This window comes from Carettochelys insculpta, chromosome 2 (assembly GCF_033958435.1).
Source record: "Carettochelys insculpta isolate YL-2023 chromosome 2, ASM3395843v1, whole genome shotgun sequence".
Taxonomy (NCBI): Eukaryota; Metazoa; Chordata; order Testudines; family Carettochelyidae; genus Carettochelys; species Carettochelys insculpta.
This window is the reverse complement of record NC_134138.1, coordinates 249386980-249531158: the sequence shown is the minus strand read 5'-3', so window position 1 is coordinate 249531158 and position 144179 is coordinate 249386980. Positions and strand designations below refer to the sequence as shown.

At 43.9% G+C, this 144179-nt stretch overlaps 2 protein-coding genes across 6 annotated transcripts; one reads left to right on the top strand and one right to left on the bottom strand.

The window, feature by feature from the left end:
- Positions 1-43068: 43068 nt before the first annotated feature.
- MTPAP (mitochondrial poly(A) polymerase) lies at positions 43069-72577 on the bottom strand. 2 transcript variants are annotated; one of them, XM_074984919.1, is made up of 9 exons: positions 72424-72577; positions 65804-65976; positions 64916-65149; positions 62282-62506; positions 55819-56030; positions 52680-52906; positions 50105-50197; positions 49940-50013; positions 43069-46373 (listed from the first exon to the last, which is right to left on the bottom strand). In XM_074984919.1, exons 1-9 carry the CDS (start codon positions 72494-72496, stop codon positions 46011-46013), a joined length of 1674 nt encoding a protein of 557 aa, XP_074841020.1. In that variant the 5' UTR covers positions 72497-72577; the 3' UTR covers positions 43069-46010. The 2 variants fall into 2 exon arrangements, with proteins under 2 accessions (XP_074841020.1, XP_074841019.1); XM_074984918.1 differs by lacking the exon at positions 72424-72577 and adding an exon at positions 72117-72250 and having other exon boundaries at positions 43070-46373.
- On the top strand, positions 71915-104790 carry MAP3K8 (mitogen-activated protein kinase kinase kinase 8). Of its 4 annotated transcripts, XM_074984921.1 has the most exons (9): positions 71915-71945; positions 73241-73357; positions 87172-87532; positions 90821-90985; positions 93639-93900; positions 97215-97321; positions 100804-100956; positions 101583-101829; positions 103334-104790. In XM_074984921.1, exons 3-9 carry the CDS (start codon positions 87197-87199, stop codon positions 103465-103467), a joined length of 1404 nt encoding a protein of 467 aa, XP_074841022.1. In that variant the 5' UTR covers positions 71915-71945; positions 73241-73357; positions 87172-87196; the 3' UTR covers positions 103468-104790. The 4 variants fall into 4 exon arrangements, with proteins under 4 accessions (XP_074841022.1, XP_074841024.1, XP_074841021.1 ...); XM_074984923.1 differs by lacking the exon at positions 71915-71945 and having other exon boundaries at positions 73020-73357; XM_074984920.1 differs by lacking the exons at positions 71915-71945; positions 73241-73357 and adding an exon at positions 79873-80206.
- Positions 104791-144179: the final 39389 nt, after the last annotated feature.

Below are 144179 nucleotides of genomic sequence, written 5' to 3'. Positions count from 1 at the left end.
ACAGAGGATTAAAGATTGCAATAGAATTTGAAGATGAAAAATATGATTAGCTAGCATGACAAATAAAACCACCTCACTTAACTCAAACTTGGCTAAAGGGAGCTGTTTACTGCTATTGAGGAGGCAACAGTGTTAGTCACACACTAGTTTTGTGCTCAGAAAACATATCCTTTTTGTTTTAAGAAAAAAAAGCACATAATGAAAGAGATGAAAATCTGTAATATTTCTCTGGCTTTTCCAGACCTGCATATCTCACATATTTAGCTACGTGTGTTGTGTGTATTTTATGTCCTTGTATTGCTTATTCTGTAACAGCTCATTTGCAAGAGAGCAACATTTACATGGATGTAACACATGTACCAGACGTGGAGCGCTCATTTCCCAGTGACATGTGCTGCCCAGATGCAACACGCATTTTGCTGTGTGGCAAGCACATGCACTTTACTGCTTGGCAATAACATTTTTTGCCTACTCTATACGGATTATATTTATGTACTGACTTCAAACACAAAAGAAAAAAGTCCTTAACTGTGTGCAATGCAGGTCATTTGTAAACAGATTGAGAATTTAGGATAGATATTTAGGGTGTCACCATTCGGTTTTATCAACATGCCAGGGACTGAGGCTTTGTCTGCAGTACAAATGATTTGCTGGTATAGCTGTGACCTGTGAAAGAATTGGGATTGTTTAGTCTAGGAAAGGGAAGTCTGAGAGGGGACATGATAACAGCTTTCATGTACCTATTAGGCTGTTACAAGGAGGAGGGAGAACTAGTGTTCTCCCGAACTCCTAATGATAGGTCAAGGAGCTTAAATTGCAGCAAGGGAGGCTTAGGTTGGATATTAGAAAACGAACTTCCTGTCAGGATGGTTGAACACTGGAATAAATTGTCTCAGGATATGGTGGAATCTTCATCATTGGACATTGCTATGAGCATGTTACACAAACACCTGTTAGGGAAGGACTAGATGGTGGTTGGTCCTTCCATGAGTGCAAGAGATTGCACTTGATGACCTCTTGAGGTTTCTTTCAGTTCTATGACCCAATGATTTTAAACTAGCAGGGACACCTTAAAGTCGATGCAATCTACACCACCAGGAGTTTAGCTATTGGCATCTACATCTGAGTGGCATTAGCTTCTGTTGGCAAAGCTGTGCAATTAAACCGGTGGTTTGCTAGCAGATCTAGATCGCTTGTGTAATTTTTCCCACACTGCTGACACGCATAACTGTGCTGAAAAAACTTTCTCGTGTAGACTTGGCCTCACATCCCAATCCAAACCTTTGTTTAGATCTGTGCTACATACCTGATGGGTATAAATAACTCCTGTCCTCAAAGAAGGTTAGACTGAAGGTGGCATAAACATGATTAATGATATAAAACTGAGCAAAGAAATATTCAGCCTGAATAGCAGGAAAAGCTTTTAATGGAAAGACTATGGATTATAGAAGTCTCTCAAAGGCTACAGAGTAAACCCCATTGCTAGCAAAAGTAAATCCCCACAGAACTGACCTGAGAAGAGTGTGGGTACATCTATACTTACCAGAATATTGAGCCCGTTGGGTCGATCTTCCAGAGTTGTATTTAGTGCATTTAGCAGGGACAGTGAACACCGGTACTTCTCATTCTTTCAGGGAGTAGTGGAAGTCAACAGGAGAGTTTTTTCTGTCAACCTCACTCTGTGTGGGTGGCCTGATAAGTCAATCTTAGCGAGGCTGATTCCAGCTACACATTTGTCACAGCTGGAATTATGTATCTAAGATTGACTTTCAGGTCTAGCATCGACCTGCCCTTAGTTGCTTGAATTGCCAACATGCATTTAGCTTGAACTCAGGTCACATTCCTAAATGGATAGGAAAGCAATAGGAAACCCACTTGGAGCAGGGTCCCACCAAAAACTACTTCCTGTAGACTATGGAAAAGGAGCAATGTAAAGAGCCCCTGGGTCTGGGCCTGGGCCTGGCCAAGAGAGGGTTCCCCCAGGCAGGTACTGTGGAGACACACTCACTGTGTTAGCTGAGGGAGTGGGATGCCAGGGGCAAGTCTGGAATGAAGCTGCAGTCTATATTGTGTTGAGGGCTCTTCAGCCCCAAAGCAACCTGGGATCAGAAAGCTGCAAAGGTGGCTTAAAGCCAGCTTTCTCCCTTCAGCCTGGGCTTTGTGCTCCCACCCCTGGGAAAGGTAAATCCTCCCACAACCTCTTGCTGAGCCAAACATCACAGATGCCATCTGCCTCCTTGCCTCCTGCCACAATGTCCCCAGCCAGCCCATCCCCCAGGAACAGTCTCACACTGAAAAGTCCTTGAGGCCACCCAACCCAGGCTGCTGCAGAACAAGGAATGACATCCCAGACGCAAAGACCCCTGATGAAAACACCCTGCTATCCACAGCTGGAAAGCATGTTTAGCTCAAATGCCCTAGAAAGCAATGGTCATGGGGGGAATACATGACAAGAGAGCTGGTCTTTCACACAGCTGGAACCCAACCCAGGAGGGGATTAGATAGTATCAGATCAATGACTGGCAGGGGGCAAGAAGGGCTGCAGCAAGAGCTCAGACAACAGGCCTATAGGGATGCATGCAGACGTTCCTGCAGCAAAGATGGACTAGCTATTTGTTTAGGGTGTGGGAACACCATGAAAATGGATGTAGGTGGTGATACTGATTCAGTTACTCTTGCTTTGCTCCCTGCTCCAGCTGAGGAGGCACAGGTTCCTGCCAGCACCTGCAGAAAGGGAGTCAAGCACTGTGGGAGCCATGGGTGGACCCGGCTCTCTTTGGCAATGCTATGGCTGGAGAAGGAGGGAGAGCACCGCATGCTAATTGTGAACACAGTTGGGATGGTCAGCCATTCTGGGGAATGGCAATGGAGGAAGATACCTAAAGCCTGGTCTAAACTACAGCGAAAAAAATCGATTTAAGATACACAACTCCAGCTTTGTGAATTGTGTAGCTGGAGTGGATGTATTGGAAATCAATTTGTTGTTCCATTCCTACTGTGGGAGGTTAACAGGAGAAAGTCTCCTGTTGACTTCAAGTACCAGGTTTGAAGGTGGAGCCCTGATCATTCATTTAGTGCGGCCCCACTAGGCGTGCTAAATCAAACCATGGAAGATTGACCACCAAAGTGTCCATCTTCCAGTAAGGGTAGATGCACCCTAAGAGGGACATAGTTCCTGATATGCTGGTGATTTGCACATGTTAAAGTTAGCTCAGGATAAACGGTGTAGATTTAGCCCCTTGCTAAAGTAAATGTGGCTTTTGCTTGAAGACTAAAAGCCAGAGACACAGTAACCGCTCACTGTCTAGGAAACAGAAAATTACTGTGCAATTCAGCCTTCTTTGTTCTTTGGTCATGCCTGTTGTATATTGCAGCCTGCTCAAAGACTCAGGCACATGCCGGGCTTAACTGCTGCAGACATAAAGCCTGGCCTTTGTGATGCCTGGGGTTGGATTACTTCAGGATACACCAGTTAACAAAGGAAAATGAGCAGGAGCTTTTCCCAGCTGTGATGAAGACTGGGCGGAAGTGTGGCCCAGTGAATCATACAATGCCGGCCAAACAATTGGAGGAACTCACTAGAGGAAATGACTAAATTCAGCCAGACAGGCAGCGCTAGAGAGGCCGTTTAAAATAAATAGCTGATGCACCAAAGCTAAACTGTAAAGATGAGAGGGAGGGGCTTAGGTCAAACGTCTGTGAACACAGGCTGGAGGCTGATAGCTATCCCCTGCTCCCTATAGAGATGAGCAGCACTTTAGCTGTGGGGTTATTGCCACAGATCTGGGATATTCAGCCAGGGCTGCTCCAGAAGGGACCTTGCCTGGTACCTGCAGACACTTCAGGGATGTGATCACAGTGTCAGTTGAAGGAGCATTTCCCAGTGCTACCTGACATGCATGCCAGCCCCTGGGGTACAGGGTCCAGTGGTCTCTGGCAGCAGGTTCCCCACAAGCAGTGTGGAGGGTAAGAGAAACAACAAAGGGCATTTGCATTGTCCCTAAATGCAAACAATGTGTCATGCTGGCAGGTGGCCACACTCATTGGCCTATGGTTCTAAGTGTCTGTGCTCACTCCGGTTGCTCTCAGAATGTGGGTCTGCTCTGAGAAGTGACAGTGGGGCTCCAGTCTACCCAATGCTAAAAGGCACAATTATAGACTGCTGGTCCTGCAAAGAGACCACAAGTGAGCTGGGCTCTTGCCTTTCCCTGTGCTAGGGGTCAGCCACCAAAATAGCAAGAAGAGCCATTTTTTTTGAATTTGGTAAAAAAAAAGTCAATAATTCAAGAGCCGCAATGTATGTGAATATGAAACTGTGCTTAATAAGTAACATCAAACCATACTTTCATTTGTAATATGATACATGTTTACTGTAGGATGTTCACAAACTTCTTACATAGTCTATCTCCTCATGTTTTACGTGTGTGTTTGTGTCACTGTCTTCCTGACTTTCATTCCTGAATCTTCTCTCTCTGGAGGGTGCTAGATTCGGAACAATTTTGGTTTTGTTTTTGAAATCACTGTACAGCTGCTCTGATACTTTGATAAAGCACTTTTATATATTTGCTATCCATGAACGATCGCCTGAGTTGCCACAGAAGTAGCCACGGTTATGCAACTTGGAGATTTCACCCATTTAGCGAACGTGTTCTCACTTTGCTCTGCTTTGCATAGCAGTTCCTCCACGGCTTTTTTCTAGAACAACAAGAAGTCTTGTGCCACCTTACAGACTAACAGATATTTTGGAGCGTAAGCTTTCGTGGGCAAAGACCTGCTTCATCAGATGCATGAGCTTTTTTCTAGCATCTCCAGCTGGATCCTGTTTGGCAAAAGTAGTGTGTTTTTTGAGAAAATGCCTCTTCTTTTTGTTGTGGTGGTGGTGAATTTCTCATTGCAAATAAGACATAAAGGAAGCCCAGCCGAACTCAATATAAATACAAAGGATTGGGTCCATTCTGTTTGAAATGCTCTGTTTTCATCTTGGATTTTCCTCTTTTGAAGCCATTCCAGCCCCACTTTAATTATGTCAAATTTACTTCATGTTTTTCAATTTTCTTTCTTAAAATGTGTGTTGCCCTTCACTGCAGGTACGCTGCAAGCTTCCTTTGCTTTTTCAAAATCAAGACTTTATTAGCAAAATGCTCAAAACACAGATACAGTAACATGTCCCACAATGCACTGCACATATAAAGGGGAGAGTTCTCCAGCCTTTCAAGATCACATCATTTGCTATTTAGATATGAGTTCTTCACTGTTGGGCGTTTAGATGCTCACCATTTATTGGAAATAACCAGGAGGCAGGAGGGGTTTTTTTTTTTCCCCCACTTTGCAATTATAGTGTTGGGAGCCACAAAGTGCTTAAGGAGCCACATGTGGCTCCGGAGCTGCAGGTTGAAGACCCTGTCCTATACTATCACCAGTCAGAAAGGTTCTGCAGTCTCTAGGTTCTACACTGAGGCAAGTCCTTTGTGCAGCAGGATTTTAGGCCCCAGTTCTGTTGATACAGTTGGAACAGACTGGTGCTCAGTCTTCCTGAGTTGTGCTGGATCCACACAACACATGAGTAAAATCTACTTTTCTCCCTGAAGTCAGCCAGGCCTGGGCAAGGCAAGTAAAATGGTTGCCTTAAGTCCTGCACCTTCAGAGCCCCACACTCCAATTGAATATAACATCCACTGCCCACTAGCCAGGCTCCACTGTCAGCGTGTTGCCTTGGGCCCTGCCCACCAGCTGGGCCCCGCTGGGCCAGCTCTGAAGTCAGTGCCATGAGACTGAATTCACACTTTCAGCAGAAGATGGGTGAGACAGGGAAGGCCTAGTCACTTTACAGACTGGAAGTGAACTTGCAGGCTTAGATATCGTTTCCATTACAGAGCAGATCTCTGGTTAGCATTCAAGGGATGTTTAGATGCGATAGTGCATCACTCTGAGGCTCTTCATCATCTCCTGTCTTTTTGAAACAATGGGGACAAATTAATCCATTTCCTAGCAACATGGAAATCAAAATTTTTTCCAAATGCCTTGGATGCAGAGAAAAGTCCTGCAGCCATTGAAGTAAAACCCAACCCCTCCACTGCAGCTCAGAGGAATAGAGAAATCCACTGTCAAGAGAGAAAGAGCTTTACTGCCTTGTGGGTTCAGCTAAGAAAACAATAAGCCTGCGGAGCGTAAACATTAGTCTGTTATCACACTCATTAGCTCACACTTCAAAGAACCCAACTGTGTTTATACAACTACAGGAGGGTTTCGGGAGTTTATTTTAAAATAGGAGCGGTAATAAACAGTACTTTCAGAAAAACAAACAAGAATACAACTGGTTCTGCCTTTCTTTTACAGAAGAGTCAAAACAGAGCTCTCTCTTCTGACTCTAGAATAAATGAGTTTGTTTCCTTTCAGCAGTTATCCCCTCTATAAAATGTATTGTTTAATAACCTTGATCTCCCTACACACAGTATCTGAATTTGATTCAAAGTTCCATACAGTTAAATGCTACCACATGCTATAAAGTCTCTGTACAGCCTTTGCTGTTAACTACAGTAAATTGGAATAAGAATTCAAAAGTCATGTGGCCAAGATATCCAAGCTAAATCCTTTTTCCAGCCTTGCTCTGTTCACAGTCCCCGAGCAACATAGTGGTCTGAAGTTTATAAATGATGCCATATACAATAGCACTGCAGCCTTTCAGTGGCACTGGAAACAGAATAAATATATCTTCCAAAACCAGCAACAGCTATTAAAGTCTTTCTGATCCTTCTTAATCCCTCATCAGCCTGGTTATACTTATTTATAAAACCCACAAAGGCCTAGACAAAAACTGAAGAAGAAAACCAGCCGTGTGTGTGAAAAATCCCTGTGCAGCGTAGGCTGATGTAATGATTTTGGCAGTTTCATGGGGTGGGCACAGCACTCTCAGGATAAGGAATGTTTTCCATTTCAAACAGTTTCCTGAAAGCGATAACTAAACATCCTTCAAAAACTCAAATGGGGAGCTTTTTGTTTTGATAGTGTATAGACTAGCAGGGCTTACTCTCTGTTACTATTCAAATGGGGAGCCCTGAGTTCATTTACATTTGCACCTTCCCTACATGCATTCCAGGAGCTGTATTGTTTATGAAGGGGTATCCCTGTACAAACGATTATATGACTCCAATTTGTCACATAATTCCATCCCCTTTTAAAGATAATAATGTTAATTTGTGTTGTGGTAACTGCCTGGAGGCCCAACCTTATTTTGCTAGGGACCATAAACCATCTAACTGAAGGATGGTCCCTGCTGTGAAGAGACTGCAATCTAAAATGCTCCATCGCCTCTTATTGCAGCAGGGGTCAACCATTTTGGTGGGGGGGGCACGCCAAGAATTTTGGTAAGTGGTCACATGCTACACTCTTCTGACCTGGAGCAGAGGTGTAGGTTCTGGGAGGGAGTTTGGGTGCAGACAAGAGCAGCGACCTGGTTCAGGGGTTGGGGTATGGAAGGGGGTGAAAGGTGCAGGCTTTGGCCCTGGCTGGGAGGATCTTACAAGAGGTGTCTGTCAGCTGGGAGCACAATGGGGCACTCGGGCAGGCAGACTGCACACCATGGTGGTCCGATGCCATTCAAAGCTGTTGGCTGCTTCTCTTTGGGAGGGCAACAGAGTTCCATGTGCTGCCTCTGTCTGCATGCACTGTTCCCGCAGTCCTCACTAGCCTGTTTCCAGCCAATGGGAGCTGTGAGCATGGGGGTGGGGGAGTAGGGTTGTTCTCCTCCCCACAAACAGCAGCCGGCTGTGCCATCTCAAGGAGCAGTGTAGTCGAGGCTGCGGCAGGCAGGCAGAGTGCCTGAGCTCCTCCTCTGTGGCTGCCATGATGTAGAAAAGGAGTGAACCTGTCATCCAGATTTCAACCAACTGATGTGTCAAGCTACTTCATGCCAACCTTCTCCTGGGTAGATCCGCATCTCATGCGGCTCTGGGCTCGTCTGGTTTTTTACAGCGTGCGGACGTGGAGGTTCCTTGGTAGAATAAAAGAGTCCATGCAGAGCACTGCTGACTCTGTCTTGTCTACAGCCTTGTGGTGTGTGAGAGAACTGATTGGCCTTGGCAGATTTAATGCAGGACATTAAATTTTCCCAGGGCTGGTCATGCGGCTGGGAGAAGGTGGTTGAGCTTTCTGCCTTGCAGTCTGCCCGAGGAGCAATGAGGTGTTTTCTTTGGGTCAGAACTGGCACAAGTCATTTCCTCAGCATGTCTCCGGGTTTCATACGACTTCGGGATTGTTCTTCCTGTATGAGTTTGTTTTCCTTTGGGCAGGCTCTGAAGACGGTGGGAATAGTTTACAGTCACTTTGCCATAGTGGAGTTGCTCGTTGTACTCTGGCACCTTATAGATTAACAGATTTATTGGAGCATAAATTTTCATGGGCAAAGACCCACCTCGTCAGATGTCTTTGCCCACTAGAGCTTATACTCCAATAAATGTTAGTCTATAACGTGCCACAGGACTTCTCGTTGCTTTTGCAGATACAGACTAACATGGCTACCTCTCTGATGCTTGTACTCTGGAGCTGCAAAAGCAAGGGTAGTTTCTCGGGACTGATAAAATATGCAGGTGCACTACCTCACTCGACAGGAATGGTGATGGACCAGGAATTCCTAAGGAGAAGTTTCTCCAAGGACTGTCCCAGTTTGTAATTACACATTACCGGAGGCAACTAGTGTGAAGATTCCAGAGGGTTGAAGGGGGTGGGGGACTGGCCACTTGCCCCTGCCTGCTTCACCCCTCCCTAGCCATGCCCCTTCCCCTTGCATCCTTGCTCTGCCTTGTCTCCCTGCTCTGCCCCTGCCCACCTCTTCCTGCAAGGCTCACAGGGAGTGCAGCGGGGGAGGGCAACACAGGACAGGTGTATGTGACCCTCGTGTACCTCCCATATGTCATCTTGGCACATTACCATCCTGATACACTGGCAAATTTCTTGTGAATCCTTCCAGCGTAAGGGCAAGGATGTTTGAAGGCAGCTTTGTCATGCAATGGACTGAAAAGAAGGCAGAAGAGACCATCTGAAAAGAGGAGTAGGATGTTAATGTGATTTGTTTCTTCAGTTTATTCTTACACTTTCCAGCACTAATGACTCTTTGGAAAGGTTTCAGAAATGCAGTTTATTTTAAAAAAGCAATTAGTGCTTATTCCTGCTAATGACTGAAGTACAAACAACTGATTCTTCTTCCATTCGACACCCACCTCTGACCCTGATTTCTGGCTTGGGATACAAACAGGAATAGCTCAGAGGGGAAAAAGCCAGTGGGAGAGATATTAAGATTCTGCACTAGTGTTAGAAATACAAATCATCTTTGAAGTATTCAAGGGCTGGGTTTTTTTTCCCCTCATGAGAGCAACAGCTTTCCCACTCAGAGTAAGGTCACGGTTGCTATTACTAGAACTGTACTATTATTCCGGCTGCTGGAAACTGGTATTTTTCCCCCATACAACCCACTGGGGATGTGCTAGTGGTATTATTTGATGATAAGCTTACTAAAGAGGGGAAAATATAAAATCAGAGTGCATTAAAAAGAAAGAGTTTGACATAATTACAATCCCGCTGTGAAAGTGTTGATCAGGAAAATACAAAAACAGAGCTAACAGAAATATATCAAACACCAGTTCCATACTGAATAGTAACAGAGAGATAGCCATGCTAGTCTATATACTATCAAAACAAAAAAGCAGTCCAGTAGCACTTTAAAGACTAACAAAAGAATTTATTAGGTGATGAGCTTTCATGGGACAGACCCACTTCTTCAGATCTGAAGTGAAGTGGGTCTGTCCCATGAAAGCTCATCACCTAATACATTATTTTGTTAGTCTTTAAAGTGCTACTGGACTGCTTTTTTGTTTTGACAGTTCCATACTGTGTGCAGGAACTTTGTTTTAATCTAAATGAAGTATGTAGAGAAATGAGGAGACTATGGTATAAAAAGAGGACTCTACTCTTGTTCCTCTTGTGTATCGATTTTCATGTCTTCGTTGTGTTTCCCCATATTACTACTGATTCCCTCCACAATGCCTTATTGCAGGAGATTCTCCTATGCTGAGTCAGCAACATCTGCCCAAACATTTACTAGCTGAATGATAGGAAGGGCTGAGTTCCTGACTCTCTCCTGGGGGAGTGGTTCATCAGTAATTCAGAGGAAAGAGTGCCACCTGCTGAATCGGCACAACTTGTTGTAGTACTGAGAAATTTCCAGAGGTCCCCAAGCTGATTAGACTGTGCAGCCTGGAAAGCTCAAAGCCAGAGGTAGTTTATCAAGCTGTGATCCATATATACAGTTGTGGGGCTGATATAGTCCTTTATCTGAGTTCGGTCTCAAGGAGACAGTTAGTTTGTTTTTGTCAGATGAACAACCAAAGAAATCATTTCTTGAAATTTAACAGATGTTAGTCTTGAGAAAAGAAAACTGGGGAAAAGCGGACCCAGTAACAGTCTTCCAAGATAGTAAGGGATGCTGTATGGATGTTGGCAATAGTTATTCTCCATGCTCATTGCAGGTAGGATAAGAAGTAATCAGTTTAATTTGCAGCAAGGAAGATTTAGGTTAGGCATTAGGAAAAGCTTTCTAATGAAAAAGATAGCTAAGTGGGGAGAACATTTATCAAGGGAGATTATAGACTACTTATCCTTGGAAGTTTTTATGACTTGTCAGGTTTCCTTGGCGCTGCCTCAGCATAGGAGTGGCTGGAGTGGATGAACTAGATGACCTTTCAAAGTTTCTTCCAGCCCTCTCCCTACTTAAACCCTTATACGCGGAGTGGAGAATAGGTAGTCTACAAGTCTCCTCCACTCCACTCCGTCTTGAGACAAAACTTTTAGATGGCTCCAGTTGTTGTCCTTCAATCTACCTCATGGTCCGTTCCTTGTCGGGGTGAGGCAGCTTGTGTGTTTCAATGACCCGGAGAGCTATGCCAGTGGGAGCTACAGCTCCTGGAAGGATCACCCAAATTGGACAGGTCAAAGGGTAGAGACCAGACAAATTTGGATCACCTCTCCCAGAAGTAAAAGGGGTCAGTTTACGGTTAACAACCCTATCCCTAAAAAAACAAAAGTTGCAGAAACATCTACAAAGACCTCTACAACTTCCGGCCCTACATTTCTATAATTCTAAATTAAATACATGCAAATTAGACTAGCAAAGCTTGAGGCTGCCTGCTTAATAGACTAGCAGTCCTCCTCCGCCTCCTGAGTTTCCTGGAGAAAGTGAGAAATAGTAATTTAAAACACAAAGTCCAAACAAACATTCTAGAATTCGAAGACATTTCAGCCTCAAAATCTGTGGTCAGGTCTGCACATTCCATTTAGCTACACATGCAGAGAACAGAAAGCCCAGTCCCCAGTGCAGTAGGGTCTCAAGATTCACAAACTTAATGTTTGCGAATTCCATTAGTCATGAGCAGCCAAGCAGACGCTTCCCCTGGGGCTCTGAGCCGGAGCGCCGGCAGCCCCTGCTTCCCGGGGGCTCTAGGGCATGGAGTGCTGGCAGCTGCCACTTCCCCAGGGCTCTGGGCAGGAGTGCTGGCAGCCACTGTTTCCCCAAGAGCCCTGGGCAGGAGAGCCAGCAGCTGCCACTTCCCCCAGGCCCCAGAGAGCCCCAGCAGCTGGGCTCTAGGCGGGAGCCATAATGGTGAAATTCAAGATTCGTGAGGGTTCTCAGCACAGAACCCTCGCAAATGTTGAGACCCTTCTGTACAGATTCATCCATCCAAAAATGTCACAGTACAGGTGAATCATTGCACCTTCCCAGCAACCACAACATGCCTTTACAGCTCTAGGATTCTCATTTTGACTAATCTTGCACATCAGAGCAGAACCTTAACTTTTTAAATGGTCGCCCATTGTCCCAAAAATCCTTTACTTCATTCACCCCTATGGAATTCCCTTAATCCCTGTCGTTCCAGATCGGGAGTCAATTGCTCAGATAACATATTTACAATTACGCAAACCAAGAGAGTTTTCTAGGATACGTTGAAGATCTGCCCCAGTGCTTTATTCTGCAAACCTTCAAAAGAAAATATATATTTTGTGCCTATCCTTTATGAGGTCATTGGTGTCTAGGGATACAGTTCAACCATCCAGAACCAAAACATGTGTCTAAAATTTTAATGTGCGTCAAAGATCCAGAAAGAGAGGGAATAAAAATATTCAAGAGACTATCTCAGCAATGGTGGAGGGAAGAGGGGTTAAATACATAAAAAAAGAGTTTTATACTTGTTTTTCCAGGTATTTAAAATAAATTATAATTTAAACAAATCAGCAATGATGAGATGAGGATCTGGAGGGAGTGGAAGCAGATTTGGGTCTATAGTTAGCAATACACCTCTTGGTAAAGAATAGCTGAGATATGCCTAGAAATAATAGAAATTTCACTTCAGATTTAGTTTTGCTTTAAACATGTAGGTATCTCAGACTCCAAGGATCATCTCCTTCTCCAAGCTGGCACTGCAGCATTTAGTATAAAACCAGTTTTCTTCCTGCAATCTGTTATTCACAATAGCAAAACAAAATTTACTAATTTGGACACAGTCATCTCCAACTGCATTTCTAGCACACCTGTTTCCAGTTCTGAGGTTCCCAGTGTGGGTCTAATCTTTCTAATCACAAGTGGTCCTACCTCTAATGTCTCAGGGTGTCTTCCTTTTGCATGCCAAAAACATCTGTCAATCTGAAGGGAGAAGATCTTTCTGGAAATTGAAAGCTACCATGAGCCTCCGTCTTCAGAGAGAGAATGATGGCATGGAGCTTTTTCAGCCTTCAGAGGTTCTTGCATAGAACCCGATCCTCGCTTAATGATGAAAAAGAAAAATTAGCTTCCTAAATCCCAATATGGCTACCCATCTGCAATGACCCAACACATTATCGGATGCTTTCAGCATCAGGAGCAGCGTCAAACAAGGATGCGTCCTTGCTCCGACATTGTTCGGGATCTTCTTCGCACTCCTCCTTAAACACGCCTTTGGATCTTCAACAGAGGGCATCTTTTTGCACACAAGATCTGATGGCAAACTGTTTAATCTTGCAAGGCCGAAAACTAAATCTAAGGTGCGGGAAGTCCTCATCAGAGATATGCTGTTCGCAGATGACACTGCTGTCATGTCACACACAGAAGACCAGCTTCAGAAGCTGCTGGATCGGTTCTCCAAAGTATGCAAGGACTTTGGGCTCTCCATCAGCCTAAAGAAGACAAATGTACTTGCTCAGGACGTTGCTGATTCTCCATCAATCAGCATTGACAACTATACGTTAGAGGTAGTCCACGAGTTCGTTTACCTCGGGTCCACCATCACTGACACCCTGTCCTTGGAGTCTGAGCTAAATAGGAGGATCGGTAAAGCAGCCACAACTCTGTCCAGACTCAGTGGGAGAGTGAGGAATAACAACAAGCTGTACACTCACACCAAAATGCAAGTCTACAGAGCCTGTATCCTCAGCACCCTCCTTTACGGCAGCGAGACTTAGACCCTGTATGCCCACCAGGAAAAGAGGCTGAACGTCTTCCACTTGCGCTGCCTCAGGTGCATCCTTGGAATATTGTGAAAGGACAGAGCATCCAACACTACTGTCCTTGAGCAAGCTGGAATCCCAACTATGCACAGCCTCCTCAGGCAGCAGCAGCTCCACTGGCTTGGCCACGTCCACATGATGAATGATGGAAGGATCCCAAAAGACATCCTGTATGGCGAGCTAGCCTCTGGCAAAAGACCTCCCGGACGCCCCCAGCTGCGCTAAAAAGATGTTTGCAAGAGAGACCTCAGGGAAGTAGACATCAAGCCAGACAGCTGGGAGGAGCTGGCAGACGATCGCAGCAGATGGAGGCAGGAACTATACAAGGGCCTTCAGAAGGGTGAGTTGAGGATCAGACAGCTAGCAAAGGAGAAGTGAGCCCACAGAAAGCACAGCAAGGACCTGCCAGACACCCATTACATATGCAACAGATGCAGCAAGGACTGTCACTCTCATGTGGGTCTTCACAGTCACAGCCAATGCTGCAAATGAGGATGCCAAACGGAACTACGAAAGGTGCGATCCATAGTCTACATAGACTGAAGGATGCTACTACTACTACTGGTGCAACTGTCACCTTCTCTCAGGGTATACTTACTGGAAGATTGACCCAGTCAGGGTTCAATGTCACATGCCTAATGGGAATGCATGGAATCAAACTATCAGGGCTCGACAGTCAACCCTGGTATTCCTCATTATCATGAGGAGTAAGGGAGGTCGATGGGAGAGCTTCTTCCATCAACCCCCCTCTGTGAGGATGGCCTGATAAGTCGATCTTAGATATTGTTGATTCCAGCTAGGCAATTGTCTTGGCTGGAATTCCGTATCTAGGATTGACTTTCATGTCTAGTGTTGACCTGAGCCCAGAGTCTCTTGTGAAGTGGCAAGCCAAAGAGCACTAGAGATTATCTGAAGTGTATATACCCATTGTTGTGGTCACAGTAAAAAGCAATCACATTTCTTCGTCGTGTTATAGGCAGAACGGAGGCACTGAATGGAGCCAGTCCAATTTCTTAATGTTGCATTTCCCTCTGGGAAATGCTGTGGGTACCCTGCCATATCATGATCATGATGTGGTCTTCCATTAAAAGTCTTCCATATTTCATTTGATAATTCATGATTTCTTGCACTCCTACCACCCGGGTTTCCTGGTGATGGAGAAGCTTTGATTTGAAGCCGTTGCAATGGGAAGAAATGTATTTTCTGAAATAAAAAGAAAAATCAAAGTAAGGCAAAGCCAATAAGCTCTCATACTCTAAGTACTGCAGAATCATAGATGTTAGGGTGATGACTTCACTAGGTCCATAGCACTATTTTGAAATAGTGCTGTTGGAGCCCATTATGGCCTATTTTGAAATAGACAGTATTCCTCAGGGAATGAGGTTTACCACAATTAAAATAACTCATCCATTATTTTGAATGTATTTTGAAATAGTGTGTGCATCATTTAGAAAATGCCAAAGTTATGTCAGAATAACTGTTGTTGTTTCGAGATAACTTGGCCGGGTAGACACAGGCAATGTGACGACTCTCACAAAAAGCCTTTAGGCTAAGACTGACTTTGTTACGTGACGTGTTCTTTCTTGGGAACCACGTCTTCCTTTGAGAGAAGCTGCAATATGGTACCACTGGATTTTCTCCAACTCTGCCTACCTGTTTACTGAACCATTACGTTTCTAAGGCCTCTGCTCCCAGAAGTGACAGACACTTTGTTTATGGTCTGAGTGGATTTTACAGATGAGCTATATATGCTGTGTGCTTCCTCATGGAGAATAAAGTGTTTTGCTCTTTTATTCTCCTGAATAAAGGTATTTAGAGCCCTTTGTGCATCGAATCATAATAGTGAGATATGGCAATGACCAGGTAAGTGTCTTCTAGAAAATGGAAACATTTTGTAATCCCCCCCAAAAGTTAGTGTCTTTCTCCACCCGCCTCGTTTGTACCTTCCCCACCCATGTTTGTAGAGTTGGGAACTGAGTCCATGCAGGGTGATTAGGTGGCTTCCCTTGAAAGCTATTATATTTCTGCCTGTGCCAGCCTCTTGGGTTCTGCCCAGCTATATACTTGTGCTAATTAGGTCTATGAATCATTTTCAGTGCTTTGTGGGTTTGGGCTTTCACAATAAAGTATAAACATACCTTGTGAGAGGTGGCCCATAATTGGATTAAACAGTTGGGTCTTAACATAAGTATTTTAATACGCGAGTCTTAGTATGTGACTCCACCCTTATGGAAAAATATTATAGGTTGTAATAATGATTACAGCAATAGCATTCTACAGAAATTACTCTACAATTTTGTAAAAGAAATGCTCATTAATACCAAAGGAGTTAACTTCCTTTTAAATTGAATAAGGTAGTTAAAAAAACGACCCTTTGGCAAATTTCTCATTTTTGTATTCAACCCTGAAAGAACTTCCCTATCTCAAAGTTAAAATTACACACTCATGCACCATGTAATTTAATTGACGACATTAACAGAAATCTTAACTCCTCAGGCCTGGGAGGTAGAAAATTAGACATGGCCACTTCTGGTTTGTGGGTGCACATGTGCACATTATGTTGACCCTGTGCTTTGCCCTGGGGAGCAGGATGCTTGCCAAATGCAATACCTTTTGGTATCTCAAACGTGGAGCTCAAGTAAGGCATAGAAAGCGGAGAAATCTAGCTCCCAAAGATTTGCTGTTGTAGTCTCCCAGCAGAGCACTTTCCGTTCTGGTTTCTGAACTCTTCTCTGTATTTTCTCCCAAAGGAAAGACTTTTTTGTCCAGGGGGTAGTTTTGTATTCTTCACAGGCTATGTGGTAAGTTTTCAATGCAGCAGAGTCCAAAACTCAAGGGAGAAACACTCAGGTGATAAAGCTACACTAGAATCCAGTTGCATGAATGGAGCAGAACCACAGTGATGCTCTCAGAAGACAGAGGTGGTATTGTACAGCTAGAATGGAGGATGGAGAGTAGGGAAAAGCTTAGGGCTGGGCTGGGATTCAGTTGCTGGGGAGGTAAATTGCATACCAGGGTAAAAGAGGAGGAGTTTTAAAGAGTCAGCTGGTTGGGAGTCTGAACAGGAAAGGACAAATCAATTATTCAATAAACTATTTTTATTTTTAAAACCAAGAGACAGTTCTTCTGCTTGAGAACACATGCATAAAAGGGAAAGTGTATTTCAGAAAAAAGATGTCATTTTAAAACACACCTGCTTTGATGAAGTGTGAGGCCTGGCAGATTTGCAAGTAATATATGGAACTTTAGTTATATTTTGCTTTGACTCATTGGTGAACTTGATGTGTTTGGAGTAAGCATTAAAAAAATCCCAAAATTAAAAATGGGGCTGCTGCTTACTTGAGCAGACAGGATTTTCCAAGCTCTACAATACCAGCCAGCCCAGTCTAGGATCTGTTTTATTGCTGATCATTTTAATTTTGTATGGGCTGTGGTGTGGGGCATTTACCAAAGGATTGGTTGAAGTTTAACAGAGAGGTAGCTGTGTTAGACTGTATCCTAACCAAACAAGAAAAGCAGTCATGTAGCACTTATTTGGTTAGTCTTTAAAGTGCTACATGACTACTTTTTTGTTTGGTTAATGTTCAGTTACCAAGTTCTACTACACACAACAGTGGCTTATCCCAGACTTGCTGTAGTGGGCAATCCTTTATGGGAAGGTCGGAGCACCACCTTCTGTTGGAGCCCTGCTGTTTGAGATATGCAACAACAGACCAAAGGGGAACGAGGCTGGGGAAGACTAAGAAGAAAAGTGCAGAGAGAAGCTAGCCTGAGACTCCAGCTAGTAGAAGCCAAACCAAAACCTTTGGTCTTCTAGACAGTTGGGGAACTTTCTACAGTTATGACAGGGACTCTCTCTACCATGTGCTGATTGACTGTTTGCACCAACTCTCTCCCCACCTCACCATCTCTTCACCTCTGCTTCACTCCACACCTGTCCCCCTTGTCCCTTGGTCTGTGCCCATCACAGCCACTCCTTCCCTTTTCTTTTCACTTACCAGATCCCCTCCTGTCTCAACTCCCCTGCCACCCCATAAAATGACCTTTGCTCTCATCACTTAGTTGACTCTGCTTGTGTACCACCATTCCCCTCCTGCCCCAGTGTCTGTCTTGTCTACTTAAACTGTAAGATGCTGAGGGCAGGAACTATCTGTCAATGTTTGTACAGCCCCTGGCACAATGGGCTCCCACAGAGGGAGCACAAGGAAACAATGAGACTGTACGGGTCAGCATGACAGGCAGTAGTCTCAGCACACCATCAGTCCAAGCTGGCTGCTTGCTGCAGACGCCATGGCAAAGTCGCATTTTAAGGATGACAATAAGATTAGCACTGGGGATATTTACAGCCTGGTGTTTTTCACACCTTTCCAATGATTGCTGCTAATATTTTAATGAAGCTACCACAAAAAAATTCTCCTTTTCCACCTGTAGCCTTAGCCCGCCCTCGCACTTCCTACACTTGCAGAGAGGAGTGGGGATCCAATGGGACCGCTCCTTAACTTCCATGTAAACAAAACCCCTAACTAACCATACAGGGTGGTTTGTGCAATGTGACTACTTTATCCCAGACCACAGCACTCAACATGTTGAGTGTACAATACAGTGTCCTATTCAGCTAATAAAATGGTAATTTTGGGGCCAAGGCCCTGTACTCACTTTTGAAGACATCCCTGACATTTGTCATCTGATGAGTTTCAAGTGTATTTTTGAGGCTGCAAACTAGTAGTATTGATTATTTCACATGTTTTTAGGGCACTGCCTAAAGATGTTTGAATGTTGACAGCGGACTTTGGTTTTTTAGGGTTACCATATAAAAAAAAGAGGAAACCCCTGAGAGGGAGTGTATCTGTATCAGTGTCTGCCGACTCATGTTGTATTAATGTGTTGCAGTATTTATAGTACATTAACACAATATGGCTATGTCTACACGTGCACGCTACATCAAAATAGCTTATTTCGATGTAGCAACATCGAAATAGTCTATTTCGATGAATAACGTCTACACGTCCTCAAGGGCTGGCAACGTCGACGTTCAACTTCGACGTTGGGCAGCACGACATCGAAATAGGTGCTGCGAGGGAACGTCTACGTGCCAAAGTAGCACACATCGAAATAAGGGTGCCAGGAACAGCTGCAGACAGGGTCACAGGGCGGACTCAACAGCAAGCCGCTCCCTTAAAGGGCCCCTCCCAGACACAGTTGCACTAAACAACACAAGATCCACAGAGCCGACAACTGGTTGCAGACCCTGTGCATGCAGCATGGATCCCCAGCTGCAGCAGCAGCAGCCAGAAGCCCTGGGCTAAGGGCTGCTGCCCACGGTGACCATAGAGCCCCGCAGGGGCTGGAGAGAGAGCGTCTCTCAACCCCTCAGCTGATGGCCGCCATGGCGGACACTGCTATTTCGATGTTGCGGGATGCGGATCGTCTACACGTGCCCTACTTCGACGTTCAACTTCGAAGTAGGGCACTATTCCCATCCCCTCATGGGGTTAGCGACTTTGACGTCTCGCCGCCTAACATCGATTTCAACTTCAAAGTAGCGCGCAACACGTGTAGCCGTGACGGGCGCTATTTTGAAGTTGGCGCCGCTACTTCGAAGTAGCGTGCACGTGTAGACGCGGCTTATGAGTTGGTAGATACTGATAACACCCTTTTTCAAGGGTGTCCTCTTTTTGAAAGGTCAAATATGGTAACCCTGGCTTTTTGCCTTATACTCATTGAACCTCTGTTGTCTGGAACCCTCAGGACTTGACTGGCACCAGACAAGAGAATTTTCTGGCCAATGGGAAGTCATTATTGTCTAGCACATTGCCAACACTTGCACTGCTTCCTGGGCTCTTAGAAGACATTTGGGTGTAAATTACAGCTAAACAACAGCACAGAACACTGACAGCCAGGACTGGTGGCTGAAAAACTTTATGGGACCATGGCAAACTCAGCAACACGTATGATAAGTGGTCATCCGGCTCATTAAAATCATGCCAGATTACAGAGTTTGGTGGCCAAGAGAGTTCCGGATTAGAGAGGCTCAACCTGTATTTCAATTGTAAGCTCTTGGAGGCAGAGGTGTCTATTTGTTCTGTATTTGGTATTTGACAGCGAGAGGGGCTCAGTCAGGCTAGGGTGCATTATCATCCTTGGGGCCAGGGCACTGATCCAAAGATTTTCAGCTAATTTCAACGTGCTTAGGACCAAAGGCAGGTAAATTGCAAGTCACCCAATCCGTATTAATGAAACAGATTACCACAGACCAGAAAAGAACAAAATACACTCATCCCTCACTATCCGAGCACAATTGGTCCCCAAACTTTCTGTTTGTAGGCAAAAACTCGTAAGAGGGACACTAAATTACCATTAAAATACATGTGAAAGTGCCTGACTGGTTCCTAATGCTCCAAACTCAGTGGAGCGGCAGCATGTGCGCTGCTTTGGAAAGGTGAGTGAACCTTGGGTGCGGGGGTTGGAAGGGTTAAAGGTTGGGGGCAGTTTGGGGCCTTGAGTGGGAGGGAGGGTTAAAACCTGCAGACGGCTCCTGTGGAGGAGGTGGTGGCTTGTTCCTCCCCGCTGCAACTGGGGAGGGGTGTGTGCAATGGGCAGGGAGGTTCAGAAGGGCATTGGGTGGGTGTTGGGAGCAGGCTGGCGGGAGGTTGCACAGGGAGCTGTAGGCTGGGGGAATGATGGGACGGGGCAGGACAGGGCAGTGCAGGGTGGGGCAGGGTGGGGGTTGTGCAGGGAGCCACCGCAGGTGGACTGTTGGCATCGGGCTATGCGGGACTCAGGATCTCTCCGCGCCCTTGCCAGGGACCCCCGTGGCCAGCTCAGCTCCAGCCGCAGGGCTGCAGAGCTCCCCACGCCCCAGCCAGGGACCCCCACAGCTGGCTCAGCTCCAGCTGAGGGGCTGCGGGTCTCCCCACATCCTGGCCAGGGACCCCACAGCCCACTCATATGCGTGGGGGAAGTTCACGCAGATAGTGAACAGTGGTAAGTATATGCATACCTCGTTTTAGCGAGTACTTGTGAGTGGAATACTCGTTAAACGAGGGATGAGTGTACACTGAAACCATGTCCAATATCACTCATAGGCTACGTCTACACTATCCAAAAACTTCGAAATGGCCATGCACATTCCCATCTGCTCATAGGAATAAGGGGACTTTGAAGTAGGCGGGGTCCTTTTGAAAAGGAGCCCTGTTGGGACGAGACGCGTGGCAGTGAGGTGCATCAATTTCGAAGCACCGCTGCCGCCCTCATGCTAATGAGGCGCTGAATATGTATTTCAGCACTTCATTAGTAAACTTCGAAATGGCCATTTGCATGGCTATTTCGAAGTTTTTGGATAGTGTAGACACGGCCATACATTGAAATCCAGCCGCGGAAAAGAGACTTATGCTGGGTGTTCTCAACACTTTTCTGAACAGAATAACTCTCTGAACAGTTCCTACCTCTCCTGTTGCTTTCAGTGTCCATGCAGTCACTAGGGAAAGAAAGCACAGGCCCTGATGCCCTCTGTTGGCCACACTAGGCCACAGCATGGTATATGCAGGACAACAATAGATGGGAGGGGATGGGGTGAATAGTTCAGAAGGGCTGAGTGCTTGTGTTCGCAGGTTTGCCACTTTGTTTTACTTTGTTCCTCTTCTTTTGTTGCACTGCTTTGCCCAGGTCATTCTATTTAAAAGGCCACTGAAAACACCAAACCTGTTTTGAAACTATTACAAAGCTCAAATTAGCTTCAAGCTTTAGGCTTAAAACTAGATCTATGGCCTAAGTAGCCACACAGCTCGGAAAAGGAGCTGAATTTCAGTGCTATGTGGTTTGATTTTTCAGGCCCATTTCATTTACATACTAGATTTAAAAATAAAATATTTGAAATTCAAGTTTGTTCTAAGAAACATCTGAGTTCAAGGTTCTTTCTGACACCACCAGCTCCCTTCCAATACCTGAGGCAGTAACAGAGCCACTGAGGACCTGATCCTACATCCATTAAAATGAAAATCATTCTTTACATAGGCTGTATGGGGAACTGGATCAGTGTCCCAAAACACAGCAATTCTCTGCTTGAGATCATCTCCACTGTCAGGAAGTCACAAGTCCAAACTCAGTACTGAGTGGAAGTTTCATTAGTTTTTGAAAATTTGTAACAGGATCAGGCCAACAGACCCTGATAGGAAGGGAGAAAAGGCAGCTCAGGGCAGCATCCCGAGCTAGGGAAACAGCTAGTGTGGCAACACAGGTGAAATCACTGCAATCAAGTAATGAGAGCCAGCTGACCTGACTGCTGGTGCAATGGCAAAGTTTAAAAGCCACCCCAGTCATGCAAGGAGTAGTAGCAATAGGAAAAGCAGCAGAGAAGGAGATAAGGCAAAGACACAGCAGATAAGAGGAGTACCTGGGCTGCCTTCCTCCCACCAAAGCTGACAGCCTGGCTATGGCTAAAGGAGGGAAAGAGACTGATAAACCAGCCAGAGGTGGGTTCAGCCTAAGCCCTCCAACCACAGGGAGAGGTGTGGGGCCCAAGCAGGACAAGGGGGCACCTTGCACTAGTGTAAATACATTGGCAGGTTTTTAATCCACACATTTGATACAGCTGATTTAAACAGTATATTAAAACTGACAAAACATCTCCCTTGTAGGGCAAAGAGGCCTGGTTTCTACCCCCCCATTTGGCTATGACAGAACATAATAAGAGTCAGAACATATTTCTAAAGGCAGTTCATTTCTCCCTTTGGAACATCTGACCATCCTTAATTTTGCAGGAAAAGCTCACACACTTCTTACACTTAAATCAGGCTGGAGGCTAACGGATAACTGAATGTCTCCCACTTCTTTTATACTGAATATGGGGTGACAATAGACCTTTGCTACAGAGCTCACAATCTCAATTGAGATCAAATCTCACACACGCTCTATCAGTAGCTGATTTAGAGTGTAATTTTAGTCTCCAGAGTCATGATGTGTTAGAGTCCTTGACATGCTGAAAACCCAAGAAATCTCTCAGCCATTCAGGAAGGGGTTGGGTCTAGGAATGAAGAGAGAATGAAATGTTGATGGGTGAATTATTTATATTGTGCTGGGACATTTTTACAATTGTCCTTTGTCAAAAAGTCTGATAGAATTTATTACAAAACCAAACATGTCAGGGGTTTTAAATCATCTCAGGAAGTTCAACAGCAAATCATGTCCTTGATAGTGATAGCCTAGGTCAAAAAACACAACAGAAATGTTTTCAGTTAAATTCTCCAGGTTTTTAGAGTAATTTCCACAGAAATCTACCAAATGCATACAACATTCTGTTGCTTTCATCACTATTTAATTCTGCAGAAGCTACAGACCACAAATACAATTTTCCTGGAGTCTACCTTAGTAGATTCAGAGCCTGTGCTGGCTGGCACTGAAATCAATGCTGCAAAACAAAGTTGGCCTCAGGGCTACTGAGTTCTACCTTTTCACATGATTCAGATCATGTTTATCAAAGGAAATAATGCAGGGACCTTTCCATTACAACTGATAATTTTTAGACTATCACTTTCATCCCTACTGAATTTCACAGGGTGTAAACCCACACATTTGTGTAGAAATGTAATAGAAAGTATAAAGCCATTAAATAGCACTTTCTAATAAGTTCTACAGGATAGCACAAAAATATCCCAACACTCTGTATAAAAGCTGTTTTCCATTAAATTCTGGTGTGTTTTCCCATTAGGAACTGGAAAGACTAGAATTCTTGAACAAGTGAAGGGAGGCGACCATCTAACTCATTTGGGCCCCTTTGATGGATTAAAGTTTCAAACTCACAGGCACAGGTCAGATGTATTTGGTTCTAGGAATATTGTATCTTTTTGTGCATTGATACAGTACTTGCATCTGCCCGTGCAATTTCAAAGTACACACTTCAAAAACTAACCATCCTCTGTTACTGTCACGTTAGAAAACAAAGGTCTGTAGGCTGGGATGGAACTGGATCAAAAAGCCTCATGGGAGACAGAACAGATGTGTAGCTCACACTGAAAAACCCACCCGAGCTGTTATGATCGCTATTAACTGACTCCTTTCGCCTCCCCACCACTGTTTTGATGTCATGTGCTTGTTGAAAAGTGAGCCTTCCTTGTAAAAGCTTTCAGTTATTTTCCTCTGGGGGGTTATTTTTGCTGGCAGAGCCAGACACACTCTTTGTTTGGAAAACTTTGAAAAACAATCTGTTGTAACTTTGTAAAAACTGTACTTAGCTCCACTTGGATATGTAACTTGGCCATTGCAGTACATGGTGGGTGGCTGAAGGGGCACAGCCTTGCAATGCATAAATCATGATCATGTGCCAAAAGGCTCGCATAGGCTGTGTCTACACTACTCCTCCCTTTTGGAAGGGGCATGTAGATGCAGCAGATCAAAAATGCTAATGAGGTGCTGAAATGAATATTCAGTGCCTCATTTGCATAATTACAGCCACTCACCACAGCAAAAGTGCTGCTTTCAATATATAAAATAGCTGTATAGCCAGGATTCCTTCAAAAGGGTGCCCTGATTTCAAAAGCAACCTTCTTCCCAAAAAAATTTGGGAAGAAGGGTGCTTTCAAAATTGGGACACCTTTCACAGGAGCCCTGGCTACACAGCTATTTTTAGTTTGAAATCAGCACTTTTGATGGGCTGGGTGGCTGCCATTATGCAAATGGAGCATTAAATGTTCATATCAGCACCTAATTACAGCCATCTGAAAATGCAAATTTACATGTCAGTTCTGAAAGGGAGGGGCAGTGTAACCATGATCATAATGGGTACCCTTGGCCAAGAAGCCCACACCTTATTGTTGTACCGTAGGCTTATGGTAATGGAAAAGGGGAGACTGCTATAGTTCAGGTAAGTAGCAAATATGTTCTGACAATTAACAGCAGTGTAAATTTTAGTCCTTTTGTTCAACATTGATGTTATGCAAAGTCATGACGTATGGCAGCTACCTGGGGAGCAGACAACCCAATGTGTCTTCAGTGTGCTACACACAAATGCTAAGATGATTTGGTACTTTGCATTCCGTACATAAAGGAAAGAAAACTTCTACACATTATCTGAACTAGGCTGGTCGACCAGATGATATAAGGACTTAATTGACCCTATCAGCCCAGGGCTGCTAAAAGGGGCATGGGAAGAAAGGATGGATGGAGGAGCTAATGAATAACCAAAGAAATAAAGTCTCGCTGGTGCCTAGGTGTACGGAGGCCTCGGAGATCTCTGTTCCCTTCAGGTCCTGCTGAGAGGGCCTAAAGCTCAGCAAATACTGTAACTAGGCAAGAGCACAGGAGTCTGTGGTGCCAATGGAGAAGGGAAATAGAAACAGAGTTATGCTATGAGCACAGCTGGTGGCGTCGACGTCGTTTCTGCAGGGAAGATGATGAGGGCAGAGCACTTATACAAGGAAGTACTGGAATCATAGGCACCTGCTGCAGACTAGAGTGTGAAAGTGTGGACACCAAAATGCAACCGGATCAGGATCCTAAAGTGCATCCTTGGCTTAGATGGGAGAGTGTGCATGTCTATACTTGTGTACATGGGCAGTAGTACAGCTCTCTCTAGAATGAGAATGTGATTATGCTTTGAGTCCACTGCCCTGTACATGTTCATTTAGCACAGGATGCAAAAATATAACAGTAGCACAGGAAATGAACAAACCTTGAGGAATTCTCTCTTTCCAGAGATGTTGGCTTAAACACCGGAAAATAAAATTTTAATTTAGCACCTGAGCTTCAGATCATGGTAAGTGCAGGTAGCAATTGATTTGTTTCTAAATTGCCTTTACGGCACTAACTTTGACAAAGATATGAATCACACATTCGTTTAGGTATACCAAGGGCTGTGAGTGGGTCCATGGGAAGATGGTTAGAAAGGAAACTTTGCTGGAGATTGTGGAGTAGAATTGGAGAATTGATTTTGATCGATTTTGTAACCCTTAACTTAGAGGCTTTCGGCTTATGCCTAAGGGGTCCACAGACAGCTGTCATTAGCGCAGAATATTGTTTTTCAACCTATGGCCCTGTCCCCAGAGGGCCCCACAGACTAGATCTAAAATTTCCAAATGGGTGTGCCTCTGCATTCAAAACGTTGAGGGCCTGCAAATGAAAGAAGCCTGAGAGCCACTCCTTTAACTGACTTGCAGTGACACTGATACTGATATGACAGGGTTATTACAATGAGCCTAACATCAAGATAAAACCTAGAGCTAACATGGCATGATCTGTAACTCAACAATGACATGACCAAGAGATTTGTGAATATGGAAGGAGGGTGAGCTGGACTCTCAGTTGAGGAATGATTACACTATAAATCATTCACTAATTTTAGTGAAGAAGGCCATGGGCAGAAGTCAATTTTCTGCCGGGATTGATTAGGAGAGACTGGCCTGGGAATAACTCACTAGCTTCATTGTCTCTCATGTGGGGTTTCAGATTGGTGCTAAAAAAATAAACTCTATAGCTGGTATGGGGTTGATTTCTTATAGCATTAAGCCTGCTTCTGACCAAACAATTCCCCTTCAAATATCTTTAGAGCCAGAGAAGAGCCTTTTTTTCTTTTTTTTTTTTGGCTTGGAATCATCCCAGAACAATACTGCTGCCTTTCTGTCCATAAATCCTTTTGTATTTACTCTGCAGCTGTTTTTAGCATGAAAAAGTCTTGCGGTGTTTTTGTTTTGTTTTAAATAGGACAATGAAAATAGCAGCAGACTGCTGAATATCAAGACACCAATGCAAATCCTTGTCCAGTGCTGTGATGACTCCCTCCCTACACCAGCCCAATTTTAAATTGGACAGTACGTTTTCAAACACTCATGTGTACCAATGCAGATGAGGCTCGAGCAACAGCATTAGAAATCCCACTACACACACTCACACAGTGACACTGAAACTGAATCACTGTCTGAGTGTGTAAGGTATTCTACTGCCTGATCACCTAAGCACAACATCCAAACTGAGCAAACTCTCTTTAAAAGGCAAAGAGAAGCAGTAGAGTTCTAAACACGTTTCATGTACAGAAGGTTCCACCCCACCTCCAGCTGTTGTGCTAGGGGAAACTGTACTTCATATTAATCCCCCAACAGGAGCGTAACACCCTTTCTGCTACCCAGAATTGTTATGTGCTTCATTGTTTAGAGACAGTGAAACCTTGGCCCTCCCTGAAATCAATGGAAATTTTGTCTCTGTCCTCAGTAGGGCCAAGATTTCACAAACAAAACCTAACCAGACCAGAGTTGTGATCGATGTGTTACATGTGACCACACAAGTGAAGATGATAAAGCAGTAGGCATGAGTTGAAGCATTTAAGGACAAAAATCACAATACACTAATGAGGTCACTTGGCTATGGCACCCATACAACCTGATGCCTGGTTTTGCCCTTCCATATGTATATAAAGATGATAAAAGATACAGATTCCTTACTGTGAGCCTCAGGGGAAAAGTATGTCCCCAGAGATGGTGGCAGCTTGCTGGACCACAGTAATGGGTTCCATGGGAAAAGTCTCCATGTTTTAAAACAAAGTTGAGTGCAGACACAGACATGATATGATCTCCATATAGGAATACTTATGGACAGCAGCTTTCTAAAACTTGAAAGGTAAACTTAGCCATTTGTAACTTTCTTACTGGTTGTGTGCACGTATTTTTAATGCATGAGCCTACAGCTTATGCATGTGAAAGAAGGCTGTAGCCAGATGTGTTGAGCAAGCTTTTCCTTGGAGCTCTGCTGTAGTCCCAGCAGTCCCCTTGCTGGTATCTCAGAAGAAATTGAATCGTGTATCTATTTATTGGGAACAATTTCACTCAGGATTTGATTTAGGGGCCCAATTAACAGCTGGTGTAACAAAGCAGCTCTGCTGATCACAATGGAGAGACATCTCACTTCCAACAGGGGAACATTTAGTTCTATATCTCTGGAATTCAATTGGTGGGATCAGTAGAGTCAACAGCCTCACTAGGTCCTTGGGCAAGATGGGGTGTAGGGGACACCTTGCTGTATGTCCCCCACTGGCACAAGGCTGCTCTGGGCCCTTTTGTGGTGTCAGGCCTTGGGACTATTGTGCCCTTTATCTCCCCCATCCTCTCTTGTAGAGCTGGAAGGGACTCTGAGAGGTCACTGAATCCAGTCCCCTACACTCACAGCAGGAGTGAGCACCATCCTGGCAGATTTTTTTTTAACTTGAGATCCTTAAATGACCACCCCTCAAAGATTGAGCTCACAACCCTGGGTTTAGCAGGCTAATACTCAAACCACTTGGCTATCCTTCCTCCTGCCATAGGCAGGTCCACTTAGGATAAAATTCTGCTAGTTCATCTAGCACAGCCTCACCAAAATAAAGCTAGAAAGGAGAGAGACTTTTTAAAAAGTATGGTTGCAATCTTTACAGTAAGATCTTCCAGCTGGTAGCTCAACAAAGCAGATTCACATTAAAAATTTATTTACCTTGATATTGTCCCTATCACTGTCACAGCTGTTTGGATTTTTTTTTTCCTGGCAAAATTTCAGCATGCCTTCTTTAACTTATATGCACAAGAATTTGTTTTTGAGAACTGGTCACTAAATATTGTATAGACTACCCTATAGTTAATTTACTGTATAGGCATAAAAAACGTTAGTGTGGTGGGCTAAAGAAGAAATAATATCTACACAAATCAGGGAAGTGATGACCAATCTTGCTAGACATCCTTCTAAATTACACAAAGTCAAAATTTTAGGAAGCATTTCAAGTAAATACTTCCACTCCACCCTGTCAAATGCATCCTCAGCATAAAGAGAGAATGCCCAAGGTAGACTTTTTTTGTATATACAGTACTGACTTAAACTAAAGCAAGAAAACTTTTTTACAGTAGTTTTATTAAAAGTAAGTACATAAAAATTAGAGACAATTTCTATATAGCCATAGTCTAGGATAACTGTTATTACTGTGTTGTATCATCTCTGTGCGTGCCTCTCTGGGGTTTACAGAACTCTTCACCAGATTTAAAAACATCAAATGTGAGCCCTGGATAAAGTCTAGTCATTAAAACTTATCAAAAATTTCAATATTTAAATACCATGTTCATCATACCAAAATTAAAGAGGGAGATTAGGTATTATAATTTAACCCACATGCCTTTCTATGCTTGTTTTAACATTAAAAAGTAGTCAGGCATTTTAATTGCAGCTATATTATCTTCTGTATCTGAATGAATAAACACATTCACAAGTGTGAAATTCAAGCATATTTTACCTCAGGGTCACCTGATCTAATTTCAGGATAAGTTTTCATTCCTCCCAAAAGCATGTTATTCTGTATGTGTAAATGGAGGGCGTGCCAGACCTGACCATACTGTCAGTTCATCAATCTGGTGTTCTAGGAGAAGGCATGCATTCCCCCCTACCTTATGCCCTACATATACTGCTAAATATATTCAATTGATTTAGTCTGGGGTTTTAAAAATGTGCCTCAGAATTGAAAATCCCAACCTTGATTATTTAAACAGAGATGCTTCTTCACATCATCCAAAATATTTTACTGTGGTGTCCTACTGCTATATTCCCCATAAAACTAAAGTGTAATAATAAAAGCCAAGAAATGCTTTTATTATTTTTGTTATGCTCCATTTTCCATTACCAATGAGCAAGATCCTCAGCCAGCATAAATCCTTGGAACTGTAGCTCCAGAAGTCAAAGGAGCAACAGCCATTTATACCAACTGAGGATCTGGACCCAATTTGTTTACTTAGCAAAATATTTGGAGGGGAAGACTGACCTTTAATTAGACAGGCTAGGAATTCCTCAGGCTTACTTCCTTGCTGATAAAATTTCAGTATAATGAAAGGCAGATTAATTTTCATCTTCTGGATGAGATTTTGATTTTTAAAGAGACCCTAAACCATTTGCTTCCCTTCAGAACATGAAGTTTTAACTTAAATGGTTTTCATAAGCATATTTTTGCATCAAATCTATAATCATCTCATTTGGTTTTTTAACTGTTTGAGGCAGTTGTTTATGAAATAATTGCACCCTAGAGAAAAGCCTTTCTACCATCTATAAAAGGTTAGGATTGATAAAAGGGGGGTGGGGGTGAGATACAGTCTTGTGAAAGTCTATAATGTGCATTTAAATATGCCAAGAAAAGTAGGATTATTAGACAATGTCATGTCCAACCTTCAGGATATATGTCCTCTTTTCAAGAGAAAAATAGAGTGGTGTGTAATCTGACCTAGGAATGCTGCCTGCAACTGCTGCAAAAACACACTTGAGGCAGAAGGTTATAAGATTAGAAAATAAATCTACTCTTGAAAACCAATGATGCAAAGCCCTATAAAATATTTTTGCTGCAATCTTTGACATCATGAATATTCATCTAATTCTGTTAGACACTGCACATTTCCACCAAGAATATGGCTATGGCTACAGTGTAGCAGTAATTCGAAATAACTTATGCAATTTCTGCAATTCAAATTGTACAATTTATTTTGAATTAACTTATTTTGAAGTTCCCGCTACCCCTCATACGATGAAGGGTACGAGAACCAGAATACTGGGCTCAAAATAGCGCTGCTCTTTTGGGTGTGGTGTCTAGTGGTGGAGTTGCTATTTTGGGATACATTTGTATCCCAAAATAGCAACTGTAGTGTAGCCATAGCCTGTGAAAACAGACAGACACCCTTTCTCAAAGAAAATGATGGGCTGGGAGAGAAGATGTCTGTTAGGTACTTCTAGATTTCCTGTGCATCTTATCTGGCTGTATAGCCTTAACTGAAGAACTATTCTTACTATATACTGATTATTTGTATTGTGAAAGCAACTGGATGCTCCAGTCACAGACCATGGACCTATTGTACTAGATACTATATACACATGTGCACACATCCAATCCATCAAAAAGCTTACATTCTGAAGAACTGGGCTGATCGCCAGCCAATTTCTCTTCACTTCACTCATCTAGTGGAATGCATAGGAACACTCTCGTGACTGAGCTCAGGAAAGGATACTCTGGCCAATATTCTTGGACAGGAGTAAAATTTAAGAGGTTTTAAGGGATAGACAATAGACTGAAGTTAACCAACCCTCATTAGAAGGCATTTTGTGATGAAGCAATAAGGACATCAAATAAAAGACATTGTGTTGAATAACCAGGCTGACTTCCTCTCAAAAATATGTGTGTGCGCTACAAGCTACCCATCCTTTATGCTGCAGGGACCAAAAAGGGTCCACAGAATAATTCCTTCTTCAAGCCCACTCAGTCTTTTGTCTTTTTTTAAGACTGCAGAAACAAAGATGCCACTTGTGTTTTGTGTATTACAATAAGTATGACTATGCTTTTAGTGTATCATAAACCAGTTGGACTGAGTCATTTATTTGTCTCCTGGTATCATGGCAAGCCTGACAATTTTCTTTTGAAGACTGTCATATGGCTTGTGTATCAACAAGTTGCAGTCCACCACAATCTCAAGAAAGGAACAATGGCCACTATCTGCGAAGGGCCTAATTTGTATTCTAGCAAAAAAAAAAAAAAAGAAAAAACACCCAGCAAAGAAAACAACAATTTTGCATTATATCTCCACGGCTTTTCCAGGCCAAACAAAAGCATGACTTTGTTAGCTTTGGCTCATTGAACTCATGAAAAAATACCAATATGTCAGATGAGAAGGAGAAAGATGTTAGAAAAATACTTACCATTTTCAAATATTTTAAGGGGTGACAAATACTGTAGAGTGAAAACAGAGCATGCTACTTTCCCTTTAGATGGGCTGTCATCTCAAAATGATACTCCTCAGATATAGTCCCCCTCCAGGTAGTCCCTACTGTAACATTTCTAACCACTAGGAATTTTAGTACCTGAAATCTACTGCCATTTAATTCAGTGGGAATATATATGATCAAGAATAGGTTTAAAATACAGAACCTATTTGAACAAAAGCTATTATGAGGGTATTTTTATGGTCTACGTTATATTAGAGGTCAGACTAGATCACCACAATGGCCCCTCTGACTTTCAAAGTTAATCTGTGAACATTACACACAAAATTTGTGTAACAAACAGTTCTCTGGGACATAAAAGAGGCTGATGAAAACAAACAGATGACCTGGGAAGTCCATGATCAGCTTGACGTTAAAAGTTCCCCATTGTCAGAAAGGTTTCCTACTTCAAATGTACAGAAGAGTGAAATTAAACCTGTACAGTAAACAGCTGGCGTTGGTTAATATTTATGGCCTTCTGCAGCAATGGTAGGAGAGGTTTAAATCAATTCAGGAGACTCAGAGACAAGGTGTCTTTGAATCAAATCAGCATGGACCTATGTGATCTGAAGCTTCTCTCTTACCAGTATTTGGAGCATAAAATTGTATCATTTATGCCTAACTGCCACATGTAATTCTATATATGTGAAGTAAAATTAAAACAAGGCAAACTGATGTGTATTCTCCTTCTGTAATTTATTGCGAGAAAGTCTACGTTTCCTGCCCGCATTGGCTTCAAAACTTCAGCGTTCCTGCTAGAATAAGAATAAAACTTCAGTTCTGCTCAGTAAGAGTGATGAGCTGTTTGTTTGTTTGTTTGAAAAACCATGTGCTGAGGCTGCCAGTTAGGGTTTGAAATCTAGAACTCTCTGCTCAGTGGTTGAACCACAGCCATGGGGCGGGGCTGCCAGTCAGGAAGACCAGAGCCTATAGAGCCTGCTAGTAAGCAACCAGGGGAGCTTGCAAAAAGGTGATTGCAAACAGGAGGGAGTTTTGAGAAGGGAGTTGAGAGGAGAGCTAGTTCCATTTTGTATTGTCTAGAACTTTTATACAAAAAAAAATACATCCCAAACTACCACATCGTGTTTGCCTGACTGTTTATATTTTGATTTCTGAGAGCAGACGATTTCAGTTTCAGTTACTGTGGCAGGTGGGATTGTGTGCCTGGGATGGCTGGAATCTTTTTGATCCCTTGATTGCCTTTTGATCAGCCTTTCCATGTGTGACTAACAAGGGGAGGCCTGACTGAGGTTTGCAGCCTTTAACAGCCAGAGTCGAAGTGATCAAGGCAGGGGGTTGCAGCTAGGTCAGTTTTTAAGAGGGAGTTTGACAGAGAAGTTCCTCTATGGTTAGGAAGACCCCCAACACCCGTGCCAGAACTGCTTCTGTCTCCTCCACCTGCGCCTGTAGTCAGACAGACCTTCTGACCAGGGATCCCTCTACCCAGACCTGGTGTGGTTTTGCAGGGACTGTGACTTGCGATTTCCACCTACTGAAGTCCAGGCTGGGGAGAGTGTCCAATGTGGAAGGTGTCTTCTGATAAAAGCTCTCAGGAAGCAGGTGGTGGAGCTACAGGAAGAGGTAGGTAGGCTTAGGTGTATTAGACTCCATGAGCAATTCCAGGACAGTATTCGTGGGGAGACAGCTGAGGTTAGGGTAGCTCTCCCACTACAAAAGAGCGCTGACACACCATCAGTGGAGGTGTAGATGGCAGGGGGGAGGAGACACTGGCAGCTGGTCACTTCAGGCAGGAGACAGTGCTCTACTCCTGCTCCCAATTCTCCCACTGTGGTACTGGCAAACCGTTACGCCGTTCTGGATATGGGAGATTCAGGAGATATGGAATCACCCCCTACAGTTGAATCAGAGAAGCCTTGTACCCCACAAGGCTAGGATGTCTGCTGCCACCACTATGAGAAAGAAACGCAGGGTAATGGTGGTAGGAGACTGAGGAGGAGGGAGACACCCATCTGTTGCCCTGACATGTCATCCCAGGAGGTATGCTGCCTGCCAGGAGCCCATATCCGAGACGTTAGAGGCGTTGTTGGGGATTATCCATCCTCCTGACTACTACTGCATGCTACTCATCCATGTGGGCATGAATGGTACTACAAGGTGTAACCCTGAGCAGATCAAGTGCGACTACAGGGCTCTGGGAGTACGGGTGAAGGAGTTGGGAGCGCAGGTAGTGTTCTCCTCAATCCTTCCTGTCCAGGTAGGTGCCCAGACAGAGACAGGTGCATTCTGGAGGTGAATGCCTGGCTACAAGGATGGTGTTGCCAGGAGCGCTTTGGCTTCCTCCTCATGGGATGCTGTTCCATGAAGGACTGCTAAGCAGGGATGGAATTCACCTTTCAAGCAATGCGAAGGATGTATTTGGATCAAGACTGACTAACCTAGTGAGGAAGGCTTTAAATGAGGGTGAGCTGGGACAGGTGACCAAAGCCCACAGGTAAGTAAAAAAGCTGGAGACCTGGGAGCTGGGTTGGAAATGGGAGGGATGATGGGCTACAATAGCAGAGAAAAAAAAAGAGGGACTAGGCAGAACTGGGGAGCAAAAGCAAATCAGTATCTTAGATGCCTATACACAAATGCAAGAAGCATGGGTAATTAGCAGGAAGAACTTGAAATGCTAATAAACAAACACAACTATGATGTAATTGGTATCACAAACTTAATGGGATAATACGCACGATTGGAATATTGGTATAGGACGGTACAACTTACTCAGGAAGGATAAGCATGGCAAACAGGGAGGAGGTGTTGCCTTATATATCAAAAATGTGCACACCTGGACTGAGGGGAGATGGATGCAGGAGACAGACATGTTGAGAGTCTCTGGGTTAAGTTAAAAGGGATAAAAAACAAGGGTGATGTTGTGATAGAAGTCTACTACAGACCAGCTATCCAGGTAGAAGAGGTGGATGAAACTCTCGCTAAACAATTAACAACATTATCCAAAACACAGGACTTGCTGGTGATGAGGGACTTCAAATATCTAGACATATGTTGGGAAACTAACAGAGAGGCACAGAATATCCTGCAAGTTTTTGGACTGCATGGATGATAATTTTTATTTCAGAAGGTGGGGAAAGCTACTGGGGGGAAGCAGTTCTAGATTTGATTTTAACAAATAGGGAGAAACTTGTTGAGAATTTGAAAGTGGAAGGTAGGTTGGGAGAAAGTATCATGACATCATAGAGTTCATGATTCCAAGCAATAGTGAAAGGGAGCACAGCAAAATAAAGACAGTGGATTTCAGAAAAGCAAATTTTGGTAAACTCAGAGAACTGGTAGGGAAGGTCCCATGGGAAGCAAGATTAAGAGAAAAAACAACTGAGAAGAGTTGGCAAATTTTCAAAGGGATATTATTTAGGGCCCAAAAGCAAACTATACCACTGCATAGGAAAGTTAGAAAGTATGGTAAAAGACTGCCTTGGGCTTAGCCAGGAGATCTTGCATGATATCAAAATCAAAAATGAGTCACATAAAAAGTGGAAAGTAGGAGAAATTACAAAAATATGTATATAAGCAAACAATGTGTGTATGCAGGAGCAAGATTCAGAAGGCCAAGGCACGGAACGAGCTCAAATTAGCTGGAGACATAAAGGATAACAAGAAGTCATTCTCTAAATATATTAAATGTAAGAGAGAGACCAAGGACAGGGTAGGCCTACTACTCAGTGGGGAGGGAGAAACAATATCAGGAAACCTGGAAATGGCAGAGGTGCTAATGACTTTTGCTTCGGTCTTCACCAAGGCCGATGCAGAAATGCCTAAAATAATGCATGCTAGTGGGAAGGGGGTAGGTTTAGAGGATAAAATACATAAAGAACAAGTTAAATATGATTTAGAAAAATTAGATGTCTTCAAGTCATCAGGGCCTGATGAAATGCATCCTAGAATACTTAAGGAGCTGATAGAGGTTTCTGAGCCTTTAGCTATCATGTTTGAAAAGTCCTAGAAGTTGGGAGAGATTGCAGAAGACTGGAAGAGGGAAAACACAGTGCCCATCTCTAAAAAGGGAAAAAAGAACAACCCAGGAAACTACAGACCAGTCATTTTAACTTCTGTGCTGAGAAAGATAATGGAGCAAATAATTAAGGAATTCATCTGCATACCTCTGGATGAAAATAAGGTGATAGGTAAGAGCCAGCATGGATTTCTAAAGAACAAATCATGCCAAACCAATCTGACAGCTTTCTTTGACAGGATAACAAGTCTTGTGGATAAGTGAGCGGCGGTGGATGTGGTATACCTAGACTTTAGTACAGCATTTGACATGCGGTCTCATGATCTTCTTATCAATAAAATAAGCAAATACAACTTAGATAGGGCCACTATAAAGTGTGTGCATAATAGTGGCAGGGTAACTGTTCTCAGAGAGTAGTTATTTATAGTTCGCCACCAAGCTGCAAGGGCATAAGTGGGGTTCCGCAGGGATCTATTTTGGTACTGGTTCTATTCAATATCTTCATTAACAAATTAGATATTGGCATAGAGAGTACACTTATTAAGTTTGCAGATAATACCAAGTTGGGAGGGTTGCAACTGCTTTGAAGGACAGACTCATAATTTAAAATGATCTGGACAAACTGGAGAAATGGTGTGAGGTAAACAAGATGAAGTTTAATAAGGGACAAATACAAAGTACTCCACTTTGGAAGAAACAATCAGCTTCATACATACAGAATGGGAAGTGGGAAGGGACTTAAGGGTCATAGTGGACCACAAGTTAAATATGAGTCAACAGTGTGATGCTGTTGCCGAAAAAGCAAACATGATTCTGGGACATATTAACAGGAGTTTTGTGAGCAAGACACAAGAAGTCATTCTTCCGCTCTACTCAGTGCTTGTTATGCTTCAGTTGTAGTATTGTATCCAGTCCTGGGCATCACATTTCAAGAAAGATATGGAGAAATTAGAAAAGGTCCAGAGAAGAACAACAAGAATGATTAAAGGTCTAGGGAACATGAGCCATGAGGAAAGACTGAAAGAACTGGGCTTGCTTAGTTTAGAAAAGAGAAGATATAGAGGGGACACGATAGCGGTTTTCAAGCACCTCAAAGCGTGTTACAAGGAGGAAGGAGAAAAATTGTTCTCCTTGGCCTCTGGGGATAGGACAAGGAACAATGGGCTTAAACTGCAGCAAAGGAGGTTTAGATTAGACATTAGGAAAAACTTCCTAACTGTCAGGGTGGTTTAACTCTGGAATAAGTTACCTAAGGAGGCTGTGGAATCTCCATCACTAGAGATATTTAAGAGCAGAGTAGACACACACCTATCGGGGATGATCTAGATGGTGTTTGGTCCTGCCAAGAGGGCAGGGAACTGGACTCGATGACCTCCCTTCCCGATCTAGTGTCCTATGATTCTATGATTCTTTTGTTTGTTTTTAAAGAATTTGTCACTGTTGCAAAATAATGTTCCCAATCACTTCAGTGAAACAAGAATTCAGGAAGCTTCCCAGCCTATCACTAATATTTTATAAGCAAGAAAAGACAAACTTTGTGTACACTGTAATTTAATCAGATGAAATACACACCATAATGTGTTGAAGCTAGTCAAATTCAGACTGGAAATAAGGCATTTATTTATTTATTTTACCCAGTGAGGCTAATTAACCGTTGGAACAATTTATCAGGGGCCACATTGAATTCTCCATCACTGAATTTTTAGATCAAGAGCGAATGTTTTTCTGAAAGTTATGATACAGGAATTACTTTGGAGAAATGCCATGCTTTATGTTAAGTAGATGACTCTAGATTATCAGAGTAGTCTTATCTGGCCTTGAAACCTCTGAATGCTATAGAATCATAGGGCTGGGAAGGGACCTCAGGAGGTCACCTAGTTCAGCCCCCTGCTTCAAGCAGGATCAACCCCAACTAAGTCATCCCAGCCCGGACCTTGTCAAGTTGGGACTTAAAAAACTTCTAGGGATGGAGAAACCACCACCTCTCCAGGCAACACATTCCAGTGCTTCACCACTTTCCTGGTGAAGTAGTTTTTCCTAATATCCAACCTATTCCTCTCCTTCTATAACTTCAGACCATTGCTCCTTGTTCTGCTATCTGACACCACTGAGAACAGTTTCTCTCCATCCCCTTTACAGCTCCCCTTCAGGAAGTTGAAGGCTGCTATTAAATCACCTCTAAGTCTTCTCTTCTGTAAACTAAACAAGCCCAAATCCCTCAGCCTATCCTCATAGGTCTTGTGCTCCAGACCCTTCATCATTTTTGTTGCCCTTTGCTGAACCTGCTCCAGAAAATCCACATACTTTTTATACTGGGGGGCCCAAAACTGGACACAATATTCCAGATGTGGCCTCACCAGTGCCGAATAAAGAGGAATAACTACTTCCCTAGATCTGCTCAAAATGCTCCTCCTAATGCATCCCAGTATGTCGTTAGCTTTCTTGGCTACAAGGGTACACTGTTTACTCATATCCAGCCTTTCATCCACCATAACTCCTAGGTCCCTTTCCATCATACTGCTGCTGAGCCAGTCGTTCCCCAGCCTGTAACAATGTTTGGGATTCTTCCGCTCTAGGTGCAGGACTCTACACTTCTCCTTATTGAACCGCATCAGATTTCTTTTTTGGCCCAGTCCTCCAATTTATCCAGGTCCCTCTGGATTCTCTCTCTACCCTCCAATGTATCTACCTCTCCCCCTAGTTTTGTGTCATCTGCAAACTTGCTGAGGGTGCAATCCAGTCCCTCATCCAGTTCATTAATAAAGATGTTGAATAACACCAGCCCCAGAACCGAGCCTTGCGGCACTCCGCTTGAAACAGACCGCCATCCAGATATTGAGCCAGGGACCACTACCCGTTGGGCCCGACCATCAAGCCAGCTTTCTATCCATAGGGTTGTTCCTTCCCCACAGATGGCTGCCCTCCACCTTCGCATATTACATTGTCTAGCACCATAGTGTGGGAGCTGTCCTTGTCCGTGAAGACTGAGGGGGAAAAAAAAGCATCAAGTACTTCAGCTTTTCTTACATCATCTGTCACTAGGTTAACTCCCTCATTCAGCAATGACCCCACACCTTCTCTGACAACCCTTCTATTGTCAACATGCCTGTAGAAACCCTACTTGTTACCCTTCACATCACATGCCAGCTGCAGTTCCAATTGTGCTTTCCTGATTACTCCCTGGCATCCTCCAGCCGTATGTTAACACTCCTCCTTCGTGAACTGTCCATGTTTCCATTTCTTATACACATGCTTTTTGAATTTAAGCTGACTAAGGATTTCCCTGCTAAGCCAGGCTGGCTGCCTACCATGTTTTCATTTCTTACTATGCAGCGGGATGGTTTGTTCCTGTGCCTTCAGTAAGACTTCTTTAAAATACTGCCAGTTCTCTTCAACTCTCTTCCCCTTCATCTTCATTTCCCAAGGGATCCTGCCCATCAGTCCTTTAAGGGAGACAAAGTCTGCTCTTTTGAAATCAAAGGTCTGTATGTTACTGCTCACCCTTCTTCATTTTGTTAGGATCCTGAAATCTACTATCTCATGGTCACTGAAGCTCAGGTTGTCTCCTACTTCTATTTCTTCCACTAGTTCTTCCCTGTTTCTGAGCAGCAGGTCACATTGCACACGCCCCCTTGTCAGTTCCTTCAGCATCTGTACCGAGAAGTTATCCCTAACATTCTCCAAAAACTTCCTGAATTGTCTGCGTGCTGCTGTATTCCAGTCAGCAATACAAGGTCTACATTATATATTTAACATAACAGCAAACAGGGGGCAACGGGGGGTATTATCAATGTGGCGTATAGAGAGGGGTATAATCAATGTTACTAAATTGGAGTTTCAGAATAGATGCATTTTTGAAATTTCAGTTTGTTAACCAGCCTGAATTTTAAGTATCACCATCATGTTTTGGAACCTGTATTTCCAAATTGTGTTAAAACAAGATTTTAATAAACCAAAGAAAAGCCTCATGCTTTGAATTAGTTTTAATAATTCTATCCACTCAGACAAAAATAAAATCATAAGCTGAATACAGCCATAGTAAGCCACCTGCTCTGTGATCATGTACTGTTATCAGGGAAATTAAAAGTGAAAAACAAAACTGGAATCCTAATCAAATTTAAAAAGATGAACTGAAACAGAGAAGTTTAAACAAGCAACTAGACTGTAAATAATTTGCTGAAAGGGAAAGCAAAGGGGATACTGAGGGGGGAAAAAAGTACAAGAATTTGTTGGCCTCCTTAAGGTAAAGCAAAAGCATCAACAGATCCAATCTCTTCCAATGACCTTAATTTTCCAGTGAGAAGTTGAACAGCACATGGAATTTCAGAGGGAATACCCAAGAGGTGGGGGGAAGCAAAAGAGCAGGTTATCAGCTATTGTCAGTGCATCAGACTATGGTATTTATAGAAAGAGCTTCGCCATTCTGCCTAAAGGCTACTTAGATCTCCCTGCTGTCGTCAGATCACAGTAATGCTACTGCTTGCTCATCAAACCAGACGAGACTGGGAGGATGAAAGGCTATTTCACTAAAGGAAAGAGAACGTGACCCCATTTAGATATTAAACAGTTAGCTAATAACAGGCAACAAATCCAAATGTTAGGTACTTTACCAACATGCTGTGCCAATGTTAGTCTCCAGAGTTATACATGAAACTTCAACCACTTACTGAAAAACCCTTCACTGAAACAAATTAGAATTGGTCACATAAGTTAAAAACTAATTAGATTAAGCAATAGGAGTCACAGGGCAAGAGAATAAATTAACAAATGTATGTTCAGAGAATGTTAGAAAATTGATTATCCTACTAATGCTGGATTGTTTCCTACAGATCTATTTTATTTCTTTGTCTAGTAGAGTGTTTACTCTCTAAAGCACTAAGTCTTCCTCCACTTTGTGTGAGAAGAGTACTCCTGTGCGATACATTTCCCTGCTTCTCCTCAAATTCAGCCTAACTGTACCTTTCCTTAATTGTACCCAGTTACTCGTAATGTGAATATTTTATGCATCATCCTAAACCATTCATCTCCCTCTTTGAAAAACTCCAAAAGAGAACCGAGAACTGGGTTTTAAAATACCCTCCAATGTTAAAATGCAAATAAATGAGGGGATGAAGGAAGAAGTAAGATACTGGACACAAAAAGGAAACTGATGTAAACAGCTTGAGCTATTCATAAATAGGTACATAACTTCTTGCATCAGACTGTAAAGAGAATATGAAGAATAGACGTTTTCTGGGAGCAGTTCCCTGTAAAATTCCACAGCAAGGCTGTAATGTTTACATTTAACATGAATTTCTATGAATAAGAGAGCTCAGCACAAGAAATAAAATGTTAACTGAGGCATTTCTGAAAGAATAAATTGAAAATAAGTTTCCCGTCATTACAGAAAAACCAAACTATTTTTTAATTTGCAAATAGGAAACTGTCACAGAAGTTTCAGGTACTCTATAGGGAAGTTATAACTTCCCATGCTGCAGACAGGGCTGAACAATAATTCCTTAGCTGAAGAGACTTACCGTGTTGTCACGCAAAACCTGAACAGACAAGGCCACCTGAGACATTTAGGATGTGTCTACACTGCAATTCAAAATCAGCAGCTGGTCCATGCTGCTGCTTTGAGCTCACAGGGCTTGGATTAAGGGCTGATTAATTATAGTGTAGATGTTTGAGCTCATGTCGGAGCCTGTGCTCTCAGACCCTGTAGGGTGCCAGAGTCCCATAGACTGGGCTCCAAACTGAGCTTGAACTTCAACACTATTAAAGAGCCTCTCCGCCTGAGCCAGTTGGTGTGGGGCAGCCATGTGTGTCTAATTATGGTGTAGATGTACCTTTAAAGTCCAGCTTTGGCCACAAAGATTTACACCATACTAGTCCAGTAAATAGGTATGAGCAGGGGTATTCATAGGATTGAGACACACAGAAACAGAAGAAAGTGAGATGTACAGTGATTGAGAAGAACCTCTTAAAAATGACCCCAATTTTCTGGCTGTGACAGTCTCCACAAGAAGCAAAAAGCTGTGAGCAGATCAATTGTTAACATTATTGCTTGCAAATAAAACCCTGGTGAGTCTGGAAGGACAAAAGCAGTGTTTATAGAACAGTAACACTGGAGAACATCAACGTCACAATGGCATGGCCCGGTGGGATTTAAACAAAAGATCAAATAAAAGGAATGCACAAGAGCTATTGAAGACTTACCTAAGTGAACAAGTACAATGAATAGTATTGCAGTTAAATATACTATTTTGCAGAGGGTTTAAAATGATTCTGAGAATCAGATTTAGTTAAAAGTTTTCAGAGCCATATGTCAACCCACCTGCCTTACTTCAGGCTGGCAAGGGGGGTTGTGAATTCTGGACCACCTGAGCAATCATCCAGCTCAAATGACTGACGAGAGTAAATTCTGACAGATTACCAAATTGAAAGACAGGCAGAGTGTGACAGACAAGTGAGACTACTTGTGAAGCAGGATACTGAAAGGGCCAACAGCTCCGGCTCTATTAATCAAGGCCCCAATCCTGCAATCCAATCCACGATGGCAGATTTTCATTACTCTGTGGAGTCCCGCTGAATCCCCAAGGTCTGCCTCCAGTATACGTGCAAGATCAGGACCCAAAGGAGCTACAGCAATCCAGTCTTGTAAAAGGCGTAGGTCACTATTCAGATTCTCAAGGAAATGGGGAATCCCTGGTTAACACAATAGGCATTGTTAGTTTTTTAAATGTGTTAAAGGGAGACGTTAGCTTTTTCATAGCTAAGATTCAAGTTGTAAGATTTCTTTCAAATCTAGTTTTACTTTGGTTCCTAACAAACTGTAGACCAATCTGCTCAGTCTCATGGCACAATCTTACCTGAGGGTAGAATTTTACCAAAAATGTTGAGACAGTGAAAAAGGCACATGGGAGACAAAGTTTCAAATGAACGGGATGAGCTTCTTTTTGACCAGTTTCCTAACTGTTGATTCATCACAGCTCCAAAGCAGCTCAGTCTAGCAACCCTAAACTTGTGTAGTTGATCTTGGCGAGAATCCTCAACAAGTTTGTTGGCAGAATTATTTAAGTAAAAATGATTTATGTATCTTTCTACTGCCAAGTACCCCACACGGGTGTGGAATGTCTCATGACACAAATAAAAACCACAATCCCAGCCCCACAGAATGTACAAACTAAGTTCAACATGACAGAATTAATGGAAGGGAAATATGGGAAGGAACTACAGGAGATGATGTTACGGGTGACAATAAGAATGTACACATCTAGATAGCTATGTTGTTTTTCTGGTATTGTATTCTTCTTCTCCTCTCCCCCCCTTCCTTACAGGCTTCATAGAAATGAATATAGAAGGGATTTGAGGGTGACTGACAACAGAAGGTGGCTTGGAAAACAGACCTAAGAGAGCCTACCAAGTGTAGGGATAGGATGGAAGAATGCATATGGATCCTTGCAACTTAAGATAGCGAGGGCACCAAAGCTACTGTCAATGGCAGAACAGAGAGCATGTATGATTGGTTGTGAAATCCTCAACTTTGTAGCCAGGCTTGGGCCCAGAATCTTATAGGAGGTAGATTTTTGTCTGATAGAGTCAGAGAGTCCCAGCTTGACGGAGTCCTGGCTGGGATGATTTAGTTAAGGTAGGTCCTGCTTTGGGCATGGGGCTGGACTCAGTGACCTCCGAGGTCTCCTCCGGCCCAAGGATTCTATGATTCTAAGAGGGTGGAAGTCCTCCAGCCTGGGAAATTGCTGCTGTGGAAAGAGCAATATTCAGGTACACGTCTAGTGATTTTTAACTGTTTAATGTGATAGGTATCGTGTCATTTTAGGAAAAAGGTAATCAATGTTATCTCCCTTCTACAGATGCTTCAACCTCCCCTGGACATTTGACCCTCCTCTTCCCTGTCTGCTTCTCTTCTCACAAATAGCTTAGTCCCTTTAGCATGTAGTTCCTCCTCTGCTTGTAGTTCTAATGTTTCCTCCTGTGTAGCAGCTGCCCCCTGTGGAAACAGGTTGACTGACTTTTTGTTTCTTGATGTTTCAGATTCCTAGGCATCTAGGTTCCTCTTTGCAAACCTAAGGCTAACTGCTTATTTGTGTAGCAGGAGCTGAAAGGAAGACAAAACAACCAGCACTACACAGCCTATCAGTTTTCTGATCACCAGACGCCTGAAGCCACAGTGCTCCTGTCTTTACAGCAAAATGTTACAGGTTGAACCTCTCTAGCCCAGAACTCTCTCATCTGCCACATCCATAATCCTGCATGAATTTAGTTAGCCAAATGCCCACTTATCATTTGTGCAGTCAAATTTCCCATGGCCCCATAAAGTTTATTTACAACAACCAGTCCTACTGCTCAGTGTTCTGTGCTATTATTTAGCTCTAATTTACCCCCTAAACATCTTATAAGAGCCCTGTAAGCAGTGGAAGTGGTGATAATGCTGCTAGATATTATCGAACTCAGTTTGTCTGGCAAATTATGTCTTTTGGCACTGGTCAGGTCCCAAGGGTGCCAGACTAGAGAGGTTCAACCTGCACTGCCTTCTTTATGTTTATATGCAGATACAGGAATACAGCCCTTTACATCTTTTTGATTTGAAGTGACCATTAGTCAAAACAAACATTTGGGATTATTCCTTGAACGCGTAAAGGGTTTCAAGTGTAACAGTACTGCAACACTATAAAGCTTTGTAGAGAATCACATAGTTACAATGCTCAGGGCTCCAAACCATTTTAAGGACCAGACCCAGTATAAAAATGTTTACATACTTAGGCACAAGGAATTACATTTGGAAACAAAGCATTTTAAACACAGCTCTGCAACCACAATCTAACAGTTTCTTAATATTCATATTAAATATTTTAACAATTCTGCTTAAAACTGTGTGTTGAGGAATTAATTTTTAGTGCTAAGATGATAAAGGAAAAATCATGTGTTTGATAAAGCATTGGTGAAACAGAAATTAATACCTGCAGATGGGGGTTCCGATTCAAATACTACATTAATATGAAATTTCTTATGGAAAGCTTTTAACTGACAAGAAGAACGTCACAGATTATACTGGTGTATTTTTGAAAAGTAATATTTGCTGCTGACTGGGATGTATACATCTTCATGGGAAAGTGCTGCTTTCAGCCATCATAACTTAGGCAAGAGGAAGTGAATTTTTCTGCTGTTAATGCCACCATACCAGATCATACTGCAGTTCCAGAAAAGAATACCAAGCCTAAGTCATACTACTGAAAGCCTGAAATCAATAAATATAAACTCAATAACATGGGTATATGATGCTCAAATTATGACTATTTCTTAACACCTAGACACTCTCTGGAGCGCGAGGAAGGTAACAAAGTTCATTGTCAACATCTGGTGTACACTCCAGCAATGGTTCTCAACCCTTCGGGCTCAAAACTCATTTGGGAACCTGGATGACCTGTCACAACCCAGAGAGTAACCCCATTAAAATGCCCTAAGACTTTAGGACTCTTGCTCTTCAGGTCTAGGGGTAAGGCCAGGGGCCTAGAACTAGGGTTCAAGATTTCCCAGCCTGATGCAAACAGCTGGGGAACCTTTACCAACTGGGAGGAAGTAGGTCACAGGAAGACTCAAGACATGCCCCCCCACACCATACCGCCCTCCCCAGCTTGACATCTGGTAAGGGCTGAAAAAAACTGGGGGTGGTGGAGGGCTGCAGGCAAAGTGAAGAGGTTGAGGACCCTGGACATACACTGAAGTAGCTTTAGGGCTTCTGGGAGAAGGCTACACGATGAGACACATCCGGGGGAGGGGCAGCCAATAATTCTCCAACAGTCACAGTTCCTCCCCACAGGCAGGTTAAAAGAGTGGGAGGATTTGGGGTCCTTGGGATGAAATAGGGCGCTGGAGACCAGGATGGGTGCTATGGCAGAGGGGAAGTCACCTGGCTGTGGAGGAGGGGCACAAATGGCCAGTATTTATCTGAAAACATGACACCAACTGCTTCTTCCCAGCTCCTGTCCTGTGGAGTCAACTGGGCTTGGCTCTCCGCTCCAAGAATTGCCTCCAGAGTCACAGCACTACCTTGGCACCCTGACAGGTGGGATGGCAGAGAAGGGACGTTACAACTTGGCCAATTCCATGACTTTTTGCTGCATTCTGGCAACGCAATTTTTGGTTGTGATCCACGTTTTGATCATCCCTCCACTGCAAACCTTCATTTGTTTAATTTAAATTGGTTAAAGAAGCCTTGAGAGTGGTACCATATGAAATTACATGTTAACTATACTATCAAGTTCCAGTCACTTTATTCTATCTTGCATCATTTACATGTGTAGAAAATGGTTACAAAAGGGATACATGGACTTTGCTTTACAATGGTTTCCAGTGCATTAATGTGGTGGTAATGGGGAATGCATGAGCACTGCACCATCTTTTAAGCCATGGTTTTATTGGAAAGAAGTTGCTTCTACCACCTCCTTTTCTCAGCACTGTTGGGCATTCGCTGAAGGATTCCAAGGTTCCTTTTCCCAGGCCCAGTCCATCTTGCTTTTTGAACTGTACCCAGCATAAGACTATGTCTAAGAAGGTATATACAAAAGCTGATGTCTGGATACTCTTCATCCACAGGTTAGGTGGAAGGCTGTGGAAGGCTATAGAGGAGATCATGCCCAGAGGAATGAAATAAACCTGCACAAGCCTTAGGAAAGTGGGAGGAGGCATTTTCTTTATTTCACTTCCAAAAGAAACTAAGTTCAAGTAACATTCTTCCAATTATATGTCACAGGCAAGTCTTCCGACAGAGAAGCTATTATGCTTGATTACTAAAGGTCCTCTTCCCACCGTTGTTCACCAAATTGTTTTCTTTATTACCCTGTAAAGAGGCCATAAGGCTCTTGATTCGCTCACTTGCTGATGCCCTCTTTTGTGTCTTGCCCTTGACACTGTTACTTGTTACAGATGGAAGCAATAGGGCTGCCAGTCCCCAAGGCTGGCCATTACTCAATGAAAAATGACCTTTATCTTCCTGCTGCAAAATCCACGCAGATTCTCTGGCCAAAGCAACAAATCTATTCAGCTGACCTTGATTAACATTCCTGCTGATATTGTGGGCCTGTTCAAAGGGGTTCTCAATGTAGAGAGGGCAAGGCTCAGGCTTATTTTGCTCCTTTCCCTGCAGATATTTCAAAGACAGGCAAAACAAATATTTCACATGGATATGAGAGAGACAGCAAATGGAACAGTTCAGCTGAGTTATTACATCAATACTAAATACTACCGCCTGATGGAAAAGATACTTTGCCCTAATGAGAAATTTATTTCATAAAAAGTTAAGTAGATGCTCATCAATTTAATTAGCCAGTCAAAGTGACCGTATCATTTCTACTGTATGTGCCTTCAATGGCTATTTCTTACTCACCATTACATGTTTGAATGGCTCATCTTCAAAAATAGTGCACAGTTCTAACTCTGTCGCTGACGCAATTTTCCCATTCCCTCTTCTACACAAGCCAGGCAAGGTTCAGCCTCCCAGAGTTATCTCCATTTTACCTTGTCCCCTTCATGCATGGAAGGATTTCTATAGCTGCATTTTTAAGCCAATATGCTACAAAAATCCCTTCAAAATACACTCTTCCTTCATAATTCCCAAAAGAGTTACTTTTTTAAAGCGGTAAGTTGTTTCCTCCACTATATTTCCCTCCAGTGCACTCTGTCTCTTTCAGGTCACTCTGTTCAACTGGAAACTTTTTACAGCAAGGTCTGCTGCCTTGTGTTCTCTACTGTGCTGAGCACATAGTCAAGACTGAAGTGTATTTTTGTATATTTATTGGTATCTCCCTGAGTGCCTTTTCACCATTATCATCAAGTGCTCTTGTGAGCAGTTTGCACAATGCTCACTGCTACAAGATGTGGTTTAAAGCTGATGGGCTCTCACACAAACTGCGAAAGGAACCAATGTCAAAGTCTATGGCAGGTCCTTGCCTCAGGGTACAATTTATTGTGTAACAAAAAACTCATGTGCAACACACCAAAACCAAGCAATTCTCCTGCCAACCATAGCATGCAGCCTTCAGATGCTTCTTCCTTGGTGCTCTCAGAGCCCAAAGGAGGACATGCTTTTCCTCTATTTCTCTTGCTGGTTCACCCAACAGGAATGTAGCCCTCATTATAGGTAATACTAACAGCCAAACAACAAATACGTCCTTATTTGAAAGAGAGAGGCAAGGGAGGCCTTATTCCAGCTATAGAAAGCAAGAGAGAAGAGCCTTCGGCTCCACAGAACAACTTTAAAATACAATCTTGGTCAGCGCTCAGGAGCATTGTTATCTATTTATTTAGATTTATACAAACACTAAATAAGTGTTCTCTTAATTGGTCACAAGCTAAAAATGCTCCATCTGTGTCTGAAAAGTAACTTTTCTGTCATTTCAACCTACTGGTAAGTCCACACATACCATGAGACCTAGCAGTGCTTGTGTCAGTGTCTCCGGCAAAAATCTGTATAGGTATCCCCTAGCACCTGATCAGCAAATTTAGTGCCCAAAGGGTATACGCACATAGCAGCGCATAGGACATGGCCTCTGAGATACCCTCTGCTACAAAAGAGCTAAACAAACAGGAACTGGTTGAGCCAATTACATAAACATGGTTAGGGAGTCCTGTAAACATTGCAAACAACTGTGCTAAAGGAAAGATATGAAGAAATTCTACTGCTGGGGGAATTCTGCTCTGCTGTGCATGGAAATAATTAATGAGACATGCGCAATTTTAATTTTTCACACAGAAAAAAGCTTCTGCTGAAAAGTTGCTATAGTTCTGACTCTTGCCTACCAGTGACAACAGAACACAGCAGTAGCTCCCAGCCAGCTAGGGAACAGAAAAAGCCCTGCAAAGCCTTCTTCACACTCCCTGTTGGGCCAAGGCAGGAAGATGGGGCTATGGAGATGCAGACAGCAGAGGAGCTGGGGGTTCTGGGCTGAAAAGCTAGTTTGGGAGGACAGACTGGAGCAGGGGCTGAATGGGAGTGGAGGCAAAGGACCACATCATGATGAGAAGCAGTGAAAAGCTACAGGGGAAAGGGATGAATGAGTGGAGACACAGAAGTACATGTGGACAGAGGGTACATGGGGATGGGGGAGTGGGTGTCTGAGTCGTGGTGGAAGGATGCATATGGACAAGAGGTGCAAAGACACATGGGGGTGCAGGGACACAGGGATGCCTAAATGAGCAGGAAAGGGTAGGGACCAGCCAAGGTCTGCATGGGGAAATCTCCCCCCAAAAAACTGTTTTACTCTTTTCCCACCTATATCCAACAACTCTCAAAGTTCACACCCAGGCTCCTTCCCAGCAATTATTTCCCTCTCCTTCACCTACTCCCTCAGCCATCATTTCCCCCACCCTCTGCACTGCTACAGGCTGTGGGGATGGGCAATATGGTTCTGTATTCTAGTTTAATTATTATTCAGAGTTCTTTATTAATATTCTTAGCAAAGAATCTTTTTCAAAAAACATTTTCTTACTTTTATGTTGTTTGTATTGTTACAGACACACTTGTTAACAAGTATTTTGGAAAAAACGACCAAAAATGATTGAAGCCAGTGCAATTATATTGTGTGATTTTGATAAATACACAGAATTTTGCGGAATATGAAAATAGCGTGTAAAGAATTGTTAATTTTTGGCACAGAATTCCCCTATGAGTAAAACTTACGTGCCAGACTCTCTCTCAAAGCAGACACAAAACACTTAACTCTCACAGTTAGTAAACAGATTTCACCCATTTTGTGCACTGACATAAACCATGGTGGACAGTCATGCCAGTAAACAGTTTCAAATTCAGGTAAAAGTTGTAGTGGGAATAAGATCTATATTCTAGGCGCCAAACCTAGACAGCATTGTTTCAAACAGAGAAGATTTTCAGGATACACTGCTTAAAGTGGGGCCAACACCCATCGTGGACCCTGGGGCAAAGTGGGAGGTAAGGCCTGGGTCCATGCCCCCCAGAAAGAGTGGGGCCAAAGGCAATCAGCTGTTAATGCTGCCAAGACCACAGCACTGGCACCCCTCCCCCTTAGAGCTGTGTGGACTGGCGCTGCTTTGGCACTTCAAAGGGGCCCAGGGCTACCACCCTCTTCTTCCCCTTCCCTCCCAGCAGGCCTGACTGTTTGTATGACAATCAAAAATGTTGGACAGTGTAATACAGTCCAAGTTAAAATAAAAAAGCCCTCTAAACAAAAACTGGGATAAAGAAAGCTGCTACTACTGAAAAATGCTCTCATGCAACAGAACATTCATTCAACTGAGATGCTTTATTGACTTATACTTAGTGCTTTATAATACAAAGAATTAGTGCAGCAGCACTATCAAGAGGTAGGTATTCAATGGTTTTGCTTGTTTTGAGAATTCTCTCTTTGTGAATTTGATTGTCAGTTTCAAGCTAGTTTTATAGATAAAATCAGTTTACAGGCATTCCGTATGTAACTTCTGCTACTGCAAAACGTGCCACACAGTTGCAAAGCACGTTTCCTGAATTGTACTATTTCCATATGATCACAGGAAAATTAATTTTTTATGCTGAAGAAGTGTACATTATGGAGTAGTCACTGTGGATTAGCAGGATATGTGGATAAGGGCAGTAGAATCTGGCCCTTTATGCAGTATTGCATAATTTGTACCCCGCTCAATCAAGGAGAACTGTGACAGTTAAATAATAATGGGAAGAGATTGAAATGTATTTACCTTCCGAATATTTAGAGAGTTCTTATTGAAAGCAAAATTCCCAAAATATTCAAAAAAATCACTCAGCAGCACATCTGAAAAGAAAAAAGTACAATAAAGAAAGGGAAACGGTTCTCACAGCAATGGGGGGCAAAAAACAACAACAGTGAATGAAGATTCACTTACCTAATGTTTCTGTATTTTCAGTAAGCTTAATTTTGTTCAAATTGCTCACAAAGGTACAGTCACTACCTTGGATTATGTGCTCATCTTCTGCATCTGAAATAAGTTGTGAACAATGTCTTTAAATGTGATATATAGCAAAAAAGAAGTCCATCATATTTATTAGGCATAACTCAGACATCCTCTTCAAAAAGCAAGCTGTTCCTTAAATCAGTGTAAGTGGATACAGAAGGTAAACTAATGTTTACAATTATATTAGTTAATTATTGAAATGGGTTACATTTGTGGATGGGGGAGAAAGAGTGCTTATGATTAAACAGCACCGAAGGGTCCTGTGGCACCTTATAGACTAACAGAAAAGTTTTGAGCATGAGCTTTTGTGAGCACAGACTCCATCAGATGCTGGTCTTGGAAATCTGCAGGGCCAGGTATAAATAAGCCAGAGCAAGGGTGGGGATGATAAGGTTAGCTCAGTCAGCAAGGGTGAGGCTTACTACCAGCAGTTGATCTGGATTAAACAGGAGATGTTCAATAGCAGAAATGGGTCAGAGCATGACACCTCTTTGTTCCTTTGAAAATCAGCCACTGAGATGCTCACATGAGGCATCCTTACCTATGGCACATACAGTCACAAATCAGAGGGGGTTACAGACACAAGTAAGAATTGAATGATCAGTATCTTTCCTCTCAGATACTTATCTCAGTGAACTGTGATTTTTCTTGTAACATTTTATTTCTTGTAATTCAATCATGAGGAAGGTAATTCCACATTTAAAATTTCACTCAGAATTAAAAATAAAACCAAGTGGTAGCAGATTTTTAAAGCTTTTACAAAACTGTTTTTATTTCCATACTACTGAAATTCAGCATGCCTTTATTCTCCACCTCAAAGCCTGGGAGAGAGCATATAAAAGGTCGGAACAGATGACTGGTTTGTCGGGACTCTTCAATTCTATTCTGCACTTTTCCACTGGTGTACCCTCTTTGAACTTTGGCAGAAAAATCTGGCCCCATGAGGGCTGCCCTTTCAAAAAAAAAAAGGCGGGGGGTGTGTGCCATGGAGGCTCTACACATGCTTTTTTTTTGGTTTTTTTAAAGAATCTTTCAGAAAAAGGCGTTCTTCCTAATCCAGAAGCAGAAGAGGGCCACTGGAAAAAGAGCCGCATACTTTCAATTTCAGATTGAAAGAGCACATTTTGTGTGTAGACACTCCATAGGTTTCTTCAAAAAAGGCCTGGCTTTTCTGAAAAAATTTGCTAGTGTAGACACAACCTAAAAGTCAGTCAGAAATGCATCTTTCGCTTTTTAGTCCTTTAAAATTTTAATTCTGATGTCAAAGTTGATCACTATAACATAATGGATGTAATACCAAATGACAGTAAAAAGATATTATGTGATAGTTTAAGGCTCACTTAAGCTGCGTCTACACGTGCACGCTACTTCGAAGTAGCGGCAGTAACTTCGAAATAGCGCCCGTCACGTCTACACGTGTTGGGCGCTATTTCGAAGTTGAAATCGACGTTAGGCGGCGAGACGTCGAAGTCGCTAACCCCATGAGGGGATGGGAATAGCGCCCTACTTCGACGTTCAACATCGAAGTAGGGACGTGTAGACGATCCGCGTCCCGCAACATCGAAATAGCGGGGTCCTCCATGGCGGCCATCAGCTGGGGGGTTGAGAGATACTCTCTCTCCAGCCCTTGCGGAGCTCTGTGGTCACCGTGGGCAGCAGCCCTTAGCCCAGGGCTTCTGGCTGCTGCTGCTGCAGCTGGGGGTCCGTGCTGCATATACAGGGTCTGCAACTAGTTGTTGGCTCTGTGTATCTTGCACTGTTTAATTAAAGCGTGTCTGGGAGGGGCCCTTTAAGGGAGCGACTTGCTGTTGAGTCCGCCCCGTGACCCTGTCTGCAGCTGTGCCTGGCTCCCTTATTTCGATGTGTGCTACTTTGGCGTGTAGACGTTCCCTCGCTGTGCCTATTTCGATGTTGGGCTGAGCAACGTCGAAGTTGAACATCGACGTTGCCAGCCCTGGAGGACGTGTAGACGTTATTCATCGAAATAGTCTATTTCGATGTCGCAACATCGAAATAAGCTATTTCGAAGTTGGGTGCACGTGTAGACGTAGCCTTATTGAGGAAAAGAAAATCAGAAAACCTACAGAAACAACCACCTAGACTTTTAAGAAAAGACTGATGTTTATTTGCCTGATGCACAGGACTAGCCCACTCTCTGAGTCAGTTAAAATACAACTTTTCTGCAAGTACTGCAGCTCACCTACAGCAATTAAATGAATGATTTAGTATCAAATTAACGGAATTTAATATTGTGACTGGAAAATTTATTTAAAAGACAAAATAAAGCAAAGTTTCTGATTCTCCAAAACAATCACCTAGCATCAAAAAGTCAGTAACAATGTTCAAACACTAGGACAGTCTCTCAAATACAGGGCATTTGCAATATGCAAGATTAGTTTGGACCATCATAAGTGACAGAAATTCACACAAAATTCAATGAAACCAGAGTGGAGAGAAAACCCATGGCAGCTAGTTCAGTTGTACTCTGAAATGGAGAGGTTCTTACCTGCTAGATCTTTAAGTTGGTCTAGTGTTGGAATGATAGGCGGTTTTCTCTTTTGAAGGAAAAACAAGGTCATCATTGTTAGAGAGAAGTTTGTAATCCAGGCACCAGGAATGCTACTTGTGATGCCATGTACGCGAGCCCAGCACCGTACACAGAACACAAGAGCTCTTACACGTGAGTCAAGGCTACCATATATGTAAAGGAGTTCTGAAGTTTTCATGGCAATTCTGTGAGAGACAAATCCAAGGAACAAATTGTAAATATTGAGGAGAATCACTGTCAGACATAACCATAACTCATGCTACTCTAAGACATAATTATAAAGAAAGAGGGTCTCTTGTTCAAATTGCTGCACATGATGTCAGTGTGGGACAGGACATCAGAAAACGTCTCAGACGAAGTTCCATATGATCCTATAATTAGAGACATAAGTGCAATGGAAGAGAAATAATATTAATATGCTTCAGGAATGGAATGTATATATTATAAAATGTCCACAAAAATAAATGCAACATTACAATGAAGAAATAAAGTACTTCTGAGTTAGGAAATGCAGAATTAATTTGGACGTGTAAACTTAAATTACATTCTTATACTTCTGAGTATCTTAAAAACGATATTTGTTAAACTGTCTAATATAAAACCAAATAAAGTCTGGGACAATGCATAAAAATCAAGTAACATCTAAAGAACTAAATCTCAGTGAGTGCTACGACAGCCTCAGTGATATGTACAAAACAAGCCATATTTGAGTACCGTTAGTTCAGCAGTTTTCAAATCATGAATGTTTAAAGTGAAACATCCCCAAGTTTGTGACAGCTCAGTGTGAAGGTTTCTTTAAAGCACATTATTAATATAATAGGTGGTGGGTATAGATGCACAGCTCAGGAGTTCCTAGTTCCTCACACTGCATGCACTCCTCTAGATCATGCAGCACCACTTCAAAATGACAACAAACCTCCTAAAGTCTGAATCAGATTTTGGGCATAGAAAAGTAGAGAGAATACTTCCTCCACCACAGAATGGAAGTAGAGGTTGAACCACTCAAGTCCAGCACCCTTGGGACCTGACTGGTGCCAGATGAGAGAATTTGCCAGAATGGGGAGGTCAATATTGTCTAGCAGCACTCCCAACACTTCTGCTGCTTACTGGGCTCTTAGAAGACATATACGGGTAAACTACAGCTAAATAACAGTACCAAACACTGAGAACCAGGACTGGTGGCTGTAAACAAACTTTATGGCACTGCAGGAAACTTGGCCACACTTATAAGTGGTTATCTGGCTAACTAAAATCATGCCAGATTACAGATGTTGCTAGTCGAGAGAGTTCCAGATTAGACAGGTTCAACCTGTATTACAATTGCTGGACCCTGCTTGCAGCTGTACCAACCCCAGATTTATAATATCCTATGCTCAGGCTCGGAAACAAAGTCTACAGGCCCAGATGCCACAGACAAAAGTTACTATCGAATACAGACATACCCCTGCACAAGTCAAAATGTCAACAGACCCACATGGAGTTCACACAGTTAACCTTAAAAAAAAATCACCTCAGCTGAGTACAAGATTGGGGAGGGGGAAAAAAAAAGTCAAAGGAATTTTTCTCTGAAGTTCACATGAATTTAAAAATAAAGGAAAAGGGATTTTAATCATACTATAAAAACACTTCAGTTAGCACATTCTCTCTCCCCTTTACATGAGCAGAATTATTTTAAGATCGGAGAGCAGGGAAGGGTATGTGTTTCATTCAGACTTAAAATGATAACGCAGCAAAAGAATTAAGTGGCATACAAAGTACAATAGCAGGCAATTTTTAAGAACCCATTTTCAGTTGCTTATAACCTGTCAAACTAAGAAGCATAAATTTTCCATGTCAGGTGTATGCCTTAGGATAAAGTTTTTTTGGAAGTTTCAGCAAAAATGGTTCAGCCACTTCTTAGACGAGGAGGGGGGGCGTGGGAGGGGAAACACATTGCTCAGCCTATGTTCACTTTTTACTGGAACTTGAAATTTGGCAAAGGGTTTGCATTGTATCAGGGACTGACCTTTTGCTGTTCCTATGAAAACTCATTCAAATATGGCCAAAGTTATAAACTTTGGAAAAATCTGTTTGCATATACTTAGATTTGCTAGAATTTGGCAGCTAAATGTTCCAAACATTCCACTGTCACTGGACACATTTCAGTTTTTTTACAGGCTTGGGCATATACCTTCATGAGCACAGGAGAGAACAGCAGTTTAGAGAAATTGTAACTAACATAAAAAAGTGTGCAATAAACAGCAGAGAAAAGGTAAGTAAAGATATTCCAGAGCAACGCTTCCAAGAAGTTATTAGCTATAGTAATATGAATAATAGAGAGCATGGTTTTTCAAACTGATAGACTTCTTTCATTGCAAAGAACACTGACTAAGTCTTGAAGTTACAAAGAGAAGACAACCTCATCTCATTTTACCCATTCAGTACATGTTGGACAACAGAGAATATAGTTCCTTGCTTTCTATCACTTTTATCACTAACTATGTGACATCATAAGTAAACACTGCAGGTGATGCAACAGACAGAAAAGTAAAGAGGAGGAACACTAACATTACAGGCATAACTCAGGAGCTTGTCCCAGTGTCTTCCACAGCATGCCAGATCTTTCCCAATCCATGATCAATAAAAACAAAACATTTGCATGCCTCAATGACATTCATCTGGCTATTTGGTACATGTAATCAAAAAATGGAAGCAAATCTAGGAAGAGAAGATTTTTAAGAAATATACTCCCCCTACTGAGCATCATCATGAAAGACAGTAAGTATGGTACCATTGAATCTCAATTCCTTGCATTGGATAGGTGGCAATATATCTTGAATGTTAGGCGAGCATTAAATAATTCTATACTTGTCTGAGTTCAGTACAGAAAAGAACTGAAGGAACATAAATTAGCATTGGTATTGTTTTACAATGGCCTGTTCCTGAAAGCAAAGTGGCTCCTGGGCTCACACAGAAAAGAAAAGAAAACCTTATCAAACACATAATTTCTTTGAGACACACATATAGAAACCTCTATAAAGAATCTTCATTATAACTTTCCAACATACTTATTATTATTTTATTTACATTTTTAAAAATGTTATTGCTGTATCATTACCTATTGTTAGCTGTGAGGTCACACTGCAACCCTGTTGGTTGATGGGAAAATCTCACCAATGGACAGCGAGCATTGAGTATCTTTTGTACACCCACAGAGCCAGGTCCAAAGTTGTCAATGCAATCACCAATCACAGAAAGGATTCTCTGTGACGCTATTCTTTCAGAAGGCACTCTTTTCATCTGGTATTCAATATTAAACGGACCTGTTTTCTAACACACACAAAAAAGGAAGATAAATTACTCGTTCTGAAAACAAGGTGAGATTACGGGACCCATCTAAAAGACAACTGGAATCATTAGCAAAGAATGATTCATAATTAAAGGTTTTAAAAACAGACACTGTATGTAGTTTTTAGGACACAATAAAGACAAATTTTAGATTCATAACTTTATCTTTACCTTTCTTACATTCTTTCTAGATTAACAACTAGAAAATTAGGAATTGAATTGCTTAGATAAATATATGAATGCTGTAATCTCACTGTTGTATACAATAAGTAGTGTAATAGTTTCCAAGATATTTTTTCAGTCTTGTAAAAACTGAGAGGTCAAGAAGCAGCTCACTGTTTTAGTGACCTAATTTACTGGGGTGGGGGGGAAGGTACAACCAAGCCACAATCAGGTTATTTCCTTTCTCTCTAAACAAGGTGTATTATCAGCTTGTACCAACCACATTAATGAGGTTCTTTGTTAAAGAACATTTCCTCTTAGCTTTTGGAAAATCCCAAAGTTTCTGCACATTGGTTAATCATTACCCCATAATGCAGCGCAGCTTCTTAAAGACTCTGAAAATCACTGAAAAGAAACTGATGTTGGATGTATAGAGTCAGAACAATTCTCTACAACAGTATTCTAAACAAGCCAATGTACATTTTTCTATTATGGTAGTTCGCATCTAGTTTATGTTATAGTAATAACATTTTCTTCACACGTATGAAATAACTGTTCTAGCACATTTAAAATATCTTCAGACCTTATCTTTTCTGCCTGCTAACCTTGTGCTCGGCCAGTTTCCCCCTCTGATATGGTATGCCTTCACACATCCACATGCCTGCAGCATGGCAACGTCACACATCAAGCTGTAGGGCAGCAACAGGTAAGCACCTCCCAGCCAGAGCCTGTTTCTGGCACCCCAGCTCCTAACTCTGATCTCCCTCTCCTGCTCTCCTACTCCATGTAAGACAAACTGTCTGCACCCCAATCTCCTGCCCCAGATAATAACCTAAATCCCCGCACCTTGTTGTGTACTACTGCCTCAGGTCACAACCCCCTCCCAGATCCTCCACTCCTTCCTGCAGGTGAGAATCGTCTCTTACACCCACACCCCCTCCTGCATCCCAATCTCTTACCCAAAGCTCCTTTCCGCACCTCACCTACATCTCAAACCCCTTACTTCTGCCACTAATATCATGGAAGAGTGAGGCCCTTGACCACTTACCAAATTCTTGGAGTGACTCCTCCCTCTCCCAAACAAAAATTATTCCCCACCCCTGCTAAAGGACATACCACAGGGTACCCGTAACAAAAATAAAGATATTACAGTTCTCCAATACTTTTCCTTAAGCCCACTCGTACCTTCTACCTGTGCTCTCACCCATAACTATAAGTGGTCTACTTTTGTACCTCCTTATTCAGTGTCCATGAGCCCACTCTATCTGCAGTTTCTCTGTATGTGCCCATCTCTGGTGTTTAAAACAAGAGAATAGCAGCCCCTAAGCCTGTGTATTAGCACACAGCTAACTTATCACATGAACATACCAGTATCTTGGCACAAAACCAAAATGCAAGCTTTGGAACAAAGCAAAACCCATATTTAATATGAGAGCAAAAATATCATACTGTTACAAATGCGTATCTAAATAGCTTCTGGTTGAGATGGGACAGCAGTATGGAGAGAAGATAAATGGGACTCAAGATCAACTACTGGAAGACCAGAAACAAAAAATAAAAATTCACTTAGAGTCCCAAAAACCTGCCCATTTCATCATGTGCTGAGAACCTCATGACCAGAGAAGCCCATTTCAGCACAGGCTCAACTTCGGAGCTGATGAGGAAGGGAGCCTGGAACTTCCATGTCTGTGAAGATACAACCCAGCCTCTCCCAGACAGCCAACAAGGAGATGGAGCAGAGGAACTGGAAAAGGGAGATGTCCTTAGCCTGGGACACAACATGGGCTCCAATTGAGAGGAGCTGTTCACTTATACATCCCAAGAAGTCGTAACTTGATGGAGGCTTCCTAGGAAGAGGACGCAAGAAAGGATTCAGTCTCTTGCCAGTACGATGGAGGCTGTCATCCTTGCTATTATGCAAGGTATTACAAAATAATAAATAATAGCTTTGATATCAGTTAAAGGTGGGTGCGACACCACTATATTTGAGCATCCCTCTCTTGCAATCATGCTAATCAAAATGGTACTTAGACAAAAGAAAATGTGAAGGGGAACTTCAGAGTATGAATGCAACAGTTTTCTTCATTTTTAATTTTAAATGCTTTCATTAAAAAAGTTTAAATATTTGCGGACATATCCTGGCTAAAACAAACCACCATAAAATTGTTCTCATTCACCAAACCACCTGTATGTTCAGACCCCATGCCACCAATAGAGCCCTTTTATTACAGACAATTTTGGTACATTCCTGGAAAGTAACTCACAGCTCAGGGTAGATGTACCGAAAATTCCCCTTCCATGCATCAGCAAGGACGCACCGTTTTAGGAATGCTTCCAGCCGTAACATCTCTTAGGAGTAGACCTGAATCTGTTTCCTGACTAGCTCTCTTCTAGGCTGGACAGTGTCTATGCTTCACTTTTTCCTTAGAAGCTATAAACAGTGTAATTACTCCTAACTCTTTTTGAGCAAGCATATTTATTCTTAAGATGAGAACACTACAGAGAAAACATTAAAAACAATAAAGAGAACCTTCCAGTTATGAAACTTACCAGAAGCCACCCCAACTCCAACCTCAGGCTCTGGCAGATGTAAGCCCTTCCAACCCCTCCCTATCCACTGAGCCCTCCCTTAAAGGTTGTCTATCTGTCTGCGGGTTACCAAGAAGACAGTAAATCAGTTTTAAATTCAGGCTATTTATCCAAAAATCCTTAATTTGTCTATTGGTGTCTGGAGAATTCAGTCAGAGGTAGCATACACAAACCTTTCTGAAGGTGTTATAATCTGAGTGAATTTGCATAATCACCTTCCTCTGTTCATAATTCTTAAAAGAATTATCTGTCAAGAACAAGTGCTCCAGCATTAGAATCATTAAGGGATTAATAGCAATCACTCTGCCAGTGAGAGGATTCTGAATTTGAAGGCAAAATGATGAAGAAGTCGGGATGGTCTAATAATGGAGGTGGACACGCACACTTTTTTAATATCCACAAACTCAAAAAAAGAAGAAAAGAAAGGAAATTCTTTAGCATATGCACCAACATTACATTTGAACATAAGGCAAAAGCTCAAATCCACCATGCAATCTCATTGTTCAGCTCCATGGTACTCACCAACTAACCTGAATATGCAAGCACAAATGGCACCTATTTCAATAAACAGTCTTTGCTATAGCAGACCTTGTGGTAGAAAGAGGTTCACTTTCTGGTTGTCCAAAAGTATACCTTGAAAGAGAATTGTTGGCATCGCAGAGTATTCTCATTTCAGTTCACATATATTTGTGAAGCACATGGTATGCCCCACTCACATGTACTGTATTAAAAACTCTACAGTCCTAACAAGTCAGTAAGCACTGCCATGTTTAGTTGGCCAAAGGTACATTCCACTATCATTCTGCACTCACTCATCATGTTTTTAAACTGTTTTATTCACCTGACACACACAGAGCAGCAACTGGGGGAACAGAAAACACCCTATGTTGCCTAAAGTTACAGCTGGCCCAGACACTGCTCTGATTGTTTTTGGGGGAGAGAAGAGAGGAGGAGGAAGGAGGAAAGAGAGAACCTATCAGCTTGCCAAAGTTGAAACAAGCCACACTTCTAGAACACCCTGGCATTATGCACCAAGCCAGTGCATCTGATGCAGGGATCCATGAATATGTTCACGGGGTCCACCACGGCCTTCTTAACGATGTAATATCTTTTCCCATTAACATACTTGCTTCCTTGAAACAGTGAATAGATATATATATATATATACATAGATATATATCTATATCTATGTCCCAATCATTTGCACCTAGAATCACAGAATCCTAGGGCTGCAAGAGACCTCAGGAAGTCACTGAGTCTAGCCACCTGCACAAAGCAGGATCAACCCTAACTAAATCATCCCAGACAGGACTTTGTCAATCCAAGACTTAACTTCTATGGGTGGAGATTCTACCACGTCTCTGGGTAAAGCATTCCAGTGCTTCACCACTCTCCTGGTGAAATAGTTTTTCCTAATATCCAACCTACACCTCCAGCTCTACGACTTGAGATCGTTGCTCCTTGTTGGGTCGTCAGTCATGACTGAGAATATTCTCTCTGCATCCTCTTTAGAGCCCCACTTCAGGAAGTTGAAGGCTGCTATCAAATCACCCCTATTCTTCTCTTCTGCAACTAAATAAGCCCAAATCCCTCAACCTCTCCTCACAGGTCATGTGCTCCAGCCCCCTAATCATTTTTGTTGCTGTCCACCAGACCCTTTTCAATGTATCCACAACCTTTCTATACTGGGAGGCCCAGACCTATGCAATTCAGGAAGACCATTTGGTCAAGGCCAGCAATTATTTCATGAATATTTCCAAATCTGGGAAGTCTGGAGGGAAGCACAGCACTAATTGCCTTGAAAACTTCAGTGACCACTAAACCACCTGTCAATTTTCCAAACTCAAATGGATTGTCAACAGATTAGTATCTATCTGAGGCTGTCAATTTTCACAAGGTCAAGAGCAATGGAATTCAGGATTATTACTGGCTGTCATACTCTCTGCCAAGGTAAGCTGCTCACATAGCTCCATGAGTGTGTCTTCATGTTAAAGTTCAGCTCATGTTCCATAACAAGAAGATCCTACAGTGAGTGCTTGTATTCATGTCACAGAAGGGTCTGAGCAAGGGTCACCTGCCATTACAAACAATACCCGCTGAGTTCACAACTCCACATCCAGAGACTCCTGTGGAATTGCTGTTGCTATGCTACTTGTAACAGCTATTTGCTGCCTCTGTGTTCTGTGGCTTCTGAAACCCCTGCCAATGTCTCCTGGTGGCAGATGGTGCAGGTCCACGAAAAAGAAACACTGCCTTCATAAAAAGCAATAGCTTTAGACCCTGGCAACTGTTGGGCTGATCCTGCCTGAAGCAGGGAGCTGGACTAGATGACCTCCTGAGGTCCCTTCCAGCCCTATGATTCTATGATTTATTAGGAATAGGAGGATAGCACACCTACGTTAGATTACTTCTAGGAAATTAATCTCATGGGCCAGATCTTTGCCTACAACAGTCCAAACAGTGAATTAACACCATGCCATGAATATGCCCACTGTGAGACAATGAGTTGTGGCATCCTGAATTTAAAGTTACAAGCTCAGAAGGCTGTGCTGCTTGTCACAGCCAGTGCAGATGAGGGTGTGACAGCAATGTGCTAACATTGACAATGTGCTTGCACAGAACTGGGGCAGGCTATCCTGTTTTGACAGATAACCAATTATTTACCCTATGATTTACATGCAGTGAAGACAAAATTTCATATTATTTCCTTCTCTTGAAACACCATCAATACATATGGACACTATTTGCTTTTCTCTTCAAGTCCAGTTACTGCTACTAATCTGACAATATTCTAAATGCATGAGCTCAGTGAGAAAGCCCAAAATGGCTTTTGTAGCCCCGCTGAAAATTTGTGCAGATACTATCAACTAAAACAACAGCATCACCACAGGAAGTGGCTTTAGTATCTTGATCAAGCAAAGCTTCACTAAATGGCATCAGTCAACAATAGATTTCATTAGAAAAAAATAAGCAAGATAACCCGTAGCTTTAATTTTACAACAGAGGGGACAAAAATGAATGATATTTTTTAAAAAAATGTGATTTCCATTTAAATTGAACTCATTTAAATTAAGTATATGGTCTGATAACCAATGTTACTATAATCTATAAAAATAATTAAATTACAAAAAAACAATCAGGCAGGACATGTCTGTCGACAAAATTTAAATGAAGGTTAAACCATTGAACTGGAGGAAGTCAATGGCTAAGCACATGGAAAACAACTGTGACAACCTTCTTGCAGGTGCAGAAAGTCATTTTCCCAATTTTAGTTTACTTCACTAGTTCAGTTCAATAACTAATTCATTCAAATTTTTAAAACCAACTTATAATTGAACTAGGAAAACTTATTTTTCTCTTTGAATCTATGAACATATAAATCTTTTGCAAACTTCATCGGTACAGCATATCTCCTGTTTTACTTATGTGATTTAACCTGCCAAAGAATTTCTACAAGTTAGAAACATGCAGTTTTCCCTTACCGATCTTGTAGAGCTCCTTCCAATTTCATCCAGGTCCAAAAACATATCTAAGTCACAACCTAGTTTGCCAAAGCTGTTCACTGATGAGCCAAATGGCTTCACCGTGCATTCGGGGAAATATGCACGTGCAATGTCCTGAATCAGAGAACAGACTAGAAACCGGAGCCTGGTGTTCTCCTCTGTTAGCTGATACTCATTCATGAGGGTGTACAACTGATTACTCACCTAATTAAGAAAACACAAACATCAAAATATATTTTAGTTCCATTTCCTTATTTGTGCTAGCTTCACACTCAGTCTTTCTGGCCTAATTTAATACCCGCTTAGAGGATATTTCTTCAGCCCCGTAAAATGAAGGTCAGTGGTTTGACACATACACTCTTACAGAAGTAAACAAAATAAGATGCCTGGAGCTTTAGACACTATTTTGTTCATTTCAGAAACCACCATCAACACATCTGTAGATATTATTGAGGATTCTTCCTTAAGGAGCAGCAAAGTAAAATATGAAAGGTAAAAGAAGATAATAGATCCAATAAAAACCAGGAATAGTCTTGGCAAGGATACCCAGCATTTTGACTCTCTTAGATACCCCAAGTAGTCACCATAGATGTTGCAAATGCCTTCCGGATGTCCCAGCTCCCAGGCTATTCAACCCACTGCTGGGTGGGGAGGAGGAAGAGAAGGGACGAGTTAATCTAGATCTAGCCTGAAGCACGTCTCCATCGATTTGTAACAGCTTTTTTTAAAAAAAGTAAAATAAAACAGACTCTTAGTTTTGAAAAGATGGAATGTGCCCCTCACCTCCATACACTCCACAGATCCCTTCATCCTATCAAGCCATCCAGTCCATTACTGGTGCATTTCCTACTGCAGGAGAGTGCCCCCATTTCTGTTCAGTCATCTGCAGTGGGTGACATTAGCTCTGAAAGGTATCCCAAATATCTTTGCACTGACAGCAGTAGTGCATCAAAGAAGGTGCTGTGACAGCCTGTGTAGAGTTCTGGAGTATATACGAAAGTCACAGGTAAATAAAAGAAGAGTGAAGAAATGTAGAGGGATACATTCCTCAGCTATAGAACAACAGTGGTAGTATTTCATAATTCTCTCAGACACTGACATGGAAGTGATGTCCTATTTAGCTTATGGCTAAGGCGTTCCTCTCTGCTGCTCCCTGAACATACTTTTTGATCACTACTATTCAAAAACCTAATAATCAGATATGGGTAAAAGTGGGGTGCTATTAGGCAACATTACAATCTCAGTTACAGCTCTGGATATCCAAAGTAATTCAGAACAAGTCAACGGAGTTAGTCTGGATTTACACTCTTACACCAGTAGAAATCCATAGTAACGCCACTGGCCCGCCTGCATTCCTGGGATAGGGTAGTGCCGAATGCTTAATTTGGAATTCTGCTGTTACTAGCGAAGTAAAATTTCCCCTCTCAATGATTCTCCTCTATAGAATCTTAAGACCAACAGTCACTTTTGGCTTGATCAGTACATGTATGTATTGTTGGTTTTATAAAAAATTGGATGTAAGAAGGATATTTTACTTACAGCCTAGAAACCTGTCCCACAACTGAAACACTTCAAGAGCTCACACACCTATCAATTTCAATAGAAGTGTTATTTTGAGTAAGAGAGAGCAAAGAACACTTGCACACAGACTCAAAGTAGTAAATATTAATGTCCTGTAAGACTTCTGACAACATTTTCTCCCAAAACTGCAGTGAAATTACTCAAGTCCTTTATGTTCCCATCTTAGCCAGATATATAAGCTTATTCAGGCATTACACGTCAAGGTATTAGCACTACTCTCACAGCAGCATTCTTAATTTACACCTCTCTCTCCCTTCCATCTCTTTTTTCTTCTCCTTGTTAAAGATTAGAAATACGAGAAATGTCAAATCTTTCTTGATTTTCTTGACAGACTCAGATATGTGCTCAGAAATCTCAAACCTCATATGAAGCCACGGGAATACTGGGAAAAAAATAACAGTGTATTGAAGAGTCAACTGTTTAATATAAACAGTTGTTAAGGGGGAAAAAGAAAGATTTGTAAGACTAAAGAGAAGAAGAGCATCACATTCAGAGACTGTTTTCATACAGAGCAATGGTCATAGCAGTTACAGTAATCACTTAGCATATTTATTTCAAGAGATTGAACCTCTTTCATATAGAACCCTCAGGACCTGATGTGTGCTGAGAAAGAGAATTTGCAAGCCCATGGGATGTCAGTATTGTCCAGCAGCACTACCAACACTTCCATTGCTTAGCGGGCTCTTAGAAAAGAAGGCTAAATTACAGCTAAATAACAGCACAGAAACCTGAGAGCCAGCACTGGTGGCTCTAAACACATTTTACGGGACCACGGGAAACTTGGCCACACCCATGATAAGTGGTCATCCGGCCACTTAAAATCATGCCAGAGTACGGGTGTTGCCAGACAAGGGAGTTCTAAATTAGAAAGGTTCAACCTTCCTATGAAATGCATTTATAAAGCCAATTTTCTAATAGCTCAAATAAATATATCTCACCAGAGGAATTAATCTATAAAAACCTTAGAAAATTACACATTTCCATATCCAAAACTTAAAAGTAACCTTAAGAGAGATATAGCCAGAGACTTACGCTGTCAGAACTACAAAGCTTCCGAACAAGATCATTGAGTAGAATGGTGGATTGCTTATGACAGTGAACTGGAGCTTGATCAGCATCTTGAGTTGATGGGTTTTTCAACGTTAAAGTAAAAAGTCTAGATTTAAATGGAACAGGACATTCCTCTTTAGTGCCTGAGGTTTGGGTAACATCCTGCAGCGAGGCTATGCTGTCTTTTTCTGAAAATTCTACCACAGCATAGGTACCCTGAAAGCATTAAAAATTAACAGACACAATAAATAAGAGATACAAGAGATAAACAATTACATTGATGTTACTGTTGCACGTCTTCATAACCGAATGAATACAATATTGTTTTTACCCTGTTCATTTCATGCTACTTCCCATCTCCATTCCTTTTTACTCTTTCAGAAATGGTCAGAAAAAGAATTTAAGTTGTATACCATTTGGCACAATGAGCACATTTCTGCATTAGAAAGTGTTCAAACTAATGAACATCCCGAATTTAACAGTACTGTAAATCAGTAAGTAAATGGCATGCAAATGAGTATGTTCTGCTGTCAGAGAAGCAGACTGAGTGGTATGAAAGTTTATTGATAGAGTGTTAGCCCAAAAACGTGTGCCATCTACAACTCATTTTGGCTGTCTCTATTCAAACTAAAAGAAAGAAACCTTCACTCAAAAATTTAGAGGTAGGAATAAGAATCCTTGATTTACTTATCTTGTAAAATTCAACAAACATGAAAACAAATATGCACAAAAAATTTGTCAAAGAAAGATGCCCAAAATTTGAGTAAGACACAAAAAATAATTTCTAACAAATCAAGCACTGATAGTTCAGTTTTGCCCAAATCCAGCTTTTAAGAAAAGATTTTAATTGATAATACTTAAAGTACGTACAAAAGTTTCATAAAAGTAGTGATGGTTAATTTTTCCATGACGGGACAAATACTTGAGAATTTTTTTTTCATTTATCTTGGCTGGGCAGTTAATTAAAACGGTCCGTTGTGCTTGCTCTAGCCTTTCTGCTTGCACCTCAGGAAATGTTTTCTTTCGGGTACTGACTTGAGAATCTGTAGGAAAGGGAGGAAAAAAAAAATTGCATAAAACTGTAGGTTTTACACAGATTTTGGCAGCTGATGTTAAGGAACCTACAGAACTCAATTTTAAAAAACAAAGTTAATAATAGGCAATCACCTAAAACAAAGGGTCTCCCCACAGCACCGATTTCTCTTCATCTCCCTACTGGGTCACACAAGGTTAAAACGTTTGGCATGTGGTCCACCAAGGTAAGCAGCTGGTGGGCTAACAAATATTTTGTTTACATTAACTGTCCACGGGCATGGTCTCCCGCTGGTCCCACTGGCTGCAATTGCTGTTCCTACTATTTCCTGCAGCTCCCATTGGCTGGGAACAACAAACCATGGCCACTGGGAGCTGCAGGACACCATGTCTGCAGACAGTTAACATAGACAAAGTAACAGAGAGGAAGCCATGCTAGTCTATACACTATCAAAACAAAAAGCAGTCAAGTAGCACTTTAAAGACTAGCAAAATAGTTTATTAGGTGAGCTTTCATGGGACAGACCCACTTGGTCTGAAGAAGTGGGTCTGTCCCACGAAAGCTCACCTAATATACTGTTTTGCTAGTCTTTAAAGTGCTACTTGACTGCTTTTTGTTTTGATAACAGACAAAATGTCTCTTGGCCTGCCAGCATATTATCTTCATGGGTCATGTGCCAATGGCCATGGACCCCTCGTTTTACTTGTTCACATCTAATTATTCCTTCTCCCATGCGTACAATCTCAAGAGGTTTGGACTGGTGCTCTCATCAATGCACGGTATTTCCCCAATGGCACTGAGAAAAGCCACAGTGAAACAGGGAATGACCCTCTACCCCCCGCTCCTTCTCCCCACCCACAATGCTATAGGAAAGAGCAAGTGCAATTCTTCTGCAATATTACTAAAATCACAGAAACCAGCAATAGTGAATTCCCATGCCATGGGTAACGTATTTCTGTGGTGAACCTGTTACACTGACATTAATGACTGGCTTGCTATTTTTGATGTAAAACATGCATTTAAACTGAAACGGGCACAGAGCATATTACAGTTGCGAGCAGCAGTGATGCAAACACACATCAGGCAATAGTCCATTCTTCATTCTTTCTTAATACAGAACATGTAACAGAATTGGCTAAGGCAGTGTTTCTCAAAGTGTGGTACATGTATCACTGGTGGTACTCAAAAGGATTTCAAGGGGTACAAAGTAGATAATGAATTGCTAAAAATCAGGAGATAAGCTCTTGGACAGCACTGGGAAAAGGGATACACTGATAATACCAAAGTCCTGAAAGAGGGAAGTTAATGTTTTAAGTTTGGGAAATACTGGGCTAAAGAAACCCATGCTAAGTTCCCCTTAATATTGTGCACTACATCTTAGTGTAATTATCATGGCTTGCTTTCTCTGATATGCCCCAAGTACTGCTCTTCCCCCACTTTCTTTTTCCTTTTCTGTCTTGTTCTTTCAGTTTTGATTTCTGCTTTTTATTCTTCTCTTCAAGTCCAGGTATTTTCTCATTTCCCCTCCACTTTATGCTTATTTTTCCCTCCCACCCTTTTTCATCTGTTGCAGGTTCTGTCACCCTGCTCCAGTAGCTGACTCTAGAGAGTGCTGCTCCTTACATGATTGGCAACTGTGCTATTTAGTGTTACCTAAAGAAGAAGAGCTGGTGGGAGAGAAAACAAAACCAAAAAAAAAAAACCAAGAGGATGAGTTGCCGCTTCTATAGCGCTGCAACTGGATTTATGGACAAAGCACTGGGTTTAAACAGTATGAAAGTTTTACTGAACTTTAACAGTAATCATTAATATGTGTTGGGTAAACATATGACAAATATGATCAGTGTTCATTCTATGAGATGCTTGCTAAAGCTATTACTAGTAGGGATTTTGTATCCATGCTATTAACATCATTCTAAATCATCTCTTTTGAGAATCCTCGAGCTTCTATAAACTCAGCTGTCAATGGTTTCTAAACCATTTTCTATGGTTCCTGAACCAATTTCTATAGACTCTATGAAGAATCATATTGAGTAGGCATGTAAAATCCCATTTAACTGGTTAATCCATTAAGGGGAAAGAGGGTCTGCATGGAGCATCAAGGACCTGGGAGGCTCCAGCCCAGCTGGTGCTTCCCTGCCCACAGCTCCAGCAGCCTGTCCAGCTGTACCCACCAGACACTGTGGATTGGGACTGCTCTAGCTGGACTGGCGAGCACGCCTCTGTGGTGGCTCCATGGGGCTGGAGCAACAGAGGTGGCTGCTGCAATCCCCTGCCCACAGTGGGCAGGGGGCTGCTGTTGCCCCATCAGTTAACTGTAACCCAGAAAGCCAGTTAGCTATTAACAACCCTAAAATTGACCTTTTTTCAGTCTTTTGTATTTAATTTAAAAAACCCTCAACAAGTTAAAGTGATATTCTTAAAGACAAAAATAGTCAGTTTAAAAACGTTCATTTCTTAATATGACCATTCAGGGGGTAAATACTCAAGACAAGGCATCTTAATTTTTTTTCTGGTTTGTGGGGATTAGATTTAAATATTTTCACTTTCACGGTATTTAAGGCAAAAGCCATTAAAGTATAAGTACACACAGTTTAAGTTCTGATTAGTCAGTCTGAAACAGCTGAAATTTCTAATCAGTACAGTAATGCAACTGACAATGCACTGCCTTTAAATTGCAGTGAGGAAGATTTAGGTTGGACATTAGGAAAAACCTCCCTACTGTCAGGGTGATTAACCCCTTGAATATATTGCCTAGGAAGGTTGCCGAATCTCCATCACTGGAGAGTTTTCTGAACAGGTTCAGGGATGGTCTACATCAGAAGTGGGAAACCTATGGCCTGCAGCTTGCCTTGATCCAGCCTGCAAGGTTTGGAGCTTGCCCTCCCACCCCACTTTCAGTGGCATGCCATTGCAGAGGGACAGGAACCAAGCCGGAGCCATGTGGGCCCAATCAAAGCAAGCCACAGGGTCTGCCTAATGGGGGTGGGGTAGGTAGGGGTTGTGGGGAGGGGAAAGCAGCACCACGCACTTTGAACACTGCAGAGACGTGCTCCCTGCAGGCACTGCATCCTACCCCACCCCCACTGCTCCCACTGGGCAGGAATTGCAGCCAATGGGATTGGCAGGGGATGTGGTGCCTGCAGGGAGCACTTCCCTGCAGCATGCAGAGCCAGGTGGAATCATAGAATCACAGACCAATAGAGCTGTAAGAGACCTAAAAAAGCCATCGAGTCCAGCCCCCAGCTCTAAGCAGGACCAAACCCATCAGATCAGCCCGGCCAGGGCTTTGACGAGATGAGACTTAAACACCTCCAGGGATAGAGACTCCACTACTTCCCTGGGTAGACGATTCCAATGCTTCACCACCTTCCTAGTGAAAAAGCTTTTCCTAATGTTCAACCTGGACCTTCCCAACTGCAACTTGAGACCATTGTTCCATGTTCTGCCATCCGTGACCACCGCAAACAGCCTCTCTCCAGCCTCTTTGCAACCTCCCTCAGTAAGTTGAAGGCTGTTATCAAGTCCCCCCTCAGACTTCTCTTCTGCAGACTAAACAGTCCCAATTCCCTCAACCTTTCTTTATAAGTCATATGCTCCAGCCTCCTAATTATTTTGGTCGCCCTCCGCTGGACCCTCTCCAGTGTATACGCATCCTTCCTATAAATGGGGGCCCAGAACTGGACACAGTACTCCAGATGCAGCCTCACCAAAGCTGAATAAAGAGGAATAATCACTTCTCTGGATCTATTGGCAACGCTCCTCTTGATGCAACCTAATATGCCATTAGCTTTCTTGGCTACAACAGCACACTGTTGACTCATGTCCAGTTTCTCGTCCACTGTAACTCCCAGAACCTTTTCTGCAAAACTACCACCGAGCCAGTCAGACCCCAGCCTGTAACAATGCTTGGGATTCTTCTGGCCCAAGTGCAGGACTCTGCACTTGCCCTTATTGAACCTCATCAGATTTCTTGCAGCCCAGTCTTCCAATTTGTCTAAGTCACTCTGGACCCTGTCCCTACCCTCCAGCGTATCTACCTCTCCCCCTAGCTTAGTGTCATCCGCAAACTTGCTGGGGGTGCAATCCAACCCCTCATCCAGGTCATTGATAATTATGTTGAACAGAACAGGACCCAGAACCGAACCTTGGGGCACTCCACTAGAAACCGACTGCCATCCCAACATCGAGCTGTTGATCACTACCCTCTGGGCCCGACCTTCTATTCAGCTTTCTACCCATCTTATCATCCATTTATCCAATTCACATTCCTTAAACCTGCCAACAAGAATATTGCAGGAGACCATGCTAAAAGCTTTGCTAAAGTCAAGATAAATCACATCCATTGACTTTCTCCTATCCACAAAACCAGTTATCTCATTGTAGAAACTAATCAGATTGGTCAGGCATGACTTGCCCTTCATGAATCCAGGCTGACTATTCCTGATCACTCTCCCCTCCTCCAAGTGCCTCAAAACGACTTCCTTGAGGAGCCCCTCCATGATTTTTCCAGGGACTGATGTGTTACAGGGCACTGCACCAAGTAGGCTTCCACATACCTGCCTCCTTCCCACCCAGATTCCTCATCCCACTCCTGCACCTTATCTCCCATCTAGACCCCCAACCCTCACCTGTACCCCTGCCCCCAGCCTACTCCTCCCTACACTGAACCCTTCATTTTTGGCCCCACCCTAGAGCTTCAGGGTGGCTTCCACAAAACTCACTAACCCCAGGACCCCAGAAGAGTTCATCCAATTCTAGGGGGAAGCTCTGAGCCTCAGCACTTCCTCCCTGTCCCATGGGGCTGGAGCTCTAGGGGCGTCTTTGTTTTCCAGCTTCTCAGTTAGGTGCCATATCTACAAGGGGGTTTTATTTCTCCTGCTCACCTGAAGACCAGGTCAACAACAGTCATGAGCTTTTTTGCCTCTCTCGTGTGTATAGCCCCCAACTGATTTTTTCCTGTTGGTCAGTGACCCTCAACCCAAAAACAATTTTCCATCCCTGGCCTAGGTGGTGTTTGGCCCTGCAACGACTGCAGAGGACTGGACTTCATAAACTCTTGAGGCTCTTTCCTGTCTAGTATTCTATGAATGCTCTTCAAATACAGACATTCAGTATTGCATGTTCTTCCCACCCACCCCTTTTTTCTTTCTGACATAAACATAGTTGTTATTTTCCTTTGATTAAAGTACTGATATATGGCAGACAGTGACAAGTCTGCCATATTGTAACATAGTGGTATCCAGAATATAGCCCCCTGGGTGGAGATAAAGTATAAAACTTATAAAAGTGAGAATAATCAACAATTAGAACAATTTACCACATCATGGTGGATTTTGTATCACTGGAAATGTTTTAATCAAGAGTAATTTTTTTTAAATGATATGTTTTGGAAAGTATTTGGAAGCAGTTATTTGGCTTTTGTTAAGTAGACTAATGGAGTACAGCCATGCCTTAGACACTATGAATCACTGATCTCATTTCACACAGCACCGAAGCCCCCAACCCATACACTCTTCAGCCTGAGAGAAGGCTACTGGTAGGAGATCTAGGTTGGATACTAAGAAAAACTACTTCACTGAGAGAGTGGTGAAGCACTGGAAAAGGTTCCCTAAAGAAGTGAGGGAATTTTTCAGGCCAGGCTTGAGAAGGCCCAGGCTGGAATGTTTCCCAGGGGCTGCACCTGTGACAGGTGTTGAGCTCTCCTCCTCATTGGAGAACCAGGTCAGCGGGCGGGGGGCAGGGCTACTTCTCACTTGTGTGACCCTGTTCTGAGCGCGGATTGGACGCCACAACCTTCAGAGACCTCTTTCAACCCTCACCTTCAGCCCACCTGCCCCTGTCATCCCCTTGAAGCGACAGGACAATTTACACTCAAGCTGTCGATGCAGCCCCTCCAGCCGGCGGAGTCTGGCCCTCCCAGTCCCAATCGGATTCCCCGCGGCTGGCAGAGGAGGCCGGGTGCTGCCCGTGGCAGAGGTGAGCCGCGGAGGGCCGCACAAACCCTCTCCGGAGAAACCGGGTCCCAGCCCGCAGGCGGCAATCCGAGCTACCGGCACCCTGCAGCCCCCTCCCGCCCGGTCACACCTCCGCCTCCCCCCGCCCTGGGCCCACCACGGCCGCCCCGCTCCGCCGCTGGCGCCTCCTGACCTTCCTCCTCGCGGCCCGCTACCCTCTGTGCGGCGGCCCCCGTGGAGCTGGGCCGGGCGTGGCCCATCCCAGGCACGGGAAGGCGCAGCCGGCACCACAGCAGCAGCCGCCATACGCGGGCCGCCATTGCCGGAACGTGGGGGTGGGGGGAGGGCGCCGTGCGCAGGCACGAGCAGCCACGCTGTACGGAGCGGCAGGAGAGTCAAATCTAGCTCCGCTCGTTGCCGCCAGCCTGAAGCAGGCCCGCGGCGGTGGACGGAGAGAGTGACACCCCAGCCTCCGCGGGAGCGAGGCCCGCCCGCCTCACCGAGCTTGGGGCTGATCCGGGGGCTGCTCCTGCGAGCGCGTACGCAGGCGGAGTCCCGTGCGCTGCCCCGCATGAGATGTCTCACTGGCGGCTGGTGCGCTGCCGTGGGCCACTGCTCTCGTGTCGCACGCGGTGTGGGAGCGGGGCGAGGCTGCCCCCGGCACGGGGCCCCCCAGCACCGCACACTTACGCTAATGGGCGGCGGCCCGGGGCAGCCAGTGGGATCTTGCCACGAGATCCTCCGTGAACCAGACAACGGCAGGGAAAGGGACGAACTGTGCCAGGGTTTGGGGGAGCAGTTTGGGCCCCCTCATTTTGAGTGACCAATTTATTTATTAAGGTGGAACGAAGTGGTAGTATTCTCTTTAATTGATCTGACCATGCCAGGAGCTCCTGCAGTACAGTCAATACACAGGTGCTCTACCTTTATTGCAGCACAGAAATGACAGCATGCACACCTTTGTCAGTGGTACAACCACACTGCCACATGCACCCACCGTGAAATGTTACTAGTCATTCCTCTCCCTTACAGGTTTGAGAGGTCTCCTTGGAAAGCATATTTGGCCCTGCACAGGTCAGATCAGGGCTAATGGGGGGAGTGGGTCAGTAGGGTGATATGGTGTCAGCCATATGTTCAAAGGGGGCCTCAAATTTAGACATCTAAGTGTCACAACTTGTCTTTATTCACATCCCTCAGTAATTAGTGCATTTGAACAGAAAAAGGCAAGAAAACCACTTGAAAAAATAAATTATAGTTCACCGTTTTTTGATGCCTTATTTTATTTTCACAGTCACTTTTTATTTTAATTATGGTTAGGCATCTCGAATGCTGAAAGTAGCCTGGGAGTCAGTGGACCTCTGAAAAGGGATGCAGGACTGCTTGTTTATTTTGTACTGAGGTTGACTCACCCTAGCTCCAGGCTTACACTAAGAGGTAAAATCAATTTTATATATTCAAACCCAGCACAAAAATTGCATGCCTATAGTTAACTTATTTAAAATCAATTTTTGCCACTGTCCACGCAGCAAGAGGTCGATGTGAGAAAATCTCCCATAGACTTCCCTTACTCCTCCCTACTGCCAGGACCATTGGGGTTGACAGTGGTGCCATGATAGTTTGATTTAGCATGTCCCCACTAGGCATGCTAAATTGAACTCGGGAAGATCGATCACCAGTGAATTGATCTTTCCATAAATGTAGACGTACCCTCAGATAGATCTCTTAACTGCAACGCAGCCTGAGTGTGATGTGATGAACTTGGAAATGGGAACAGCCTTCGCTTTTGCAGAAGAATGTTTGCTTATGAACAGAGGGAGGGTGATTAAGATAACAAAAGGCTTGTCATTAAGGTAAACAAGACCATTAGAGAACAACAAGAAGTCCTGTGGCACCTTATAGACGAACAGATATTTTGGAGCATAAGCTTTCGTGGGCAAAGACCTACTTCTTCAGATGCATGAGTGGGGGAGGGGTAGTTTCAGACGGGTATTTAAAGAGTGGGGTCCCAGTAAAAGGAATAGACCTTCTCAGCTCTGGCCCTCCCTTTAACTGGATGAAGCGGGTCTTTGCCCACAAAAGCTTATGTTCCAAAATATCTGTTAGTCTATAAGGTGCCACAGGACTTCTTGTTGTTCTTGAAGATACAGAGTAACACAGCTACCTCTCTGATACTCAAGACCATGAGATGATCCTGAAAGCATTGTCAGGTGCTCTAGTTAAAAAATAGGAAATGAAGGGAATACATTCTGAGAAAAGGAGAACATCACTATTCTCTCAGGTCTCTGTACTGGGCCTGAAGCTGTTCAACACAATCATAAATGATCTGAAAAAAATGGTAAAGAGTGAACTGGCAAAACGTGCAGGTGATACAAATTGTATTCAAATTAGTTAAGTCCAAAGCAGAGTGCAAAGCATTGCAAAGGGATTTCACTAAACTGAGCGACTGGGAAACACAATGGCAGATGAAATTCAGTGTTGATAAATGTATGTGAATAGCTGTCCGAAAATATCTGCTCCATGTCTAGTGATAATCAAAAAACACAAAACTAACAGGATATTGGGATTTATTAGAAAAGGGATTGATAATAATACAGAAAATATTATATTGCCTCTATAAGAATCCATGGTACACCCACATATAGAATACTATGTGCAGATTTGAACACCATATCTGAAAAAAAAAAGGATATTTTGGATTTGGAAAACATAAAGAGAAGGACAACAGAAATTATTAGAAGTGCTGAATACATTCTGCACAAGGAGAAATTTAGACTGGGACTTTTCAGGTTGGAAAAAAGATAATTATTGGGTAGATAAGATAGAGGTCTATAAATCATGAATGATGTGGACAAATTGAATAAGGAAGTGTTATTTACTTTTTCAAAGAGTACAAGAACTAGGAGTCATTCAGTGAAATGAATGGGCAGCAGATTTAAAACAAAAGTACTTCCTCACAGTCAACCTATGGAACTCTTTGCCAGAGGATGTTGTGAAGGTCAAAACTATAATAGGGTTCAAAAAAGAGTGAAGTTCATGGAGAGTAGGTCCTTCAATGGGTGTTAGTGTGGGCACAGATCCAACCGCAGGTTCTCCATGTCCCTCACCTCTATTTGCCAGAAGCTGACAATGGGTGATGGGATGAATTACACAATCATTGCTTGTTGTGTGCATTCCTTCTGAAGCACCTGGCATTTGCTACTGTCAGAAGATAGGATACTGGGCTATATGGACCTTTGGTCTGATGTAATATGGCCATTCTGATGTTCCTACGTAGAGCCCAGATATATCTGTCCCCTGCTGTAACTCATTTTCTTGCTATAGCACAGGATTCCAATAGGGTCTCTCCCTGCAGAGTTAGTAACAAAGAAAGAATATAACAATTTAAAACCTAACAGTGTCTCTTAAGTGATTTGCCACAAGATGTCAAAATATGTTATTAGGTCTGAGAGGGTCAAATATTTGTCCTTTTATATAGGAATTAAATACAGGGCTCCTGTAAGCTAGCTGCTAAATTATCTGACAGAAAACTAGCATCCTTAAGTGCCTAAATAGCCCCTGGACTCATGGTTAAAGTTGTCCTCTCCTTCCCCCTGCCCCACCAAAATCTGAAACGGTCCCCTGATCAGCATAAAGAATAACATTGTAATCTTTCAGCCTTGGTTTTGGGATGACACATGGGAGAGGGGGACAATTTTTTTACAGATTAATGCTAGAATTGTTCTTACATGTGACAGGAACCTTTCAATTTACTGTATGTACCCAGTATGTGCTTTTCCTCAGGAATCCTATGACACATTCCTCATAAATTCACTGAGGTGATTAAGATCGAAACTCCTCCTCCTCTTCTTCCTGTGAGACCGCTCTAAAAGAAAAATGATCTAATTAAAAATAATTGTGGGTGTAAGAAAATTAACAACCCCAGCAGGTTCATGAATAATAGCTGAGGTCCAGGTGCGTGAGAGCTGCTACATAACCTGACACTAAAACTATGTTATACAAACTCATCCTCCCAACTAGTCTCTGTATCTCCACACTTTTGTGTACCTTAGTTCCCACCTCTCAGAGCAGGGGCTCACAAACTTTATGCATTATCAGGAGTCTGATTTGTCTTGCATATCTTCAAGTTTCAGTGCATATACACTCTACTTGCTTACAAAATCAGATGAAAATATGAAAGTGTCACAGCACACTGTTCCCGCAGATTTTCTCATTTTTACCATATAGTTATAAAAATAAATCAACTGGAATATAGATCCATTAAATTGTTTCATATCCAGCAGCCCTGGGACTGGGAGGTTGCTGGAAACTCAAACATTCTGGATGTTAAAGAGAATTACAATAGAGAGCTGTAGCTAGCAGTGCATAATACTAAAGAAAAACAAGATTAGATAATAAGAAACAAACAAAAATGGATGCAGAGTACTTTATTTACCAACAAGCATAGTATTGTACACTGTAAACTTATACTGTATTTGTTGTATTTATTTGTATTTAATTTCACTATGCTGTACTTATGGAAAATGTAACTCAAATTTACTTATGGTTAAAATGGTGGTTATTCGAGAGTTCCAGATGATAAATGCCAGATATGAAAGAGTTTACTGTATCATACTTACACTTCAGTTTATATATGTCCAGTGCTTTTTTTCTACACGTAAAGATGCCAGAACTCAAGCCCCAAATTGCCCCCCCAGGCTTAACCCCCCTGCAGCCCCAAACCACCCCCCATGACTCCCCCAGCTCAAGCCCCCCACCCACAAACTGCCCCCCCATGGTCCCAGCCCCACTCAACCCACCCACACAGCTCTGGCTCAACCCCTTGCGTGGCCCCTGCTCAATACACCATGCACCTACCCGATTCCCTGGCTCAGCATCCTGTGCAGTCCCAGCTCAACTCACTCCCCGGCTCAACACTCCCCCCATGGCCCTGGCTCCATCCACCCGCTGCTCAACCTCCCACCTGTGGCCTCATGGCCCCAGTCCAACTCCCTCTGCACCCTGGCTCAACCCCCACCCCCTGCGGCCGCACGGCCCTGGCTCAACCTCCCGCTGCCCCAGCTCAATGCCCCGCATGGCCCCAGCTCAACCTGTCATGTGGCCGCACGACCCCAGCTCAATGCCCTGCACAGTCCCGACTCTACACTTTGCATGGCCGCACAGCCTCGGTTCAGTCCCCTGCACTGGGGCGTGTCTCTGGCTCAACTCCCTGCACAGTCACAAGGCCCCAGCTCAACTCAACCCCCCCGCCCCCTCTGCAGCCCTAACCCACCCCAAGTTTAACACCCCATCATCTCCCATGGCCCCAACTCACTAACAGGCTTAACTCTCCCCAACTGCCCCACGACCCAGGACTTAGATTGCAAAAGGAGCTCCTGCTGCTTCGCCAGCTGCGCGGCTCCACGCACATACCCGCAGGAGCAACTCCCTGACCTGCGCGCTGGAACAGCAGGAGTCAATTTAATTGGTTTAGTGGTTTGGCTGGACATTAAACCAATTAAATCAAGTCCTGCTCTTTCCTCTGCAGGCAGGGAGCCAGAGATGTAGCTGCATCAGTCTCACCTTTTAAAAATGGCGCCAGGAAAAAAGGTGGCAGAACGCATTTCAATTGTGGTCCGCCAGAGAAAAAGCCCAGTATATGTCCATTGCATGACATTTTAGTTTTCACAGATCTCACTGGTGTATTTTATGTAGCCTGTTGTAAAACTAGGCAAATATGTAGATGAGTTGGTATACCCCATGGAGGACCTCTGCCTACCCACAGGGGCACATGCACCCCATTTTAGAACCACTGCCTTAGAGCAAGGTTGAGCAAACTTTTTATGTTGGGCTCCACCTTTCATCCCCCCAAACTCTATCTGATGTAATTCAAACTGACAAATTTTGATTATGTTCATATAAAAAAACCAAACCCTTTCAGCGTGTGCAAGAAAATATGTAGACTGTAAAAACTTTCGTAATCAGCATATAAATATGAATACACATATCTATCTATATATATAGCAGCTGGTCGTGCTGCGTTCCCCTTATGAAATGTCATGCCCTCCAGAGGGGACCCATCCCCCACTTTGCACACCCATGTCTTAGGGGGCACCTACACATTGCAGGAAGTGGTTGTGATGCTCACTAGGTGGCAGTCTGTGATTCTGGAGGATGTCACATCCCTCTAACCAAATGCTAACTTACTGGAACAGAGAGACATTAGAGAGAGCTATGTTGATAGAGCTGTTGTCTTTTGGATGCATAGACTGAAGGGTGGGGAGGGGTCATGTGACCCCCTCCATGTCACCATATGCCCCTACTAGACCCAGCTGGGGCCAGTCCTGGCCTGGGGAGACGAACATCACTAGTGTCTCTCTGGAGCTCCCAGATGCCTCAGCAGGGGGAGGGGAGCAGGCAATGCCTCTACTTCCAGCTGAGCATGGGTCAGGGAACCTGCTGTCAGTGCCCACCCCAGGGCTGGCACACACGCTCACCTGCAGGGGAAAGCTATGTCCTCCCTTTATACCTCTCCCTACCCCCTGCACATTTGCCACTTTGATTGGCAGCCAAGCCCATGTGGGGAATGGGAGAGAGACCTTAGGCAGCCTGAGAAGCAGCTTGCCCTGCTCTCTGCCCAGGCCTGGCTTGCAGGGACAGGGGCTGATTATTCCAGTGGGGCAGGCACAGGAGGACAGAAACCCTTCTTCCTGCACCTGTGGGTGGAACAGAAATCAACGGGGTGGGCAGTACATTTTGCTGCAGAGCCTCTGACCATCTGTAGCAATTCCAACTCTCATGATACTTTCCAAGACTAAAGGTTGTTGTTCACCTGCCACGTCCACAAATTCTAAGTTATTTATGCTGCCTGACTAAATTGTCCAGCAGTTTCAGCTCAAGAGGGTAGTCTTTCCTGCTCTCAGGCAGCCAGTGTCTCCCTCTTACGTGGTACATCAGGTCCACCAACGTGGGACTAGATGTCCCTGGTCCAATGTTACCAGCGGTTGTGATTTTGTCTCGTCTCATGATAATTAGTGCTTTACTTGAAGCCCCAGCCCCTGGAGTCAGATGCATATGATGAGGTGATGATTTTGGCTTTCATTCTTAAAGAGAAACTAAGGGTCTAGCCCTTGTGGCTGTGGAGAAAGCTTTAAAATATGACCCTAGTGCACTTTAAAGGCTCACGAAGCAGAAGCAGGGGGAAAAACCCAGCAAATTATTTTTTGCACAGTCCCATGCTTTTTGTTGGGTCTGATTCATGATGTTTGGCCATACTGGGTGCCTCCCACATGGGATGTATTGAGAGGTTTGGCTGAAGCTCGGGGAACCAAGAGGGCTGCAGGGGAGCTGCTGGTTTATGCCACGCAGGCTGAGGCTGGACAGACATAGCCACTGAGCTCCGCTGGCCTCTTTAGTCCCCATGTAGGTATAGGCTGGATCCCCGAAAGGCTCCCCACTCCTTGTTTGTATCAGGCCTGCACGGAAGGACATTGCGAAAACTTGCCATGAGACGGTCAGGTCAGGCCGACAGCTGGGCAGTCGGGCGGGGACTTCTCGTAAGTGGGTCAGCAAACGCCAAGAACACGCTGCACTGTTCACTGTGCACTCAAGGCGGGGTCAGCTCGCCTCGCAGTCAGCGCCACCCGCTGGCTAGGCTCCGCCTCCCTTGGGCCAGAATGGGGGTCAGAAAGACCCCCCCCCCATCTGCTCCCGTGCATTACACAAGGGGGGGGGCAAGGGGGGATTCCCTCCCATCAGCTCCCTTGCACTGCATGGCGGCAGGAATCCCCCCCGAAGCTCCCTTGCCCTGCACCGGGGGGTTCACAAACACCCCCACGAGCTCCCTCGCATTGCACCGATGTGGGAGGCAGAAATACCCGCCCCGTCAGCTCCAGCACATTGCATAAGGGACAACAACTCGCCCCGCCTCCATCAGCTACACTAGGGCGGGGGGGCGCAGAATCCCCCCCTCCTCCCAAGTTCCCTGGCCCCACACCGGGCTCAGGGTCCGACCGTCGCCCGTCGCGCCGCAAGGAAGCGTTTCTCCCCGGCTCCCGCCCGCGCTGCGCTGCGCTGGGAGCGGAAAGACCCTTCCACCGGCGGGGTGGAGCGGCGGGTTTTCCGGCGCTTTCTCTTTCGGGTTCCTGCCAGAGAGCCTGAAACCGCCCCGCCCCCGCGGGTGCGTCACAGCCCAGGCGGCCGCCGGCCGCGCCACCTGCTTTTCCGTCTCCAGCCCAGTCGCCAGCTGGAGCTCCGCTGTCTAGGCGCCCGGCTGGCGCCGCTTACCTACAGCGCACCTGGCCGCAGGTACCGAGGGACGGGGGGAGCCTTGGGGGCCAGGGGCTGCGCGATTCTCACCAGACCAGCAACCGGAGGCGGGGGTCCCTGCACCGCACCGCACCGCACCAGGTGGGACGCGCTGCGCTGGGGCTGCCCGAGGTATTTCCGGCGGGCGGCTAAAAGGCGGGTTTCATCTCACAGCTGCTCCGCCGCCCCTCGGCCACCGCTCGCCCCCTGTCGATGGGCCAGGGAGTTCCTGGGGGTATCTCTGTGCCCTACCCCGGTGCAGGGCTAGGGAGCTCATCTGGGGGGGGTAGTGCCAGGGAGCTCATGCGGGTATTTCTGACCCCCACACTGGTGCAGGGCTAGGTTGCTCATTGGGAGTTTCTCTGCCGCCCTCCCCCACCCCTGTGCAGGGCCAGGGATCTTATGGGGTGGGTAGGGGGGAGGGAAGATCTTCCTGACCTGTGTGGAGGGAGGTGTGGGGCCTTGCATGACCCACTGTGCTTTAAGTCTTTAATGATCTTTGAAGGCCCCGTGAGATTATTCACTGCCAGAGAGCCCCCAATGCCTGAGATTCATCCTAAAATAATTGAGACTAGGCTGATGTGTAGCCAGTGCCTGGAACTCTGCAGGTGCCTGAGCTCACTTAGCGGGCTACCCATGCTTTTTAATGAGCTTGCCTGCTTTTGAACTGCAGGGCACAGCAGATTTGCTTGTCTTGTTTGTGAAATGCCTGGGGCCACAACTGGAGGGGAAGAGATCTGGGCACAAGCTGTTACTGTGCTCGTGGGAAGAGACATGGCTTGGAAATGTGTAAAAATAAGAATTCGGGCCAGGAGGCAGCCAAGGAAGGAAAGTGGATGGAGTATTCGCTGTTTCCTCATGACACTTCTGGTGGGTTTTAATGACGCATGGGTGGTCATGTAAAGACAGAAGTGGCCAGTGAGAGAACGCAGCAGACAGTAATATAGACCTTGATCTCTGCTTTTTGGGTTAACCCAACCTATTCCTTGGAGCTTGAGCAAGGGCATTTCTGGCTGTGTTGTTGCTCACAAATTAGCTCTCCCTGCCTGTCACCTGCTTGGCTGTGGGCATGGGGATTCACAACCAAAGTCGCACGAATATCTTTTCCTGTAAACAACAACTGAAATGCATCTATTCCTTTATTCTCCAGTCAGACCATGTTAGTACTTGTCTGTTTGCCTCAGCTGTGAGGGGAAAATGGCAATGTTTTTGCTTTAAGGACTTCTGGAGTGGGAGGAAAAAGAATATTTCTTTGATCCACATTGAAGTATGCCTTCTAGGTCATTACATGGCCCTCACCACGAACCTGCTGATTTGGGACTGTATTTTGCTCTGATGAGTTGTATTAGATCTTGTATTGGAAAGATGTAATCAGAAAACATATGCCTCCAAAATTAATTCATGTCCCTGCAAAAGAGGAACACAGCTGGTGTAATGCATGAATATATGCCTGTGAATGCTCCTAATGGGTTTGTGGCTCATGCACTTGAAATGTGAGATGACCAGGAATGTGTTTTTACTAGCTGATAAAGCCTTGATAGACTTAGGCCAGGTCTGCAGTAGGAGGTAAAATCAATTTCAGATATGCAAATCCAGCTATGAGAATTATGTCAAGTCCACACACTGTGCTGGGGCTGCCCAAGGTATTTCTGGCGGGCGGCCAAAAGGCGAGTTTCATTTCACAGCTGCTCCACCACCCCTCGGCCATCACTCTCCCCCGTCAATGGGCCAGGGAGCTCATGGGGGTATCTCTGCCCCTCTCCCCAGTGCAGGGCCAGGGAACTCATGGAGGTATTTCTGCCCCGGTGCAGGGCCAGGGAGCTAAGTACTTGAAGTATCTAAAATTGATTTTGGCACCATCTACAGAGTGGGAGGTCTTCTGTACAAACTCTTCCATCAACTTCCCTTACTCCTCAGTTTGATTTAGCAAGTCCCTACTAGGCACATTAAATCAAACCCCCAAAGATCAACTGCCAGCAGATCTATAGATCTTCCCCAAAATATAGATGTACCTGCACTAATTTTCTCTACCTGCAGTTGAATTAGATAAGTGCTGTGTTGAGCACTGTTGTTTAAAGACTGAATAACAAACTCTAGACCTGGTCATCTTTAAGTATAGATAAATGACTTTTAAGGTGCCGTGACTGCAGCAGGTCATATTGACACAGTGAGGTGCAGGCCTATTCTAGTTTGCCTGTGAAAACCTTTTGGAAGATGGCCCTGTATCCTAATGAAGATTACTCTCTAGAAAATATTCCTTCACACACTGTCTATAGTCAGTTAATGGAATAAGGACACAAGGACAAATTCTTCTTTGAGTTACATGGGTGTAAATCTAGTGTATAGCCAAGGACTGCAAGAGATGGAGAATGACTGTGGGGGCCCTGTGCTCCACTAGGAGCCCAAAGGATTAATCATCAAGTCTAGTGTAACTCTACAGAGTTCAATGAAGTGATGCCAACTATCTGTCTACGGAACTTGAAACTAAATTTAACCAACTGTTGGTAGCAGTGGCAAATATAAAAATGGGGGAATGGCCTAGTACTAACAAAGTCCAAGAACTATGTGAGGAGAAGAAGCCCAGGGATGTTGCTTTGAAGGTGCTGGAATTGCTGCCGAAGTACTGGCCATGTTCAGCAGCTCTGTCCAGCTTCTTAGCCTTTGTCTAGCAGCAGTTCCTCATATTTGTACATCCCCTCCAGAATTCCTTAGACTGTAGATTGAAATTGATAAGGTTCTTGTCAATTTCATAGCTCCCTCTCCCCAGTCTGAACTGAGACAACTTAAGAGTCATTTAGATTTTATGTTGCTGCAGGTTGCCGTCCTCCAGTTTTATGGGAGCTGTCTATCTGCAGACTAAAGGATATACTGTTGTGATGGTTCATATCGGGGAAAATTATCATTTACAATCATTAGGGCTAGAAGCTTTTGTACCTGTTGAAGGAGTCTAAATTTTGTAGAAATAAATGGAAACTTTCTGCAGAGAGAGTTTCTTCTTCAGTGGTGAGAGAGTATACTTTTCAAGCCCTGTCAATATCTTTCCTTGAAAGCACTTATAATACAGGGTTTACTCTTTTATGTATAACTGATAGCTAGTCATGCTGTGGCTTTTTTAATGAGGTCATTATGTTTCTCTGAATCCATTAATTTTTGTGTTCAGGCTGTGATCCTTCTAGCAATCTAATGTGGGTGCAGGTGCCTTCTGATTTCAGAAAAGTGAAACCTCCAGTTCTGTGCAGGATTTTTATTTTGTTTTATTTATTTTTTCTGAGGGGATGTCAGATTGAAAATGCAGAAGTTGTTAACGCAACAATTTTTTTTTTCCCTTTGAGGAGTCTGGTGGCTAAAAACTGCTAATTTAAAAATAGCCTCTTTGACTTGGTGACTGCTCATGTGATCATAATGTTGAAGTCATAGAGGATCACAGGAGGTCTCATGCTTAAATTTTAGTCAGTTCACATAAATGTATACAGTTTTTATTTTATTATTTGGCTTGTGTAGGTAGAAAGGCAGCACTTTAATGAAAAACATGAGTGAAACCAGTTCACAGATTTTTGATTTCTGCAAACTTTTGGAAAACACAGAATTAAAGCAGCAGTGACTTGATCCTCATTTTTTGTCTTCAAATACTGTACACACAGTACTAAGTAGGCTTTGGAGGAAATAGTAAATTCATCTGGGACTAGTTGGAGCCATCCTTGTGTGGTGCTTAAAATGTTAATTTCTGCTGAGCATTAGCTCTTTTAAAAAAAGAACAAGTTTCTCTGCCTTATTGTAATGAAAATGATCTTCCAAATAAATAATTCTTCCATGCAATTAATTGCTCTTCTCCACATGCAGACAACTTCCAAAGTCTCTGATGCTGTCTGCATTTTCGCAAGCCATAGAAAAGTAAAAAGTAAAATTGACAATATTCTGGCTATTTTCACTACTGCTCAGAACTTTATGTCAAGAATGATGTGATTAAAACTGCAATAAAGTGAGGCTGTGCAGTTACTCAAAACAGGCTGTTGGGAAGTCAGGCATTATCTACATTTTAAGATTTCATGATGGTTGAACATGATAGTTGTCAATAATTGTTTTAGCTGAATAATTCTGAATGCCAGTTTACATGATTGGCAAGTATGTTCAGACACAGTATAGATTTGTAAAAAAGGGAACCTGGCCTTACTATAGAAGATCTGACCCATCTGCAGCAGCCAGCAAGCTTTGCACAGGGAGGAAGAGTCAGAAAGTTCTCGTTTCTAGTGGCTTTAAGCTTGAGTGGGAGAGTGGATTGGAAGGTAAGGTAGTTTTCCTCTCAGCCCTGTAATACTGGTAATTACTACTAAGGCCATGCTTCCCTGAGCTCCACTAAAATCTCCTTCTTAAGGCGAGTGGCATATCTCCTTGCATTTGCTTGGCCCAGAGTGAACTGAAGTAGGTTAAAACAAAAAATGTGACATTTATGCTTCCCATGGGTGGGGAGAGCTGCTGCTGCTTTCTGCCTTCTCCTTTTTCTACCCATGGGGTGTGTAGGTACTGTGGAGAAGCAGGGGAGCATTATGGAGCTGTCACTTTCTTTCTGGTCACCCAGATCAGCTGAATTTTCCTGACCTACACTCTCAGACCTGCAGCATGTGGTCTGACGTTATTGGCTGAGCTAGCCATGTTATTTTCTTTCGTTTTCTCCGGTGCTGGTTCTGACATAAATTGTCTCTACGTAAGACTTGAGAAATACTTGTCAGAAGGGTTCCTGGTCCTTCCTGGTAGGGAAAGAAAGATAACATCTTGACCAGAAACTACAGCTAGGCATGCTTCACTTCCTGACAGCCTTAGCGGATTGATGTCAGCTACCTGTTCTCAAGACGAATAACTCATACTTACCTCTTCCCCCCCCCTCCCGGAGTGTCACTTTCTGGTTTATCTCTCCTACTCTGAGTAGTAACAGAGAGAGCCATATTAGTCTATAATTCTGTCAAAACAAAAAAGCAGTCTAGTAGCACTTTGAAGACTGACAAAATAATTTATTAGGTGGTGAGCTTTCGTAGGACAGACCCACTTCCTCAGACCACAGCCATACCAGAACAGACTCAATATTTAAGGCACAGAGAACCGAAAATAGTTATCAAGGTTGACAAATCAGAAAACCTGCAATCAAGATAAACAAATCCGAAGAGCAGAGGGGTGGTGAGAAGTGGGGAAGTCAACAGTCAGATAAGACAAAGTATGTAAAAGAGTCCGTATAAAGGGCCAGGTAATTGCCCTCCCTGGTCAAACCACGTGTTAATGTGTCAAATTTGAATATAAAAGAGAGTTGCGCACTCTCTCTTTGTAGGCGATCCTTAACGTTCCTTTTCAGTAAAACGCAGACTTTCAGGTCATTAACAGAATGGCCCACTCCGTTAAAGTGCTGGCTGACTGGTTTTTGAGTTAGGAGCTTTTTGATGTCTGTTTTGTGTCCATTCATTCTTTGTGGAAGAGTGTTTACCATTTGTCCTATATACAAAGTATGTGGGCATTGTTGGCACATGATGGCATATATGATGTTAGTTGAGGAACATGAGAATGTGCCCGTGAATAGCCTGGTTAGGTCCAGTCATGGTATCTCCAGAATAGATATGTGGACAAAGGTGGCAATGGGCCTTGCCTACTCTGAGTAGGTGGTTACTTCAGGTTATGCAAAAGGCATAAAATATCTGTGAATGGGATGCACTTTACTTCCATTTAGAAGAAGGGCATGATCCTCTTTCCAGTGTGTTTCCAAATGGGAGGCATAGAAATTAAAACATGGAAACTGACACTGAAGGATTGTTTTCATACTCTACTTGGAAATCTAGATAATCTTTTTGATACTTGAGTGCACTAGCATATTTTTTTCTCTTCAAAAATTTCCCTTACCTGAAGCCTGTGATCTCCCTTTTTTTTTTCCCCCCCCATGAGACCAGTCAAGAAAATGATCATATGAACATGGCGAAATCAGTCATTCAGTTTTAGGAGGCCTGCCATTTCTAGACAGATTTGCAAAGAGTTGTACAAAGAGCACAATACCATGCAGAATTTTGTGCAGTCAGCTGGGAATAGTGACTGAATATACAGAAAAATCTGACTGATCTCTTTGTATTAGGTTGGTTTGTTATGGTTTTGTGCAATGTAACCAGAACTAATGTTAGGTAAGAGTTCATTCATTAATTAAATCTGCATGAGAGGGAACCTCTTTATTTTTACTAGTAATCTTATTTAACTGGATTTTAAGGGTGGGAGGTGAGTGAGGAGTAGATGCAGTTAGAATAGGAACATCTTAATGTTTGTGGGTTGGGGAGTAGCTTGGCTGAAATAGCACTAACTTTACATGCTGTAAGAATTTTTTTTTAATGGGAAAAAGAGCTTTGTGTAAATTGAAAGACAGATGACAAAAACGTGTATACTTGGAATATAGAGGAAGGTGATAAGGACAGATGTATTTTTTCATGTTGCTAAACTGCGGTATTTTCTTGGCTTGTCAAAATCCTCTTAGACACTTACAGATTTGAGCACTGAGCATTTTCTAGCATGTGTATGTGCATCTTAAAGTCATATCGCGTATTTAAATGTAGATCACCCTGTAGGAGGCACTAGTGAAGATGCTCCATTTAATTTGTACTGTGGTATTACACAACTTACATCTTGCCATTTGTTGATCTGTATCTTTGATCACTGAATGCTTTATGAGATCTCCATTGGTCTTTGGGAGTAGATGAGAAGGAGAAATGACATTGTTTTGTAAAGCTGTTTTTCATTTCTGATATTAAAAACAAGGTATATTACTTACACTTCAGTGTTAGTGTGAAGATTTACTAGTTGTATGAGGAAAAACAGTTCAATATAAAATCAAACAGTATGATCGATAGCTACTCCTCACTCTGTTCTTTGTGGCTATCTAGCCAAAAGTGTTTCTTTAGATGCTAGTCATTTTTGTAACATTTATTTTTGTTTGCCTTTTATAGGTGAAGTTTGGAAAACTGGACAGTAATGGAGTATATGAGCACGGACAGTGACAATAAGGAGGAGATTGACTTGTTGCTAACACACTTAAATTTGTCTGATGTGATGGACATTATGGAGAACTTTTACCCAGACGGAGAACTGGGAGTTTATGAAGACAGTCTGATTACTGCGTGCCAAGAAACAAATCAAAATGGGGGACATAAAGAATCCTTATTGTTCCACGGAAGAGAGGTTTCTTTGCTGTCATGCGTCAGGTACGGGACTGAGGAAGACTTGCTCACTTTTGCAAATCAGGTTTCCAACAGTGCAAAGCAAATCAACGGACAGAGACGACAAGAATCTGGAATCCTATTAAACACGGTATGGCAGTTTTCATGAAAAAGAGAATATGATATTTTGAACATAATTAGTGCATATTAAAAACAAATCTACACATTCTTAAAGGTATATTGATAGAGGCCTGCACAGTGATAGCATTTGTACCAGCATCTGCACAAATGAGCTGCAGACATCTGCAGATGTAGATACCTGCAGATATAAAGCAGATGTCCATGGATTTGTAGGGCTTTACACACAGGCATAGTGGCATCCAACAGTAATAATTGAAGGTATGTCATAATTGTTTAAAAAAATGCCCAGTAAGATTATTCCACTCAGAATTTAATCAGAGAGCGCTACCCACCCTCCAAAAATAGCAATTCTGGAACAGTGTATTGTCTCCCTTTTAGTGCTTCCTAGTACAGCTTTCGATAATCTGATACATATACACAGTCCATTTACAGACTGTAGAAAGTTACAGTAAAGACTGGGTAGCAATGCAGTGATTCTTTAAGGCTTACAGTACGTTTTGTTACCATAACTGTCTGATGCCCCTCATTTTGTTAATTTTTGGACGCAAAGTTTTTTGCATTCCACAGAAGTTTGTTGTCTTTCCATGTGTGTTGTGGAAAATTACTTACACTGTAAATAAATCATCTGGAACAGAGGTGATAAAAAGAGTTATTCAGACAAAACAATTGAATCCAAGAGAATGTAAATTTTTCAGGACACATTTATTTCTGTTTTTTCTCTCTCCATTTTGGAATTTTTCCACCCTTTCCATCCCACAGTTGACCCTTGGGAGGTAGAGAGGTATTTTTGTTACTCTGATACACATGCTCTTAGTTTGCAGGCTCTGTATTTGGACTTTGGGAAAAATTGCACTCTGGACTTGATCCCAACTGTTATAAACAGCCATGAGTAATGATAACTATTAGTGATGGTTTTCAGAGCAGTCAAATTATTCCCTGCCCTATATAGAAAATTCAAATCTTACTGTGTCTTAGTGGAGGTCTAAAAGTAAGGGCTGGAGGTTTCACTAATTCTTGACCTTTGGTCATGGGGCATGAAGAACTTTTTTTCTGACTCAGAGCTCTTGTCATCCTAATATAATGGCCTTGTAGTTGTCAGGAGACTTTCAACTTAAAGAACGAGCATATATAAAGAACAGAGACTACTTCCAAATCTGAATGAAAAACAAATGAGTCTAAATTCTCAAACATGCTGTTTATAGGGTACAATATCCTAACGGTGGCATCTTTATAGACTAGCAGATTTATTGGTGCATAAGCCTTCATTGGCAAAGACCCACTTTGTCAGATGCATGGAGTGGAGAGAAATGCGTCTGATAAAGTGGGTCTTTGCCCGCAAAAGCTTATGCGCCAATAAATCTGTTAGTCTGCGAGGTGCCACAGGACTTCTTGTTGTTTTTTGTGGATACAGATTAACACAGCTATCCCTCTGATGTTTGTACCCTAACTATTTCTTTCCTTGAGTTCAAAATTCTCTGTCCACTTTTATCCTAATCTAAATACCCACATGGCCCCCATCACCAGAACATGTACTCTCTGTGTTGTGTTGGTAAGGCATTAGTGCAACTGATCCCAATCATCTCAAGTGTGTGTTAGAAGTTTTGCAAACAGTGCAGTGTCTTTGTGACCGTGTGCCCTCTGAGATGACACTGTGAAACATTGCTTTGCTTATTTAGCTTCTGCGTAGAGACTTAAAGTATTGTGCTGCGTTTTTGTGACACACCTGGATAGACTTTCACTCAGCCACTCAGTTATTTCGTGTGCATACAATGTAGGTAGATAACAGGTACATAAACATGCTCCAGCTCTTTGTGGATGCATGCAACCAGTTAGGTAACTGAGGAGTGGAACCAGAGTATTGTGGACAAGCTACCACCTAAGTGTGGTGGCTCCTCCTCCTCTGTGGAGGAGGAGTGGGGAAGGTGCTGAAATTAATCTAATCTTTGGTCTGCTGCAGTGGAAGCAGACTGGTTCCACTGTCTTTCAGTTGTTGGTAGGACATGTTTCTCTCCAGAGCCATCCCATCCATAGGAAGAGGTGGGGCAGCTGCACCTACCACCACACCTTTGGGGACCCTGCAGTGGCTGCCCCAACCATCCTATGGATGGGAGGGGGAATTACGTGGGGTAGGGCATGGGAGTTGGGGACAACTAGGTGCAACAGGAGCAACAGTTCCAGATTAGAGAAGTTCAACTTGTATAAACAACAAACTTCCCTTATTTTTAACATTTTGAAACAAGTTTAATATTAAATCTCACGTTCTTGCTGGTAGGTACAATACGTACATTTTAGCTGAAACATCTTTCTATTGTTTCAAGCATAGACAGATCAAACTTGTTTTTCTCTGAATGACACTTTAAAAACAGTAATCTCCACTACAAGGCTACTGCGTACAGGGTATGTGTACGGTATGTGTCACATGTTTCACGGTGCATCACACGTATGAAGCTAATGTACTGCATTGGTTCATTTTCTGTTTCTTTAAGGGCGCATCTACACTAGGAACTAACTTGGAAGTTAGCGTTAGTTAAACACTGCATCGAAGTAGCCAGCAGAGAGTCTACACGCATTTACCCTTACTTCGAAGTTATTTTCGTGGCGTAGACACAGCCTAAGTGAATTCAGAACCTTGTTAAAACCCAGTAAACAGAGTACTGTATCCACATCTGGAGTACAATATCTTGCTACACTGTAAAGAGTAAAGTGTAATAGCATCAAAGTGGAAGTGCTCAGTATATCATCAATAACAGATTTTTAAAATCATGTAGAATTTTGTTACGTAGCATAATTCAATATGAGGTCACATCAAAGTTTAAGTCATATTTCTGCCTTTTAGTAAGCTGTAGAAATCTCATTTCTTGAGCATTTGTAAGTCTTATTCCCCTGTACTACATGTGATGTTAGGAAATGCAGAAGGTCTTACTCATCTTCTGTAACGTAGTCTGTGAGTAATAGCTATGTGGCACAACAGGTTAGCAGATTCCAGGAAAAAACAAGCAAGCCTTCAGGTAAATTTACGCAACCCTCATGGTTCGTCTCAGTATATGTGGTGCTGTTGAAGGCAATTCATTTCAATTTATAGAAGGTTAATCATTGGATAAAAATGTATATATATATTTGCCAGGAATGAGTATGCCTCACGCTGTTCTCATTCAATGTTTCTAAATAAAGATGACTAAATATACCATGGGAATCACATGTATACAAAGCATTGATCAGGAAATGCTGAATTAAGAACATCTGATTGATGACCCTTTCTAACATTAGTTTGTTGGCTTTTCTTTTTTTCTTTTTATAGATCACTCCAAAAAATGGGCGCTATCAAATTGACTCTGATGTGCTTTTGTTTCCATGGAAGCTGACCTACAGGAATATTGGCTCTGATTTTATTCCTAGGGGAGCTTTTGGAAAAGTGTACTTGGCACAAGACCGAGAGACAAAAAAGCGAATGGCCTGCAAGCTGGTATGTTAGGATGGTGCTTTTCTCCCTGATAAAAATATTCTGCCATGTGGTACATTTCCCATGTTATAAGAGGGTACTTCTTCATTTAATATCAGTGGTAGTTGGGGTATCACTCTTGGTTTTATTGGATGGCAAAGCGGGAGGGGAAGTGTTCTACAGTGAACCTTTACACTCATGCTCTTTTTTTTCCCCCAAGCATGCTTAGTGTTTGAATTGCTAAACTAGGACTTTTTTTCCTGCTCAGCTATCAGCAGAAAGTGGAAATGTTGTAGTCTGCATTTTTTGAAGAATGTTCATTCGTTTAGAGAATGTATACAATGATTTCTGTAGCTGTCATGCTGAGCAGATCAGTTGCCTAACTACTATTCTTTACAGATCTTTATGTCGAATCTTACAGCATCGGTATGACACAACATTGGGGATGAAATCTTGGTTCCCTTGAGGTCAATGGCAAAACTCTCATTGGCTGACTCACATGGGCTGTGTCTACACTTACAAAAACTTTGGAATGGCCATGCTAATGGCCAAATCGAAGAATACTAATGAGGCGCTGAAATGAATATTCAGCATCTCATTAGCATGCCACTGGCTGCAGCACTTCAAAAGTGCCGCAGTTCGCTCATCCACAGTTCGTCTACATGGGAGTCCTTTTTGAAAGGACCCTGCCAACATCGCAATCCCCTTATTCCAATCAGCTGAATGCAATGTTTCAACTTTGTGCTGATAGTGCAGCAGGAAAAAAGTCCCAGTTTAGTCATTTGAGCACTAAGCACGCTTCAGGGAAAAAAAGAGCATGAGTGCAAAGGTTAACTGTCAAACACTCCCCCTTTGTCATCAGCTGATAGGAACAAGAGGATTTCGATGTTGGCGGGGTCCTTTCATAAAGGACCCCCATGTAGACGAGCTGCCAGCTAGTGAAAAGTGCTGCGGCTGGCGGCATGCTAATTAGGCACTGAATATTCATTTCAGTACCCCATTGGTATTCTTCAATTTGGCCATTAGCATGGACATTTCGAAGTTTTTTGTAAGTGTAGATGTAGCCACGGTGTCAAGATTTCATCCTGACACTCTTTTGAATGGGAAAGATTTCCATTAAGGACCCAATTCACCAGTGGGCTTAAATGTCATTGATTTCACTGGGACTTCAGCACATGTACAAATGCTTTCCTATTTTGGGACTTAAGTGAGATGAAATATGTAATATGTGGGTGTAGTGTAAAGATAATTAAGAAAGATCCATGATTTTCCACAGTCTGGGATTTGGTGGTAGGCCCATGTCCTCTATGAAAACAATTCAGTATTTATCCTCAGAGAGCTAGATTGTCTTTAATAACAAACATGTGGACCAACCTAAGGCTCAGAAGGAACCATGCTCCATGGCTTCTCATCCCCTCCCTCTCTCTTACGGACCACATAACAGTGCCAAGAGTAGTTACTTCCTTGCCTTTGTTCAGGGAACACAGACCTGGCCTTCCCGTGTGAGAACAGCTGCAAGAAGGGGCTCACATGTCCTTTCCATGCACCCTTATTGGGATAGCTGTAGATTGGCATTTGACCACCGCACACCTTTGGGTTAGGATTGTGCAGCTTTACCCTATGCAAACAGTATTTCTCAATGAAATAAAAGTTAACTTGTGAAATGATTGGCTTGCAGTCATGAGCAAGGACTAAAAGAAACGCCATGAACATTTTTGTAACTGCAGATTACTGTTCTGATTCTCTGTCAGTACCACTGAAAGAAAAAACAAAATCTCAGTGGCCCAGAGGGAGATCTTTGTTGGTCTGTAGCTTCACAAATAACAAGCAGTACCGTAGCACCTTAAAGACTAACACCTTTATATATCAGGTAATGAGCTTTGGTGGGTAAGATCCACTTCTTCAGAAAATCTGAGTGGTCGTTTCATAGTAACTTTCATTACCATCAGATCGGTCATAGCTTTGAGATGCTGATGTGAGTTTGTCTGGTTTCTCAAGGTGCTGAACTTGTTTGTTTAGTTGCAAGTGTAAATAGAAATGTCCACACGTGTTCAGGTAGCTGCTGTCAGCAGCAGGTGATTCTCAAAGGGCACATCAGACTTCTGATGGTTAATGGGGAAAATGGAGCTTGGTTTTTTTTTCCCTGAGCCAGGAAGTCTGGTCAGAATTTTATATACTCTTTAGATTTTGATGAGAATGGATGTTTAAGTTGTTTTTGTCTGGTTTCTCAAGGTGCTGAACTTGTTTGTTTAGTTGCAAGTGTAAATAGAAATGTCCACACGTGTTCAGGTAGCTGCTGTCAGCAGCAGGTGATTCTCAAAGGGCACATCAGACTTCTGATGGTTAATGGGGAAAATGGAGCTTGGTTTTTTTTTCCCTGAGCCAGGAAGTCTGGTCAGAATTTTATATACTCTTTAGATTTTGATGAGAATGGATGTTTAAGTTATTTTGTCTAGAATAGTACAGTGTCTTTGGGCACAAGACCAAGACCTGTCTGTTTTACACAGGATGTGTCTGCCACAGAAAAGAGGAACAATTCAAGACACCAAAATCAGGCATATTTTAATGAGTAAATAGTCGTATTTGCCTTTTTCAGTTAACATATAGAAAATTTAGCCTTAAAGTTGCTAACTTAAGGATAAGCTGTGGTGAAGCTGATCTGTCTTTGTTTCGCTAGGTCCCAGTGGAACAGTTCAAACCATCAGATGTAGAAATCCAAGTCCGCTTCCGCCATGAGAACATTGCGGAGCTGTATGGTGCTATCCTGTGGGATGAGACGATCCATCTCTTTATGGAAGCAGGAGAAGGAGGTTCTGTCATGGAAAAGTTGGAGAGCTGTGGGCCTATGAGAGAATTTGAGATCATTTGGGTGACCAAGCATATCCTCAAAGGACTTGATTTCCTTCACTCAAAAGGAGTTATACATCATGATATAAAACGTAGGTATCTTTCATTCTTTAAAAGGCTGTTTCTTTTCCATGTTACATTTGGAATACTTACACTTTTTTTTTAATGCTTCTACTTCAGAGGACAGTTTGAGGTGCTGAGGACCTTCAGATGCTTTTGGACTTAGAGGGGAATTGACAGAGAGCTTGAACAGTTCAAAAAAACACTCTAAGTGATTCGGCCAAAACATTTCCTCTCTGTCTGTTTTGTCCTAGGATGGATATCTTGTGCTTCTGTTTTAGTTTTGCATTATAGATGTTTGTGCTGTGGATTTGCAATGCTCTTTCTGAGACTTTGTTCCCATGCTGTAATTGAAATAGGCACAACATTTTTTATTGGGAGTTTTAATTTACCTTCTGTCAAGGCACCTGTGAGTGCTAATGCTCATAAATATGAATTTTGCCTAGCAACACCACCAGAGGTCAAATCCTGTTTGCCTTTCTCAGGGAAGCATGGTTTCTAATTAGTATTTGGCCTGTAACATTTATTTTGTAGGACTTGAAATATTTGAATTTACAGTTAGAGAAACAATGCAAAAAATGGCCACAATAGTTTGTCAAGAGCTGTTTAATCTGCTTAGGCTTAAAAAAAACTCTTAAATGTAAAGCTTTGAAACAGTTAAATCATTTCTACTTGCATTTTGGGTCATTTTCCAGTAAATATCTTGCAGAGCAATTCACAATCATTGGCCATAACAATGGAATTAAGACTTTTTAAACACTACATCTGAGTGACAGGTGAGAAAGTAATTGAGACATACTTGAGATTTTAAAGTGTTTAAACTTGTGCTGAAAAATTGAGAAAAGTACTTTTCACTTCCTTGTTTTGGCAGGGTTAGGAATATTGGTTAGGTAGATCAAACCACAGTTTGGAAAGTGTCATCAGTTTTGATTGCTTTCATCGCTGACTTATATGCTGTGTGTCGGTGAGGCATTGCATCACTTTGTGGTGACAAAATGCGTCAGTGGAGAGAGAATGGGGCTGAGAGAAAAATTAGATCTGACAGGAGCCAAGCAGTCTGCAGCCAACCAGCCAAAAGTGTGTGTGCGTGTGTGTGCAGAGAGGAGCAGGAGAATGTCAGTGGCCGTCCCCTCCTCACGCTTCAGTCTGAATGGAGAGCTTGACCGCTGTGGAGAAGACAAGAAGCAATGGGCTTAAACTGCAGCCAGGGAGGTTGAGGCTGGACATTAGGAAAAACTTCCTAACTGTCAGGGTGATTAACCTCAGGAATAAATGGTCTAGGGAGGCTGTGGTACCTCCATCATTGGAGATATTTAAGAGCAGGTTGCATAGGCATCTGTCGGGGATGATCTAGATGGTGCTTGACCCTCATGTGAGTGCAAGGGACTGGACTCTATGACTTCTTGAGGTCCCTTCCAGTTCTAGTGTTCTGTGAGAATGTACGTTGATGCAAAACCAACTACAAACAGCGGGGGAGGCTGGCTTTGCTTCCTGGAGCTTTTTGATATTTAATCTGTTTTAGAAGTTGAAGTTTCAAAAGAGAATTTGTGTAAAATTGCTGGAGCTGGTGCCAGTGGAATCCCTGTCTCCTTTTTGGAAGAGGGCAGATCAGAGGGGGGGTTGTGTCCCTCTTACCTTCTGGCCATTTGTTGGAAGGGGTAACTATTTCCTTAAGGGAGAAGAGGTGAAGAGGGATGATATTTCTTTCCCCTCCAGGTTCTGTTGGTAGGGGAACCTCAAACTCCAGGTTCTGCTTCAGATTCTGCTTCAGATTCCCTTACCAGCAAATCCTCCAGCGGAGGAAGAGTTAGTGGGGAGCAGAGCTCCAGAGTCAAGAGTAGAAACTCCCTTTGCTTTCAGCTGTAACTCTCCCAGCTCCTCCTCATTTTAATCTGAGGCTAGGAAGCTGTGGTATCAGGAAACTGCTCTTTTGGGTCCTGATCCAAAGCCCATGAAAGTCTGTCTGAGCAAGCGTTGGATTGGGCTCTTGGTATTTGAAATCTGATCTGGGTGAGATAAGTGATTGAAATCTGATCTTGCTAAAGCGCAAGATTTCCAGTAACTCCTCATTTTGGCAGAATTGCAATCACTTATCTCAAACTTAGCGTTCTAGGGAACAATAAGTGCAGTTTCTGGTACCACTCTGAACCTATTATTGCTTGTGTTTATAGCAGGGTCATGTTCTGCACTCTCTTGTTCACTGTTGTGCTATATTAATCTGTGTCTTCACAACTGCTAACAAATCTGTGAAACCAGAGAGAAAGAGAAAAACAGCTGAAAGCTCACTTAAAGAACCAGGAAGGGGCAAAGTGAAAAGTCTGCTGTATTTTTTTAAGGTGCACAAAGGCAGATTCCCAGGAACCAAGAGGGTGTCGTGTTAGGGTTTTATTTTTGGACAAGGAAAAAGCCCCCTTTTAAAATGCAAGTATCTTCCACTGTTTTAAACACACACCCGCTCTCTTTCTCTCTCTGGACTGAGATTAATCATGGAAAGTTTCATCCCCTCAAAAGCTAGGTGTTTTTACATTTTGTTTGAATTTTGAAATTTACGAGCAATTGAAGCCATGCTCATGGTTTGTCTTGCAATTTAAATGGTGATGTTTGCTAACTAGAAAGGTACAACTACATTAAAAAATGTGATTTTGCAGATCATGTGTTACTTGTATTCAGGTTTCGGGTTCCTGCTTAAAGCATGTAATGAGCACTGTGATTTAACAAATGGTCCTTCATGGACACAGGAAACCATGAAAGACCATAGAGCAGGCCTGTGGCCAGGGTAGTAGCCACTCTGTGCATGCTTCCTTCCCAATAGTTTTCACTAGGAAAATAATCAAGAAGTAATTGGTGTGAAGAATAGTATTCAATTCTGCAGTGGAATGGTACTGGAGTCATGCTCAGGTGGGGTGGGGGAAGCTAGTAGCACCACAGAACTGCGACCTGTGAGGCTGAGGGCTTGGAGCTCTGGAGAGAGAGAGGCTCTTACATGTGAAATCCCTATCTGCTCTGAAACCTGGGACTCCTCAGTATTTGGAATCAGCCACCATCTACTTGCACCATGAAGCCCCAAACCCTTGAGGTGACCCTGTTGGAACTACTCATACCAAGCCTGTGATTTTCACTGTTGGAAAATACTCTGAACTATAAGATTATTGCAGCGCTCTTATCTAACTAACTTACTGCCAAAGGTGATTTTGATCTATGAAGTGGCCATATAGGCTGAATATACGTTTAGAGCTTGGGCTGTCTGCCCTTTTCCCTAATTCTGCATGAGGTGTTCATGTTGCACAACACGTGGCACAAGCTTGCTGCAGCCTAAAACTTTCTTTTTTTGTTGGTTTGCTTTTAGCCAGCAACATTGTCTTCATGTCAACTAAAGCCGTGTTGGTGGATTTTGGTCTAAGTGTTCAAATGACTGATGAAGTGTACTACCCCAAAGACCTCAGAGGCACAGAGGTATGTATGCCCATATGTGCGAGGAATGCCTTGTAATTGCATCATTGTTGCACTGTAACAATTTTCAGACTTTCCAGCTTAATTTCACTGAAGTCTTTTGCGAGGGATAGAAAGCTGGCTTGATGGTTGGGCCCAACAGGTAGTGGTCAATGGCTCAATACCTGGATGGCGGTCTGTTTCAAGCGGAGTGCCGCAAGGCTCGGTTCTGGGGCCGGTGTTATTCAACATCTCTGTTAATGACCTGGATGAGGGACTGGCTTGCACCCTCAGCAAGTTTGCAGATGACACAAAACTAGGGGGAGAGGTAGATACGTTGGAGGGCAGAGAGAGAATCCAGAGGGACCTGGATAAATTGATGGACTGGGCCAAAAGAAATCTGATGCGGTTCAATAAGGAGAAGTGTAGAGTCCTGCACCTGGGGCAGAAGAATCCCAAACATTGTTACAGGCTGGGGACAGACTGGCTCAGCAGCAGTGCGATGGAAAGGGACCTAGGGGTTATGGTGGATGAAAGGCTGGATATGAGTAAACAGTGTGCCCTTGTAGCCAAGCAGGCTAACAGCATACTAGGGTTCATTAGGAGGAGCATTTCGAGCAGATCTAGAGAAGTAATTATTCCTCTTTATTCGGCACTGGTGAGGCCACATCTGGAATATTGTGTCCAGTTTTGGGCCCCCCAGTATAAAAAGGATGTGGATTTTCTGGAGCAGGTTCAGCGAAGGGCAACAAAAATGATTAAGGGTCTGGAGCACAAGACCTATGAGGATAGGCTGAGGGATTTGGAGTTGTTTAGTTTACAGAAGAGAAGACTTAGAGGTGATTTAAAAGCAGCCTTCAACTTCCTGAAGGGGAGCTCTAAATGGAGGGTGAAAAGCTGTTCTCAGTAGTGTCAGATGGCAGAACAAGGACTAATGGTCTGAAGTTGAAGAGGGAAAGGTGTAGGTTAGATATTAGGAAAAACTACTTCACCAGGCGGGTGGTGAAGCATTGGAATGTGTTGCCTAGAGAGGTGGTGGATTCTCCATCCCTTGAGGTTTTTAAGTCCTGGCTGGACCAGGTTCTGGCTGGGATGACTTAGTGGGGGTTGACCCTGCTTGAAGCAGGGGGCTGGTCTAGATGACCTCCTGAGGTCCCTTCCAGCCCTGCGATTCTGTGAAGGGTTCCTTCCCATCAAATACATCAATGTTTTCTTTTTTTTCAAAAATCAGTTTTTCTCATTTTGAATTAGTTTTATCATGCAATCTGATTTGCAACTGACTATTTAGCTTAGTGACTAATTGTGTCACATATGACTTTTCTATATTGTAAATGTGATTTATGACCGTCAAACATGTCAATCAACTAACTATGGTTAAATCCCAATCCAAGGGTGAAATTCCAGTCACACTAAAGACAATGCTGAAACTCCCATTGATGTCAGTAAGGACAGGGTTTTACTCTGACGTGTAGCTCTGCAAAGGGAGTTAGGTACTTAAATCAACAGGGGTATCCCAGACCCCCAGATCAGCTGCAACCAGCACAATAAGTGTCTAAATTCCCTACATGTCTGGAGAGCACATGCAAAGCCTCCTGTCACACCACCCCTAAGCCCCACTGGGATCCTCAGACCAAGTGTCCCTCCATAGAGAGATTTTAGGCCCCATTTACTCACAGCTGCAAGCTTTGGGCAAGCCAGCAGGGCACCTCACAGGCTCAAGTCTTTCCAGGACAGGGAAACTTGCTGAGCAACCAAGGAATGGCAGTGGGCTTGGATGGCTGAAGAAGGCATGACTTTGCCTCGTATTGCCAAAGAGGCTGTGCTACAGGAAATGTTTCCACTGAAATGCTGACCCTTGTTGTTTTGATAACTTTTCCGAGCAAAGAATAAGTGCGTGTTTAAAGGAGATGTTTACGTAACCCTCTCTGTGGGAGTGCTGTGCTACTTGCGAGGGCAGCACCGACTAGTATGTTTCGAAGACGCAGTTGATGTTTCAGGGAACATTTTGTTGTGGGAGGCTGCCAGGACTTTTTTCCCCTGGCTTTCCAGTCAGAAGAGCTCAGATCCAAGACCCTTTTGCCTCACTAAAAATAGCTAGCCCCCGGGCACTGAGCTGACAAAATGCCTTTTCGTTCCCTGTGACGGGGAAGGGGACAGAGCCAGGTAGTGGGAAAGCAATAAAGTCCAGAGGGGGACTTTCCAAGGGAGGAAGAAGGTCTGCATAAATAGGAACTATTTAGGATTTTTGGAATGCAGAAAATTGGAGTTAGGCTGGCTTGGAATTAGACCAAGGTTGCAGGAGCCAAGTGCAGCTGAGTGCGAAAAACAAACTTGCTATTTATGTAGGACTGAGTAACTGATTCTGCAGTGGTAGGTGCCTGCAGCCTTGCAACTTCTCAGGGCACATGCAGGTTCATCCAGTCCCTTAGTGCAAAGACACATCTTTCACCTATTTTGTGAGGGGAAAAACCGGAGCCTTTGGGATTTGCTGTGCTGTTGGTACACTGCAGCCTCATAATGGACAGCGGTGTGGTTGTGGAAAATGGGGGTGGGCGACTCACACAGGAGGTGAAAGCTTTGCGGGAGTACACGCTGGCTACCTCATGAATCTTAGGAATGAGGAGAGACTCTTGCTGTGCTTCTCACTGTTATCTCCCTCCAGCCCCATCCTCAGCAGGGTCCACGTATGTCTCTTCAGTAATGTGAAAGCCCCACAGGGATGGTTACTACTATTGTGTCTGTCTAGGCAGGTATTTATACTGCCTCTGCTATCAGTGGTCACTGATGGTGTAACTCTATGGAGAACTCTGTGTGACTTGCCGCTCCTGCAGCTGTTAGTAAAAGAGCCATTCCAAGGTTAAGGCCTTGTTGCAGGATGATTTAAGATAGTCTTGCCAGTGCTGTTTGTTTTTTACCAGTTGTTTAGAGAGAGGTGGACAAGAGAGAAGCGAAAACCAAAGCACATGGACTAGCCTGCAAACCTAACGGGTGCACTGTTTAATGGCCTGTCAAAATCCAGCCTCTCAGACTAATGTTCCCACTATTTTTTCCATCCATGGGTGGAATAAATTTTGTTTGGCACACCAAGGCATGTGCAGAAGTGTAACACCAATAGAAACACATGCTCCCCACTGGAGTTGCAGGCACTCTGCTAATCAGCTGGGCAGCATGTGACTCTCTCCTAGGCGGCTGCCCAAGTGCTGAGCTTACAGGAAACACTGCCCCAGACCCAGGAGGTGTAAGAGAGCTGTGCAGATGGCACCCTCCTCCATCAACAAGAGGGAGTGCATTAGGCAGGCTGGCCGGTTGGTCACTGAATGGAGCAGACTGCGGAGAGTTTCACTCAGAGCTAGGTGGATCTTGGAAGTGTGGTGGTTGCACTGCTGCCATGCAGGTGTACAGTTGAACAAATGGTTGGAAGAGGGCTGTCCTTGTCCCAGTTATGGAGACTAACCTATGGGGAAGGCAAAAGCTGGATCTAACCCTCCTTTCACTGCCCTTCCCAGATTTACATGAGCCCCGAAGTGATACTCTGCCGAGGCCACACGACAAAAGCAGACATCTACAGCATGGGGGCTACCATCATTCACATGCAGACTGGCAGTCCACCGTGGGTGAATCGATACCCTCGCACCTCATATCCGTCATACCTCTATATAGTAAGTATCCACAGAACAGCCCAGATCAGCCTTCCAAGGAGAGAGGCCCCTGGGTTCTTGTGGGTAAATCACCAACCCACCAAGAGACTCTGAAGGTGATCACTGCCATTTACTCTGCTCCTAAGGAAATATTACAGAGCACAAAAGCAGGTTGTGATAACTTAGGAGGGGAGACAGACTGAGAGAGAGCCAGCGTTGAGGTTAAACCTTTGTAGATTTATGGCACTTGGATATGATCTGGGGATGAACTTAGAGTTGTGCAAAACTCTATCATTTCAAGCCCAAAAGGCTTGAACTTAGAACGAAAGTAATTTATTAACAACCTATAAATTTCACCCCAGTTTTGCACTGAAGGCTGGTGAATTCCTTAGGTGGGTTCCAGTTTGCTTAGAATGTTTTCAGGCCTTTGGCTGCACTGGTCTGCATCTTCGCTTTACATTAAAACCTGAAAGCAGGGGGATTTGCACAATTCCCTGTTCCACTGGGACTGCTCAGCAAAGTTGTAGAGTGACAAGAGTTTATAACTCATGAGTTATGAGAGGGGAATTCCCGATTGTCCAAAACTTCCTCGTTGCCACAGGCAACATCACCTGAATGCTGAAAAGTCTTTCTCTTGTGTTTGCTAGATACACAAGCAAGCGCCCCCATTAGAGGATATTGCAGAAGATTGCAGCACCAGCATGAGACAGCTTCTGGAAGCCGCTCTGGAAAGGAACCCTAATCACAGACTCTCTGCTGCAGACTTACTAAAACATGAGGCCTTGCACCCGCCACCGGAGGAGCAGCCCCGGTGTCAAAGTCTGGACTCAGCCCTGTTTGAAAGGAAAAGGCTGCTGACGAGGAAGGAACTGGAGCTGCCAGAAAACATTGCGGGTACAACAACAGGCTTCTTGCTCTTGTGCTTTTACACTGTGTCTGCCTTCCCTGTAAAACACGCATCAACTGTAACAAACGAAGTTGAGGGGTTCCAGGACCTCTTGATGAGAGGGCTCAGTAAAAATCTTGACGAGATGAGATCAAATGCAGGTCTCATGGAAATACGTGGCAAAAGTCCCATTGACTTCAGTAGGACCAGAATTTGGCCTACATTCTCTAATTTGAGTAGAATCAGCTCTCCAGAAAACCCTGACAGTACTCCAGGACAGTGTTTAAAATGTGCATTTTACTTTCCTGAGTTGTTCGAACTCTCTGTCATACTAAGGCTGTTTTATTATTGGCTATTGTGGGCTTCGGTTTTTTTATATACCATTGTTTTATTTTAAAAGTTCTTTGTACCTTGTCCATGAAATTGTAGAGTGTCAGCACTGACATGCAAGGGCTCTGAAAGGAGCTGTTTAAAAACAAAAGACAAATAATTACACACGTACCAAGCCACACTACTCTGTGCTGTTTGGGAAGGGTGAGGCATGAACTAGTTGAAATCTTGCTGAGTCCAAGGACATAATAGCGGTCCAAAGGGAGAGCTGTTGCCTGCAAGCTGTCAACAGGCTATATTTCTCTTTTCCTTTCTTTTTAAAATATTTATTGCCTACAAATACTTGTAAAATTTGATATGTGCATCCTGGCGACAGGCACTTTGAAAACCAAAACACAGCCAAGCAAAGCCTCCAACCCTGATGGAACACTTACTTATTTTGATTTAAAAGACACCTTATGCCTGTGCATTATCGGTAATATGGTACTACAAAACCCAGCAGCGTAAAAGTAATACAGATACATTTTCTTTTGTTACTGGGTCCATCCTGCAGTTTGCTTTGTCAGTTCACAGTCCTTTGGCCACAGCAACAGGGCTCTGTTGAAGATCAAGGGACATGTGGCCATTACTCTGTGTTCAGTGTCTGAGTGCCCAGGACACTCATTGTAAAAGTTATGGAGGGTGTCCCAAGCTGCTTCAGAGCTATAGCAATGTATGAAATGATGTGGTAAGTAAAGCAGAGGCCCAGCCCCAGTTCTGTCCTTTGCGCTTCTGAAGCGGAGGTATAATCTGGCCAGCGGAGGATTGTTCTCAACAGACAGAATGCTGGCAGAGCTTCAGCCTCTCCTTGGGAATCCTGGCTTAGGGGGCTGTCAGGGATAGGGAAGTTCTGCTTCTCTCTGGCAATTGCCAGCTGATAGATGGGCCTTTAGAGACCACATACAATGTTCATTTGTGCTGCCATCAGGGCCGTAGAACCTAGGAACTGTGACCACCTCCAGTCCACCCACCTCCGCGTCAGCTTCTGAGTCACTCTGGCCCTTTTTTTTTTGTCTGGAGATAGCCATGACTTACAATATGTTGCTTAAAAATTAAGGTGTTTTTTTTTTTTAAGTCTGAAAAAGAGTTGGCAGTATTTTAAATGAGATTTTTTTTAACACATTTCACCTCTTTACTTTTCAGATTCTTCTTCATGTACGGGGAGTTCGGAGGAATCAGAACTGTTAAAAAGGCAAAGGTCACTGTACATAGACCTTGGTGCTTTAGCTGGTTACTTTAACATTGTTAGGGGACCACCGACACTGGAGTATGACTGATTCTACTGATTTCTTGCATCTGCTGGTCAGAATTGGAAATCTGTCTCTTCAAGCTAGTTTTGCGTATAAGGTCGTGCCCTTTTCAGCTGTAAAATGTGAGTGGCTTGTGCCTGCACAGATAATTAAGCTAGCCAGTTTGTGTTCTCTGGTGAATACATCCCAAGCAAGCAACAACGTGTTTTTCTCTGACAGCAAATCAACAATATGAAGGAGAAAAGAACACCTCACTGGGACTATTGTTCTCTAGAGACTTTCCATGAACGGGGTGTGGGGGCTTTTTTGTTCGGTTTTTTTGGTTTGTTTGTTTGTTTTGTGGGGTTTTTTTTTTTTGTTTTTTTACATGCACTTTACATGCTGTGGGCTGTAAATAGAAAAATTTTTCATTTAAAAATAATGAGTTGGGAGCAGACCCCCGGGGTGACTGAGATGCACTGCCTGTAAGTCTAGCTGAGGAGACTGTGGCAGTCATACCCAATCTTCAGCTGGCTCAGCCTCAGACCAGTATGTTAGGATGGATTAGAGCAGCCACTAGATTGGTATGGACCATACCAGCTATCAGTGGACCCTGGTGCTTGGCATTGCGAGGGTGCAGGGATGTTCTGGTCACTCTTTGTTCTTCCCACACCAGGAAAAAGGGAGTAGGGGAGTTTCCGTGGTGGGTCCACAGCCTGTGAAGGTTCTCTGAGGAAGGAGAATCATCCATTGGCTTTAGAGCAGCTCTGTACTAAGAGATCAGTCCAGCCGCTCCTTGCAAGCTGAGCATTCTGGCCCTGAGTATGCCTGTGATTCTGAGTGTTACGTACGTTAGAGCTGTTGCAAGGGCAGAGATTAGTTTGCTGCCACTAATGCTGGGAGAATTCCAGATGGTTGTATTAATCACAATAAGCTGAACAGAATGCTTTTAAACTATACATGTTTAACTGACTTAATAATGATGTATGAGGAAGCATGTCGTTAGTGACAAGCTATGTTTATGTTCCTATGGAAACCGAATTTATCTTGTTCCTGCTATGCCTAATATATCTAAAACGTGATGTTTTGGATGATAGTAAAATTGTGTAAACTACATAGTTCTGTACATCCTATGGGATGAGAATATAAACTTTTATAAAACTGTTCAATGCTTAGGATCGTATCTCTTTCAAGCACTTGTTAAAGATGGCATACTATGTATGTGGTATAGCAAGTCCCTTATGAAGCCAGCCCTAATTTTTAGATATAAAGTATTTGATGGTGCCTATCCAAGAGCTGATTTTAAATGGATTATTTTCACTTTGATACCAATATGATTGGATGAATAAATCCAACGTGTTGTGTGGTGCAGTTGTTTGTTCTGTCAATTCTTTCAGGATATTAGTGACAGTTGAATTGTGAAGCCCACTGGGAGAGGTGAGAGTGGGTATGTGGAACTCTGTTTATACCATCTCCTGCCAATGTAATTTATTCTTTTCCAGTGGAAACATGAGGTTTGGGAGAAGATCAGTGTGACAGTTTCTTGTGCGCTACCAAGCCTCCCTGAGCTCCCAGAGTTTAAAAAAAAAAAAAAGAGAGAGCTTCATGCTTATTAATTGCCATCATTTGGAAAAGTTTCCAGGGTACCGCCTTGGGTGGAGGATGGGGGAAAGGGAGGTCCAGGATTGCCAAGCCTCCAGTCACTGGATGGTTTTGTGTGTACTCTACTGAATGTTAGGCAGTTGTGTAGAGTCACGTCATAAATATTAAATGCTTGTCACCCCACCCTTCCAAAGGCTGGTATGTGAGGAATTGTGTCCTGGTTTACATTGGAGGTGGTGGCATTGACTCAATCAAGGCCCCAATGTGAATTGATTGTAGAGCTGGGATTTGAACCCAGGAGTCTGTTGCTCTCAATCCTGCATCTACCTCACTCTCATCATCAAATTCTCTCTCCTTGGGACCAGGGACAACTTTAGCTGCTCAGTTGCAGACAGCTTGGAAGGAGCTGGAGCCAGTAGTGGCAGCACAGGTGGGACTCAGCCCTTAGTTGCAAATTGGTGTGGGATCCCCATCCTCCTTTGTAAGAAGTAGCCCCAAAGGAAGAGTGAATTGGGTGTTTGAGACTAATGTGGGCACCTGCTTCGTTGGATGGGTCTCTGGGTTGCAGCCCATGGCAGTGGGAAGGCCTACCCTCTCAAATGTGTCCTGCTTTTCCTGGAGTTGGGAGAAGACACCTACACCAAGGAGATAAGGCTTAACCTGGGTTACTTGTGATTCTTCATTTGGCCTTTTCTGTGCCCTAGACATGGAGGAAATTTTCAGTTGGCTGGAGAATCAAATCTCTCTCCAGCTCAGGGAAGAGTCACTCCAAGAATGAGGAGAAATAAGGGCTGAGAGTCACTTGGATGACATAGAAACAAGCTGCCTTTTCACTGCCCCAGCAGACCATTACTTTACAAAGCATCTCTCTGTCTTTGCAGCTAATGGACACATCACGTTAACAAGTGTATTCAAAATCTCCCAACTCCTTACATAGATTTTGTCAATCTTCAGTGTTAACCATGTAAATCTCCGGCAAATTGATGCTAGAACTTCCATAATGGAGAGCAACACAGACTTATAGACAGGCAGAAATCAGTACATGCAACGCTAAAGGGAGCAGAAAGCAGTAAAATCTGGTGACTTTTTTGCACTGACCACATAAGGTCTAAGTAAGAAGGTGCCTGTTTTCACTGTTTCCAGAGTGGTTAATAGCCCACCCTTTTCTGTTTGCAGCTTTGATGAATAGGGTCATAGCAGTGAGGGAAAGGAAGCTATTTGGTGGGCTCAGCAATTCTCAGGTCACGATGGATTCTGAGTTTTCATGAGAAAAAAAGTTGGATAATTCCATTTTATTCTGTAAAGCTAGGACTTGAAAGGCCCTTCTGTGATATCAGCCCAGCCTTCTGCAGTAGGCAACCCCACCTGAGAGAACCCTGCTCAGAACTCTATCAAGTGTCACCTTAAAAGTAGTTAGTTTCTTTGCTCTACAACTCTTATTGGGAAGCAGTTCCAGAACCTAACTCCTCCGATGGTTAGAAACCTCCTCACTTCCAGCCTCAGTTTGCCTGTAGCCAGGTCATACCTGTTTGGTTGTGTGCCTGCATTATTCTTTTGCCTCGATAGCTCATCTCACTTTCTGGTTTTACCTCCCTCATGAATTAGAGAGAGGAATCTTACCCTCTCTCAGCCTTCATTTTGCTAACTTAAATGTTGGTGAGGGACGATTTCCTAGCGAGCCTCTTGAGCTCTGTGTTGTCCACCCAACTACTCTGTGAAACTTGCTGTGCATTTTGAAATTTTATCTTTATGCTACTGCTGCAAAAATAGTTCTGGGAATAACCTAGCAGCACTGGACAGTTTGTGCAACATCATTAATAGCTTCACTGTGTACACCAGTGGTATTGTGGGAAACTCCATTCATTTTGGCTATGGCTAACAAGACAAACAGGGATCAGGCTGTAGGTATAACTGAGTCAGGGTATAGCTGGCAGTGCAGCCAACATGTGATTTCTAAAGCACACCAATGTGCTGCACACTAAAGGTCCTATGTACACCCTGCTGATGTACACACAGTTTCGTCACTAGCTGTCATGCTGCCTCAAGTGGTTTGTGACCATGAATGCCAACTTCAGGGTAGACTGTCAATAAAGCAGGGCAAGTACCTGTGACATGCTGAGGTACAATCTGGGTCAGCGAGGGACTGTGTCACCCTTGTTATGTAAGCTCTGGTCTCTCAAAATGCTCTGCTGTTATAGCTCCCTCATGGACCCCTAACAAACAGCTAGACAGCATGCACGTCACATGCTCAGTGTGTGTGTATTGCCACAGTTCTCATTCAGCAACTCTGGCTACTGTATACTGTCGGCGACACACTAACCAAACTCTGACTCCAACCAGCCTTGGTTATTACTTGCAGGGTGACCCCAGCATACTCCCAGTCCTGAATTCCCCTCATCTCCCACACAAAATGTGTATTCAGTATGCACAGTCGAATCTTCTGCTGTACTGTTTAACATCAGTACCAGGCAAATTAGTAGAAACACTAGTAAAGAGTAAAGAGTAAAATTGCAAGGCACATAGAAGAGCACGAATTGTTGGGCAAAAGTCAGCATGGTTTCTGCAGAGGGAAGTCGTGTCTAACTAATCTGTTAGAATTCTTTGAAGGGGTTAATAAACATGCGGACAAGGGGCACCCAGTGGACATAATATACCTAGATTTCCAGAAAGTCTTTGACACGGTCCCACACCAAAGGCTTTTATGTAAATTAGGTGGTCATGGGATAGGAGGAAAGGTCCTTTCATGGATTGGGAATTGGTTAAAAGACAGAAAACAAAGGGTGGGAATAAATGGTAAATTTTCACAATGGAGGAGGGTAACTAGTGGTGTTCCCCAGGGGTCAGTCCTGGGACCGATCCTGTTCAACTTGTTCATCAATGATCTAGAAAATAAGGTAAGCAGTGAGGTGGCAAAGTTTGCAGATGACACCAAGTTGTTCAGGACAGTCAAAAGCAAAAGGGATTGTGAAGAACTACAAAAAGATCTCAGCAAACTGAGTGATTGGGCAGCAAAATGGCAAATGAAATTTAATGTGGGTAAGTGTAAGGTAATGCATGTTGGAAAAAATAACCCAAATTACACGTACTACATGATGGGGTCAAATTTAGCTACGACAGATCAGGAGAGGGATCTTGGAGTTATAGTGGATAGTTCTCTGAAGACATCCACGCAGTGTGCAGCGGCAGTTAGTAAGGCAAATAGGATGTTAGGAATTATTAAAAAAGGGATCGATAATAAGACAAAAGATATCATACTTCCCCTATATAAAACTATGGTACGCCCACATCTTGAGTACTGTGTGCAGATGTGGTCTCCTCACCTCAAAAAAGATATATTGGCATTAGAAAAGGTTCAGAAAAGGGCGACTAAGATGATTAGGGGCTTGGAAAGGGTCCCATATGGGGAGAGGCTAGAGAGACTGGAACTTTTCAGTTTGGAAAAGAGGCGATTGAGGGGCGATATGATAGAGGTATATAAAATCATGAATGGTGTGGAGAAAGTGAATATAGAAAAATTATTTACCTTTTCCCATAATACAAGAACTAGGGGACACCAAATGAAATTGATGGGTAGTAGGTTCAAAACTAATAAAAGGAAATTTTTCTTCACACAGCGCACAGTCAATCTGTGGAACTCCTTGCCCGAGGAGGCTGTGAAGGCCAGGACTCTATTAGGGTTTAAAAAAGAGCTTGATAAATTTTTGCAGGTTAGGTCCATAAATGGCTATTAGCCAGGGATAAAGTATGGTGCCCTAGCCTTCATAACAAGGGCAGGAGATGGATGGCAGGAGATAAATCACTTGATCATTGTCTTCTGTTCTCCTTCTCTGGGGCACCTGGCATTGGCCACCGTCGGCAGATGGGATGCTGGGCTCGATGGACCTTTGGTCTGACCCAGTATGGCCGTTCTTATGTTCTTATGTTCAGATAACAAAGTCTGTTGCCCTTTATAAGGAAACAACATACAGTAATGCCACTCTACATGGAGCTACCCACAGAGTTCACAAAACTGGAATAATTCTAACTAAAGAACAAGAAGTTTATTTAACTATAAAGAGACAACTTTTAAGTGAGTACATGTAACAGACTGTCAGAAACGGTTACAAGAAAAATAAAGATAAAATGCTTCTTAGTACTTAAACTTTACGAACTAGTCTTGGTTCAAGGTAAAATTTGCATCACATGCTTCCAACAGCATTACTGGCCAGCCTTCATGCTAGGATCTCTCCCAAAATAAAGGATCTGAATTATTTTGTCTTGGGTTCAAGAGATGGGTAGGGAGAGATAATTTGGGGTGTTTTTTGCCCATCACTGTTATACTTCCATCACCCTTTGAAATGTGACAGAGAAATAGCCATGTGAGTCTGTATTCTATCAAAACAAAAAAGCAGCCAAGTAGCCCTTTAAAGACTAACAAAATAATTTATTAGGTGATAAGGTTTCGTGGGACAGACCCACTTCTTCAGATCCTTTGAAATGCATCTTTCTGAGAATGACCCTTGGATAAACTTTTCTCCAGCTGTGAGCAAAGAAACATGCCGTCTGGGATGGGGAGGCAGGCTAAGACACAGATCTCTTCCTGTCCCCTTTCCTTGCCAAAGAATGGCTATGTGATAGGTGATGGCCCATCAGCTTTGATGAAACCTGGCATGGTGTGAACTTGCCCTCTGCCATTGAGAAACAGGTTTATCCACTTCCTAGACCCATGTAATGTAAACACTTCAGTCATGAGTTCAGCACATGTTCATGATTTCACATACAATGTTACTACGTACTTTTGACCAATGAGTTAGATTTCAAATCATGTTTTACAAGGCATATTTTGTGCAGAAATTTTTACAACAGTGTAACAGAGGAAGCCGTGCAAGTCTATATACTATCAAAACAAAAAAGCAGTCAAGTAGCAATTTAAAAATTAACAGAATAATTTATTAGGTGAGCTTTCATGGGACAGACCCACTTCTTCAGACCATAGCCATAACAGAACAGACTCAATATTTAAGGCACAGAGAACCAAAAATAGTAATCAAGGTTGACAAATCAGAAAAAAAATTATAAAGGTGAGCAAATCAGAGAGTAGAGGGGCAGAAGGGGGGGGAGGAGTCAAGAATTACATTAAGCCAAGTTTGCAAAAGAGCCCTTATAATGACCCAGAAAATTCCCATCCTGGTTCAAACCACATGTTAATGTATCAAATTTGAATATAAAAGAGAGTTCAGCAGCCTCTCTTTCCAGACTGTTGTGAAAACTCCTTTTCAGTAAGACTCAAACTTTTAAGTCATTAACAGAATGTCCCACTCCATTAAAATGTCAGCTGACAGGTTTGTGGATCAAGAATGTTTTTATGTCAGTTTAGTGCCCATTCACTCTCTGTAAATTTCAAACACTTAGGCTATGTCTACACTAGCCCAAAACTTCGAAATGGCCATGCAAATGGCCATTTTGAAGTCTGCTAATGAAGTGCTGAAATACATATTCAGTGCCTCATTAACATGCGGGCGGCCGCGGCACTTCGAAATTGACACGGCTCGTCCAGACGGTGCTCCTTTTCGAAAGGACCCCGGCTACTTCGAAGTCCCCTTATTCCTCCGAGCAGATGAGAATAAGGGGACTTCGAAGTAGCTGGGGTCCTTTTGAAAAGGAGCCACGCGGCAGCGAGCTGCATCAATTTCGAAGTGCTGTGGCCGGCCACATGCTAATGAGGTGCTGAATATGTATTTCAGCGCTTCATTAGTAAACTTCGAAATGGCCATTTGCATGGCCATTTCGAAGTTTTGGGCTAGTGTAGACGTAGCCTTAGACAAAGAGTTAATGGGCACAAAACAGGCATAAAAACATTCCTGATCCACAAACCTGTCAGCCGACATTTTAATGGAGTGGGACGTTCTGTTAATGACTTAAAAGTTTGAGTCTTACTGAAGAGGAATTTTCACAACAGTCTGGAAAGAGGCTGCTGAACTCTCTTTTATATTCAAATTTGATACATTAACATGTGGTTTGAACCGAGATGGGAATTTTCTGGGTCATTATAGGGGCTCTTTTGCAAACGTGGCTTAATGTAATTCTTGACTCCTCCCCACCGCCTTCTGCCCCTCTGCTCTCTGATTTGCTCAGCTTGATAATTTTTTTCTGATTTGTCAACCTTGATTACTATTTTTGGTTCTCTGTTCCTTAAATATTGAGTCTGTTCTGCTATGGTCTGAAGAAGTGGGTCTGTCCCACGAAAGCTCACCTAATAAATTATTCTGTTAATCTTTAAAGTGCTACTTGACTGCTTTTTTGTTTTTACAATAACATGTTGTGTGTGAAAACAGGAATGTATTATGTCTCACCACCTCAGTCTGGCGATATGGTCTATAACTAGATTTCACCATCCCAATAACAAATATGAACTCCCAAAGCACTACAACCGTCACCGGCAAACTCCTTGGGAACTCGGGTCCATCTTTGTCATTCAGGCAAGCTTGACTTAACGATAGTTAGTTGCCATGCACCAAAGATTACAAAAAATTCAGATTGCTTCCAGTCCTGAGAGAGTATTCGCTCACCCCAGGTCAATTTGTTCCGTAGACCTCAAGTGAGAGACACTGCTTCTAGCCAATCCTATAGTAAAATTAATTATGCATTTATTAAATAAGAAAAAATCAATGAGAATGATTCATGTGTTAAAGCAGACAATATACATACACAAATGAGATATAATCCATGGTTTCACATGGTGCGGACTTGCAGCAACCTGTCAGCATTGAATAGATTTTAGAGTCAAGCAGCATAGGGATCTCTTGCTTATGTTGCAAAATCGTTGCCCCACAGAGTCAAAAAATGAAATACAATAAATCACAGATTTAATAGCATTGCGAAAGAACAGAATACCAACCACATGAGCTACAGCAGAACTATGCAAATGTTTGTTCTCAGGGCTGCTGGTAAGGAGGAGCCATGAACTGCCCTCCCACCCTTTGCTCTGGGGACCACTTGCTGCCCACCCACCTGCCCAATGCTCAGGGTCATGTGCCCACCTGCTGCACTCCATCTGCCCAGGCCTGGGGCTGAGAGAGGGTGGTGGCTGCATGGCAGAAGAGTTGAATTTGGGCTTGAGAGGGAAGAAGGATGGCAGGGGCAGGGCCTCAGGCAGAAGGGATGGGCCAGGCCTTCCCAAGCCCACAATTCACCCAGTGTCCATGTTTATCTGTAGGTGACAGTGAAATAAGGATAGATGGCTAAACAGAGGTAGTGTTAAGACCACATGAAGTGTCAGTGCTGAGAAGGATAAAGTATGAAGGCGGCTAGCTGATCTGGGAACAATACACAGTAAGAAAAGTCTGGGATGCTCTGCCCTAGGATCAAGGAAAGGCACACCGACATTTATAGACTGAGACAACAAATGGTAATAAACAACCTATGTAACACCTCACAGGTCTCCTGCCATCTGTTTGTTACCTCCCCTTGGGCTCATCTATACTAGCCCCCTCCAAAGGGGTCATGTAAATGAGCCCACTCGGTGAATAGCAATGAGGTGCTGTGCTGCATATGCAGCACCTCATTAGCATAATTCTCAGCCTGTGAACTTCAAAGTTGCTAACTTTAGAGCACCGGCAAGCGGTCTACCCACAGGCACTTCAAAGTACCCACACTACTTCAAAGTTCCCTTACTCCCAGAGTGTTCCAAGTGCCTGTGGGTAGAATGTAAGGAACTTCGAAGTTCATGCACTGAGAATTATGCTAATGAGGTGCTGCATATGCAGCGCAGCACCTCATTGCTATTCACCAAGCAGGCTCATTTACATGTCCCCTTCAAAGGAGGGGGCTAGTGTAGACGAGCCCCTTGTAACTGATATTTCCCACCTAACATCCCTACTTATTGTTCTGTCAAACCGTCTTAACGTTGTATTAGATTGGGCCAGAGCTGCCATGATGAAGCCAAGTGCAGGGGGCTGGAAGAGCACAGTGAAGGGGAGCAGAACAGGCTGCCAGTCTCACTGCTCCTGCCATCACAGTGAGTGCAGGCTGGGAGGGCACAAGGCTCCTCCCCTCATGTAATCACCCGGCACAAGGCTCCTCCCCTCATGTAATCCCTCAGACCACCCTTGAACCCATCCATAGGACAGTTGAGGCAGCTGCTGCGGGGACCCCAAAAGCACGGGGTCTGGGGTGGCCACCCTGAACCACCCTATGGATGGGACGGCTTTGACAAAACGTTCCACCATTCTGTGTACGTGAGAATGAGAAGAAAACAGGAATTCCAAATAGTGACATAAAAAATAAGGACTTCTAATGTACATTTCTTATAATTAGTTTTACCTAGTACTGTTAATCTATGTTATAGGTTACCCTTCCTGCTTGTTGTTACCAGCTGGGAGGTTTTGCCACACAGGAGACCGGAGCAGCTATCTTCTCTGTTTTGTTGGACTGACTTCTATTATTATGGCAAAACACAGGAGTTGCTGTGTGAACCACATTCCTGGCATAACAAGCTGGGAGTGGTGCTCTTTAGATTTGCACTGCTCTGTGATACACAAGTAGTTGAAATAGATTCATTTGTTTCTCATAGTTGCTGTCTTCCAGACACTGAATGAACAGTAACAAATTTATCATTGAAATATTGCTATCAGGAGTTGATAGTGCTAACCAGGCAAACAAAATTGTTTTGAATAACATGAATTTAGTTAGGACACAGAGACACTGACCCCAAGTTTTAGGAGGTACCAAATGGAAAATTGTCTGTATTAATAGCAAGTTACATACAGCAGTGCTACCCTGAGTTGATCAACTTCAAAGGCAGGAAGGATGAATGCAGGGTACATCACAGCTTTCAAGTTACACAGAGAACTTTTTCTTTTATATACACCACACACATCTTGTTGCATTTGCTATAAATGGCATCACACATTTTTGCTGTAGCTTAGTTAGTTAGCAGGAGTCAATAAGAACCTAAGAACAGCCATACTATGTCAGACCAAAGATCCATCCAGCCCAATATCCTATCTTCCGACAGTAGCCAGTGCTAGGTGTCCTCAAGGGAGTGAACAGAACAGAACAGAAGATCCAGTGATCCCTTTCCTGTCAGCCATTTCCAGCCTCTCGCAAACAGAGGCTAGGGACACCATTCCCACTCATCCTGGCTAACAGCCACTGCTGGACCTAACCTCCATGAATTTATTTAGTTAATTCAACCAATCCCTATGTGGTATGCACTCTATCTATGCGCTGACCATGGTCTGGCTTCCTCTTTACCTCATCTCTACATGCTTTGTCCCTTGTTTACAGGAGAGGGATCACTTTGGTGATTGCCTGTTCTGTTCACTCCCTCTGGGCATCAAGCATTGGCCTCTCTCTGAAGATGCACCTTTAGTCTGACCCAGTATGGCCATTCTTAAGTCCTTATGTTGTTATTGTGTTCTGCCTCTTACCTGAGTTGCCTCTGACACTCTATCTTCTTAGCCTACTGACCTAGTTGTTTGTATTTAGCACAAATGTTCTATTTTCAACCTAATGCATTTCTTTCTCTTATGATATCTTCCAAAAAATGAGGCCTCCCTTCTTGTGTTAATTACTCACATCAGGCCAGGACTCAGCTATATTCCTCAGCTTCTTTGCTTTTATATTAGCATCTATTTCATTTGCTTTGTATTTCTGTCTTTCTGTGCTTCCCCATCCCCCACGTTTGTTACCTAGCACTAGCAGCACATACTCAAGACCAAAGCTGTGGTAATAGTTTGAATCACCATTAATATTAGGCTGAGAGTATGAACCCAGGGCCACAAATTTACGTCCTGTCATGGAGCTCACCAGGGTGTTTCCATTCCCTACACAATATTGTCCCCAGTTGCTTGTTACTTGGTTGGGCAATGAGCATCAATTGGTCTATTTTCTTTGGTACCAAATTAACAGTGTTAAAGGACAAGGGAGGGATGGATGCAAATAGATTAGTCACCAGCGACTCCCATTCAGTATTGTCTGTTACAGCCTTCGCTACATTATCCTTCCCCTGGCAGGGTGTTATTCTAATTGAAAAGTTGGGGTATCCCAGAGTACATATGGTGTACCCAAGCTGTAGCATCTCCTTCACTCCCTCTTTAATAACCAGACATGCCGAGCCTTCCTCTTTGTGGGCAGGTTCTTTTAGGCTGAGCACTCACAAATTCATTTACAGCAGGCTATATTTGTTTCATGTCCTCCTGTGTTGTCATCTTGACGCTAGGATAAAGCTGTTTAAAGGTCCTAATCTTTATTGAACCCCAGCTGTTATATGTAAACAAATTCTTTGGGAGCCTTTGTCCATCTTGGAATAGCAAACATAAATGGCAGAGTCAAATTATTGATTTCATATGGTGGCCCCAAGTTCCTGGGTCTTCTAGCCATGCAAATGTTAAACTCTGTTTCCCATAATAACTACTGTGGTCCAGATAGGTTGATTTTTTTTTCCCTGTCCATTCACCCTCTTATTTTCTGTTTCCAGCAGTAGATGGATAATAAGTTTGGTATTATGTATGCTGCATGCATTGGCCTGAGACAGAGTATTATTATTATTCTTCACTGACTCAATCAAGTATTCACAAGTATATTAATCTGTTTTAAAATGTGTGTATATTGCTAAAAATAAATGCCATTGGTTGCATGGTTAAAGCACTAATCCCTCCCTTTTAATGGCCAGACTCAATTAATCCGTTAGTGAATAAATGTTAAGGTTCAATTTCTTAATATTTGAAGAATTTCGTAGGGAGCCCTGAACTCCTGTGGCTCTCTGTATGGTTGTCACAGTGTCCCTTCTTCCTCTCTTTAAAAGATTTTATGATGGAAAAGGTGCTTACTTTGGGGTAGGAAGTCTGAGTTATTTATTGCATGTATTGTTTTTATTCCCTATGAAAACAGCTGGGTCTTATTTACCCACCAATCATTTTGGGCCTTCTAAAGTACACTTGCTTTGCCTCAGAGAATCCCCAGACTTTTTTAAATACCAAAACCTTCAATATTGCTTAACCAGTTTGGTATTTTCCTTGCCTTTCTATTGCTGTAACTAGTTTGTTAATTTTTATTGATATTTGATTAAAAAATTTATCAATCTCTCTCTCTCAGTGTGTGTGTGTGTGTGTGTGTGTACTGAGCACCAGCACATCGGCAGCCCCAGCCATGGCTGGCTGGGAGGGGTGGGGTGCAGAGCCAGTTGAGTACTGGCTCCTCTTTAAAAAACCAAACAAACAGAAAAAGCACCGTATATAGAGAGATATAGATATGCACATTAACTATTTTGACCATCAAGCAGTAAAAACTGTCTCTGAACCTGCAGAGTCTGGTGTCTTTCAAACAGGAAACAGACACACATGTAAACCCATAAATACACACGTTTTTTCATATCACCTGTTCCAACTGGATATTTCAGGCTCAGATAATCTTGCCATATACCCAATAATTTCACGTAGATTTTGGTGTCTCCTGTTTTGAAAGACACCATATGCAATAATCTTTTGCACAGTCCTAGTGCCTTAGCTCTGTGGTTGTAGGTGCACTAACCCAGGAGTGCCCAGTGGCAATGAGTGGCTCCGTTAAGGCACTGGAGAGATGTCTACTGTTAAGCCACATGAAGGATCCAGGTGAGGTATACCCAACAATTATAGAGTGCAACAATGAACTGGGGTGCACAATTTCTGTATCACTGTGCCTATCTCATAACATCTATTACCTCCTCTTCTTCCTGATACGTCCCATACAACATCTCTACTCATTGTTCTGTCAAACCATCTTATTTTGTACTGGATTGGGGTGTATCTGCACTAGCCTTCTGAAACGTATTTACATAAATATCTAGTATCTTTCTATTTTTCAAGGCCAGGTTTACACTGGTTCACAGCCTTTTGCTCAGGCCTCAGAGTCTGCAGCGGGCCCTGGGTGCGGGGGCATAGGAGGCAGGGGAAGGCAGTACCATCACAGACTGCCAGGCCTGGCCCTGCCCACACCCTGCCCCCAGGCCTCTCCCATAGCTGTGAGATGTCCCTCCAAAGCTTCTTGACAGAGGGCTGTAACACTAAGGGTGTGCTTCAACTGTGCAGCAGATTGACCTGGTCAGGGTTGATCTTCTGGGATTTGATTGTATACACCCAATATGGACACACAAAATTGAACTATCTGGGGTCAACAGTGGACCCCGTACACCTCAATATCACGAGGAGTAAGGAAGGTTGGCAGGAGAGTTTCTCCCATTTGTCTCCCTCTGTGAGGATGGCCAGGTAAGTCAATTATTGATAAGTCAATCCTAGTTATGCAATTGCTGTAGCCAGAATTGCATATCTACCATTGACTTTAGTGTCTAGTGTAGACCAGGCCTGAGCATTACTTAAATTGCTCTTTTTTTCCAGGGCAAGAGGCAAAACATTAACCACACAAATTGACTGGGATGTGTGAAATTAAGAAAAAAAACCAACAATCTGGATTTACTCTGCATAGTGTCTCTGGTACCAACTGTCTAACAAAATGCCACACAGTGAAATAATCAATTTCAGAGAAATACAATAGCTGAGGTGGGCGGGTGGGGAGGACAGAATTCCTGTATTAATCTTCCATCTGAAGTGAGATGAAGAGACCCTTGGTTGGATACAAAGGAAACCTTTTCCAGCAGGCGGGAACTGCAAGAGGAGAGCACTCTCAAACTTTCAGTGATTGTGTCACAGAATAGGGAGGAGGCCGAAATAGCAATAACACCAGAGAAGAGCAACAGATTTCCTTCCTCTTTAGTTTCACTTACAGTAATTCAAGATGAACTCTAGAGTCCCTCCCCCATCCCACCGTCCAAAAAACCCCTAACTTTATCATTGAAGACGAAGTTCTGGCCAGATGTGCCAGCTCCATGGATACTCCAGGGCTCAACACCCACTGTAAAAACAGGGGATGCTCAGCAACTGTGGAACCAGATTAATCTTTCTGTGTCCTCCACTAGTCTTATTTCAAAAGTGGTGTACAGTCACTTGGGTCCACTACTCGCACAGCTTTGGACTGAGATCTGGGTTTGTTCAGCCAATGAGAGAACGTTGTGATGATTCAATGTGACCTGCAGTAGGACTTGGATGGGGTTAGGGTCTCCAGAAATCACATGGAATAGAAATAGTCTTTACCTGCTTATACAGTTTAGCATAACGGAATTTCATTCTGACCCCTGAAGACACTTTCAATTCTTCATGCAACACTCTATGGGGTTTCTTTGGGCAGTAGCCGGAGCAGCCACAACAGATGACTTTTCTGTTCTACCTTGACACCTTTGCTTTAACCTTCTTGTCCATTGTGCAGGCCAGCAGCTTCCCCTTAGGTTTCTTGTCAAGCTGAGTTGTGTAAGACTCCTAGTGGGTTTTAGCAGCATGTCTTCCAGATTGTGCATCACACTCAGGGTTTTCGTTTGTTCTAGAATTTATTGTCTTTTAACCTTCTGGTAGAAAGACGTTGTGCGTGTTTGGGAAGGACTCGGAAAAGAAAAGTTGAAAAGTTACTTGAAGGGTAAGACAGCATGTGTGAGAGAAAGAGGGAAGGAGGGATGTCACTGTGTGTGTGTGTGTGTGTGAGAGAGAGAGAGAGAGAGAGAGAGAGGTGGCACTTTTGTCTGTATTACACTTAAATAGTAGATAGTGGTCTAGAACCATTTTTTTAATATAAATAAGGGCATTGATTGAGGTAGCATCTACATTATAGGGTGAGCTCCGCACAGAGCCAACTACCTTTGGATAGCACCTTTCCACAGCTGTGATTTTCTTCATGTGCACCCACATTCTAGTTGGCAAAGGAACAAAAGCTCATGTGTACTGTAAAAATGTACAGATGCAAAGGTCCACAAAGGGTGTGACTGTGAATAGGGCAAATATGAGTAGCCATGCTGATAAAAGCTTAACCATGTCATATGCAGACCTCAGAAGCCCAAGGCATAGTTAGGTCTTGGATTGAAATAACTCTCATACATACCTCTCGACTAGGGTTCACCAACATCCAGAATGCATGCCAAGAGTGGCACACAAGCCCATTTTTCACTGGCACACAAGATGGGAGCTCAGCCCTGCCCCTCCTCCCCCATGCAACTGAGAGCTTGCTCAAAGCCATGCTGCCTGGGGATTAACAAAGACCAGCTAATGCTACTAACCATCACCTGAACAGTAAAGCTCTGCATCTGAATTGGTTTATTTATTTATTTATTTAACAGGTTTATTAATGAACATGTTGTAAGTAGGACTATGAGTGGCTTTAAAAAGTATCACTGGACTTCAGACCATGCATAGATGTCAAAAGGTTAAATTTTGGCTCTGTGCCTCAGAAAGGTTGCTGACCGGGCTGCAGACACTAAAGGACGTGGGAATAAGGGAGAGCGCAGCACTGTCAGTTTTCTGAAAGTCTAGTTTACCTGAGAAACACACCAGATCCTGGTCACTTGTTTCTATTTTGTTCACAAGGACAGTTTGCCATCACAGCAGAGATGTAAAATCAATGTGATCTGAAGCCTTAACTCTGTGTGTAATGTCCATAGTCAAGAGATTTAGCAAGATGAAATTGTCTGCTCCCTCTATACGGGCAGAAAGTGAAAAGCTAGCTCAGCTTGGATGGTGATGGGGTGGCATTGTGGTTTGAGCACTGACTTTGTGAACTGGGGGCTGCTGTAAGCTCAGTCTTAGAGGGGCCCTTCAAAGGTCTGGGGCAGGCTAGATTTTTCAGAAAAAAAAAAGTCTGTCAGGGATGGTGATAGGTCCTGCTGTGAGCACAGGGCACTGGACTCAATGACCTCTCAAGGTCCTGTCCAGTTCTGTGAGGTATGTATACCTCCATGTTTCAAGAATTGTAATGGCGTTTACTCAGAATTCCCTCTACCAAGTAGTGTCACTGTAGTTGGAATTGTTTTGTTTTGATGGTATAAATGGCCATCGATTTTCATTTTTACTTACTCGTGGAAGAGCCTGGGCATGTGCAGAATATGTGCTGGAGTGAGTGGGTCACCCTGAGGCCACCGGCAGCGTGCTTAGGTTTGCTAACAACATCTAAGCATAACAGGAATATATCTGCGTCCCGGGAAGAGGCAGGGCCAAGGCCAGTCAGCTGTTAGCACTGCCCAAACTTCAATGCTCCCTCTCAGCCCTCACAGGCACATGGAGAGGTGCTGTGGCCTCAGTTCAAAGGGCACTGGAGCTCCAGCCGCTGCTGTAGCTACAGCAGGGTCTGGGAGCTCTGGGCCACTTTGAAGCCCTGGACCTCAGATCAATTGCCCCCCACACTCACCCCCCATTGGTAGTCTTGAGGTTAATACTTGGTGTGCCCCTATCATTGAGGTGTTCAGAAGTGCTTGCCTATAGTAATCAGCCTCTGTCACTAACACTCAGCAATAACCAGCCCCGCTCTCTTCAAAAAGACAGGTTGCAGTAGCTTATCTGAGTCAACTGAAGAGTCACATTTTGCTTAACACCATCTCACTGAAATGTGCTTATAATAAGAACCAGAATGAGTGTACTGGTTGTACCTCCCTTGTCCAGCACCCTAGGGACCTTAGTGGTCCTGGTGAGGGGATTTACCAGAAGAAGGGAGGTCAGGCTGGTAGCCTGGAGGGAGTGGGCCACTCCTGCAGGGCTCCCCCACAGGGCTGCTGGGATCACCCCACACCTGGGAGGGGTATCTGCGGCTGCAGGGCTGCTGGCTGGGCTCCGGGGCCCAGCAAGCTCCCTGCTGCACAATTGCCAGGCTTCCCCTAGCCATGGCTCGGGTCCCTCCGCTGCGGGATCTTCTGGTGAGGCTCTGCACCTAGCCAGCTCCCGCTGCAGTTCCTTGGGCCCCAGCTGGGGTCCCTGCAGCAGCACATGAATCATATTGTACATGGGTGCTATTGCTCCTGGCAGGAGCCAGGCTCCCCACAGTGGGGCTCCCCAATCCCAACTGAGGTCCCAGTAGTGGGGCTTCCTGACCTGGCTCCTTGCCCTGGGCCTCCCCAGAGTGGGATGCCAGTGGGGCTCCCTGCAACCAGCAGGGTTTTGTTGTCCCCTGCACATCTGGAGCTCTCTGGTCCAGGTGCCCTCTTGTCCAGCCAGTAACATCCCTTGACCTGCTGGAGTTGAGGGAGTGCCAGATGAGAGAGTTTCAACCTGTGTTAACAAAGCACAGAGATTGCTCTTTAGAGTCTAAACCTAAAGTTAACAGGCTAAAATCCTCCTGAGCTACAGCAATCTCCCAGCGTCCTCAGCTGAACTCCACCATTCATGGTAACAAAAAATGAAGCCCTTTTTGTTCTTTCAGAGATGGGCAACAGAATGGCCCTTTTGCCTTCCTCTTATACCCCACACTGTTGTCTCTGCACCCCAGAGATAAGACAACCTCCTGTGGTGTTAGTCTCTGGTTTCTTCCATGTTGATGTCATATCCTCATGTTGATTTGGAAAGCCAGCGTTTGCTTACAATGCTAAATTTATATGGGGCAGAGAGATACATATCTTATCTCCTGTCTGGGAGAAACCTATTTGTCAGCTCGTCCTGGTTGCATTGTTCGAAACAGATCTTCAGTAGGTGCCATCCTTACATAGCAACCATATGTAACCCCAAAGACACTGAAACTGCTGACAGCCCAGGGTGAAATCTGGCTTCTAGCTTGTGCAGTAGAACATGGGGTTTGTGCTGCTAAGGGCACAGGTTCAATCCTGCCTGCTAATGATCTACATCTGTTGGCATGATACATCTTGTAGCTCTTATGATGAGCAGTGTTTCATGGGATAGCTCACATGACATTCTTTAGTGATAAGTCCTATAACACCAATGTGTTAAGTGCAGTGAGTTTGGTAATCCTGTTAGGAGTCTGTGATACAGAGTAGTGAACTCTGCCAGCTGGAACCAACGGGCCTCTGTGTTACAACTGGGTTTTCCTGTTTCTTTTGATTGCTTTTCTCTTGTCCTCCGATGAAATGATACTTGAGGTTCATGAGCATATAGGACTCTGAGTGCTTCCGGGCAAGTGGAGAACAGCAACTAGGCAAGGCAGACTGTGGATGCATGACCAGTTTTATTTTAATTTCTAAGGGCTGAAAGTAGGAATATTTGTCAGAGCCTTGGGGAGATTGAACCTGGTCCTTGCTGATGCCATTGGCACCTGACAGAAGGGTTGCATAATATGGCACTATACAAACTATGGCAGTAATAGATTTTCTTTCAGCTATTTATTTCCATGCAGGAGTAGGAAAGCACTATAGTGAGCTGGCTTATTAAAAAGAATTTAGCCCAACCCATACTTCAGTGTGGTCAAAGTCCTTTTATATTATTTTTCTAATTTTTACAATAGTAAAAGGTCACCACACTTCACTTATTACGTTGTCTTTGTAAACAGAAAAAAAACCCCTTCTATTTATACCTAGGAAGTGGTTTTATGAACATCACTCATTAATGTGTGAGAAGCCACTCTGAGAGAGGCAAGCTGCAAGCACGAAAAATTGAAGCCAGCACCCACTAAAAATAGATCCCATTATCAGAGATCACACAATGAGTGTTTTACTTGCAAATAATGTCTAGAATAGCATTGAATGGGCAGGTAATGAGTACCAAATGAAGGTCTCAGAGGGGTAGTTGCCTTAGTCTGTAACTTCAAAAACAACAAACAAAATGTGAGTTGAAGTCTAAAGAAACCTGATTAGTTTTTCCACTCTGGCTGTGACTACACTGCATTTCCCTTTTGGAAGGGGAATGCACATGCGGCCAATCGGAATCACAAACTAGGCACTGCTTTACATATTGCGTGCCTCATTTGCACAATGGCAGCCACTCGTTGTTCTGGAAGTGCTGTTTTTGGGGAAAAAACCAAGCAGTGTAGATGGGGTTCTTTTAAAAGGAAACCCTGCTTTCGAAAGCACCCTTCTTCCTGAAAAATATAAGGAAGCAGGGTGCTTTCAAAAGCAGGATTTCCTTTCATATGAACCCCGTCTACACCATTTTTTTTCCTGAAAACAGAACCCCTGGAACAGCAAGTGGCTGTCATTATGCAAATGAGGTGCACAGTATATAAATATAAGTGCCTCATTTGCATTTCTGATCAGCCACATTCGCATTCCCCCGAAGGGGGGAATATAGACAAAGCCCTGTGTTGTTTTAAATAAACCATCATCATAAAGTTTGCTTGAACATGCTTCTTTAGAGAGAGGCCTACTAAGATGTCAATGAGCTGAAGTCACATATCTTAGTGGTTTGGGCTTAAATTTGCAATCACTTGAGTATTGAAAAGGCACAGGTAATTGTATGGCTAATTTTTGAGGTCAGTTGCTGTGATTAAGAGTGCAGATGGGGTATTTGTTTAGGCATTGGCTATTTCTGTGGGATCACTGCCTGTAGCTAGAAGGATAAGGGTTGTAAGCAGTCAATGGAAGGGAGCAGCTCTTTTTTCAATTGCACCACTGTGCTGTGTTTCAGGTTCAGCCTGTGATCTGGGGCTAAACAGGAGGGGAAGTTGTAGTCTCAGCCAGATTACCTGTGCTGACTCAGACTTCCTGCAGACTTCAGCCCCCTCTTATTTTAGGAGAGTAGAAACACGGACAACACCTTAATTGCTAGTGACTCTGCTTAATTCAGAGGTTCCACTCTGTTTGCTGGAACATGACCACTTGGCAAGTCTTTCAATAGTATCTTTCCTGTACTAAACAAAACAAAGCAGTCCTGTAGCACCTTACAGCCTACCAATATTCTTAGGGTCTGTCCCATGAAAGCTCATCACCTAATAAAGAATAGTGTTAGGCTGTAAGGTGCTACAGGACTGCTTATTTTGCAGCAATTACATCATTAGCAATCTACTGCAATCATGAGCACTCAGGGTAGTGCTCTGCCTTGTACTCCTCCGGGTCACCAAAGAGTCCCAGCATGGACCCACCAGGAGATTCTGGATTTTCTTGTGATTTGAGGAGGCCGATTGGTGGTGAAGAGACTTTGAGAGGCCAAGAAAAACGAAGCAATCTATGATCAGATGTCGCACGAGATGACCACCTGAGGTTACGCCCAGGACTCAATGCAACTCTGGGTAAAGGTGAAAGAACTCCGGTAGGCCTATCAAAAGGTCTGAAAAGCCAACCAGTGGTCAGGGCAGCTCTACATATATGCCACTGTTATGAACAGCTGCACTTGCTTATGGGGAGCAACCCCACCATGGAGCCCAGTCTGAATTACGACACTTTTGGAGGCCATGGTAAGGAGTTCGGGAAGAGCCCAGAGGAGCTGGGTGGGCCAGAGGAAGAGGGCAACAGAGAGGAGGAAGGGGGCAATGAGCAGGGGACCAAGGAAGTTCTGCCAGAGAGCCTGTCGCTCTTCACCATAGACCAGGAGCTTGTCCCCTACACAGCATTCCCCATGCTAGTCACCTCCATGCCAGTCCCAGAGCCCTCTGGACCAAGCAGTTCAGGTGAGTATTTATTCTGCAAGCTAGAAGCGGATTGGAGTGGGTATAGGTATAGGGTTGTTATGTGTACAGCTTTGCTAGCTATGATTCTGTGCCCCTCTGAACACAGCAGTGCAGGAGCTGATGCCTGCTGCCTGGAGTCCCTTGAGGAGAGGTCACCCACCCCCCATCGTTGCAGTTCCCACACTTGGGGAGGGAGGGCAAGGATAGCTTGCCACTCCAACCCCAAGGTCCACTGCAAAAGGCTATTCAAGCATCCTTGAGAAGCCTTCTTTTTCTGGTCACTTAAGCCTCTCCTCCCCACAAAATAAAATCAGTCCTCTGACCTCGGTGTGATTTTGTGGTGTGCAGGAGCTGTGTGGGGGGGAAACACAAATCGTAGTGGGGGGTTGGGAGAGGGCTGAAGGCACAGCTGCCCACTGATACTCCCTGGGGTCCACAGCAGACACACGGCTGAGGGAACTGGGTGGTTGGGGGAGGGATGAAGGCACAGGTCCCCACTGATACTCCCTGGCCCACAGCTGATGCATGGCTGAGGGAATCGAGCAGCTGGGGGAGGGCTGAAGGCACAGCTGCTGACCACATGCATTGTACTTACTGCAACTTAACCCCCTCCCACCAAGTAAGAGCATTCATTCATGAAGACATGGAATGATTTATTGACATTATGTCAGAGTAATACATGGGTAGCATGTGCATTACAGATCATTCATGAAGCTATTTTTTAAAGAGTCCCTTATTGCTGCTGCCGCAGTGTGGCTGCTGGTGGGTGGTTGTGTAGGCGGCTGCGAGTAAGCCCTGCCTATGGCCTCAGCTTCGGAATTCCAGATGGATGGGGAAAGTCTCCTGCCCGGATTCACATATGTTGTGCAAATAGTGCACACTGTAATAAAGGTGGGGACATTACTTTCAGAAAGGTCCAAATTGGGTCAATAGCCATCTGAACCTCACTTTGAAATGGCCAAAGGTTCATTCCACTGTCATTCTGCACCTGCTGAGTCTGTGATTGAAGTTTTCCTTGCTGGGGTCCAGTCTTCCTGTGTAGGGCTTCATAAGGCAAGGGAGCAGAGGGTAAGCAGGGTTACCACTATAACAGTAAGCATCTCCAGAGTGCCAATCGTGATTTTCCAATCAGGAAAAAGAGTCTCATCCAGGACCTTTCTGTACGATACAGAAATTCAGAAGACAGTGAACCCTCCCTGACCAGCCAGTGTTGATGTCAGTGAAATGACATTTGTGATCTACCAACCCCTGCAATACCATGGAGAAGTACCCCTTTCAGTTTATATATTCAGAGGCCAGGTGGTCTGGAGCCATGAGGAGGATATGTGTGCCCTCTATTGCTCCACCACTGTTAGAAAACCCCTGGAAGCAAAGCCACCCACTATTGCCTGTACATTTTCCAGGGTCACAGTCTTCCTGAAGAGATGCCGACAGTTTGCATGGGCCATCTGCATCACCACAGACTCCACTGTAGATCTGCCCATCCCCAACTGGTTTGCCACTGGCCGGTAACTGTCGAGCATTGCAAACTTCCACAGTGCGATTGCCACCCACTTCTGAACTGTTCAAGCCAGCCTCATGCTTGTGTTGCTGTGCTTCAGGGCTGGGGCCAGCACATCACAAAGTTCCATAAAGGTGGACTTGCACATGCGAAAGTTCCGTACTCACTGCTGGTCATCCCAGGACTCCAAAATGATGTGGTCCCATCTGTGTGTGCTGGTCTCACAAGTCCAAAACCACCACTCAACTGTCACCAATGAATCCATGGCAGTCAGCAACTCTGAGTTCTTGGACCACAGTTGGGAGATTTGCTCTTCCAAACCATCTTCATCATCAGGAGCAGCACCATTGTGACACTGAACCACCATTGAGCTTTGTAATTAAAGAAAAAATTGTGATCTTCAGTTCATTTTTGCATGGTTACTGGTGCTCTGAATTCTGGGACAGTGCCTTGCATTATGGGATTCAAACATGAAATGCCCACAACCAACTGGGACTTAGGCACTGTGGAATAGCTACCCACAATGCAACGCTCATGCTGTCAGACTTACACAGGGGAATGGGGACCTGGAAACTTGACACAGAAAAATGGTGGGTTGAATATCAAGAAGCTTTGTGGACACTTAATTTGAATTCATAATATCGAGGTTAAATAATAAAATTTATTAAAAATCAAATTTCTCTCATAGTGTAGATGCAGCCTGAGACTATTTCCTATCTTAATTATCTGTGTGGTCCAGTAGGACCAATAAGAAGGCATATCTTCACTACCAAGGGCTGTGACTGATCCAGTGAGGGTCAGTTTATCGTATCTACTATAGACATGATGAACTGGTGGCTGAGCACTCTCCTGTCAGTTCCAGTATTCCACCTAAATGAGGAGACTAGGAGGAGTCCACAGGAGAGTGTCAGCTGTTGACTTTCCACTGTGAAGATGTCATGGTAGGCAGACAGAGCTACATCAACTTCACACGCACAACTTAGGTCAACGACCTGCAGTAGGCTAGACCATGGCTGGAGTTTCCCATTGTTTGTTTATCCAGCTTCAGTTATTTAAAGAAGATAGCTTTCTTTAGAGCTTGCTTGAGAGAGTGGCTTTCACAGTCTCTGTCTCCTTCTAATAGGGTGGGGGTGTCCCCTCCAGCCCTACTTCTAGTCACTCTACTATAAAATACAAATTTGGAAGGCAGCACTAAACTGGCTCTGTCCCCTTGGGATAACAAATCAGCATTTTGCATTTCTCACCCACAGCTGATCCTGCTGATATGCTGAAATAATTTAAAAGTAAAAACAATTATAGAGAAATCTGGCCAGCAATGGAATGCTCCAAGCCAACACACAGCCTGGATAAGCACCTTTTGGCTCTGTGCTGGCCTAATGAGCAATCAATGCCTCAGTGGACTGTCTGGCATTAGGATATGACCCTCCTTCATTTGCCAGGAGGCCAAATAGTGAAATTCAGGGCTTCAAGTGGCCCCGTTAACCAGGTTGTTCCCCTCCGCTTGTGTTGTTGACTGGAAGCATGAAAAAGACAGCACTGACTCAGGCTCATACTCTGCTAGCCTGTGAAAATCCCTCCGTAGCATTACCAACGGACTGGAGCGCTGAGGGTGAGCGACAGGACAAGTCAGGAGCAGGGAAGAATGGAGACTGAGGTTTTGTACATGGCCTCCTAACCTGATGACTTTTCTGTATGAAAAATCTGCCTTGGAGTTAGCTGTTTCACCCTCTCTCCTCTAGATAGCAGATTTATTCTCTTCTTTTTATAAACCTTCCACTGATATTAATGAAAGCTTTGTGTGGTGAGAGACTGTAGAAGCTAGGCTGGCATAACCTTATAGTGCAGGGTGAAATTTTTATACAATCATTATACCCCCAATTGACAGACACAAGAGGAATACCATCCCTGATGTCACGACAGCCAGTCTGGTGTTTGACCTCTGTAACTTTGTTCTCACCCACAATTAGGTCCGATTTGGGGACAATTTATACCTCCAGATTAGTGGGACTGCTATGGGCGCCCGCATGGCCCCACAATATGCTAATATATTTATGGCTGACCTGGAACAACGATTCCTCAGCTCTCATCCCCTATTATTCCTCTTTTACTTATGATACATTGATGACATCTTTATGATTTGGACCCATGGTACAGAGACTCTAGAAGAATTCTACAGAGAGTTTAACAATCTGTACCCCACCATCAACTTATGCCTTGACTACTCCACACGGAAGATACATTTCCTGGACACTACCGTACAAATCAAGGATGGCCTGATTGGTACCACACTCTACCGGAAACCCACTGATCACTATATTTACCTACATGTTTCTAGCTTCCGTCCTGCACACATAACTAGATCCATTGTTTACAGTTAAGCCCTTAGGTACAATCGCATTTGCTCTGATTCTACTGACAGAGACCGAAAACTACAAGATCTTTACCAAATATTCCTAAACCTGAATTACCCACCAGGAGAAATAAAAAAAATAAATCGACAGGGCCAGACGAATACTCAGAGACCAGCTACTCCAAGATAGGCCCAAAAAAGCCAAGAACAGAACACCACTGGTCATCACCTAGAGCCCCCAGCTCAAACCGCTGCAATGCATTATTAAAGACCTACAACCTATCCTTAATCAGGATGCCACAATCCAGAAGGCCCTAGGTGACAGGACTCTTCTCTCCTACAGACAACCTCCCAACCTTATGAGGATTCTCACCCACAACCACAGTCTATACCGCAGGAACACCAGTCCTGGAACTTTTCCTTGCAACAAAGCCTGTTGCCAGCTTTGTCCACATGTCTATTCTGGAGATACCATCACTGGACCGAACTAGGTTATTCACAGAATCACGGGCACATTCTCATGTTCCTCAACTAACATCATATACACCATCATGTGCCAACAATGCCCAGATGCTTTGTATATTGGACAGACTTCAAACTCTCTTAGACAAAGAATTAACGGGCACAAAACAGACATAAAACACTTCTGATCCACAGACTGGTCAGCCAGCATTTTAATGGAGTGGCCCATTCTGTTAATGACCTGAAGGTTTGTGTCTTATGGAAGAGGAATTTTCACGACAGATTGGAAAGAGAGGCTGCTGAACTCTCTTTTATATTCAAATTCGACACATTAACATAAGACGTGGTTTGAATCAGGATGAGAATATTTTAGGTCATTATAGCATCTCTTTTGCATACTTGGCTTAATCTAATTCTTGACTCCCCCCACCCCCTTCTCCCCCTCTACTCTCTGATTTGCTCACCTTGATAATATTTTTCTGATTTGTCAACCTTGATTACTATTTTTGGTTCTCTGTGCTTTAAATATTGAGTCTGTTCTGCTGTGGTTATGGTCTGAAGAAGTGGGTCTGTCCCATGAAAGCTCATCATATAATAAATTTTTTGTTAGTCTTTAAAGTGCTACTGGACTGCTTTTTGTTTTCAGGAGGAAGTCTGGCCCACAGAATGTACTAACGCTGGCTCAGCCGCATTTGAGTGGCATCACTGGGAACTGACTCATCCCCACCTCTCCAGATGATTTTTTTTGTCTCTGTGCCTCACACAGCTCTCACCAGAAAAGACCATAAATCCAATAGAACAACAAGAAGTCCTGTGGCAACTTATAGATTAACAGATATAAGGTGCTACAGGACTTCATGTTGCTCTTGAAGATACAGACTCACACAGCTACCTCTCTGATACATAAATCCAATGCAGCTGCAGTACTGCTCAGCATTGTAGGATAAGACACGTGTTTTGAAACCTGATCTGAACTACGGAGTTGAGTTGTTGCAAGGCAGCTTACATCAAGCTAACTCTATAAGGCTATGTCTACACGTGCAGCCAACATCGAAATAGCTTATGTCGATGTTGCGACATCGAAATAGTCTATTTCGATGAATAACGTCTACACGTCCTCCAGGGCCGGCAACGTCGATGTTCAACTTCGACGTTGCTCAGCCCAACATCGAAATAGGCGCAGCGAGGGAACGTCTACACGTCAAAGTAGCACACATCGAAATAGGGATGCCAAGCACAGCTGCAGACAGGGTCACAGGGCGGACTCAACAGCCAGCCGCTCCCTTAAAGGGCCCCTCCCAGACACAGTTGCACTAAACAACACAAGATACACAGAGCTGACAACTGGTTGCAGACCCTGTGCCTGCAGCATAGATCCCCAGCTGCCGCAGAAGCAGCCAGAAGCCCTGGGCTAAGGGCTGCTGCCCACGGTGACCATAGAGCCCCGCAGGGGCTGGAGAGAGAGCATCTCTCAACCCCCCAGCTGATGGCCGCCATGGAGGACCCAGCAATTTCGACGTTGCGGGACGCGGATCGTCTACACGGTCCCTACTTCGACGTTGAACGTCGAAGTAGGGCGCTATTCCTATCTCCTCATGAGGTTAGCGACTTCGACGTCTCGCCGCCTAACGTCGAAGTTAACTTCGAAATAGCGCCCGACGCGTGTAGACGCGACGGGCGCTATTTCGACGTTGGTGCCGCTACTTCGAAGTAGCGTGCACGTGTAGACGCAGCTTAAGTGTTGCAGTCTTTTCTTCTTGTAACACGGACAGACCTGGTTTGCTGGCCCCAGGGATAGAGCCTGCAAGTATAGGGTCTAAAGCCCTGCACTCTACCACATGAGCTAAAGGCCAGCTGGCTCTCAAGCAGGGACTTCACTCAACCCAGATGAGGTCTCAGGGCTCTGGGTACTACATTCTATTTAAAGTTAATCAGTGGTGTGCGGCACAGTGACATAGCCACCCACAATGCACTGCTCTCTGCCTTGAGGCAAGTGCTACTATTGAGGACACACGTCACTGGCCCTTCGAGCATCATGTGCACAGGCAAAAGGGATTTAATTACTGCAGCAGCCCTAAGATGACGTAACTTAGATCAACATCATTTTATAGCATAGACAAGGCCAGAGGAGGCTGCAAAGGGAGATGGGAGAGGCTGGTCACATGTATGGCTGCTAAAGCTGGAAATTACAACAGCTAGCTCCAGCATAGCCCCATCCTCTGTCTCTGTGCCCTCCTTCACTATCGCCGTGGCCAAGCCTAACCTAGGCTGTGTCTAAACTGCTCCCACCAGCCTCAACTAGCTACCTAAGAGGTGCTTTTGTGTCTGGCTTCCATATGGGTATCTCTCTCCCCATGGATGGTGTCAGCTGTTTTGTAAACTCCACCCAATCTCCTCCAGGCTCTCTACCGTCTCTCGGGAGTTTTCTTGCAAACAGAGGAAACCCACTTGACTTCAGTGATCCTCCCTCTTACATAAGGCTCCAGTTTGAACTGCTAGCTACCTGTCTGCTGCTTAATTACTCACACTTGAGCTATTAAGCTTTGGGTGGACCTTGGAATTGTTGGCGTGCTTATCCTTTTGGCTGCTAACTTGTTATTGGGCAAACATCTCAAGAATCCAATAGAAAATAACATGGCACCACCTCTGCCACAGCAAGAGCTGGTCAGCTGTATCTCACAAGCCATGCTACTGTAAACAGGTAACACTTCGTACAAGATACACACCTCTTATACAGAAAAGCTTTCCACACCAGGATAATGCAGCTTGGGTTATTATTCACTCCTTCTGAAACACCTGCATTTGTGTTTAGACATGAAGGTTATGTCTACACAGCAGCTAAAACTCAGGACTGAGGAGCTCATGCTAAGAGACCATTTAATTGCAGTGTAGACGACTGAGCTAGGGCAGGAGACCAAGATCTAGGACTCGGTAATGTGGGAAGCTTCCAGAGCATGGGTTGCAGCCTGAGGCTGAACATCTACACCACAGTGAAACAGTTCCTCAGCCAGAACCCCATGAGCCTGAGTCAGCTGGCATGGACCAGTCACAGGTGTCTAATTGCAGTGCAGACATACCTGAAGGTGATATTGTGTGCTGTTGCTGGGAGCAAGACTGTCAGCTTGGGTAGGCCGACATGCACTAGTTCAGCTTCAGCTAGCATGCTAAAAATAGCGGTGTGAATGTTGCAGCAGGGGCTAGACAGCTGTGTACCAGCCCAGTAGGGCTGACAGCCACCCTGGGTCTGGGGGGGCAAGGTGTGGGGGAGGGGTCTGGCACCGTGACCCAGAAGGTGCAGAGCCTCAGGAGGAAGGAGCAGAGCCAAAGGTCAGCCCTTAGCATGGGGTGGAGCACGGCACTGATACCCTGACTCTGGCCCTCTGAAGATGTGTTGGAGTGATGCTGCTGCAGGGCTTCTAAGGGGCCCGGAGCTCCCAGCCGTCACTCCTTCTGTGGTGGCCACAGCAGCTGAGATCTCTGGGCCCCACTGGAAGACTGGGCCTCTACATAGTTCCCCCTTTTGCCCCACCTCCCATTGGCGTACCTTTACCAGTCCGCCCTACCCCTGTTCAGAGTCAGGTGGTTGCACGGGAATGTTACCAAGCAGATGCATTTCCCCATGTATAGCTCCTCCCAGCTCCCTTTCTGGAGTGAGGGATGCTGCCTAATCACAGTAGTTCGTAGTCCATCATGTCCAACGATGATGTCTTGAGCTTGCACAGGCTCATCGGTTGTGGACTCACATGTGGCTGAGGAGTCCAAGCTTTAAACGGCCTGGGCATTCACAGTGGGGGCAAGGGAATTGTCCTGGCTCTGTTGGTGCGGCTGCTGCTGTTGCTTTCTTCCTCTCATGAGCATCAATGAGGCATACGCGTCACTGCTCTTCAAAGTTGTCATACGCATGTCATATGAGAGCATGCCAGCCTGTTCGGTCTTTTGCATGCAGCTGTAGCTGATCTGGTTTGAAACCAGCATGAGCAATGTTGGCCTTCGTGCAGTCTTTGTACCCCTTGCGAGGCCTACCTAATCATAAGGAACTAAGAACAGCCAGACTGGGTCAGACCAAAGGTCCATCTAGCCCAGTGTCCTGTCTTCCAACAGGGGCCAATGCCAGATGCCTGAGAGGAAGTGAACAGAACAGGTAATCATCAAGTGCTCCCTCACCTGTCATGCAGAGGCTAGGGACACCATTCCTACGGACCCTGGCTAATACATATCTGTAGACCTAACCTCCATGTATTTATCTATTTCTTTCTTGAACCTTGATAAAGTCCTGGCCTTCACAACATCCTCTGGCAAGAAGTTCTGCAAGTTGGCTTAGAGCTGTGTGAAGAGAAATTTCCTTTTGTTTGTTTTAAACCTGCTACCTGTTAATTTCATCTGGTGATACCCCACTTCCCTTCTTTTCCTTATGCACTTTCTCCATACTGGTCATTGTTTTATAGACCACTATTATATGACCCCTTAGTCTCCTCTTTTCTAAGATGAAAAGTCCCAGTCTTTATATGGCACCTGTTCCAAACCCCTAATCATTTTTGATGCCTTTTCCGTTGCCAATGTGTCTTTTTTTTTTTTGAGATGAGACGACCAGGTCTATATGCAATATTCAAAATGTGGGCGTATCATGGATTTATACAAAGGCAATAAGATACTTCTTGTCTTATTCTCTGTCCCCCTTTTAATGATTCCTGATATTCTGTTTGGTTTTTTGACTGCCGCCATACATGGAATGGATGATTGCAGAGAACTATCCACCCTTGCTACATCTACTTCACAGTGATCTGTTGACAGAAGTTGCTGTTCGAAAAGATCTTCCAGCAGAACTTTTGTCTTCAGCTCACGTCCACACACACAAGTGGATCAAAAGAACAATCCACTCTGTCAACAGAGAGCAGCCAGACTGCCTGGCCACTCTCTTCACAGAACGGTCAACCCAAAGCACAGCAGAGGGCCCCCCAGAGCATCTACATGGCTTTTTAGTCAACAGAAACGGTCAACAAAGGCATTATTCCTCATTCTGGAGAGGCAGAATGCTGTTGGCGCAAGTGCCAAGTCTGGTCAACAGACTGTTGACAAAATACACTTGTGTGTAGACGCGCCACAGGTTTTGCTGACAAAACCCTGGTTTTGTTGATAAAACTGTCTAGTGCAGACACAGCCAGTGACTCCAGGATTCCTCTGTTGAGTGGTTATGGTTAACTTAGTCCCCATCATTTTGTATGTATAGTTGAGATTATGGACAGTGAGTAGCTAGAGAGGCTGCACCTGTCTGCAGAGGTGAAATGAGAAGGCAACAGTTCATTTTTGGAGCAAAAGGAGTAAAACAAAAATGAGAGACAGTGACACATAGAAGTCACAATGAGAAACATTATGAGGCTCACCTGCTTCCTGCATTACATGGGCCATCGGAACTCCTGCACAACAATTCGTGCGGTGAAAGGAATTCCTCTCCCCTACCATGTTTGCAGGAGGAGGAGGGGTCAGAAGGAGAAGGCTGTGCACACAGCATTGGCTAAGTGACACCAGGACGCTGAAAAGCATTTTTGTGTTTCTGAGAAATGCAGAAATCGGCTTTGTACATGTGCTCAGATGCTGCATTTGTTTAAAGTTCTCAGAGCATTACAACATGGGAATGGCAGTAAGGCAGGGATGACTTGGCCCAGTTGGGGTTAATTCTCCATCCCCAAGTGCGAGTAGAACTGCAAACCTCTGTGTGTGTGCGCATGTGCATGCATCTCTGTGTGTGCAGCTAGGCCCATAATTAGATCCATGCCTGACTTGCCCAGTGAATGAGTAAGTAGCAATACACGTACCCACAGGATCAGCACGCCTTTGTGTGCACTTGCCAGGGTACTGCACCGAGACACTGTATGACTCCTCCTGCATTGTGGTTTCAGGCCAGGAGGCGGTTGGTATTCCCCATGCCAACATTTCAGTACAGTGAGTCATCTGCCAAGAGACCTCTACAGTTACAGTGGTAAGCGTGTGACTGCTAGAGAGGGGAGAGAGGATGTCCCATGCGTAACCCAGAGGTTCCAGCTGAGATGGCAACTTGCTGTTTACTCTCCATCTTGAGCTGAACTTTTTCACGCAGGGGATCAGCCCAGAAGTGAATTGGTTTTGTGGAAAGTTTCATAAAAAACACATTCCTCCATTTTTTGCATTAACTGAACGTCTGGGGTGGGGCGCAGGTTTCCTGCCTGTTGTCGGCTGCCCCTTCTGTGCATGCATTAGTCAAAAAAGCTTTTATTTGAGATCATTCTATTCTGGGGATTCCCAAACAGGCTAAGGAAGTGAGGTCCCTTCCTGTCACTGAAATCAGGAGGGCTTGATCTCCTTACTCGCTTGGGTGCCATTGAAAAGCCCAGCTGTAAAGAGCAAATATGTTAGCTAGCCCCAGCTGAGGAACGTGTGCTTCAGCTTGCCAGGCAGAAGAGGGTTTTGCAATACCCTTATTATGGATAATTACTGTGATCTGACAAGCAGGGATCACACTGGTTTTGTTTCTTTAGCTTCAGAAAAAAATCACTGTGTTGTGATGCTCAGAACATTTGCTTGGGTGTGGGAGGCTGTGTAGCCTCATGGATAGAGTGCAGCTGTGGGATTTTAGTAATGGGGGTTCCATCCCTAGCACTGCCCTAGCCTGCTAGGTGATGTTGGGGAAGGCACCTCACTTCTCTGCATGCTTCAGTTTTCCCTCTGTAAAGTGGAGATAATGAAACCAATTACTTGGGATCTACGGGTAAAAGTGCTATACCAGGAGTGAGGAGCCTTTTTTGGGTCAGGGCCACTGACCCACAGAAAATCAGTCAGGGGCACATAAAAGCGAGAAGCAGAAAAACCAAAAACAACCTCCCAGAACTGCACCAGTGTGGCACCTGAGAGATCTCATTCCCCTCATACTTCAGTGCCACTGTGGCTGAGGGGCAAAGAAGGAGGACTGAGGTTCAGGGCTTACCCTAGACCAGATTAAATCTTCAGTGGGGCTGGGGCTAGGAGGTTTTGTGGGCTTCCCCTGGGCTCTGGGGTGGGGCAACAAATGGGGGGTTCAGTGTGTGGAAGGGGGCTGCTGGGGGCAGGATGGGAGTGTGGGGTCCAGGTGGGAAGTAGAATGCAGGAGGGGTCTGGGTTGTAGGGCCTGGGTGTGGGGCAAGATGCAGGAGGGGCCTGAGGGTGTGGGGGCTGAGCAGGAGGGTGTGTGTGAAGGGCATGGGGCGTGTTTACCTGCACAACTCCCGAGGGGACACACATAGCTTTATGCCCCTCACCACTCCCAGTTACTGCCCTCACTGCTCCTATTGGCTGTGAATCTGGCCAATGGGAGCAGCGGGGAAAAAGCTACCAGGCCAGTGGTTCCTTGTGCTGCCATTCCCCCAGCTGGGAGGAGGAGAGCAAAGCCACATCCCCCCTGGCCAGGCAGAGCCCACAAGCTGGACCGGCCCCGGCCCCGGCTTGCCTTGGTCCAGCATGTGAGGCTCAAGCGCCTGCCCCAGAGGAGCTGGCACTCGTGCTCCAGCCTTGTGGGGAGGCCACAGGGCTGAAGCACCAGTGCAGGCTCCCCACTGCAGGGAGTGGGGTAAGCCCAAGCCTTGGGGGATGGGTCTGGGCCGTGGGCCATAAGTTCCCCACCCATGCTATATAATATACACATACCCTATTATTGTAATTTCTGGGTGCTAAACTGAGGTGGAGATTTTTAGTACTGCGTAAGAAAGCTCATGTCTGCATTAGTAAAGAGCTTCTCAACTTTTTGGGCTCTGTGATTCCAAAAACAGATCATAAAGTTGTTCTGTGAGACCCAAAGAATTGTGGGATTCGGCTCTCGGAAGGAAGAAAAGGAGGGGAGGAGCTGTGTGGTGGAGGGCTGGGGATGTTGAAGGGTGCTGGCGGCTGTGTAGAGCGCTGGATTTGAGAGCCTAGAGGTAGGGCACAGAACTAGCAAACGTAATGAGCATACCTACAGTTTACACCATTTCATCAGACCCTGCAATCTCGGGCATTCCCACATCATGCAGCAGGCTTTGCAAAAGCGGACAGGCAGTGTCTGAGGGGATTTTGCATTTCCCAACCATCTGTGTGTGTGTGTTGGCGTGCATGCAAGCAAGTGTGAAGGCATAATCATACGTATAGTAGCCAACAGAGGTTAAAACATAGAGGGGCATGCATGGAAACAGTAGGATGTTATATGTGTGGGGGGGGCAGTTTGCACGTTTTGCGAAGTAGTTTAAAAGCCCATATTTGTCAGCTTCAGTGCGAGAAGATTACCTGACACCTGGAATGTGTAGGAATCTGAAGAAATCAACAGCCAGGTCAAAGTCTGAAACTCCTTCTCGTTAAAATATTCTATTAGTCCACAGTAGCACGGATAGTGTAGCCCAGAGGCTGTCTGCCTCTCTGCAAAGCTGGACTCTGTGCTTGGCTCTGAAGCTGGCCTGTGGGGTGACCTTGACAACACCCTTCTGTGCTGCAGTTTCCCCACTATATAATAGAAATAATATTTGTGCTTTGAGATCTACTGATGAACATCCTTACACAAGAGTCAGTTTTAGTATTATGAATGAAAATACTGCTGTGTGCTGGACTTGTTGAAGCCTAGCCTGCTAGGTGAGACACAAGGCTGAAATGCAGGCTAGTTCAGTTTTATTCCTGCCCCACACGTGAGGTGTAAGCTCTAGCAAGTTACTTAAGGTCTAGCTTAAGGCATAGCTGTTGTCTGGCCGAATCTATACTGCACTCAAGTTAATAGACCCCAGGTTCATTAAGCTAGGTTTCAAACCACCATACTCATTTCTGAACCCAGATTTGGAAATGTTGAACCCTAGGTCCCAAGCTGGGGCTCCAGGATCTATACTGCATTGTGGGGATCTGAGTCCAACCCCTCCCTCCAATATCCCAGACTTCCTCATGCTCTCCTGGGCTATGTCTACACCAGAGACTTTTGTCAATAAAACTCACAGCGAGTCCACACTAAGAATGCATATTGACAACAGTAACTTGCCAGATTGCGGCACTTTCACTGACAGCCGTCTGCTTCTCCCCCACATGGCAGAACACCTTTGTTGACAGAATCTGTCAACCAAAAAGACATGTGGATGCTCTGGGGGGCCCTCTGTCGACAGACAGGACTTCTGGGTCACTGAGCAGCCCTGTCTGCTGTGCTTCCAGTTTGGCCATTCTGTCAAGAGTACAGCCGGGCAGTCTGGCCCCTCTCTGTCGACAGAGTGGAACGTGTGTGGCCGCAATCTGCCAACAGATGTTTTGTAGGAAGATATCTTCCGACAGTAACTTCTGTCGGCAGATTGCTGTAGTGTAGCCGTAGCCCCAAAGTGTTGCCCCTCTAGCTCTTTTTTTATGGTGCATTATGGCAAAACTCAACTAACCCACCAAACTTGGCTGTTCAGATAACACCTGTCTGAGGGGGTTGCGTGATGCCCTTGGGGACTCCCTGAGAACATATCTAATGGAACTTCACTGCAAAACAATAGGCTTGAATGGTGGGGTCCTGGTTTGACTCAGGCTTGGGCCCTGCACCCCTGAAGTGCTTGAGTCCTGGCTAAGCGCATTTTGTGTGTAGACGGAAAGGGAGTTAGGCTTGATCCTGCATTCAAACCCCAGGATTACACCGCAGTATAGGCACACCCTCAAGTTTCTCCACTAGAGAAATGGTAACCGTAGCTATTCCCAGCACTTTTGAAGCTTCAGATGATAGTTCTACGGGAAGACAAAACACTATTATTAACTTTCTGTCATGTGGAAGAATTAGAAATGGAGAATGAATATTATACATTCCATCAGGGTTCCTATGTGTATCGGGCCATCAAATTCTCTACAGTAAACCAATAGTTGAAGAAATGATTAATGACGCAGAGACCTCAGAGTTCTGGTTTGGTTCAGAAAAGCTAAAGCAGTTTTACTGGTTTATCTAAACATTTGGGCTGCGTCTACACGTGCACGCTACTTCGAAGTAGCGGCACCAACTTCGAAATAGCGCCCGTCACAGCTACATGTGTTGGGCGCTATTTCAAAGTTGAAATCGACGTTAACTGGCGAGACGTCGAAGTCGCTAACCCCATGAGGGGATGGGAATAGCGCCCTACTTCGAAGTTGAACGTCGAAGTAGGGCATGTGTACACGATCCACATCCTGCAACATTGAAATAGCGGAGTCCGCCATGGCGGCCATCAGCTGAGGTGTTGAGAGACGCTCTCTCTCCAGCCCCTGCGGGGCTCTATGGTCACCGTGGGCAGCAGCCTTTAGCCCAGGGCTTCTGGATGCTGCTGCTGCAGCTGGGGATCCATGCTGCATGCACAGGGTCTGCAACCAGTTGTCGGCTCTGTGGATCTTGTGTTGTTTAGTGCAAGTGTGTCTGGGAGGGGCCCTTTAAGGGAGCAGCTTGTTGTTGAGTCCGCCCTGTGACCCTGTCTGCAGATGTTCTTGGCACCCTTATTTCGATGTGTGCTACTTTGGCGTGTAGAGCTGCGTCTACACGTGCACGCTACTTCGAAGTAGCGGCACCAACTTCGACGTTAGGCGGCGAGACATCGAAGTCGCTAACCTCATGAGGAGATAGGAATAGCGCCCTACTTCGATGTTCAACGTCGAAGTAGGGACCGTGTAGACGATCCGCGTCGCGCAACATCGAAATTGCCGGGTCCTCCATCGCGGCCATCAGCTGGGGGGTTGAGAGATGCTCTCTCTCCAGCCCCTGCGGGGCTCTATGGTCACCGTGGGCAGCAGCCCTTAGCCCAGGGCTTCTGGCTGCTTCTGCGGCAGCTGGGGATCTATGCTGCAGGCACAGGGTCTGCAACCAGTTGTCAGCTCTGTGTATCTTGTGTTGTTTAGTGCAACTGTGTCTGGGAGGGGCCCTTTAAGGGAGCGGCTTGCTGTTGAGTCCGCCCTGTGACCCTGTCTGCAGCTGTGCCTGGCATCCCTATTTCGATGTGTGCTACTTTGACGTGTAGACGTTCCCTCGCTGCGCCTATTTCGATGTTGGGCTGAGCAACGTCGAAGTTGAACATCGACGTTGCCAGCCCTGGAGGACGTGTAGATGTTATTCATCGAAATAGACTATTTCGATGTTGAGACATCGAAATAAGCTATTTCGATGTAGCGTGCATGTGTAGACGTAGCCTTGGAGAGGCAGAGGTAGGGTCCAGAGTGACCTAGACAAATTGGAGGATTGGGTCAAAAGAAATCTGATGAGGTTCAACAAGGACAAGCGCAGAGTCTTGCATCTGGGACAGAAGAATCCCGAGTACTGCTACAGGTTAGGGACAGACTGGCTAAGCGGCAGTTCAGCAGAAAAGGATCTGGGAACTGCAGTGGATGGAAAGCTAGATATGAGTCAATAGTGTGCCCTTGTAGCCAAGAAGTCTAATGGCATACTGGGGTGCATTAGTAAGAACCTTATCAGCAGACCTAGGGAAGTGATTACTCCCCTTTATTTGGCACTGGTGAAACCACATCTGGAGCATTGTGTCCAATTCTGGGCTCCCCTTTACAGAAAGGATTTGGAGCATTGGAGAGAGTCCAGTAGACGGCAACAAAAATGATTAGGGGGCTGGAGCACATGACCTATGAGGAGAGGCTGAGGGATATGGGCTTATTCAGTCTGCGGAAGAGAATAATGAGGGAGGATTTGATAGCAGCCTTTAACAACTTGAAGTGGGGTTCTGAAGAGGATGGAAAGAGTGCTTAGGTGGTCATCCAGGAGAGATTCATGTGCTGCCCAGCTGATTAGCAGAGCACCCACGGTCACCCACAGCAACTGCTTCTATTGATGGTGCACATCTGCACATGCTTTGGTGCATATAATAAAATTTATTCAGTCCATGGATGGAAAAACATAGAGGGAATACAGACTGTGGTAATTTGGAGCCATAAAGTACAATAGATAGATACATGGAACAAGTTGTGGTAGATGATAGTGAAATTCCAAAGAAGACTCTCTTATCCAGGTCTCAGGTTCTTTTATTTAACTTGGGGAACCAAGACATTACCTGGAGAGGCAGGGCATATACACAGAGGAACAGAGGTCTATGTGAAGCCATCAAAATGTCTCCCCCGACACACATACATTTTGTCCAGTACAGGAAATCCATTGGAACATGCCTGCATCCACTTTCACAGCTTGTCCTAGGGAAGGCTCATTTTGATGACCCTTCCACTCCCAGCAAAATGTACTCTCTTGGGCCAGAGGTGAAATGTGGAAGCTGGGTCCATTTCCAAGAACTTCTATGCCCATCAAAACATGCCTCCTTTGGGACAGTGAGGGCAACACAGAGGGTAGGCACAATGTGATGGGTCCCTTGCTACCCTCAGAATGTGCAGCCATAGGTTACGGGGCCTGAAGTTAAGATGGCTAACAGGCATATTTTGAGGAAGGACATGTTTTGGTGTGACAATGCCATTTATTTTCCAAAGAGGATCAATTAATTACACCTTTTGCATGACAGTACTGAGATGATGCAGAGTGCAATTGATTTTCAACTCATTCTTAATTTTCATCTCAATCTCCACTGATGTTTCTGGAAAAAGGGATAAACAGTGAGGTGGCAAAACTTGCAGATGACACAAAATTGCTCCAAATATTTAAGTCCCAAGCAGACTGTGAAGAGCTACAAAAGGATCTTAATAAGTTGGGTGATTGGGCAACAAAATAGCAGATGAATTTCAATGATGATAAATGCAAAGTAATGCACATTAGAAAATGTAATCCCAACTGTACACATAAAATGATGGGGTCTGACTTTGCTGTTACCACTCAAGAAAGAGATCTTGGAGTCATTGTGGATAGTTCTCTGAAAACATCCACTCAATGTGCAGCGGCAGTCAAAAAAGCTCACAAAATGTTGGGAATCATTAAGAAAGGAACATATAATAAGACAGAAAGTGTCATACTACCTCTATATAAATCCATGGTATTTCCACTTCTGGAATACTGTGTACAGATGTGGTCACCCCATCTCAAAAAATATATATTGGAATTGGAAAAGGTTCAGAAAAGGGCAACAAAAATGATTAGGGGTATGGAGTGTCTGCCATATGAAGAGAGATTAATAAGACTGGGCCTTTTTAGTTTTGAAAAAAGATGATTAAATGGGCATACGATAGAGGTATATAAAATCATGACTGGTGTGGATAAAATAGATAGGGAATCGTTATTTACTCCTTCTCACAACACAAGAACTAGGCAGCAGGTTTAAAACAAACAATAGGAAATATTTTTTCACACAACGCATAGTTAACCTGTGGAACTCCTTGTTGGAGAATGTTGTGAAGGCCACGACTATAGTAAAGTTTAAAAACAAACTAGATAAATTCATGGGGGATAGGTCCATCAATGGCTATCCAGGATGGGCAGGGAGGACGTTCCTAGCCTGTTTGCAAGAGGCTGGAAATGGGCGACAGGGAATTGATCACTTGATGATTACCTGTTCTGTTCATTCCATCTGGGGCACCTGGCGTTGGCCACTGTCAGAAGACAGGATACTGGGTTTGGTGGGCCTATGGTCTGACCCAGTATGGCTGTTCCTATGTGCTTATGTTCTTATGAAGGTTTCCTGACAACAGGGGTCAGCTATACAAAAACGCTAATTAATTTAACTTACTGTGTGACACAGATATGTGCCTCCTACAACCCCTTTCAGGAATAAACTCCCTAATAACACCCTAATAAACCTTCTCCCTTTGTAGTCTCATTTTCAGCCTAACAAACTGACATCAACCGAATTACTCCCTTGGTGATGACTTTACCCTAAATAATGTTATACTGAATATCCCTGCCCCCTACCCTTTTTGCATCAAGTCAATTTAAAACTACCCATGAAGGTGGAATAATAATGATTTATGAAGATGCCATCATGGGAGAATGCTGTGGTGAAAGGCCTGCGTGCCCCAAAGTTGAGTGGGAGAGGTTCTGAGCGTGATCAAGGAGTTTCACCAGACCAAGGGAGCACACACATAGCAACACTTTGCTTTTGAATGAGATGACAAATGAGACACCGGCCACAAAACAGCTCCTGGGCAAAGCTGAAGCTATAACTCTAATACAATGAGCCAGACCAGGTGTGGTCGGATGCAGCTCTCTTCGGCCTGGGGAAAATAAGCCTAGTGCAGAGAAGGCTCCCGGGGTACGTTGTGGAATTCCCATCACTAGACATTTTGAAGAACAGTTTGGACAAACATGTTACAGGGATGGTCCTGATTTAATTAGTCCTGCCCTCAGCTCAGAAGGTTGAACGTAATCACTTCTTCAGGTTCCTTCTATGAGAAGCTGGATCCTCTGGTGGCATAGATCCAGCACAGTGCCAGTTAGGCCCCCTTTCCAGCTTGTTGCCAGCTCTAACCAGGCCCAAAGGTGCATGGCCTGAGGGAAGAAGAAATGGCTAAGGTGTCCTTCTGCTATGCCAATCCTAAACCATACTCTTTGTTCTTTGGGACTGCTGGTAACCAGTGAATATGGACCAGTGCCCAGGGAGATCAGCCCCGGTTGGGATCATGGGGTGTAAATTAGGTATCTTTTCTCACATACTGTGCTCTGTGCTGATCAGAGAGACTCCAGGATTGGACCCAACAAATTCTCATTCCCTTCTCTTTAGGTGTCATACGGAGTCACAGTTTGGAGCTAGGAGCAGGAAGCAGAGTTTGACCTCTTTGATATGAATCATAAACATGCTGTTTCTTTGAGAACTTCATTTCTTGCGTAACACTCAGCTTGAAAACTGATGCCATCTAGTGAGGTTTCTTCACATTTCATGCTTGCCTTAGCATTTTAAAGGAAAATTAAGCATAACATTTCTGTTCTCAGAGCCCCAAAAGATACAGAAAAAAAAAGAACAATGCCACTAGAGCTGATGTTAAATCAGCAGCTTAGCAGTTTTTCTCAGTGTTGCTCTAGAATAAAGGTATTTTCAAAGTAGCCTTTATCGAAATATGTGACTTTTCCCAAATGGAGCCCTAGGTGAATAATTCACTTAGTTGAGTGCTGCTAGATATATGAGCTGTATAGCAACAGAAATTCAGCAACACATTTACTAATTCAAGTACCTTAGCAGCAACCAGTTTGCACTGCATGCTCAAAATCTAGAAAACACTGGTGACTTTTCAGTTATGAATCCCTCCCTTCAGTTTAAAGGAGACAATATCGGAGTAGAGAAAATTAAATCAGAATCCACAGATATGCATGTCTTGGAGTGTCTGTGTTCTTTTAAACAGGTTTATTTAGGGGTATAAGTCTCCAAATGATCAACATTTTAAACATCTTTACAGCCCTAAGATGTTGCAAAATATTTAAGTAATCAGATGAAAGACATACTATGAAATATTAAAGTGATCTAAGGCAAATTATATAAAAATAAACTAGGTAAGTCATTGGCAAAAACAACAACAAAAACAAGCTTGAACCAAACATTTTTACCAGTCATCCAAATTCAGTCCCCCCAGCAGGATGCTCACAAACACAAAACCTTG

What these genes read in the sequence shown, in the direction of transcription:
- MTPAP (XM_074984918.1), bottom strand. Translation starts at nt 72,243, where the DNA reads ATGGCGGCCCGCGTATGGCGGCTGCTGCTGTGGTGCCGGCTGCGCCTT. An exon ending in AGCGGGCCGCGAGGAGGAAG is followed by an intron (nt 65,977 to 72,116) that starts GTCAGGAGGCGC and finishes CCTTTCCTACAG; the next exon opens with ATTCTCAAGTCAGTACCCGA. An exon ending in AGCTTTGTAGTTCTGACAGC is followed by an intron (nt 62,507 to 64,915) that starts GTAAGTCTCTGG and finishes TTTCTTAATTAG; the next exon opens with GTGAGTAATCAGTTGTACAC.
- MAP3K8 (XM_074984921.1), top strand. Translation starts at nt 87,197, where the DNA reads ATGGAGTATATGAGCACGGACAGTGACAATAAGGAGGAGATTGACTTG. An exon ending in CTGGAATCCTATTAAACACG is followed by an intron (nt 87,533 to 90,820) that starts GTATGGCAGTTT and finishes TTCTTTTTATAG; the next exon opens with ATCACTCCAAAAAATGGGCG. An exon ending in TATACATCATGATATAAAAC is followed by an intron (nt 93,901 to 97,214) that starts GTAGGTATCTTT and finishes GTTTGCTTTTAG; the next exon opens with CCAGCAACATTGTCTTCATG.